General features: G+C 41.1%; 2 protein-coding genes, 2 long non-coding RNA genes and 1 pseudogene across 6 annotated transcripts; 2 read left to right on the top strand and 3 right to left on the bottom strand.

Moving 5' to 3' along the window:
* Positions 1 to 7,880: 7,880 nt before the first annotated feature.
* Positions 7,881 to 33,974, top strand: LOC148219785 (uncharacterized). 2 transcript variants are annotated; one of them, XR_015799462.1, is made up of 5 exons: positions 7,881 to 7,964; positions 20,887 to 21,130; positions 25,228 to 25,267; positions 26,596 to 26,781; positions 32,914 to 33,974. It is a non-coding gene; the product is annotated as an uncharacterized LOC148219785 (long non-coding RNA). The 2 variants fall into 2 exon arrangements; XR_015799464.1 differs by lacking the exons at positions 7,881 to 7,964; positions 32,914 to 33,974 and adding an exon at positions 14,719 to 14,889 and having other exon boundaries at positions 25,164 to 25,267; positions 26,596 to 27,026.
* Positions 33,975 to 50,153: 16,179 nt separating this feature from the next.
* On the top strand, positions 50,154 to 83,142 carry MTAP (methylthioadenosine phosphorylase). Its single transcript, XM_088156462.1, has 8 exons — positions 50,154 to 50,225; positions 55,533 to 55,619; positions 61,663 to 61,721; positions 64,027 to 64,194; positions 69,910 to 70,012; positions 73,788 to 74,027; positions 74,539 to 74,661; positions 82,202 to 83,142. Exons 1-8 carry the CDS (start codon positions 50,193 to 50,195, stop codon positions 82,238 to 82,240), a joined length of 852 nt encoding a protein of 283 aa, XP_088012588.1. The 5' UTR covers positions 50,154 to 50,192; the 3' UTR covers positions 82,241 to 83,142.
* A 7,534-nt stretch (positions 83,143 to 90,676) lies between these two features.
* Positions 90,677 to 94,486, bottom strand: LOC106860330 (cyclin-dependent kinase 4 inhibitor B-like). 2 transcript variants are annotated; one of them, XM_014888118.2, is made up of 2 exons: positions 94,251 to 94,486; positions 90,677 to 91,990 (listed from the first exon to the last, which is right to left on the bottom strand). In XM_014888118.2, exons 1-2 carry the CDS (start codon positions 94,386 to 94,388, stop codon positions 91,694 to 91,696), a joined length of 435 nt encoding a protein of 144 aa, XP_014743604.2. In that variant the 5' UTR covers positions 94,389 to 94,486; the 3' UTR covers positions 90,677 to 91,693. The 2 variants fall into 2 exon arrangements, with proteins under 2 accessions (XP_014743604.2, XP_088012589.1); XM_088156463.1 differs by having other exon boundaries at positions 94,320 to 94,486.
* Positions 94,487 to 102,251: 7,765 nt separating this feature from the next.
* On the bottom strand, positions 102,252 to 104,460 carry LOC106860332 (cyclin-dependent kinase 4 inhibitor B pseudogene; annotated as a pseudogene).
* A 5,715-nt stretch (positions 104,461 to 110,175) lies between these two features.
* On the bottom strand, positions 110,176 to 117,763 carry LOC148219784 (uncharacterized). The gene is made up of 2 exons (XR_015799288.1): positions 117,502 to 117,763; positions 110,176 to 112,539 (listed from the first exon to the last, which is right to left on the bottom strand). It is a non-coding gene; the product is annotated as an uncharacterized LOC148219784 (long non-coding RNA).
* Positions 117,764 to 144,179: the final 26,416 nt, after the last annotated feature.

Genomic DNA, 144,179 nt, shown 5'->3' with positions numbered 1-144,179 from the left:
TAGTGCAGATATCCAGGAAAAATCGAGCATTTGATAAAACACATTGTTTCAGAGTGATTGCTGATATATGTCAAATAGTTTATGTGGTTACTAATATTATAAAATTAGTAATTATTACTTAATGAGGATATCTGGTGAGAAATGGCCAGATTTGTCCAATATCCATCATGATTGTTAAGTTGAAGTCTCTTATGTGTTATATTACCAGAAAAAGCTGCAAATTGGAATACAGTTTTCATTACAGAAATTATTTTCTTTTGTGCTTCCCTCCAGATAAGCTTTCCCAGTTATTATTTGGGTAAAATTTTCAATACTAGAAGCAAGCTGTTTTGTTTCCTACTAAAAGGCAGAGTTTGGTGCTTGCTGACAGTGGATCATGGGACTTTGGGTATCTTTGCACTGTGGATAGGGTCAGGAAGGACAAAGTAACATCTTTATACAAAGTTTGGGCTTCAGTGAAATTTCTGGCTTACTAGGAATCTCTAGGATGTCCTATGGATTTATGGGTTTTTGTGGTACCTTGACAATACTGTATGCTATTGTACAGCTTCTGGTACATCACTCAAGGTTCTTGATAGGATACAAATTTGGGTTTACAGAAAGTCCTCAAGGTGGCAAGGCAAAACTGCCCTCCTTGTTTCCTTCCCTTTTATAACTCATTCATGCTACTGCAAAATTTTTACAGAAGCAAGGCCCTCTGCATAGCATCACTTACCTTCAAGAAAAGATTCTTTTTGTTTTCTATCTCCTCCTTTCACATTTCTTGCTCAAGTGTTGGCTTACTTAACTCAGCATGAGTTTAGTGGATTGAGCAGAAACTCAGGTCCTTTTGTATATCACCTTGCAATCTAAGGAAGAGGCTTGTTTTAAAAGAATCGGTCTATTAGTTTTGCATTCATGAACAGTCTTACCTGCAGGCACAAAATGAAGCTTGCTTTCTTCTTGTGGTTAGTCTCTGGTCCATAATGTTTATGTGCTATATTTTGATGCTATCTGATAGCAATTACCAGTGTAAATTAAAGTAGCCATGGGATAGTGAATTTAACATCCACTGCCTTTGTCCCCAGAGGACCACCCCAGAAGTGAGACTAGCTGGATGCTGTTTCTTAAAACATATTCACTTTCACTGGCCCTGCGGCTTACACAAAAGCTCGGGAGGGAGTGTTTAAAAATTTTTTTATGCCAAAGGCATCATTTGATGGGTAGCTGAGGTAGATTTTGAAATGTATTCTGCTGGGGCTGGTGCAAAGCATGTGGAACAGACCCAAAATTAGCCCACAGACTTTAATTGCATGATGATTCAGGTAAAACGCCTTGCAGATGAGGTTTTTCTCCTCCTCCTCACTCCATCTGCTTTAAAAAATATTGTACTCCATATTTTTATTAATTTACCAAGCCCCAATTGCTTGCATTGAGCCATTTCAGGCTCCACTTTATCTGATTTAGATTTTTATTTAATTTTTATTTCTGTTTTCCTAGGCAGGTGTCTAAACAGAATTTTGGTTCTAAATTAAGGTGGGCATGTAATAGTGAAATTAAAATACTTATGTCTGCCTTTTCTTTTAGACTCTAACCTTCACCTTGCAATGACACAGAAGTTGTATTTGTGTCTTTGCCCTTTAATAGATGAACTTACCTCACATCACAGTATTTTTTAATCAGAGGATGAGGAGTACACCTTTGAAATGAACTAAGTAGCACTTAATTTCTCCCAAAAAGAAAATATGGATTGTTTTTACCAATAAACATTGAAAAGCAACAATGATTTATATCATTAGAGATGTTTTCATAGCACTGGAATGCTCCATCTCTCAACATCTGGCAACTTGCACATAAAAGATTTTTTAAGTTTAAAGAAATTCAGTTTAGTTTTACTTACAATATAGACTTCTCTCCAAATCAAATATCATCATCTTAGTTTCAAACTTTTAAACTAAATGTTCTGGAAAGCTGAGTGAAAACGATGAGAATAGACATAATTTTCCTGGCAAATATTTGTTTTCAATGATTTGTCAGTTTCTGATGAAACAGAAGCATTTTGAAAAATTCCCAGCTTGATGCTTTCTTGATCAACCTACCTCGCGGTTACATGTAATGTGTGTGTTTTTGAAACCATCACTCAATAACCAGGAACTCCAAATTCTCCTTTGTGTAGTCAATAGGCATCAAGCTATTGTATCCATATTATGACACGTTTACCCTGGAGAGGGTATCTTATAAGTCTGACACTTATTATACTTGGTCCATTTCTATGGGCCTCCCCCTCTTTTTAAAGGATGCTAGTTTTTCTATCTGAACTCCAACAGATTTATGGTTTCCCACAAAGCTGTTTTTCTTCACACAGCAGGTCTATCTAACAAAATCAAGAAAAGTCCTAGATTTTCCAATATCCTGTGGAAGGATTTTAGTAAAATATAATGTATTTTTCCCATGTCCACATGCTGCAATGCATGTAAAATTCTTGTGTCTTAAACACCCTTCTGCAGGACTCTCAGCCTCCTTTGGTGCCATGACACAAAACTCATTTGAGGAATTACTTGTTAGATGTTACATGCCAGGGATTTTCATGGATATGAGTCACCAGGAAATCTTGCAGTTACTGGGTCTGTGATTTGTCAATAATGAATAAATGGCCTGGAACAAAAGAAGCCTTGAAGCTCATCCAGCTCTTTAGATTTAGATTTCAAACTGGTGTTCAAGGTCACTTTCCCATCTTGGACAAACTTATTAACCATTTCACATAATCACGGCTGAGAAGGTGTTGTTTCTGCTTTTTATGTAATTTCTGTCTTCGAAGAACACAGACAATTGCACTGGAGTTAATATGTGTTGACAGCCAATAATAGTCCTATCTGTTGGATGTCAGTGGTGGAAAGGGAATGAGTTTGTTAACTCTGCCATTGAAAAGCAAATCACATCAAGAACATTTGTGTCTCTTGAAAGTATTTAACTACCAAGATGTACTGGGATGCCATAAGAAGAGAACAGTCCCATTTTGTAATTGTTAACAGATGATAAATTGTCTACACCTGGTGAGCTAACACAATTCTTCTCCAAAACTACTGACCTATGAGCTGCACAATATCCATTGTGTAAGAAGGAGAACTGGATGTTTGCCAGCCCCAGTGCCCTGCCAACTCAGCCAGGTCAACTGGAGCACTGGGGTCTCCATCCACTAGAGACCACCAGATTGATGTCGAGGATGGAAGAATGCATGTGCAAAGGGGAGGGAAAATATGTTAATGATGTCAGGGAAATGATTATCATATGTATGTTTGGTCTGGGACAATCAATGAATATGTAGGTAGAATAAATATAAACAGAAACTTTCCTGTACTCAGCATGCATGGATTTGGGAGGAGCTATTCCCCCATGTATCTGGCCAAATAGAGAATACCTGCTTCTTAATGCTACATTGGAATTAAGGAGTTTTTTTTATTTCACCAATTTTTTTTGTAACACAATGAACAAGTTATGTGAGAGCCTAAAGTATAAAAGAAAATGCCTAGGACAACAGATGCAATATTATAGAAAACTCCACTATCTACTGAATGTTGTTTGCTAATGGATGTTGATAGACCATTTTAATGGACACCAGAGGCCCATTTCTAGCTTACTAGGCTTTTTACAAATAGAATTTTATGACTGTCATGTCTAAAAACAAGAAGTATCCAAAATATTTACTGCAAAAGACGTTCAGCTGCAAGTAAGAAAGATGATTTTTTGCTGTTATGGTAGTCTCAGGTATTTGAGAAATGCCTGGAAATCAGCAAGTTTTCAGATCTTCAACTCCACATAGTGATTTTGAAGTCAGCCTGTGGGCAGCATGTCTAAGTGCACCTAATGTCCTCCAGACAGAGTAAGTCCATCTGTCACATACCAGACAGACTCAAGGAAAGAAGTCCTTGCCTGGCTTTTGGACTGAATTGACAGGTTTGCTGCCTGTACACACAGCTGATCTGAGAATCAACCCTGACAATGGCCTTGCAGTATGCTGGAGGAGACAGCCCATAGGTATTCACCAAGTCCAAGTCAGGATTTGTGCTGCTCCTTCACATCTGGGGCACAACACAGGGCTGATTTTGGTTCTTACAACTCAGAAAGAATAGGTTACAGAAGAGAGAGAAAGAATCCCTGAGGCTGTCCTGCTATATAACATCTATGACCACCTTTGTGCAGTGGCTTGTCTCTTTACACAAGATGTGGCTTCAGGTATGTGGAAACATCTTCAGAGTGATGGATATGCGCCATGGTGCTCTTTGGGTTGAGCCATGCGCCTTTTGGAGTGGAATCTATCCCAACCATAGCTTTCTGTCCATATGTATCATTATATATCTCACATGTATTTCTTTTTAAACAACAGATTATCAGAGAGGCAATTTGCTCTTCAGCTAAGTAAGAAATCTCCAAAAGTCATTTCATACAATAAATACATTTCTGAAAATTCCAGCATGTGCAAAATGTCCTCCTTATCTTCTTCCTTGAATGGCTGCTAATCAGATGAGTGGAATAAAAAATAGCATAAAGCATATTTAGACTCACCTCCCTGTCAGCATTCATGGCTGGCCCTTAAGAAAAAAAGCAGAACCCAACTAACAAACAACAACAAAAGATGTGCACAGGTAACACAATTGCACAATTGGACAACTTTAAGGAAAATTAAAAGAAGAGGACAAATGGAACAAATGCTGGGTCTTCTCTGCCACTGGAACAACAGCATTTTTGTCATCTCATCAATAAAAACTTTTTAAGGGAGACAAGGAAGTCATCATGGTACTAAGGACTGAAGGCCATAAGAGTGAAAATTCACACATAGGTGAAACAATGATCTATGAGCAGACTTCCTGCCACCAATGATATTTTTCATCTATGTAAGCAAATATATATGATGATATGTAAATTAGGAGACAGTTAGTATGAGCTGATAAGTTAGCTATAAAAAAAGCAGTATGCAGTTTATTCTCTTCTGTAGAATCATATGGAAGGCCCTTTTGGTTCTCCCATGGAAACCTCAGTTGATTCTCACATTGCAAACATTGTAGAATGGAATCATAGCCCATGGAATGTACTAAAAAAGGAAGGGGGAGAAGATGTCCAAGGATTTATTGAGAAAGCATAAATAAAATCCAGCGCTCCTGCCAAAGGCATCTGTAAGGTGTCCCATCACTGTGCAGTGGCTTTGGCATCAGTTCCGGGAGCACCTCCGAGCAGTAGTGAAGTTTGTTCAAAACAGAGAGGAGCCCAGGGCCTTTCAAAATCCACCTACACATAAATATTTTGATGAAGAATAAAACCATGGTCTAGCTGTAATTGAAACTGGGTGTGGTTAGAGTAAACCTCATTACTGAAGAGGGACTGGCTATGGTTAGGAAAGCACCGTGTTGGAATGCCTGAGGAATGGATGGGCTACTCAGAGTAGGCAGTAGAGACCATGGGGGGCTCTTCTCAAGTTATGTGATGCTGTGAGACTGAAACTCAAAAAGATAGCTCTCAATAACCAGTACTGCTACTCTGTATGTTTGAATGGGAAAGGCTATGTTTGGGAGCCCTGCTCGGATGGATTGCCTTACTTTCAGTTATGGGGACCAGGGAATTTTTATTCTCCACTCACATCCCTTAGGGATCTCCTCCTCTGATTGATGGCTCTACCCAAGGCCTCTGTGTGTGAAGGTGAATGTATTATACAATAAACTACTTGATTTGCATGCAGCTGAGTCTGGGTCTCTGCATGTTCAGACTGAAGTCCTGCAGTTGGAGATGGTGAATGGAAGGTATCTTAACAGATGACTCAACTGGATCTGTAATGAAGCTAATAGGCTACTGATGAGACCTAAATTAGAACGGAAAGAAAATCACTTTGTCATGAATGAAAAGTGAACTGGACTATGCCTTAGGGTGGGATCATGTTCAGAAGGTGGTACTGTCCATAAGGAGGCCAGGAAAGGAGTCATGACTGTCCAATGTCCTCAGAAGCAAAAAGCCACAGTGGTCTTATCATCTTGCACTACTGCTTCTCAGATTCTCAGAATATCCTGAGTTGAGAGGCACCTACAACTATCACCAAGCCCAACTTTTAAGCAAAGGGCCTAACAGAGAATGAATCCACAACCTAGGTCTTTCTGACACCCTGTTCTAACCAACGGAGCCAGTCTCATCTGCTCTTCAACAAGGTCCAGCCTCCATCTATGCTAAACAAGGGAAAAATGCCCTCAAAACAGATTTTAGCTTGTTTCCATCAAGTATGATTTCTTGCATTAAATGTCCATGGGTTTTTTTAGCAATAAAGCATTTGCACTATCTTTTGGCCTGTCCTGTTAAAATTATTTTTCCCTCTACAAAGTTCTGTGGCATTCTCGTCTTCTTCCATGTTGTTGTGAAGAAGGTTCATGACCTCCTCTTGAAAGTCTCATTTTTCTTGTGTGTCATTTTGCTCTCTGCCAGTACTTTTTGTAATCTTCCTTCTTAGAGTCATCTATTGTAAGGTTTTTTGGAAACTGTGACAGTTTGTGCTGTGTTTCCCTGTGAGTGCTGTCTGTTTTAATAATGCATTTCTGTGATAAGGACACGTAGTTGCTCAGCATTTTTGCACTGACTTTCCCTAAAAATCTACTACCAGAAGAGCAAACCGCAGAATATATCATTCACATTCTCAGCAGGTAAGAATAGATTTAAATTAATTTTTGTACAATTGTTAAAGTATCGTTTACAATTCAGTACCCTGTAATATTTCTTTGTGGTTTTGTAATGCTTCTTAGAGGGATTTGCTGATTGAAAGTAAAATAATATGGTGATTGCAGCTATCAGGTGGTTTTGGTATCTTAAGACATTATTGGATGTTACAAAGTCACAGAATTTCCACTTCACATCTGGGAATCTGATATTTGTAAAGGACAGAAATATCCTCCCAATTTGAGAGCAACATTTGAACATACACAGGCTGAAGTGGGCCAATAATACAGCCCAGTTCTATGTGCTTTTGATTTTAGAGGAAAATACACCATTGGGATAGTGCAGGTCTGGTTCTTCTGTTTACTTTGAATGAATCAAATAACTTGCAAGAAAAGGACTATTTCCTTCTGTGATTATTTTTAACCTTTGCTGATATATGTATCGGAAAGATGTTAAAATAGCTAAAGATCTATAAGTAATTTTCATATTTTAAGTCAATTTTAGCATTTCAAGCAATTTAGAACACTATAGGAGATAAAGGTATAATAGATAAGTACTTATTGTATACAAAATAGGGAAAATACATATCTATTTCCTACTTCTTTTGCATAGAAGCGTCACAGTCATCATCAATCAGACTTTATTTACAGAGCCCTTGAAGAGCAACACAACTGGATTTGCCTGAACTTACCTTCTTTGTTGCATTTGTGAAAATCGGAAGTACCTCAGCTTTGATTTGTTGTATTACTTGTCAGTTTGTGAAGAAACATCTATGTTATCTGTGTATCGCAGAAAGCCTGCACTTCAGCTGCTCATCATGTCTATGGTAAAAAAGCACATAAACATTCTCAACTGGAGCACTTTTGTTTTAAAAAATATAATTCTACCATTTCAGTATTTCTGCATTTTCCCTTTACTTATGGAGATCAAAAAGTAGTGACTGCTGTTAAAATTTTAACTTTCTTCCCTTTGTGTTCCATAGCCTCTAATTTTTACCAAGGAATTATTAAATCATTTACAGAAGTTATCTACCAAAAGCTCCTGAGCTTTGTTATTTTATGTGGCTTCCATTTTATTCCTACCTCCTATTCCACAAAAAGATTCCAGATGAATTTATTTTCCAGCACTTAATTACGACCGGAGATCAGATGTTTGGCTGATTCATAGACAAACTTAGAGCCTTCCTCACAGCTGTGGTTTTTCAAGTAGGAACTAGCTTCCTGTTTTCACCTTCTTCCCTCTTGTGATCTCCAACTCTCTTCATTCTTATATGACTGCGAGATTTTTCACTGTAGGTAAGGCTGGAGTTTACTTTTTATATATATACATTTATGTATCTATGTGTGTGTATATATTTTATATACATATATTATTTATATATAGAGACAATTTTTATAAGAATATATTATTGAAATTAGTTCTCTATGGATTTTTTTTTAATTAGTTTGCTTTTCTCTAAAGGTGTTGTGGTAAAAAATCGTAACAATCCTTATAAGTAACTGTGGCAATATTTTTTCAGGGAATTCATTTTCACAAAGGGCACTGTTATCCTTTGCATAGTAACCCTTGAAAGAGCTGACAAGACAAAATTTTAAAACAAGCATGTAAAAACTGCAGTTTTTCCACTGTTTTCACTTTTTTCCAGTTTTTAATATTCTTTTAAAATATTGTTCAAAGCTGACATTACATTGTTGTTAGAAAAATAAGCACTGGGTTCTCTCCAAAGGAAATTGCAGGTAAAATGGCTTTTGAAAAGATCTTTGCCTGCATTGAAAGGTTGTATAATGTGTCCTGTGATCAGACAGCCTGATTGTTTATTTTTAAATAATGAGCTTTCAAAGAGATAATTTGCAAAGGGTAATTTGATCATTCGAAAAATATAGTGCATCTGCTAAACTTGTATACACAGTTATGCAGACAAGCAGCATATAAACCTGGAGAATACAGTGAAATTCATAGCAGCATATATTTATTCCCTCAGGACAAACAGGGATTGCATCTCTAAACCCCACAGGGTAATCGCTAAACCTTGTTGCTCTAATGGCTATATTTATACCTTACTCGTTTTTACCTTATTGCTGTCGCTCAGAGGTTTCTCTCCCACCTATGAGACATTCAAGATTATTCCTAACAAGCTTATACAGATTCCCGACAGTATTCTGCAGGTATCAATTTTTCTTTATTTCACTTTGTGGGAGGTTTGTTGGTTGAGTTTTGGATTTTTGGAGTTGGTTTGGTTTTTTTAAAACTGCAACAGACTTTTGAGACTTCAGCAGAACCATGAGTTAATTACAGTTATTATTGTTGATAAGTGAAATAGAGCATAGTTGGAATGTCTCAGTCTTCTGTAGGTGGCATAAATGGCTTTTAGTCTGGTGATTTTCATATCCAGAAACTCTCACTTTAAATAAGGGGTGGAGTGCTTTATGGCAGATATGCATTTGCTGAAACAAGAAAAAGGCACAAAGCTTTTTCTTCAACACACAGGATCAGCCATTTGAACACTAATGTGTTTCACTAATTTAAACACTAGCTTTTCTTCTTTCACTCAAAGCATTTTTCCTTGTATTTTTCAAATATGAAACAAAGTAAATGAAGAACAATCGTGTGTCCAGTTCCCAAGGAATCTCAGAGCTGCTTCCTAGAAGAGGTAGCTTAAACTAGACAAATCAAAAAATATTCACAGTCTTAATCTGAATATAAAAATGTCTGGTACTCTCAGAGGCTTATGTTTTTCACTTTGTTCAAACCAGCAACTGGCAAAACTCTGTGAATTTTCCATTGGCTGTAAAGTTTGGTCCTGCTCTGAGTTTGGTGACTGATTAGCTGACACATCTCCAAATTACATAGATGTCCCTGACTCCTGTAGTCTTCCTCTTGGGCTAAAGTCTTTCTCTGGAACAAACTCAGCATCTCTCCCCCTTTTCTGTCCTTTCACCACTGTTTCCTCCCACCCAACCCTTTGCAATCTTCTGTGTCACACTGTACCTTCCTGTAATCATCATCTCTTCACACTGTCATTAACCGACTTCCTTGCTCCTTTCAAAATTAAGGCCAGAATGTTCTTCCCTCTGCTATCCATGGAGATTTGCTTGGAGAATTCCAAAGTTTTAGCTACAAGAATTGTGAGAATGGTGCTTTTTATGGGCCTCATCAGAAAAAATATTTTTCAAGGGTTTCAGAATTTCAGCACAAATGTTCAGAAAGGAATCAAAAAATTGGATGTCAGGGACACATCTTATGGTAGCAGTAGTATTTTACCCTTCCTACTTTTTATATAAACAATTTTCCTCCAGTATGCTGTTTTTCATAACTAGATAAATTAAATCTTTATGACATAATGGGAGGTTTTATTTTATCTTTTTTGCTTACTGTGTAACTCAGACAAGCTTTCCTTGTCTTTCTGGTATTTCTGATACCTTTTCTCCTCTGTCACTGGCATCAGTTTAAAAAAATTGCTTTCTCCAACCTAAAATGGTAACAATTGGACATCTGTGGAATTGTACTCCTAGATGTGAAATCCAAATGTTAAATTAATGTATTAACAGTGTCTATGGTTTTATTACCCTGTAATTATATCATACCTCCTGATTGTTTTTCTTTTCATCCCTGTCTATGAAAGGTAGTTGCCTGAACCTGTTGTGAATGTCTGCACTTCTAGTGTTAGTCCTAGTGATGTTTTGCCAGGTTCCGTGGAAGAAAAAGGCAGTGGTAGGGATGGAATTGTTATACTGGAGGATCTATCAGATGGTGAATTAGAGACAGCTGGAGATGTGATTTGGCCCTGTAGCTATGTTTGGCATCCTTTCTGCCAAAATGCTGTGTGGAAGGGGTCATTAAATGCAGTCTTGAATTGTGGTGGCTGGGAAGTTACAGTAAAGCTAAGCTGTATAGTGTCAGGGGATTAACTGATTGCAGTAACATGGGGAGAAGTGAATTGTCAGGGTCTTTTCAAGTGCAGAGTCCTCTAAGCACACTGTTGATTGATTTAATGCTGTTGTTCTCTTTCTGTTAGATTCCAGGGGAAAAAATCTTTTGTGTATATTTATTTTTTTTCTTCTTCCTAATGGAAATAACTGCAGAAGTCAGCATATTGGCTAATCTAAAGCCTAAAATGAAACATTATCATTGTTTGATTATAGCAAGGGAGTCCTGATATCTTGGTGACAACTAAGACTGGGCTTGGCTTTGTTCACACCTGTGGTGCCATTGCTATTTCATTATAAAACTCTACTTTCATGCATGGAAGATATTCTGTATTAATTATTCCTTGTTTGTTAATTTAAAATGCCAACATGAATTTTACTTCTATTTTCTGACTGAAATTAAATATAAATAAATATTAAAATATAGGTTATTCACTAATTACATTGGATGAGAGTCTGAGCTCTTTCTGTTGATTTTGGACAGCAGTTCCTGAAATTAATGTCGCAGAGAGCTTCAAGGAAAAAAACCTCAATTTTCCGCATAATTTTACAGAGCCAAGGAAGCTTTTTGCCATGGCTACATCTATCTGCTTCAACAATCTGTGGGATGGAAAATGGAAGGGGTTTGGCACCCAAACAAATGCATGGTAATTTTTAGGAGTACAAAGCAGTGTATTCTGCTGAAAATAAATGCAGGATAGCTAGGCCAATGAAATAACAAAGATGTTCCAAGCTGCAAGACTTTTAATGGCTATTTGTAAGCTGCATATGGCTTTTTTCCCCACCTGATGATCTCTGAAATGTTTATGGGTAAGTTTTATAACTTGCGCTGTGTAGTTTATAGAAGATTTGCAAAGCATTGTCCCACCAGATATACTTGCCCTCAGTGAGGACAACTGCATCCAAGTGGGTCATCTAAAAGAGCTAGAAGGTAAAGCTCTGAGCTCTAGTTGGAGTAGTAGGACCATTCTGAACTTGGAGGATACTTGGCTTTCTATATTGAATATGATATTAGAAATTCAGTTGTGGGAACTACAGAAAAACATGTAAACAGATAAAATTACTCCTCTTCAGCATCAGTTCACTTAAGGGTGTTTTCAATACCTTAGTTATTGGTTAAGTTTTTCTACTAGTGCTCATGAAACTAACTTATCATCAGCTGATTTCCATTTCAAGGGTGCCTGTCGCTGAATTTAGTGAAAGATCCTGACTTACTGGAGAACTATTTGGCTAATAACTGGTCATCTGATTGTCATAAGCTAGAATTGGTGTTGCTTAACTGAAGGAGCTCCAGTTCAAGCTATGTGTCACATTTGGCTTATTGTAGATGAGAGAGGTCATCTGCATTCTGATGGTGACAGAATTGTCACCTCCAATTATTACAGTCAATCGGTGCTTTTTTCCTGATGTCTTTCAGGGATTACCCGCTTGAAATTGAGGAATGGCAGAAATCAGATGTTGAACATTGGCCAGAACTTCTATTGAGTAACTTGACCATGGGTGTAGAGGGGGAATTAGGAAGGATTGGTAAACTGGTGCATAAACTGTATCAGGGGAGGGAGGTCACGTTTTTTTCCTTTTCTTTTACTCTGTGTGCCCCAGACAGTCCATTAGAGTATCTCTAGCTGGGACAAAAGGCAGAGAAATATCAAAATGTGTGTAGCTATTTGTTGTCTACAGAAGACTCGGCTCTGGCCTTCAGACAAATGGCAGAGCTGCACAGATTTAAAGGTGGAACTTCCATTGCTACCTGTGGGAATTTTACCAGAGGAAAGAGAACAGGTCTGGGCCCAGCCTGTGAGATTGGTCCATGTTGGTTCTGTTGACACTAAGTTCCTAAAGAGAGATAACCATTATGATGGCCAACTGATACTTAACAGTGCCCTGTCTGGGCTTGCCTGGATGAATGATTCACTTGAAATGCTTTTTACTTTGAGTCAATTGTATGGCTTTTGGCACTGAAATTTTTAGCAGAGAGATAGATTTGCTGATTTTGATTTCTTTTGAACATGCAAATAATGCAACAGTTTTTGGGGTCACAAACATAACCTTGGCTTGCTGTGATGGGACAAATTTTGCACTGTCATCTTATAGGTGTTCTTCTTCATCCTTTGACCCTGTGTGCAATGAGCTTGAAACCAAACATGGAAACTTTAAATGGTGCAGCTCAGGGCTGACGTTCAGGAAGCTGCTGCTGCCTTGGAACTTCTACTCTTCCTCTGAGAGTGCTCCAGTCATTACTGTGGAATTGCTTCTCTTTCTTTTCTTATAGATGTAATTCTTGGCCTCAGATCCATCCACACATTTTACATGGGAGTTATTGTGTCTGTTTCCATTGGACTCATGTATACTTAGAGAAATGCATGTGGTAAGGGCTCTTAGTCCCTGAAATCCTCTAACAAGGATGGTTACATTACCTTATCAATCAGAACAACTTGAGAGCTGCCAAACAGTGTGGCTGATGTACCACTATTTAGATTTTCAAAGCACTGCATTTAGAGAGGTTTCTTCCTGGAAAATTAAACAGATAAAAGAGAATAAACAGATTAAAGAGAATAATGTGGGCAGACTTCACTACACAACTGTTTTGGTTGATTCTTTGATCCACCTTCCAATTGCCATGTTAAATACAATTTATGCTGAGCACTTATATGAGAGATCTCCTATTTATTTCTTTGTTATTTCAAAGTTTGGAATGATTATTCAATTAGTACCTTGGTTTGCAGGACTGTAGTCATAAAATAGCTATTGTCAGACTTAACATATTAAGGAGAAGAAATTGATGTGTTTATTAAACATGAAGTGTATATGTAAAAGGGGGTACAATTCTGGTCTTTTATTTTTTCCAAAACCCAACGCCCAAATTTCATACACATTTATGTATACAATGAAGGGATGAATTAACATGAAAGAAATGTATTTATAAGCTAATTTAATATGATTTTATTCCAATCCAATTTTTAAAAATTATCTCAGCTGCATCCCAGTTTCCCCATTTTAAAAATCTTATATAGTGTCTTGTAGTACAATCCCCTTTACGGTGCAGCAAGCAAGAAAGAATCTGCCTTCCTGCTCTTATATTCAGAATGTGATTTTAGGTCCTGAACTTCGAATTTATTTGCTCATGAGATTTTACTAATGCAAAAGTCTCACTTGAAACTACTAAATGTTTAGGTAAATAAGGATTGTCCATATGTGATCAGATTTTCAGGAATGAAATTTTACTATGCCCAGGTGAAAAACAAAACTGAAAAAATCCAAAAAAGCAATACAAAATAAAAAAACTTTTTGAGACCAATTTGCCCTATAGAGAAGGATGGAATAAAATCACTTCTCCATAAATGAAGAGGTGCCTCCACAGTCATTAACTAGTTTTTTAAAAAGTGCTTGGGGAGAGATTGAAGGCGAAAATAACCACTAAGCAAAACTCACTATTCATATTTGTTGGGAACTGGTTACATACATACATACAGCTTAATTTTTATTGTTTTAATCTTTAGACTGGACTACCCAGAACAGAAAAACTTTTGAAATATTTAATTTTAACTTTCTTTGAGTTGAATTTGTTTCACTGGCTTGATAAAACTGAGAGCATGAACAAGAAGCATTTCTCCCTGTTAGATGTTAAAATACACAAGCAGACTCTTTTCATGCATTCAGATCTTGAGCCAAAATTAACTGAAGCTGACATTAAGATTCACTTTTTCTTTAATGGATTTTTCTAAGATTTATCAGTGGAGAACATTTTTAGAAGTATAGCAAATTATGCAAATGGAGCCCCAGCTGTGCTGCTGTAACTGTAGTGGTCCTTACTGTGTGCCCAGAATCTCCCCCAAAAAAAGGTTTAAGACACAGTGACAGAAACATAAAGCTGAAAGTCTCTACAAGAGACTATGCTTCTGTAAATTTCTGTTAAAAGCCTTCATGGCAGCTGATCACACACTGCTTTGGAAAACTTATTTGACTGATTTCATGCAGATTTTTTGCTGCTAATGAAGCCAATCTCTTCTTTCCCAGCATGGAAGGCAATTGATCACTTCATTAAACACTCCTTTACATCATCTCCCATGTCTGTACTTTTATATCCAAATTAAACATATCCACTCATCTCACTTTTTGTTCTATAGGGCTTGTTTTCCCAGACTGTTACTATCCGAATTTTTGGAATGCAGTGCAATTAATCTTTCTTTCAAAGTCCGATTCAAGAAAGGATACAACACTAAATCTGTAATGAATATTAGGATAATTATCTTCCAAGTCTGCGATATACCATTCCTCTGAATAACATCCCAGGGTAGGTTCCTTTTTCTCATTCTTTCTAAGGATTCTGTGCTGTGCTCCATCTCATTTTATATCTGCATTTTTTCTCTGAGCAAATTCTTATCATATTAATTCATCAATTTTAAACAAATTTGACTAAAGAATGCATGAATTTTCTTATGAATTTTGTGAAAATCTGTGTCTGGACAGGTAACAGAAAGCTCAGCTACCCTCCTAGATACAGACACCCGAAAGGCTAGGTGGTTGGCATGTGTGCCCTGTCCACTCTGTCATTGCAATCCACATCTGACTTCCTCTTCCTGTGCCATGTGGGATAAAAAAGGGAGCAGAAAGAGAAGGATTAGACAAGCATGACAGTATAGCACAAATATTTTTGGGGGAAGCTGATGTTTAGGAAGAAATAGCTGCAGGTATTGATTTCAAAGAGGGCTAAATACAAGTTAATATTTCATTAGTTTCACCACTGACAGCAATTCAGAGAGGATTTTTTTTATTGTTTTATTTTACATTAGAATTTGGTCATCTGCTTGTTGTCCAAAGTTTTGACCTGCTGGCTTATTTTCAGATTACTGTACACTGTAATCCTTATATGATTTCCTTCAATTATGCTCCTGGATTCCTGGTATTTTATACTTTCTTCCCAGGTGCACTTTGAGCTTTGAAGTATATACTCTCAAAAAAACAAAAACAAAAGCAAAACAAAAACAAAAGCAAAACAAAAACATAAAAAAATTTGGGAGGAATACACAGGTGACTGAAATGTAGCATTTAGATGCACTTGATGGGAAGTTTCAATTGCTGTACATTATAGGACAGAAAAGAAAAATGTTGCAAAAAATCATCTGCCTATACCCTTGCCTCTTCCCAGAGAAAATCTGGTCATCTTTCAGCAGCCTGAGTTTACTTTGCCCATGCTTTTGTAAAGCTTGTACTGAAATACTTAACGCACAGCTTACCCCAGAAGTTATGCTTACTGCATGAAAACCCTTCTGCAATATGAACATGTTAGATCAGTCTGCTGAGACTTCTGTTGCCCAGAGGAGTGGAACCAACTGGGCAGAGAGAGAGAGAGACTGACAATATTCTCATTACTTTACAATGATCCTTTAACTACAAGGTAACCTATGCACTTGGTGCTGGTGAAGAGTTTCACTTTGTTGTCTGCAAAGGGCAGGTTGTTTGCATAGAGAATTCGAGCCTGCAAACCTCAGTATTTCCAAAAGGGATGGGATAATTCAAGTTAACAGCAAAATAGACTATAAAGTCAACAGCTGCAATAATATCACAGTTTAGTTGATTAGCCTTGACATAAATTAACTGCTGGTTCATGTTACTTATATACTTCTGCATTTTCCACTCGCACCAATCTGATGCTATATTCATAATTCAGACAAATTGGAATGCAAAAAATGACAAAAATGTACTAATTCCAACTGTAAATATTAACATGTGTGAATGCTGTTTACAGCTGCAGTATTTGCTTTTACACTGCTTATGCGATATGCCAGAGTACGCACAAGGCGCACAGGCCTTCCATTCATGCCTTAATTTTGGAATGATAACAGAACATTTATTTGAGTTTTGATGATTTTTATTATAGAAAATTAAAGCATTTCCCTCAATACTGGCAGGCAAGACATCAGCTGAAGGGCAAAATAATATTTTTTTACTTGTATAACTTGAAAGAGTCCACTTTATTGTGTTAGGTGCTCAGTGTGGTGCAAAAACAGCTGCACTTTTAAAGTTCTTTTTAATGTCGCATATAAATTCGAAGCAGGTTACATTGTTAAAGGTGAAGCTCCTGCTGTTTTTAAAAGTGCAAGCATTAGTCTGAAAAAATAACTTTGAAACTAGGCATCATTGCACGTCCTGTCTACCTTGAGAACAAAATTGGGAGGATTTGAATGGCCGAAGATATCCATTGCTGAAAACTAGGTCTTCTACATGTGCAGTGTAACAATAATTTATAGGATTTTCATTTTCATACTTATCAATTATAATGGATAGAAGAACAGCAAAAATATGTGATCATCTTAGACTTATATAAGTCATCAAAAATCAAAACAGATATTAATGTTTTGTACAAAGAGTAGGTATGCTGATCATTGCTCCCAGGTCCAATTTTCCTTTAAAGAGGGAGCTGCAAGGATGAGAATGTTACCTCTCCTTTATCTAAGCATATGCACACATGCATGCACGTGTATGGGTATTTCATTCTAGATACCAATTTAAATGAAAGCACTAAAACCAGATTTGTGGTAAGAGGCTTCTTTATAAGCTATTACATCAGCATTTTTGTGAATGAGAAAAGGAGAGGAAGCCAATATGTTTCTGTGCTTCTCTGTATGTACCAAACACAGAAATATGCACATGAAAGCACGTGTATTTATATATAAACATATATAAAACAGAAAAAAAGTAAAGGCTTGACTGTAAAGCTAAAAATCTGAAACCAGATTCTTTTCCTTGAAGTGAGACTTTGTGGGCTGCAGAACCATTTTTTGTCATTTTTGAGTCTTCCCATATTGTAACGTTGGAAAGATTAGATTTACTTGCTGTCTTTCCCTAGTTCTCGGGTCTTGAAAAGTGCTGAAAGGCACTCTGCGAAGAAGAAGGCAGCATATAAATCTTAAAAAAGGTGGATAGAATCTGGAGTGAACTGAAAGAGAAGGGGAAAGGGAGCTGTAGCTTGAATGGAGTGATCTTCAGGGGCAGACTGTGGCTGTGTGGGACCCTCCTCGCTGATGTCTGGTACAGCTGTTATTGTACAGCTCTTAGTGTAGTTACTGCTCTGCATGTCTCAGAGCCAACATAGCCTATTGGGTTTGGACAAGTAGTACCAAGATTAAGATGCTCTTGCAGGTCTTTGGAAGCCTAGTTCTGTTCCCAGACACTTTCCTGATTCTGGTCCACATTTTGTGTTCCAAAGAGCTGTAGGATGAAACCTGCGGTTTTTACCCATTAATAGATTGTGGTGTTTCCTCTGAAGTGTTACAGTTGTTCCTCTTCTGTTTCTTCCATTTATGCCAATGGTCTTACAAACTTAATGTATCTGAAACAGATTATTTTTCTTATCTGAAATGGGTTTTTGAAGCAGTTCATTTAGATAGTATTTTTGTTGCATTTCTGGTCAGTTAGTCATTGTTTGATTCCTTTTTCTGTATAGATCATTCAGAATCACACACAGCAATGCAGACCTGTGAATGCTCTTGAGGGGAAGGTCAAAGGCTTGGCAAAAAATAAATTCGTCTTCTTTCCAGACATACTTGGCATATTTTTCTATTTGTATTTTAGGTCTTCCTTATTTCTCTATTTTGCAATATTTATGATTCTATTTATTATTTTACATGCTCTGTTGTAGTGAAAGAGAGTGTTTTTGTGTAGGTCTGATGAAAAATCCCTGGCTGTTTTTCGGTTTGACAGATCTCCATAATCGTCTGTAAGGCTATGTAATACTGCAATTGAACTTCATATTCCTGCTTTAATTTACATCATTTTAGGACATATTCCTTCTTACCTAACAAGTAGGCACACGGTAAACAAGGTAGTAATTTAATAAAGAAAAAAATCAAAGGAGGTACAATTGAACTGTATCTGTCTACCATCCCTTTACACTAAAAAGAGGTTGCTTGGATGAGTAAGAATGACTCACAAGAGCATACTGATGCTTAAAAAACCTGACATTACATTTAACCTAATTTATAATAGACATTATTAACAGACATTTCAGAAATAATTCAAGTTGCTATGGGATCCTTTATAAAAGCAGTCATGGTATGTAATGTCTGGGACTATGTTAGACTGGGTTACATAACTTGCTTAAGCCTTTTTCTTCCCTCCTGCTTATAAATTATTGGCGGGGTGAGATACAAAAGTCTCCACAAAATCTCTGGCCTTTATTGGGGAGCTTGTTCATATTTTCTAGGTACCCTGTGTGTGTGAATACACTGTGACCTAACTTCATAACTGTGTTTACATTGTCCACTCTGGCATCACCAGCTGCTTTCATTATTTCAGTGAACTTCTGTGGAAGTTTGAAATAGGCTTTCCTTAATATATCATGTGTGGTTGTTATCTCATATGGCTTTTGACAATTCCTTTACAAATGGATAAATTTCTCTTTCCCAATTATTATATTTTTATTATACATTGAAATAATTTTTATGTAAGGAACGTGGGTATATTGACCGTATTGTTATCATGATCTATTTTGGGACAGAACAAAACCAACATGAAGCAAATTTCAATAAATGAGATGGAAAAATTGTGAACTACTTATTTGTATGTCTGCTTGGGGGGAAAAGAAAGTGCTTTTTTTTTAGTCATTCTTAAAACCATAAATCAGGAGGAACATTATGGAAAAGATGAGTTTTGACATGTGAAGTCTGAGCCCCAGATATCACACTTCTGTTTAAGGCAATATAAAGAAAATAACTCTTTTATTTCTGAAGAAAAACACTTAGAGGATTGTACTTTATCTCTGAGTTTCTAACTAACATCCTGCCAGCCAAATCAACTGAGAGATTTTGCAAAACAATCAATAATATGACATGAAAGCAGGTTATGTAAGTAGGAGTGCAAAAATTTTAAACAATGTTTATTAGTAAGCAGTAACAGAAGTATAGGCAAATATCAATTCTGTTTGAATTCAGAAGGGTTTGTTTCTGATGTTAGTCAATACATCATAAGCTCAGGCCCTTTGTAGCATGATGCTTTGATGCTGCACAGATCTGGTTTTGAGGCTGTTTCTACAAACTGTAATTAAAAATCAGAAAAGCAAACCTCCTTACAGATAGGCAAAATGTACTCGTTCTAAAACAGCAACAACTGCATTAGAAATCCATAACTACAATGCTATTATGAAAATAAATACATTTCTTATACTGTTTCAGGGTTTTGCACTGGTTTCTGGAAAGAGCAATTTATAGTATTCATTTGCCCAGACATGCAGCCAGAAAGGGGATTTTCAACAAGCCAAAGAATTCTGTCTTCTCCTTCAAGAGTGAATATGCTTTGCCCTCACTAGGAAAAGAAAAAAATTCATGTACTCTAAAATTTCATGCATAAGACTTTTTCAGGACTAAGACGACCATCTTTGCAGATTTTCTGCGTACCTCAAAACCTGAAGAAAACAAAATCTTTGCATTCAAACTTACAGAGTCATTAATGTTAAGCATGACTCATAAGAAAATAAAGATGAGGAAAACTGATTAAAAAAAAATCGGAATCAGCTTTTGGAGTTTATCAAGCATGGTTCTACCAAACTGTGCATTCTGAACAATTAAAAAATAGATAGCTCCACTGTATGGTGGTGGTGACTGAGAGGAAGGGTATTTTTGTTTGTATATTATTCATTTTATTAAATTGATTAAAGACATAAATATATTTATATTATCTATATTTTATACTTAATTTCTATACATTAATTTTAATGAATCACAGTAGCAGCTGGGTTAAGACAGCAAACATATGTGAGTTGATTTAGGAATCTTGATTTTGGTAGTAGGGAGATAATTTGCAATGTAATACCTCAGTCTAATAATACATTTAAGCACACCTTTGCTCTAAGCTAAGCTGCCTGCAGCACTTGCCCATTTATTTGGGTCTGTAGCTTTTACTGCTCTTTCCTTTAAATAATTTGCAGCTGCTCATCAAAGCATTGTGCTCTAATATGAGCAAGAGGCTCTTCTGGGCTTTCTTAACCTCTTCTTCGGTGCACGCTGATAACAAGAATAAAATTTTCACTGATTGAAAGGTGGTTGGAGAAAAACTTGATAATCACCGTAGGTTTTAAAATACTCAATAGGCACTAGGTTCTCATGCAACAACACACCTACTGGTAAAAATCTTATTAAAAACTATTCAATAGAAATCCAGAAAATTAAATCCAAAGACATCAATTTATTGTCTAGTTCCCAAGGCACTCACAAGAAGTTTTTTAAAACTGCCAGTTAAAACCATGAAATTATGATTTTTTGTCTTTTCTCTTTTTTTCTCTCCCTGGTCACAGGCAACTAATGGCTACATCATGGTGGCATCCTGTGAGCTTGTCCCTGACCATGTATCAGATGGCCTCAGCTGAAGGCCAGGTGAAGTGGTGGATATTCTCCAGCATGCTTGGCCGCCCAGCTTGGATATTGCTGTTCACAAGAGAAGGGAACGTGCCAGCTTTCACAGATCTGTACTTGCAGGAGGAGACCTAGACCTGTGAGGCATCACCCTGCCATCCAGTTCCTGGCTGGCACCCAGACACTGTGAGTAATCCTCCAGTGGGGGAGGCATTCCAGCTGAAGGGAGCCACCCCTTATTCCCCCAGAAAAAAACCCAAATGAGCAGCTGTTTCCATAGGAAGAATTAGAGGCTCACTAGGCAGATGGGGCTCCCAAGATCTGCTCTTTGGAGGATTTTGAGGAGCACTGGTATCACATACACTTAGGTAGAAAGGGAGAACTTCCTCTCATGTGAAGGAGCCAGGATTGCAGATCTACTGGCTACTCTCAGCTTTTTGGACCCTCAGCTGATTTCCAGCCCCAGATTGATGTAAAAGGCATGTACCCATTCCTCCTTGGCACCAGACTGACAGCACAGAAATGTAGACAGCTGTGCTAAGTCTAAGAAGCTGGGAAACCCAAGTTTCTGGTGCTCACCAGCAATGTCACCTTGGTGGTCCGTGGGCAAGAATAAGGGCAGGCTCAGCAGTCATCCTGGTGTCCCCACATCACACATAGCCAAACCCAACACCTGTAAGGCACATGGGGCAAACCTCAGGGCTCTGGGCTCCAAAGGTGAGCAAGCAGTTCAGCCGTGCCAGCACTTATCCTTACGCCTGCAAGCAAAACTCTTTTTCCATACACTCTTTATTCCACTGCCAGTCCTCTGAGTCACCATGTCCTTCCCTGCTTCCCCCTCACTTGTACACACATCTAACTTGCTTATGTTTTTTAAAAGATGAAAAAAGTGCAAAATTTTCTGCCTGCAGATGTTTTGGGACATTGCTGCCTTTGCCATCTTCATTGTGCAAGGCACGCATGCAGCACAAACAAAAATGTGTTTCTTTTCTTGATCTTTATGCTAATAATTTCATACTAAACAGAAGAAATAATTTCAAAATACCAGGAAAACAATTAAAAGAAAAAAACAAACTTGACATGTAATAAATAATTTAACACCTCACCCTAATGCAACCTGCAGTGTCTTTCAGTCACATTATAGATGTACACTCATCAGTTTTTGTGGTGCTTTGCATAAATTTCATTAGTATGAACAGAGTAATATTAAAACACACACATAGACACAATTTTTTGGCTTTTCAGTTCATTATGAAATACTTTACCTCTGGGCAGATGACTAATATGCTATTAAATTTCTCTATCCTTCAGTTGTGTCATAGCCAAAAAAAGGGTGCAGTCACTCATAATCTTTATTAAACAAGCTGAATACACCCACTCAGGGAAAATGCTGTTGTATGACTTTAATGTGTCCTGCAGCAGCATTAACATGCTTTTAGGTCATTGAGCTCCATGTTGTGGAGCTACAGTAATAAAACCATGGTGAAAACTGGGGGAAATTCCCTGCCTGTTCTGAGTAGTTTGGGAGACATTACCCAGAAGGTTTAAATTCCTGTTTAGCAAAAGGAAAGCTTTTCCTCATGCGGTACTGCAAACCCTACAGTCCAGCACAGATTTCACCGTCATAATGAGGCAGATACTTTTATTTAGGAATAAAAAAGAGATCAGCACAGTTGTACCCCAACACTAGCCAAAGTTCCACAATCCCAGTTCAGATCCCCTCTCTACCAAGGACCTCTCATCCAATTTTCCTTATTTTCCTGGATTGCTGGTTTCTTATAGGAAACCAGGATAATCAAATTGCTTCTTTTGCTGCTCCCACTTCCTGAGGATTAATGTGAGCCTGGTCTGCAAAGGCTGGCATGGCCCCTCTCCAGCTGTGCCCGGAAGTGGGGAGTTTGGTCGACACTGAGGTGTCGAGGTGCTGCAGGACTGCAGCTAATTCCCCTTAAGCTGATACATGAGGGACGGATAAAACTCATGATGAGTTTTTAGTGTAGCATGTCATTGCTGCAAACTATGGAGTTTATGTATCTGAGAATACAGCAAACCGTTTGTGTGGGGAAGTATAATTCTGAAGAAATTTTTAGTTTCACCAATTTTGTGAAACAGATTTCTTTAAAATTGTAATCTCCTGATGGATTAATCTTTAGGAGAATCGACATTAAACTTTAATTGTTTCTTATTGATTTTATTATTGATTCTGTCTAGAACTAGACATGAATTTCTGTGTTTTTTCTCTTAAACTGAGGAGGGAAAACATGCAACCACTATAAATCATAAATAGGAAATTGAAATGGCTTATATAACATAAAAATATGTCATGAAACCTTTTGTGAATATAATTTAGGCCAGAACCAGCCTATTTTCAAGGTGGAATAGAAAACACTCTACCAGCCATTAAAATGTCTCTATAAATATTAGTGGGATTAAGCTAGTAATTTCAACTGGAAAAGAATTTTCTCTGGTAACTTGCAATGAAGCAAATTTCCTTTTCACTGTAACATCTTTATTTTGTTACTCCTAGGAATTCTAGTAAATCCTAGTTATTTTAGTAATGCTAATAATATAATATGTAAATTGTAGTGATTCTAAGAAACATCTATTGCAGAAAAAGAACAATATGAAAGCCAAATTTAACTCTCTTCAAGAAACAAAAAGCAAAATTCTCTTAATAACTTCATCAGTAAGAACTCCTTCCTTTACCCCTACCTATTGGTACATTGGATTACAGTAGAAGTACTTGAATTGATGAAACAAAGGAAATTAAGAGCATCAACATTGAAACAACTATCAAGATGATAACGAATCAAGGGCTTTGTTAAACATTGTTCAAGATACACATATATTGTGAATGCCTTGGCTTTAAGATTTTTATCCTTAGCCTTACAGTGATAAAAATCATTAATTTTCTACGTAGCAACATTTTTCATCTAATTTCTTGGACATAAATTGCCGAAGGTTAAAGAACTTTTAAAATGTCTAAATACTTATTGGGAAGATAAAGAAATATGACTGTGGCTAGAATTCCAATGAGATAAAGATTAGATTGCCAGAACTACTCTACCAATGAAAGGCCAAACCACCATCTTTCTCTTACTATGACCATCACAATAATAAAAGTTCATACCATACTATTTTAATCTATTCTTCTGTTTTCCTATAACTTGCAACTTCATTCAAAATAGATGAAATCAAAAGCAAATCAAACCAAAACAAGCAACACCCCCCCCCCCAAAAAAAAGAAAAAAACCACCCTAAACACTATGTGAATCAAAACAAAGTAAATATTCCAAACCCTTCTTTGTGAAAATCACTTGGTCTTAAGGGTTGTTAGTAAACCTAAGTGATTAAAAATTAGGGTCCTATGAATAATTGTTTTTTCATAATTCCAGGCTAAAGTCAAAGACGAGAGCAGCCATACAATTGTACAGTTCTTATTCAAGTAGCAAACCAGCAACTCATAAGCACATTAGAAAAAATATTAATAATTTAGATGTCAAGCTGACACATACTGGACTAGCTTCCTTGCCTCTTAAAATTCATAAGTCTATACAGGTCTTATAGTATGATTCAGATCTCATAATTTAATGAAACAAACTTAATCAGAGACATTCATTAAATAACAATTCTGATAGAGAGATAATTAAGAATGACGAATTGAAGACCTACTTTCTTTTCCTCTATCATTCTGCGAAAAGTTCTACAAAGGTGTAATTTGCTAATTAAATCATGGTCCAAATCAATGCTTCAGACATGTAATTGCTTGGTGTTTTGCTCTTCTTGCAGAAATCATGGAAATTTCCATGAGAATTGAGGATGTATCTCCTTTTTATTACTTTCTTAAACTATCTTCTCATTTAAGTTATTGATAAAATCTTTTTCTGTACTTTTAAAAAAGCAATGGACTAAAAGTAGGTAAGATTTACAATTTGGAGTATATCGAGATTGGGTGTGCTTAAAGTTGGGAGAATCTTTCAGGAATAGGCTGGTCTTCAGTTTAAGTACTGCAAAGTACTTAACTGTACTCTCATTTCTGTCCCTGTTCATGGAAGGACAGAAATACATATTCTACATGAAGGGTGCATTTCTGCAATTTTGAACAACTACTTAAATGTTGTTTTCCTCCTCCTTTCTCTTTGTTTTTATGTGCAAAATAGTGTCTTAAAAATTAATGAATACTCAGTTTAAATGTTTTCATTCTTTCTTCCTGATGCAGATATTTTCTGCAATCATGCCAAGAATTAAATATTATTTTGCATTTCATGCTGCTGTGAATGGAGGTGGCTACAGTCTATCTTAGAGAAACTCCGTCATCAAAAGGTTAGATGATAACTTGATTTGTTAAAAAATACGGAATGTATTTAACATCTCTTTATAGATGGATAGAATTTATCCTTCAAAACTGCAGAAAGGCTGAGTGCAGTGTATAATTGTTAATGATAAGGAAAATTATAAACTAGAAATCATCCTTTCCAGAAAAAAATCACATAATCTTATTTTTTAAACAGATTTTAAGGGGTATACTTAAAATTTCTGGCTTATTAACGAAGGATTTCTAGTTTACTCAAGAACAGACTTAGATTTCTTGCTTAGAGTATAAGTTTCCTGTGGTCAATTCACTGCTTTTCTGTTTGCCTGTTTTGCTTTGTGTTTTTTTCATGTTTCTAGCATTATTGTCATTACAGAAATCTGACAAATCTAATGTGACTTATCTTTATGACACCACTGGGATATTAACAAGAAGAGGGGAAAAAAATCAGTTGGACTCACATTTAACTAAAGTTGAATCTTTATTACAGAAATATTTTGCAAAATGCCCAAATGCAATTTTCCTAGCTGCTTGTTCCTACCATCCTGTTTCCCAGTTGGCAAATGGAAAAGCTAAGAACAAGTGGCACAGAGACTGCAGTTTCTGTGCTTTCCCAGAGAGTTTTAGTACCTTGTGTTAACACTTACTTTTTCTGGTTTCTGACTGACTACTTGTACACTCTATTATTTTCAGAAATTGCTTAGGTAGCCACAGTTTGAGATTAGCATATCCTTAGAAATGTGACTAACATTTCAGCTGTAGTTATTTAGTTCCAGTTGGTAGCAGTGAGTTAACCATTTCCTAGCAGCGAGACTTCAATTTCACGTGAGGAGGGTACTGTGGATTTTCTAGTTTTCAGAAAGGTTTTCCAGCGACAATACTGCCATGGGCTGCAGATATTCAAGGTGGACAGATCTTCAACCTTGCAGCAGTTAGGAGGCAATGCTGAATTTCACATGCTGCCCTATAACTCAGAGACATTTAGCACCTACCCGTCACAACTTTGCTCGGCCAGTGTTATTAATCCTTGTCTGGAGAGTAGTTAAAATCACCATTTTTGTACCTGTGTTTTTGTATACTGTGGCTGCTCTTCTCTAACTGCTCTAATATGTCTTGGTGGCATCAGTGACTCCCTGAAAGTTGGGAGTAATCAGATAACAATGCCTGGATATGCTTCTCCTCCGTACCTGTTCTGGCAGTCTACACATGTGATTGTCAAACTGAATTAAACATATCCTGGGACAGTGTATTAGACTAGAAACCCATTAAACTGGAATATGTTCCAGCAGATATTCTGACTGCTTTACAGCTTTGCATTCTCTTTATGTTTCTCTGCTAGATGTACAGGACACAGACAAAAATGTGCTGACTTCGTATCTCAATGTCTCCATTACTTTTACAAGAGAAGCAACATGAAGACATAAAAACATACTACCATCATGGAAAATCCCAAGAACTTTGAGTCACGACAGAATGATAAGTATACATGGCCTCTGCATGGGATAAACCACTTAAGGATCCATTGGTAAAATTTTCTTATCTGAAAGTGCTTAAGTATGGTGCTACGCACTGAAAAAAATCTTTCCCAACTATCTCTGAAATTTCTGGGGTTAATATGAAGGTGGCAAGATTAATAATATCAAACCATCTCTTGTTTTGTATGAACAGTGATAAACTCCAAAGTACTATTGGAACACAACCTTTAATAGACGTGACCTGACCAGACTTGTTCTTCTATTGTAGCTCAAGATTAAAGCATTTGTTGCAACATTTTTTTAAGTAATCCTCTCTCTGGCTGACTCATAACAGCTGCTAAATAACTAGATATTTAGCTTAAGATGAACTGAACCTATAAATTTAAAAGTGATATAATAACCAACCTCTTCACACATAGCAAAATGGATCTCTCATGTTTTGAATGCTTTATGCTGACCTCACTGTCTGCATCTGACCGAACTGATCTAATACTATAGAGCAACATCAACAAAAATTGTAACAATGGTGATTATAAATTATGGATTATGAATTTCTGATGCATTATGGAGGAGGACAGACACCACTTAGGAGTAAGAGGCATCATGTGGTGGGAGACGGAAAAGCTGACATGATGTTTTTGGAATGTCCAAGAGATTGTTTGGAGTTTGCTGCCTAGTGTTTCAATGGCAGGACATGCAAAAAGTACACATGCTTTGTTTTTCCTTATTTTCTTTACTCTCTTTTCCAGTTATCTGGTAGTCTCTCTTTCCTCTCCCAGGGCTGTCCATGAAATCACAGCTTTGTCAGGAATATAATGGTGGTAGATGCATCATTTTTTTTCTCTTAGAGGTTCTGATCCATCAGAAACTTCCTAACAGTAATACTAGCTGGTGCTCCTGCAGCAGCTCGTTCTTTCTTGACCATAATGCCTCAGAAGTGTCAACTTTTTTCTGATGGGAGAGGCTAGAGAAGTAAAATGACTTCTGTAGGGCAGATTCAGTCTTTTTATTCATAACTCTCCCCACCCCCAGCTTACATCACGAGGAGTCCTCATGTCTTTTTTTCCCCAGTGAAGAGACAACATGCATATAAAGGCTTTTATTAAAACAAATCTATGTAAAAACTCAACCATATGAAAAAAAAGCCTTTCTTTCCTCTTGTTGACACTTGTAACTTGCTTTCTTTTCACATATTCTCTTCGTTCAGTTTGCACTGGTCCTAAGGGCTACTTTAACCTTTGCAATAATATTTGAAAAGAAATCGTCTACTGTTGGAATTAAATCAAAAATGTGAGAGGGGTTTTTTCTACGTGCACAGTTTCATGAAGACTGAAGTAAAACGACAATTTTACAGATCATAGGCACATTCCTGAAACCTTTTAAAAAGACACTCAGCTTTAAGCCTGTGTAAAGCACCTTAGGACTTGAAGGTTAATGATTTGAGTAATGTGCTGTGTCAATGCAGACCTGAATTCATGAGATAATAATTCATACCCAGAGGTGAAAATGCTCAGTTTTGTTCTTCCCACAGTAAACATGAGTCCACCAGTGTTTGTGAGCACCAGTGGTTTCAGGACACATAATTCCTTCTATTTTGAGCCACATTAGTATTGTTGGGAAGTCTAAGAGCTCTGTACAAACATGAAGTGAAATAACAGCCTTTTTGAGACCTGATAGAGCACAATAAGACAGTAACACAGATCCATCTGTCATGATCCTAATGTGAGCCAGCTGATAGCAAGCCTTACTAATGTGATCTGTTCTCCTCTGAGTGTAGGGAGCAACCAGAGAGAAAGTTCAAAGACGTTCACGTGAAAATGAGGTGGAGGAAATTCTGGTACTGTGAACTACTCTGCAGTATCAATCACCATCTCGATAAGAGAGAAGTAGAGACTGCTATGTGAAAAACCTTGATGGTGACAAGAAGTCACCTATATTTGGTAAGACAGGGAAAGAAAGAAGTGGTATGGCATTACCAAGCCTGAAATCATCTAAGATGAAATATGAGAAAGTCATATTTTGCAGCAGCAAAGCAGGAATGGAAAGGGCCGATGTAAACTCCTGCTTGCCAAAGTCACAGAAAATAATGTTGCGATGAATGTGTGGGATTTTAAGAGTTGAAAAATCAAATGTATTGTTGGGAATATCCCTGAGAAAGAGAAAACAGACAATGAGACAATCAATGCAATATTACAGACTAAGAGTGTGTGAGGCAGGTAAGCATAAAGAAAGGAAAGTAAGGAAAGTCTGCCAAAACGGAGGGATGACTCAAAACCTCCTGAAGAGATGTGAGAGAGACAGGACAAGACTTCATTTTTGAGAATAAAATTAGTCTAGAGTAGTCAGTGGTTGCCTTGCTTCTCTCATTTTTGTAACTGAGGATTAAATAGGAATATCTCATATAACATTAAAAAGATTACAGACCTCTGTCACGTCAAGTGAATTTATAGACCTCTATCAGCTAATCAGGCATAGCATTTTTTTTACTCATTTGAAGAGTGTGTGAAGTAACCCAATACAAGAATCCAATGATGACAAGTGTTAGGTGCTCATTGATATTTTAACCAGAGGAAAATTAACCTGAATGTTACTGGAAGCAAAACTACTTGACAAAAGACATGGTGAAAATGGTAGTGGAGATGAAGAATTACATTCTGTCATGATCACAGGAGGCCATGTCTGCACAGCAATGGAAAGCCTCACAGGGACACCGCAGCTCTCTGACCTCTCCTTCCACAGCCTCATTTTAGCTACGCAGGCACTGCTTCTGTATACACAGCCTAGTTTCCCTCACAAAACTGAACTGAAACCATACTGTTTCAACTGTAACGATGGTGTTAGTCTCTCTCTTTTCCCATTGCTTAATAATCTGTTATGAAATCTGAGTCAGTGCAGCAAAGTTCAGAGATGTGTTTCACACAGGCAGAGGAAGGAGGCTGACAGTGAGGCTGCAGAGAGGGGCCCCAGCCATCACTTGCAGTTGTGAATGTAATGCACTGACCTCTGCCCAAGATGAGAGCAGGCCTTCCATCAGAGCTAAGGGTTTCCCTTCCTGGAAGAGGATGTGATGTGATTGTGATGTGATGTGATGTGATGTGATGTGATGTGATGTGATGTGATGTGATGTGATGTGATGTGATGTGAAGGAGATGTAGCACATTGCACCATATAAAACTGGCTGTTATTAGCTGTGCTCCTCACAGGGCAACTGCTCCACAGCTGCAGTTTTACAGTTCAGGGTGAGGATCTCCAGAGGGCTTGGGCTCTGCTTCAGGGCTATGAACAGCTCAGCGTCCATCTGTGGGGTCTTCAGTTAGCTGAGAGAAAAAATAAACAGCCACAAATTATGGCATCCAAGGGCTTCTGGAAAAGGAGAAACAGTTTTCTTACAGCCTTAAGTCTTCTCGTCTTTCACCTTCTCCCTTTGTACACCTTTATGTTCTGCCAAGTGTTCTCTCTTAAATAAATACACATCTTTGTCCCACACTCAATTCCTGCCATCAACTTAGCTTTCTCTGCAATCATCATGCTGTTGAAATCACTAGTGAAATGTACAAAAAATTTTTGCAGTCAGACATGCATCAGGTTGGCTTACAAAAACATGCTTGGAAAGTGGAAATTTTCAGCCCATTAGTGCCTCCCATTTTTGCTCTATGTAGCAGCTGTGCCGGTGTCATGGCTGCTTGTGACTCTGGAAGATAGAATAATTTTAGATTATTGGTGCCAGAAACACAGGAGGAACTGGTTCAGAAGTCTGAGCCAAGCTCCATGCTGATCACTACTCCTTTGGTTCAGAAAGTGGAGTTTGCCTCTGGCTCCTGCTCTCCCCTCCACCCTCCAGTTGGGGAATTCAGCTTTTTTGCCTCAGACAAAAAGCCATGGGATACTGATACAATTTTTTTTAATGTAAACATAATTATTGACCAAATTCACACAGATTTTAAAGGTCAGCACTACGTCCAGTGTCCCTCCTCAAAGCCATGCCCCCTCCACACTCACTAAACTGCATTTTGTACCCGTTTTTCAGTAGGCACATACTGATATAGAGCTGGTGAAGAGAAAGGTTAACAAAGAAAGGTAGAAGCAATGTGAGACCATGCATGAGCTTGTGACAAAGGTCAAGTGTAGTAGTTGTACTTCAGAACAAAAAATCTAGCAATTCTCTTTCTTCTTCAGGAAGGACTTTCTCTCAAGACAGCCCGTAAACACTGGCAGGGAGAAAGGCAGGGGAAGGAGTCAGCCACAAGCTGGCAAAGCCAGATGATATGAATAGAGTTTTTAGTAGACAGTAAAACACAGCATAAGCTGCATGCCTGTAGAACATACAGCTTTTGAAAGGGCTTCTAGCCCTCTATCTCTGCTAAGATAATGTTAAGAAGGTCCAGTACTAGGGAACAAGAAAAGAAAAGCAATACACTTCAATGCCTGGCTCATGCCCTAGGCTATGCCATGGGTGAGACATAGGTTACTGGGGAACAGGTGGTTTAGAGGAAAAAATGCCTGTAGGTGTGTGTCACGGTTTGATATTGGCCAAATGCCAGGCACCCATGAAAGTTGTTCACTTACCCTCTTCTGCTATAGTTGTAGAGAGGAGAGGAAATAAACAAATTAACTAAGGGCTCATAAGTTAAGGACTGAGAGAAAAATGCTCTAAGGGCAAAACAGGTTCAAATTTTAAAGGTATAAGGTAAATGTATTATTAACATTGTCCTCCTCTGACATGAAAAGTAAAAGAGGCCTTTAAAACGCCTTTTTTCCCCTCCCAGTGCCTCCCTCGTTCCCACCAACAGCACATGGAGACAGGGCAATGGTGTTTTGGCTAGTTCATCACTCAAGATCTTCTTTTGTTCTCTCAAGGAAAGGAGTCTTTTCTCTGCTGTGCTGTCGGGTCCCTCCCATGGGCAAACAGTCATCCCAAAACTGTTGTGCCATGGGTCACTCATCCATGGGGCACAGTCTTTTAAGGATAGGCTCCTCTAGTTTGGAAGCAAGGACCCTCTCTCACTATCTATGGAAGCAGGGGCCCTTTCTATTCAGGTCTCCCGCTAGACCACAGCTTTCTTCTTTTCTTTTTCACCTGCTCCAGCGTAAGCACTTTTCCTATCCCTTGCACTGTTTTGATTTTCTTCTTGAATATGTCATCACAGAGGTGTTACCAAGGTCTCTAATTCGCTCAGTAGCGTGTCGATTTTCAGACCCATCAGAGATTGGCTTTGTCAGACACGGTGGAAGCTCATAGCAGCTTCTCACAGAAGGCACCTCTGTGGCCCTCCCTTGCTGCCAAAAACCAGGCTGTGTCTAGTCAAGACAATGTGACATGTATGATATTGCAAATCAACAGACCATGACATGATTTTTGGACCCATGTGTACAAAGATAATCCCCCAGTTACAGATGATTCTTTTGTTCTGTATGCATTGACACAAACATACACGCTGATGTGTGGTTACATGGGGCCATCAGGTACTCTTACGATGACCATGGGGCAAACTTCCCAAATTTTCCATGTTATTGCAAATTTTTATTCTCTTTGTGCATCAAGTATTTCTTTATAGACTACAGAAAATAACACATTAATCCAGAGAAGAAACATTTGAATATTATGTTCATGCGAGTATTTGCAATTCCTCCATCAAAACAGGTTTCTTTAGTTACTTATAAGTAGTTGCTAAATTTAACATGCCACGAAACAGAACAGTAGAACCAACCCTGGTAAACACAGCACATCTTCTATTAGCCTTTTTGCTTCATAATTTTTTTTAAATTCCATTTGTTTACCTCTCCCTTTTTAGACTATCTGGAGCGTTTTAGAAACGTGGACTTTGCTACAAACTCTTTGCCCATTCTAGCATGTTGAATGTCACTGTGTGTGCTAACACAGTATTAGAGGTATGTCTTGGGGTGACTGTATGAATCCTATATCCCCAAATCGTCTGCTCTGTTGGTGTTGAATATTAAATTCTGCAACTTTAAGACTGGCTCCAGGAGTGAAGGGCGGGGGAAGAAGAAGTGCAGAGTTTGTTATCAGAGACTGCACGGGCTCCCCCGCATTCCTGCTCACAGACTGTGTTGTCTGCGGTGGACAGCAGCAGAGAGCTCTCCTTTGCTCTTGGTTAGTTTTCTGGCTAGCTGAGACAGAGAAGCCCCCTGGATTGTCTTTTTTCCTTTTTCTGTTTTCCTAGAACTGTTTGAACCTGCTCTGGACTGAAAATCCAGAAGAGCACTGGGAGCTCACACCTGTGGCCCACCAGCACAGGAGGGACTGAGAACAGACTGAGTGAGCCGGGCAGCCCAAGGAAAGAACTCTTCTGAATCTGCCAGATTCAGATTTCGGAACGGCGAGAGCTTTTGCTGTTTGATATTGTTAATTTTGTGCTGAGAGGTGTGTTGCCTGTTGAATAAACAGTTTTCTTTTTTTTTTCACTTCTCTCCAATTTTTTTTTCTCTTTTTTTTTTTTCCCTGGAGAGACCTCATTCAGAGGTTTCCTCCCAAATTTGTCCTAAAGCAGGAAAAGGTATAATTCACACGTGCCTCTAGGGGTGGGTGGAGGGAGCACACGCATAAATTTTTACAGAATTCATCCAGGAAATTAACTATGTTGCAGAGGTAGCAAGATCAGCTTTGGTGGAGGGGAGGCACGACCATGCAGAGGAATTGCCCAGAAAAGGGAAAAAGAGTTACTAATATGCCAGGTCTATACTGATACGCGGAAAAGACTTTATGACTCTTAAGAAATAAGAGTTATAATGTATGTATGTATTTATTTAGCACTGAGATGCACGGGGATAATTTTTTTTAAAGCATGCACACTGAAACTTCAAACTACTGCTCTATTTATTCCCTAAAAGCCTAGGATTACACAATACCCCTAATACATATTCACGTCTTAGCCTCGCCTAGTTTTGCCCACTTTTGCTTTGTATTAAAATGAACTAAAAGTCTTTTTGCGCTTGCACGTTTTCAATTTAGGGGTCGTTGGGGGTTTTTGATGAAGCCTCCTAAACTTTTCATTGCACTTGAACTTTTTAACTTTGTTTTTAGAGTATGTGTCTTAGTCCTTTACGCACATTTTAAACTTTGAGATTAGTTCTTGCTGGTTTAGGGCTTTGGATTTATCACTTATTACTGGTAGCTTTGCACCCCTCACTCTGTTTGTACGTTTTGGCTCTATTTATCATAAACCAGTCTGGTTTTCCTCCTGATTTTTGCAAGTATAATAAAGGTCAGGCATTTTTCATTGTCTTAGTTTTTAATGAGCTATTTCTTACTTTTTAATTCTCTATCTCAATATAATGGTGTTTAATAGCATGTGCAGTGTGATAGTTTATGCAAGTGTAATACATTAATATAATGCAAGCATGACAACAGTGTTTATAGTTATGGTGAATCACTGTTCAACTCTAAGATAACTGAGAGTGATTTTGACGTGGCAGTGGATATCTACAACAGCCTTAGCAGCATGCAGTCATGGAAGAGTTTGCAGTACCGTACTATGGTTGTGATGCTGCACCCAAATCGCCAGATCTTTCTGGTGCTGAAAGGTCTGCAAGATCCAGCTTTTGTTCCTGGGCATCTGTTTTGATGGCTTTAGGCCTCAGATGTTGCATATTGCTGAGTAATCTGGTAAAGGGCACAGTCACCATAGCAGCTGATGCTCACAACCTGGTGGTAACAATGCTGGCCCCCTTCTGCTGACCGCAACCTTGTTGTCCTTGGGTTTTCCATTTAGCTGCTTAGACAATATGACTTATGGCTCTCTGGCCTTCATTCACTCCATTTTCTGGACAGATTCATTATTACTGAGTCACTTGCTGAGTTGATCCAAAAGTGACAAATCATAGTGTCTTCATCCTGCAGCTCTTCCCCAGGGGAGAATATTCCCTGAAATCACTCAGAGGTCAAAGGTGATCTCTGCTTTTCATTAGTCTACGCATCCTAACCATGCCATTTTTGCACTTTTTGCCCTAAGTTCTACAAATCATGCTAAATGAGCAAGAGAATAAATCTCTTAATGATAATACCAATAGTTTAACTGTTGTCTTACAAATACATTGCTAAGGACAGCAGAACAGAAATAATTTTACTCTGGTAGGGATAGAACAAAATAGCAGAGCTTTGGAGAAACAAAGGATGTAACTTAAGCAAACAGAAGTCATGCAAAACACAACAGGATGGCAGCTTAGCTTTGCAAGGCTGACAAAGCAGAAGTTATGCAAAGCAATTTAAAATGGAGGTTGAGGAACAGACACCTAAAAATGACATTGGACGTTGAAGACAAACCCCAAAGAACCACATAAGGACTTCCAGTAAGGGGTGCAACTATGTAAAATAAAGTAATACACATACATCAAGTATCAGGGATAGCCAATGAGTATGTCGTCAGTGTGTATGATAAAATCTCACGGTTTTGAGCATTTACCCAATGTTCAGGGCACTCTGTTAGCAGAAGGATTTTTGAGTGACCAGCATACTGCAATGAAGAATGCTGCTTTCTAATACTCAAAACTAAGTTAGAAAGTTTTTATCTGACCAATTTCTATATGAATGTAAGGCTTTATGGTTAGGCTAGGCAATGGTTGGTATATTATACATTAGTATATTAGTCTTTCACCACAGATAATTCTAGACATGTTTCTTATGGTAACATAAGGGAAGTTACATTAAGGTTTTATTGTGAGTCCATGGTACTCTCCCCTGCTGTGAACAGAGACCCCTACAGACATTGTATTTTCCCTTCAATATTTATATTAAGATTTTTTCTTTCTTTGATTCTTCCTGATATCATTCACAATTTATATAGTATGTGTACCCTTATGAGCTATGTGACATAGCATGGACCATTTAAAGTGGGACAAGTTTATTTTTTTTACTAAGTATTGATAGTAAATCTGATCCTACCTAGCTGGTTGTAGAGTTGGTGCTGAGCAGGACAAAGCACCTAAGACAATGTATAACTCATCAGATTGGTTTTGTTAGGACAGCAGGTGGTTATTATTGAAGGTTCTGAGATGGAAGACTCAGAATGCAGGAACTCCACCCTGACACTCCCTTAGGACACAGCTGATTGAGTTCACTGGTGCTTTTCCTCTCATCCAACCAGAACTCAGTGAGGCCAAGAGTACTTCAAGCCTGATTTTAGCTACTTTTAGGTCGTGTTTTGTATGCACTTATTGATATTTTCTAACAAAAAGACCCCCACCCTTATTTGAATTGAAAATATCTTCCAGATGATCTTACTAGGAGACAATACTTGAGCAACGGTTTCCCTGTATATAACCTTTCAGCATTCACATACTCATTTTCTTGTTCTTCCAAGGCTCTGAAAAAGAGTATCATTCCAAGCTGTATTTAGCAATGATCCCTCTGTGAAGCTAAATACAATTTCTAGAAGAGCAGTTGCGTATGTACTGCCTAGTAAAATATATGCCATATATTATACCTACTACACTACATTATATCATACAATGTGTTATATTGTATCATACAATATATTGTACCATATATTTTATCTTTCTCTGCGTGTGTGTGTGTGTGTGTGTGTGTGTGCGCATGTGTGTGCGCGTACAAAGACATTTGGAGTTTTTCTTGCTAGAAGTTCTAACTAAATTGTAAAATAAAGAACAGTAAATTTTCCTAAACGTTCTTTTCCATCCCATTTCTGCAGAAATTGAGTGTTTGGTCCAGGTAGAACCTGCAATTTAGCTGTTCCATGGCTCCCATCACCTCTGAGTTACATTCCCAGAGGGCACTACAGTTTGCACGATTGACTGCCTCTATTGACCAGCTGTCTTTTGAGTAATCTTATGTCTCCTATCATTCATCACAAAAACTCTTTTTTCCCTGGGAAGCTGACTCTAAAAAAATTTGGTCCAGAAAATCATCAAATTAAACATAAAATTGGGGGAAAAGGTTAGGTATCTTAACATACAGCAGAGTGGAAAGTCAGGCCTATCCCAAAATATATTCCTGATTAGATTTTAAACTGCACATATGCTTCAAACACTTGTTAGCTTAAAAAGGTACATTTGATGGAAGTAGCCATTTTTTCAGCATGAGGAATTTGAGGGTTTTTTTTCACTTTTCAGTTACAGAATATTGTAGCCTATGTTTTATTCACACTTGTGTAGAAATACGTCCCTATAATAATAATTTCTTCTTGGGAGCACTGGCATTTGCATATTGTTAAGTACATTCATTAATGTATGTATGTGCCAAATTTTCAGAGAAGACGTTAGCAGATCATTAATCATTTGTGTACATTTATTTCTAATCTGGTGATTGAATTTATGTCAGCCTTACCAGAATGAGCTGCCACACAGCATTAGTCACTTTTTTTTTGTATTACATTGGTGACAGAGGAAGTAGAACTTCTGGGAACTATCCAAATCTCTATTAGTGGTGGTGGCAGGTCTACACGTCTTTTAAATACCTCCAGGGATGGTGACTCAACCACTTCCCCTGTTTTAGCCTGTTCAAGTGTCTGACCACCCTTAAGTGGAGAGATTTTTCCTAATATCCAATCTAAATATCCCCAGGTAAAACTTGAGGCCATTTCCTCTCATCCTGTCACTAGTTACTTGGGCGAAGAGACTGACTGCCAACCTCCTACAATCTCCTTTCATGTAGTTGTAGAGACATCAGCTGTCCCCTGAGCCTCTTTTTCTCCAGGCTAAGTAACTTTAGCTCCCTCAGCTGCCCCTCATTAACCCTTGTGCTCTAGACCCTTTAATTCACTGGCTCTTAAATCTGAATTTATTGGGTTTAAAAAAAAAATTCTATCCAGTACTTTATAATTTACAGGGCTCAATAACCTCAATAAGTAAGCTGTCAATAAACTGGGTAAAATCAGCATTATACCACTACTGATCTTCTTTTACCAGTTCATAAATAAGTCTCCACCAAGAATTTCAACCCTTACTCATTGAAGTCTTGCTAACAAATCTTGGTAGTAACAACATATATCTACAGGAAGGCTCCCAGATCCTCCACATTTTCTTGAGCTTTATGAATTAATATGGAGGTAGCTTATATTAATTGCACATTTTGCTTGCAATAGTTTTACCATTCAATTATGATGATATTCTTCCTTCTCAGATCTCAAGCTCCATCAATGCAATGAAATATTTTCTGCCTGGAGAAGTAATTTCAGATTGATATATAAAAGTAATCAGAGTATCAACTCGTAATTATGAAGTGACTATTTTAAGTAAATTTATTTGGTTTGCATGGCCTGGTTTTGGTAGCAGGGGGACTACAGAGGTGCCTTCTAAGAGAAGCTGCTGGAAGCTTGTGCCAGTCCCTGATGGCTCCAAAGATGGATGTGCCACTGGCCAAGGTTGGCCAATTAAAAATGATGGTAACACTTCTGTGATAATAGATTTAAGAAGAATTCAAAACAAAAAGGGGTTGCAGAGTTGTAACTGCAACCAGAGAAGAGCGGAGGAAGAACACATGGGAAGTGCAACTCTGCAGACACCCAGGTCAGTGGGGCAGGGGCAGGAGGTGCCCCAGGCACTGAAGCCGAGATTCCCCTGCAGCCTGTGGTTCAGACAGACCATGGTGAAGCATCTGTGCCCCTGCAGCCCATGGGGATCAACGGGGGATGCAACCTCAAAATAAATGTGGAAGAATTCATGAGGCATATTGGAAAGACAGAACAAGATGAGCAAAACAGAAGCCTAAAATAAAACGAAAATGAGAAAGATGGTTAATGGTGACATTGTTTGATGGTCATCATAGTGGTGATGCTAGGTTAATGGTTGGACTTGATGATCTCAAAGGTCTTTTCCAATTTTAATGATAATATAATTCTATAAGATAGGAATATATTATCTGAGCTTTACAATGAAGGTGAAGGATAAAAGCACAAAAAGTCATAAAATGTGCTAATAGAAAATTAAAATGTAATTGAGTAAATCTGTACTCCTACTGCCCAAGGATACATTTTTGCTCCTCTTAGCTTGTGGGTCAAATTAATAAGGATTTTTTCCCCCAGACTTTCCATTTTATTTTATGTTGCCCAGTCAGTATGTCCTGCAGAAATGAAAATTATCACTGAAAATGAAATAATCACTGTTCAGAAAGGGTACCAGTTGCTCCTTTGTCCAAAATATAACTAAAAGAAACCTGACCACTGGTTTTCAGTACATTTTTTTTCTTTAACATTAAAATGACAGTATTCCTTTGGAAGATATTGGAAAGGATTGTTTATTAACTGTCTCTCCCTATTTTGTACAGCCACGTTTTCACAAAAAGTCTCAAAGGAGCTAGTATCTTTGAGACTTCTGTCCCTCTTGGATTGAAATGGCATTGGAAAAAGTCAATACGAGGAGGTGAGAAAGAAGGGTGCAGATAAACAGAGAGACATAGTGGTCAAATATGTCCAGTACTCTCCAGGAAAATCTCCTAAAATAACTATGTGGAGCAATACCTTAGTTTTTCAATCCCCATATGCATCCTTGCTCTACTTCGTAGAGAAATGTAGAGGCCAAAAATTATTGAATAGCTACATTTGTCTGTAAAGATCACAAGCTTCCTTCTTTTCTCTCTGTACAAAGTGCAACCGCACATGCTCTGTTTCCATAGATCTTGTCATCTTCCTTTATGGTCCAGGACATCAGAGCACATGCAATGCACAGCATGAACTCACAGCAAGAATATTTTGCTTCCTTTTCGATTTCTTACTGACTTAGAAAGATAACTCATTTTCCCTAACAAGAATATCAGCTGAAAAATATGTTAGATAATTAGGTCAAAGTAGCTCATCATATTTACTGTGTATTCTAGTTTGTTGCTTGTTTTTATTCCCTTTTGTAGCCAACAACTTTTGTTTATGTAACAAGTTATTATTATTAGGCTAACATCACTCAAAAGTCTGACTCAGCTATTAATAATACTAAAGATAAAGGAGCACTTACTGATGGTTTTCAGAGGGGTTTTAAATTATTCTTTTTCCACTGAGTCAGGATCTCTTTGCCAAGAGCTTTTAAAATCCTCCACTTCTGCCGTTTGAACTTGTGCCTTTTTCACAATAATAAGCAGCACATTCAGGCCCTCGGTATGTACAACCACACAAAATGTCCTGCCTGCTCACACATCAATTTACATTTACTTTGTTATTCTGCCAACCTTTCTTAATTCTATCAGTCATCCTTCGTTTCTGCAATTCAAATGAGTAATGGAATCCCGTGATTTGTTGTAGCATAAATGTTTTCCTACATTTTTTCTGAAAATAATTTCCTGAGAGCCTCACTACGGGCAGTGACTTTAAGTACTTTCTAATAAGGTCTTGAGAATCATTTCTGTAAATGTGTTTTCCTTTAGCAGCTAAAGTACCCTAGCTCCATTATGCATCCCCCAACAATATTTTTGTATTTTAGCTCCTACCTTAAGCCATAAAATGTGGCATATCCTATTTCAGGACATGGAGAAATGCTCTTTGGCCATGTAGTCCTTTGGACTGCAAAGCTCTGTATTTGGTCTGGCTGAGATGGAGTTAATTTTGCCACTGCAGTTCTCACAGTGCTTTGCATTAGTAGCTGGAAAAGTGTTGACAACACAGCTGAGCAGCGCTGGCACAGCACCAGCCTCTCTTTTCACCATTAGGCTCGGATGAGCAAGATTTTGGGAGGAAATAGAGCCAGGACAGCTGACCTAAATTGCCAAAAGAATATTTCATATCATATTATGTCTGGTCAGCAAAACAGCAATACAAACTAAGGGAAAGGAGGAGGAAATTGGAGGGGAGATGACATTTGTTGTTACAATGTTTGTCTTCCACAGCAATTACACATACAGAAGCTTTACTTCCCAAGAGGTGGCTGGACATTACGTGCTGATGGGAAATAGAGAATAAATCTATTGTTTTCCTCTTCTTCCATTGTTTTTACTTATGCTGCCCATATGTTTTTTCCATCTTACTTTCTCCCCTCCCCCAGTCCTCCTGAGGAAGGATGTGGCTTGGTAGGTACCAAGCACCCAGCCAGGGTCAATCTACCACAAACTCTCGATTTTGCAACAAATTCTAATCACAGGGCTTCTGTGAGCACGCCTAAAGGGGCCTGCAATATGTTTCTGTATTGTTTCCTTCTAGACCTCTGCTTTTTCCTCATGGCAGGACTATTAACACACAAATCTTCTTTGCAGCTGCAGGGTTGCACACAAGTAACAGCTTTTCATTTTGCTAAAGCTTGTTAAACTCAACTGGTCATTCATTACAGTAACAAGACACATCAATCACTACAGTATAACCCTGTCTCTTCCTTCACCTAAAGATTTCTATTAATTGCTTAGAAAAAGAAGTGGATCTTGTTAAATAAATCTACTCCTATTAAATCAGAAAATGGGAAAAAAAATGTTTTTAGAAGCACAGTGGTGATTCCACAGGGTTCAGAAATATGTTAAACTATTCATCCACATGGGAGGTTTTAGGTTTCTGTTTTATTCAGGCAGATCAGCTCTAGAGATAATCAGTCTTCTGCTGCTTCTCTTCTGCTTTCCAGGGTTTGAGAATTCTCTGAAGTATTTGAATTTAAATCTGTCTTATGCATTGTCCTGAGGAAAGCTGGGGAAGGTTTGGCAAAGCCCTTTTCTTAAGAAGGAAGGGGTGCAGATGGTTGACCTGCATAGGGGTGGGGGGGGGTTGGGAGGGCTTGAGTACACAGCAGCATCAGGATGAATCCTTAATTTAAAATTAGCTCAAAACTAGAATTTGAACAACTGCTATTTGTCATTCCTTAAGGAAGGTTGGAGTCTGTAACTTAGTCTGGCTTAGTGAAAGAAGTATGGGATTAGGAGAGATGAGGCATGGGATTCTGTTTCCATATTTTCATTGCTCAAGTATCTTCAGGTGCTTCTGTCTCTCCTCTCTGCCCCTTTGGATTACTATAAACAGTAAGCTCTTTGAAGCAGAGACCATCTCAACACATTCTGTGCAGTTACAAATCACTGTCCTAACACTTTTGCTCATCTACACTAAAGATTTTTCCTTTTGAAGATACACTGGTGGCTACAGCACAGCAAACTTTCAGAAGAGAAACAACCTGCACATCAATATTCTTGTTAACCATGTTCAACTTATTTTAGCAGTTAAAAAAACAACAGAAAAATATGCTGATCCCAAGAACTCAGATTTTTACCTTAAAGCTGTCTCTTAAATCTTGCTCAAAGAAAAATAGTAAAAATTAGATGGATTTCCTTCACAGACAAAATTTCAGCTGCTGAAAACTACTTCTGTCACATGAGCATCTGATAGATGTTAAACACACTCAGTGCAGGCAGCTTGGTGTGTAAGCTGCAGTGCCGGCTACAGACTGAGCTCTGTCGGGACAGGGGAAGCCCGAGCCTTAGCACAAGACCCTTTGCACATCAAAGGGCATCTGTGGCCCGGCCAGGTGATGGGACACTGAGGAACAGCAGGAACTGAGGACTCTGGTTGAAAAGGGAGACTTTGATGTGCTTAGACTGGGAAGGTATAAAAGTCCAGCGGGTCCTTCGTTCAGGGTCCCTTCTCGGAGGCACCAGTTCAAGCTGTTGTTATTTAGTTATCACACCGAGATTAAACAATTTTAAGGATCTGAACATGTGAGACTTTGTTATGGGAAACTTGGGGTTGAGCTGGTGAGGAATCCTGGTCTGACTGTGAGTGTGAGGGGTGTAGCTGTGAAGGGGCTTCAGTCCCAGCTCAGGTGGTGCAAATGTGACTACCAGAGTGGCTCCTGGGTGGTTGGACAGGGAAGCTTCCTCAGCCTGGAGATTACAATCAAAGAGTTTTTTCCTTGTGCCCTGAAACTGGATGACACTCAGATGCCTGAGCAGTGATGTCTCAGGATGTACCTTAGTGATGTATTGACAACCAGAGAATTCTCCTGAAAAATTATCTTGGGAAATTCTTTCCCTTCTCTTTGCAGATGTGCAGACCATGGCAGAACTACTTGGTGCAATACCACAGCTCTCCTGGTCAGGTTTGCCAAATGACTCACACTGTAACAGGGACAGCATGAAAGTTACTTTTGATGTCTCTCTTGACATTTGGGGTACTTTGACCTCACTAAAAAGTGATCAGCTCTCTCCATTAACTGATCACCTATTTAGAGATCCGAGCACCAACTGAGATCGTCAGTAGTTTGACACACTGACCTTTGTAGTTTTTAATCAACCCTGCAGTCTCTCATTCATAAGTAACTTTACCACCTCATTTGGACGTTGTTAGGAGATGCGTTTTAAAAATATTGTATATTTCTAAACTACAATGAGATGAAAGCCATAGACAATAGAAACCAGAAGACATCAACTCATTATTCAAAGCATTACCCCTTTCCTCAGCTAGAAAGGGAATCTGATCACTGATCAGGGGATTTATTTTACTCCTCATGACACTAGATCAACTTAGATCAACTAAAATATTACGCATAAAATTTTAAATACCTCTTTAGTTTCCCTCCAAATATTTTACAATAGTTAGTGAATTAAACTATATTTTAAGCTGTCACCTTGTCATCTCAAGCTTCCTTTATTATTTTGGAAGATGGCAACATGAAGAAGACCTTTTAAAAAGCCTATTTTTTCATTTAACATGCACAGAACTAATATTTAATTGCTATTTAAAGCTGAATGATGAGCCAGAAGATCGCATACACCACAGTTTAGCCAACATTGCCACACAGGCTACACTAGCAAAGAAGCCACCCACACAATAAAAAGGAGATATTCTGCTGCTAGACGTAAATCACGTCGTTGAATTACATAATCTGTATCTACAATGGACACACATATAAGAGTGTTACGGGTTTTATTTGGCACAGAACCACCACATGTTGGCTAGAAGCATTGGCAAACCTCATAACAAAGTGTTAAATGCTCAGAGCCTATTCACCTCCCCAAAGGACTGGCTGGACCAAGGATAGGGGAACCCTAGGGAAATGGTACTGCGAGCCCACTAAATGTGAGCAGGCAGAGGCATGAGAAAGGTGAAGATCTGGTCCCATCCAGAGTGCAGCTGTGTGGGATGGGCATGTAATAACTGAAGGATGCCTTAGGTCAGCAGTATCTGCATTCCCATGGCCAGGGGGAGGCAGGGAAGCAGCCTGCATCACATGCCTCTGAGTCACTGCACCTCCTGGGCCAGTCCCCGAGGAAGCAGCTTACAATTGCCAGGACCTAACTTTTACCAAGACCACACAGAAGGGATGCCTGAGCAGAGCCAAGGAAGGCACCTGAAGTCAAGATGCAGTCAAAGAGGGGTTATGGGAAAACAAAATCCAGATGGGGTTTGAATAATCATACCTCAGCATAAACTATTTAAATATTTAGGCCACTCTTTTTAATTCTTCTGCTTTTAATACCTGTGTGATGGGAGTTAAGATGATATGTATGCCAGAAAAAATGCTGGAAGTAGAAGCATGTGGTAGAGGAGTAAGTTCCAGCTGAGCCACATGGGAAGGTAGCTTTTACTCTAACCACCTACATTAGTTTTACAAGCATTTCTACGCAGAGGTGATATGTTTGCACTCGTATGCTTCATGAACAAGAACTATTTAACTGGTATGTGGACCAAATTAGAGAGAATCACTCACATCTTAACACTAGCAGACCAATGCAGCTATTAATAAATAATAATTAATAAATTAATGCTCATATTCTGTAACCATTTCTTGTATGATCTGAGGTCCTCTTTTCTCCATATCATCACTGAAGATAATGGAGACTTTGAGTTGGTACATTACAATCAAGAAGAAAAGTATGACCACATAATTGCAGTATGGATATTATTTTTTTGAACTAGCTTATGTCAGTAATGTACCTGTAATGAACCTGTAATGTACCAGTTCTGTATTAGCTTATGTCAAAAGTCAAGTTTCTGAACTCTACTATCTTATCTTGCAAATTTTACATACCTGAACTCACAGTGTGTGTTTCTATCCATGGACACTTTCAGAATTATTGTATCAATAGATTACCTGTAAGATGCAAAATTCTCTTTTGTAAATGCCAGAGTTTTCTGTCTGTGGTCTGTGCAATCTTCATTGAATTGAGGTTATTTAGTGCACAAGAAGCATATCACAGCTTTCAAGATGATGAGGACATCTTCATGATTCTTCTTTGAGAAAAAAATCATACTAGAAAAGGAATTTTCTGGTGTTTGTTTTGCTAAAATGGTCTCTTCAAGACACTTCCACTTGTTTCAGATTAGGGAAAACCCAACTGCTCATTTTACAAATGGATGGATCAATATAAAGTGTTACAGTCCCACAGCAGAGTCAGTGTAAAGACAGATGTCTTCAGCACCTTATAAAGGTCTTTTGAACTTCCTCAGTTAGCCTCTTGCTGGCATGCTTTTGAGGGTTCAGAGACCCCACTGCTCCACAGAGACACCTGTAGAAACAATAAACTAGTACAATGACTAGTCTAGTTAGCAGATCATAATAAAGAGTTGGAAACTTAGGTTTTCAAATATTCCCGAACCTGACTCAGATGCTTACATATGGTAGTCCTTAATCTTATTTATGCTGTAAAAGTTATTTGTCCTAACACCAAAGACAGGAATTAATTTTTCTTTGAAGTCAGTTGAAATGAAAAATCATTATTCTGGGGACAGGGACCAGAAAATTGTTTCCAGTATACAGGAGCAATTAACATGGAATGTGAAAGAGAAGGTTAGTTTCACAGTAAGAGCAAATGACAAATATGGACTTCCTTTTTGGATCAAATTTTGTCTGATACAGAAGGACACAGAACACTCTTCTTTTAATGTGCGGAATACTCCATCATTATTGAAAACATTCTGTGAACTTGCAAGGCAGAAACAACATCTACAAGTAGTACAACATAGCAGGAACTCTTGACAGTGAGATCGGCATGAATGAATGGAGAGGGTAAATTGGACTTGACCGAGGCTTTCTTTTCCCTTCTTCCATGCAAATACTGTTTCTTTGAAGTAACGTTTGCGAAAGCAATTCAAAGCTCAGCTATGTGTACACAGCACCGTTATTTATTTACAGCAACTTTTGTTGCAATAAAGAAGACCTTTTACCTTGATACAGAGCTTTTAATCTTCAAAGCATTCTCACAGATACATTCTAGCTAATCTGAACACCCCCTAACACAGTTAAGGTTGATTACCATCACGATTCTGACTTCAGGAGGGACAGGGTTTAAATTACTTATATGCATTAAAGTATTTGATGTCTGAAGAGGGATTAAAACTCAAGGGCCACTATGTCCTAATTGCCCACATCAGACCTTTTCTCAAGTTTGGTTTTCACTATTAAGAATTATCTTCTTATACACAGACTGTTTTCTATATTTACCTAAATTATATACTATTTTTGTAATTAAAGTGCTTCTTACACTAACAATAATGTGTTGGGGGTTGAATTGTTCCCTTTTCTTTCTGTGGGATTTCTCCCATTCTTATGCTAAGTATTTGTGGCTACACCTTAGTAGCAATAGTTTTCTCTCGCAGGGGGGTGGGTGGAGGGGGGGGGGGGACACCGGAAAAGGAAAGGTGGGACAGGGGGGTCTGGAGCGGGCTCTCGCTCTCGCTTCGCTCGTGGAGTGAAAGGAGGACGGCCAGTGCTCCGAGCTAGCATCCCCCCCTGTCATCCCAGCGCTGAGATCCACGCTCCCTGCCATTGGACATCGCTCTGCTGCTCTCCCACCTCATCCTACTACCTCTGGACACTCTGCCAAGCACCACGACCGACACCGTGAGGGGGGAATCGCTCCCCCATCCCTCTCACCCCTGGGCCGCTGCCGCCATCACCCAGCCCTCTTCAACTGCGCGGGACCTGCCCTGCCCCCACAGCACCGGGAACTGAGCGCAGGGAGAGAGGGCCTTGGCCAAAGGGACTGGAACTGAGCTATACTGTTCTGTTTTGTTGTCAATTTTTATAGCTGTTGTTGTTTTCTGCTGTTTTGTCTTGTTAAACATCAGTAAGGAACTGTTATTCCTATCCCCATATCTCCTGCCTGAAAGCCTGTGATTTGAAACTAAAATAACTAAAAGGGAGGGGGTTGCACTCTGCATCTCAGGAAAGGGGTTCTCACCTTTCCTTAGAAAATACCTGTCTTTCAAACCGAGACATAATAATAATAAATTTCTGTTTATTTGATCAATGTTTCCAAGCTCTATCAGCCCTATGACCAACTTTTATAATAGTTGTGAGGCACTTAAATTGTCAGGTCTTCCCAGACTTCTAAGGACTCACAGGGTTTTTAGGTATTGACTACACGTAGACTTCCCCAAAAATTCCCATGAGACAAAAAAAAAATTAAAAATTTAAGAAAAATTTAAAATTTTTTTAAAAATTTAAGTTTGAAAGGCATTTATCTGATATATAAATTACTTACTTTCATCTAAAGGTTCTTTTGTATTTTTTGAATGGTGTAAATCAAAGCAGAGAGATTCCAAGTAATTGTGCACTTATTTTATTATTGAAAAAATATTCCTGTTCCTGTTTATTCAGATAAATGGATTTACAGTTCATCATTTAGAATATGAAGTACAAAGTACAATCTCTGGGAAAATACAAAGCTATCACTTTATTTTAAGGTGTTCTTTTCTGTAATGTCATAAATGGAATTGTGAACTGAAATTGCAACCTCTCTAGTAATCCTGTAACAGGTATCTTTTTAATAGTTTATGTTCATTGTGTTTTCTGGAACATTTTGGTTTTGTTGAGATGGTGTTCAATTACCTGCTTCCAAATTCAAATGGCTGCTGTAGAAAGCTGACTACTCACAATGATAAGGGTAGTGTCAAAGATTTCTGGATTGAAGTTTCCTGATGAACAGTCACTAAACTGGATTCCAATCCTGTAACAGTATTTTAATTTTAAGCTATTCAAAACTGAGATATCAAAAGCATATTGTATACAGAAATGAAAGCATTTAAAATGTTCATTTCACAAAGTACTGCTTCTTATAGCAGTGCTGATTTAACTGATCAGTTAAATAAATTTGAAGGCTTAAATACATGTATGCCTTAATCTAGGTTCTAAGATAAGAAATTGGAACTCACTAATTTTTGATAAACACTTCACTTGAAGACATGCAAAATTCCACGTTGATATAGGTTTTCCTACTAGTAAACTGCTAAACTAAAATTCACATGGTATTAAATGTGAAAAAGTACTTCAAGAGTGCAGTTTTTTAGCTCTTTTTCTGATTCTGATTCTAAACTGTCCATCCATTGTCTGGACTGTGCCAAAAGAGTTGTTTGAACCAGCCATCTTCAGAAACTCCATCTAATGAAGCTTCTTTTGAGCTTCCAGCTCAACATTTCTCCAAGTATCTATGTCATTAACAATCCATTGGAGCAGTCTTTTTGGCCTGCTGCTCAATGTTCAGATTTAATGTAGATATATGGGAAGCATTATGCAGAGCAATACTCCTACAAAACACACAAACCATCAGGGAGTCCACAGGAAGTTGGGCGTTTTAAAGACGAGTAAGAACCAGTTTTTAACGTCTAGTCCCTGAGAGTGCAAACAGTGAACACTTTCATACTATTTAAACAATATGAACTCTGATATTCAAAAATCAAGTATATTGTATGTAATTGTGGTCAAAGATCAATACTTCACCACAACTGACACAGCTTTTTATAAGCAATTCAGCAGAGGAGAACTGTAGGATTAAACAGAAAGAATTGCCAAGAATTATTAAAAGATTCTGTACACTAACAGCAGAACATATGCCTTCAACAGAACAAGAAATACATGGTAAATTTTAGTCATATTGTGGAATAATGGCTACACACTGAAGCCATAAAAGAAGTTAGCTACAACTTTACCTGAAAAACCATAACTTCAACTAAAGAAGTTAACATGTAGCATCACTCATGTCCTTCTTTCTCTCTTTATATCACGATTTTTCAAAGTAAATTTCTTACCAGTATGCTCTACATTCTGACCTGCAGTAAGAAGGTTTCAGCCTTGGTGGCAAACATACCAGCAGTGCATGAAGATTGATAGCAGACACCGAAGAGAGTGCTTAAAAAAGAAAAAAATGTTTTAAAAGTGTTTAAAGCTGCTTAGAGAGCACATTCCAGCTGAAGCATGAGTTCAGCACTAGCTGCTACTGCCTTAAATTACTGGGAATATCGGTTTCTTTTGGTATACAAAGAACAGCCTCAAGTTCTCTGCAGTTAAAATATAGGACATTATGTCCAGTGGCAAATCTGAGCCTGCATTTACTAGCAGATGTGTGACAGTTTTTTAACAGGCAGGTAGCACTGAGTGGCATACGAGAATAGCAAGTCTGGGTGGCCAAGGTGTCTCGAGTAGATAAAGTTGCTTTAAAGAAAATAAGTCAAACACTTTCACAAGCAAGTACTTCCAACTAACAAGACAGTGGCTCTTTTTTAAAGCTATACATTTTATAAAATATATAAATATATCTAGATTTGTAAATACCTATAGAAACGAAATGTGTAAATTTATTAAAACTATTGATTCAAAACATACGATTATGGTATGGTGAAACAAATGTACCTAATGAATGGACTTGTAGTAACAAAAAAAAAACCAAAACAGGAAAATTTTAATATTAATATACAATAAAAGTGTTTATCTTTTTCTATCACTTGAAGCTCTATTTAGCAAGGAGAGCTGAACACCTGTAAACTTTCTATGTATGTGTACTTCAAAAATAACTATTTTTCTTTATTGCAAAGCATGCTCCAGTTTGTTTTCAGACATATTTTTGGATATTGAAAAGACAACCCTTAACTTGGAGCACATTAAAATTCTAAATTAATTGGATTTTTTTTTCTTTAAAACAAACCTCTTTTACTTAGCGAAAAATATTCTAAATTAGGAATTTTCATGCATAGTAGAGCTAGAATTTTGGTCTCATTTTGCCGTTTCTGGCACTCCAGGACTAGTTAGCACTTTGTCACTTCATGTCACTGTTTTATAGGATGCTTCTGGGATTTCTGTGGTGCAGTTTAACTCCACTTTCGTTGGCAAATTCAAAGATTTGAATGGGGAGGAAGTGAAATAAACCGCTGAGTTTCCAGGAATACGGAAAGGCGGTCTGACTGAAATACAGACCCTCTGAAAGTTAGGTTTTCAGAGAGACCGAGCTGGGGCTTGGCAATCTGAGCACACAGCTGCACCTTTAAGAAGTCCTATTTCAATCACCCCCACCGCAGCACCACTCCGGCTCCCCGCAGCGGCGGCTCCCAGAGTCGCAGGGCAGCGTGCAGGTCGGAAGGGTTAAGAAGCAAGCAAGACGGTCGCCCTGCTTGCGAGCCGAGCGGCATTAAGCACGGCCGGGCCGCCGTTCACCTCACGGTCCGGCAGGCCCGAGCCGGCCACGCTCCCCGGGCGCTCCCAGGCCCCGGCCCGCCGCTCTCCGGCCACAGCGCGGCCGGCTGCTGCCCCCTGGCGGCGGGGAGCGCCCTTGCCCGGCGGGCTGCGCGCGGCCCCCGCGGCGCCGCCCCGCCCTCTCGCCAGCATGGCCGCCGCCACCGCCTCCGTGCCCGTGAAGGTAAGCGCGCTTCCGCCCAGCCGCGCCTCAGGAGGGAGGAGGTGTCGTCCATCGCCGCTCGCAAACCCTCCCCGCCGCCGTCTCGCGGCGGCTGCGGGAGCGAGATGGCGCGGGCCGCGCCGCTGCCCTCCCGGCGCTGCCGAGCGCGTGCCGAGAGGCTCTGCCTTCCTTCCTTCCTTCCTCCTTCCCTCCCTCTCTCCTGCCCGCCGCGTCCTTCCCCGCTTCCTGCCGCCTTCCCACCCTGCTCCTGCGCCGCCTGTCGGGAGCGGGCCTGGGAGCGCGGCCGTGCCGCTGCGGTGGGCGGCGCCCGCCCGAGCGCTCCCCGGCCCCAGAGAGGCCCAGAGGCGCCCGCGGCCGTCCCGGAAGAGACGATATTCTTTTATTTTTAAATCCGGAGGAATCGGCTATTTCGGATGTCTGACCCGTGTGCGGTGTGTTGGGTTTGTCAGTGAGAGGGCTCTGTTTTTTAACGTGCACGGTACTCTAAGCTTTGGCAGAAGTGAAAAGTGAAAAACTTCCTCTCTTAAGGCTTGTCTTCTGTGTGAAGAGCTGCTCAGAGCAGTGATGGCACCAGGGATGAGCAGCCCAGTGCTCAGGCTGAAATTTTAGTTTTCACGAACTATGCATTATTTTTTTCTGTGGTGAAGTAGAAAAATCTCAATCGTTTTGGGTGTAGAAAACAGTTACAACCTGTCTTCAATGTTCAGATTTATTCTCTTAAGTGTAAATTATAGGCAGCTCGATGTTTATTTCCTTTTAAGCAAAATTATTTGTAATGCCATCCTTGCCCCTTTCTCAGTATCCCAAAACAGAAGAGAGGAACACAAAAGGGTTTGTTGGTGGTTAGTTGTCAAAAAGACCCATAGGTGATCGTAACATATATTAGTGTTTAAGACCCGCAGGTGAACAATTGTAGTCTGTTACTTCACTGATACCTCTATGCTTTCGGCTTAAACCTGCTTGGAGAAGTTCACCAAACACCAGGTGAAGAAAGGTATACACTTCAGTGTGATTGTTACTTGGACTTCCACAAAGAAATTGTAGAAATACAGCTGGAGAGCAGGGCTCAACTCGTGACTGGAGTGGATGTACTAGGTTTGGTAGGCCACAAGCCCTGGCAAGCTGAGGCAGAACCTTGAATGGAAAAACAAAAGGTGTGCTTTATTTAAGTTAAATCATGAAAGACCGTATCTGCCTGTGCTGGTCTGTACAGATCTGTGCAGAGCTCTGATTAAGTAATGTTATTTAGAAACACCAATTGTGTGGTTGTGCTATTTTTAGCTGTAGTTGAAAAGGTATATATTGATGTGTGAAATCAATAAATTGGCTTCATGCTTGCACCAAATGCGGGTTTTGTTTCTTCGTTATGCAAGTGGGGGTCCTGTCTCTTTTTTGGTCACCGTCAAATGGTGCCTTCGATGTGAGGAGGCAATCGCCAAGAAATGGGTTTGATTTTTGTAGTTACTGGTGTGATAACTTTTTGTTAGGTTTCACTTCTGTTGCTCTTCATCCCAGTGTTTGAGATTGTATCTACCATGCCATTTTACTTGAGATTTAATTCTAGATAACCTTCGGTACAGCCTCTGCTAACTTTTACAAGTTATATCCTTTGTGTCCCTTTGTAAGATACAAAGTCCTGACTGGAGAATACAGTCTTATATCTTTCCATTCTTGAGGTCATTCCTACATGTGAAGTCAGTCCTCTGGCTTTTGAGGAATCGTGGAGCCATTCTTCCTCTCTGTCACATCCTCTCTGTCTTCCCATGCATTCAGCACCTGAGCTGGTAGGTGGGAATAGAACTCAGCTCCCCTGACAGGGTGCTCTCCAGTTTAGTGTTCACACTGAAATCACTTCAAACCATTCATCTCCCCACCCCCTGCAGCAGAATGAGAGGAGAGTTGGAGGCATAAAAGGTGAAGATCATGGGTTGAAATAAGAACAATTTACTGAAAACAACAATGAGATAAGAAAACAAACAGTAACAGCAACTATATAATCAAGAGAGGTGAGCAGCTAATATGCAGCTTCTCACCACTATGCCGAGCCCAAAAATACCCAATTGTGATGCTGTCCTGACTCAGGCCCCCTTCCCCTGTTTCTGGAAAATGGTACAAAGTCACACAGAATAATCTCCAGGTCCAGATCTCCCAGGCTACTGCAAAAATTAATCCTGTCCAGAACCAGGACGTAGGGTGTCTCTCCCACTGAGACTAGAGCATCTGCGTTCATTTTGATAATTCACTAGAAGGTTTGGAAAGCAGAATTTAGTATAGGAGCAGATTTTTATGTCTAATTCCCAGATGCAGATAGTATTTCTGGAGATCATGTAAACTGGAGGGAAAATACTTGTCAGGTAAAATTAATTTTAGGGTCAGAGCTACCATCTCCAAGTTGTACATGACTGGAGAAGCAGCTACTTCAAAAATCTCTGCTGGCCTAACTTTCCTTCCACTGCAGTAGCTCTCCCGTGAACTGTAAGTGACCCCAACATTTCTCTAGCTAGTGTTGTCTCAAGTGGCCTGAGGGTTTTCCAGACTGCCACTTAGATAAGTTTGTAGTGGGTAAGAAGGCACTTATACATGCTTTGGGTTCTGCAACCTGGGAGCTGTGAATATTTTGCAAGCTCATTGCAGTCTTCCGTTTCTGACAGCGTGGTTATTGGTGTAAAAGCCTACACAGGAACTGAACAGTGCAGCCAAAGCACGTATCGATGCCGTTGCAGCAGCAGGGTTATGGAACCTGAGAACAAATTTGAGAGCAACTACATCAGGCCTATGCCGCCTCAGGCCAGGCGTGCTGCTTTCTATACAGGAACAGTCTGTTACTGTGATGGATCTGTGAGTTTATAATAACTTTAAATCATTGCCGTTATAAAATAACTTTCGTGTCCTGCCTCTGTAGCTGCTCTCTCCAGCATTGCACATTTTTCCTCAGTCCCAACAACGTTCACTTTGCTAGATGTAAAGGTTTAGTTACCTTTTGAATCATAAGTCACAGGGCGCTAGTAAAACAAGTGTTATATCCAGCTAAAACTAGTAAAGTTGCTGAAGGAACCTTTTTTCCCCCCCCGGATTGAAAATTTTAAAATGCACCATTTTGGTCCTGTCTTCTGTTAATGTAGCAATCATCACTGTTTACTGAGTGTATGCATGAACAGTGTTAAAGATAGTCTTTTGTTGATTTGGGGTTGTGTGATTGTTCCTGTTGCATGCCTTCCACGATTCTTGAGGCAATTTGTTATTCATCCTAAAGTACCTATAGTTTTCAAGATTTTTCAGGAGCAATCCAAGTCGGAACCTTTGTGATCACTATGCAACACGAATAATATGGGAACAGACCCATCAGTACTACTACAAACAATGATCTGGGTATTTCCTAAGGCTTGTGTGTGTATTCAGGGTCAGAGTATGTGAATTAGTACTGCTATTTTCCTGTGTACTTCTTCTCGTGCTCCACAGGAGGGTAGCAGAAGGAAGTAGGAGATGGGTTAAAACTATCTCATCTCTCAGCGTACAGCACTGGGTGTGGAGAGCTTTGTTAGAGAGGTGTTCATATGTAAAAAGACCACAGAGCCCCTGCTTGTTGAAAAGAAGTGCTTAATGACCTGCTAATAGAGTGATTGAACAGGTGGGGTCTCTACGAAAGTGAAAGTAAGAAAAAGCTAGAGTAAGAGGCAGTTCTTTGCGTGTTGTGGAAGGAGGGTGTTGTATGTTGAAGTCTGGAGGTTTTACTTGGGAAGTTTTCAGTCTTTGTGGTAATAAGTTACGTCAGAATGGTTCAGATTTTGTTCTTCCCTGGCAGGCAAATCAGTCATGATATATATTCAACTTGAAAGTGATACAAACTTTGCAACAATTGGTTACATGGAAGAAAAAAAAAAAAAGGAGGACTCGTTTTCCTCTGTGTATGATAAATGGTGACAGACATCACTTTTAAATACCATTACTAAGCTTTCAGTTGTGAAAAGCTTGACAGTAACAGTTCCGTCCAAAGAGTTACAAGTGTTCTGAACTCAAGAAAAAACTTGACTTAATTGAAAGCAAATTATCCCTAGAGAGAGAAAAGCCAAGTTACTTTTCGATTATGAACCAGAAACAAGACAAATCAGATGCATTTTTCTTATCTGGAATATGCAATCACAGGCAAATCAAAACACAACAGGGATCTCAATTGAGAAACCTCTTAGATTTTGTTGAGTCAACACAGAGGACTAATTTTTTTTCCAAAAAGTTATTTTGGAGGTATAATACCGTATAGAAATGCCTATGTCCTGGTTACAGCTATAGTAGAGTTAATTTTTCCTCAGGAGCTGTTCCACTACTGTGTTTTGGATTCAGAATGAGAATGGTGTTGATAACACACTGATGTTTTGAGTTTTGCTCAGTCATGTTAATCTTAAGTCAAGGAATTCTTTTTTCCCAGTCTCATGCTCTGCCAGAGAGGGGGTGGAGGAATATGCAAACAAAATCAGGGAGCATAGCTTGGACAGGTGACCTGAACTGATTGAAGGGCTATTCCACACCATGGGACATCATGCCCACTATATAAACTGAGGGAGTTACCCACAAGAGCAGCCAGTCTGGGTTTGAGAATGGGGGTCTGACATCAGTCCGAGCAGGGAGAGCAATTGTATTGTGCATCACTACTTATTCTCTTTTTTATCATCATTACTGTAATTTACCCTTATTACCATATTTTACTTTATTTTCAGTTATTAAACTTTGCTTATATCAACATACATGTTTTACTTCAATTCCACTCCCCATTCCACCAGAGTGCAGCCTGATATTCAGTATGGCGGTTATACATAAGACTTTTTGTCCAATTAACAAGAAGCCTTTTTAATGGGCTTTCTACGTGTATTTCTCACTCAATACAGGCATTTCCAAATAGCAGTCTTAATTTTTATATTGGAAATAAATGTTTAATGGCACATCTTTGTGGGGTTTTTTTTGTTTGGTTGGTTGGTTTGGTTTTGGGGTTTTTGGGGTTTTTTGGGGGGTTTTTTCGTTTGGTTTTTTTTTGGTTTTGTGGGGTTTTTTTGTTTTTTGTTTGTTTGTTTGTTTCTTGAAGAGGAGAATCATGGGATGAGAAATTGACAAGCTTAATACAGTTTAAAATCAGGTATTTGAAATTTGCATTCTGGAAAAGTGTGGTGGGCATATTATTGGGCATATTGTGCTTCGTTGATCTGTAGTCTAGTCTCATCTTGAGAAGAAGATAGATTTTGTTGCTGTCTGGTTAGTTTTTCATGCATGCTGTTGCATGTGAATTGCAAGAAGACTAATATGTACTTTCTGTGTAAGATCGGAATTATTGGTGGAACTGGCCTGGATGATCCGGATATCTTAGAAGGAAGGACAGAAAAATATGTTGACACTCCTTATGGCAAGGTCTGTATAACCTTTTTATTATTGCTGAAACTTTTTGCCAGTTTTCAAGATGTTTGCATGCTTTAAGAATTTTCAGACTGGTAAATGAATGTATAAAGGAGGTGCTGGCACAACTTTTTAGTTGCTATGTATTTGGTGAATCTTAGTTTGTAAAAACAAAGTATTATTGCAAAGATGATGTGCAAAGGAGACTATACCTCTTCTCATTTTTAGATTGAATGAATTCAGAAACTCACTGCTGAATTTACAGTCGAGGGACAAAGCCTCTCTTTCAAATTTTTTCTGGTGTGTGAGACCTGTATTATCTGTCAGATTGGTCCAGGAACCTTTCTGAATTGCAGAAATCTGTTCTTTGAGGTATATGAGACACTAATTTCCCTGTAACTAATGAATTGTGTTTTACATGCCAATGTCAGATTATGCTTATAGCCACACAATTTGAAAATTATTTGACAGTGAAGCTCTGAAACTGTTTTTGTGACGCTGGAACACCTGAACAATTCTCCTTTATGTTGCTTCTGTCCTTTTCCATAGCAGAGGAAAGGCTCCATACACAGCACTGGGTGTGTTTTGAAGGATAATTCCTGGCACAAAACATTTACAGTGCAAGCAGGCAAGACAAAGGATGAGGGAGTTTTATAGGCAGGAGAGCAAGGGGGAGAGATGTTCTAGTTGTCACATGAAGCTCATAGAAGAATTGGATCTTCGGTAATCATGTCGTAGGACGTGGGGAGTCTGGTGCTTTATAGTTGCCATTAGAATTATATCTTATACAGTCTACCACTGTATGCTGGTATACATACAAAAAAATCTTGTATCTGGTAACAAGTGCTGTTTTGTGACTGGAAGGTTGCCAGAAAACTCTGTGGTATGGTGTGTGATGCAACACTGAATTTATGCTTCCACTCCAAAGTGGTTTAAAATGGAGTGTAAAGAGCAAGAGTAGTTTGTATCCACACCATTCAGGAAGGAGAAGGAGGTAAATATTAAAGGAAGTGAAAACATAATTACTGAAGAATGCATTTGACTTTTCTATCATCTTTCAAAATTAGCAAATTGTAATAGACAGAAGGGAACCTCCTCTGTTTTCTGTACTCTGGTTTCCAAAAGTAACTAGCTTTGGTCTGAAGGCGAATTTACTGGCTAAACCAAACCAGTTGCCATTGCATTCGCAGTTTCAGGAGGGTTGTGGATGTTCATTACAGCATGGATGTGTTTGGAGACTGCTGACAAAGCAAAAGTAGTACCATGCTTGTAGCAGATATTAACTGAAGCTTTCCTGTCTAGGACAGATGGAACACTTCTCCCTCACAGAGTTCTGTTCAGATCAGTTAAGGGCACAGTGGCAGCACAGCATTTGAAGATCTGTTCTGTCACAGCACTAAGATGCCAGAGGATTTGGGGAATGCAAATTCTGCAGTGCAGTAAGTGGCCTACAGTAGGGTTCAGTATTCCTGAGAAGAGTAGGAGTATTTGCAGGATGGCTCCTGCACAACAGAGTGAAAAAATCTTCATCAGCCATGCACCTTTGGTCAGTATGGGAAGCTTTTTCACTTCGGTATTTGTTTAAACTAGTAAGTAGTTTATCTAGTGTATTTTTTTCTGTTTTCATCACAGAATGCAACACAAATAGCAGAAAATTAATGTTGGTGCCTGTTCTGGTTTATAAGAGACCTTGATCAATGGGCTATGTCTGAGCGTGTATATTACACATTTGGCATAGGGTGAACTTAAAAAAAAGAGCTCATGAATATTTTTTCTTGTGTGAGGGTGTCTCGGTTTGAAAGATAAATGTCTGCTAAGAAAGACAGGAGCCTCTCTTGAAATGGAAAATGTAAACGCCCTCCCTCCAAATTATAATTTTGAAATTAAGGGGCTCTCAGGCAAAGATATGGGAATAGGAATAACAGTTCTTTACTAGGAAAAATTAAAATAAAAATACAGTAATACAACAAAAAAAACAAAACAAAACAAAAAACAAAACAAAACAAAACAAAAAAAAAAACACAAAAAAAACCAAAAAAACCCAAAAAAAACCCAAAAAAAACCAAAAAAAAACAAACAAAAACAAAACAGTGACAGAGTCAGAATACAACCTGACACCCTGTCAGTCAGGGTGTTGGTAGCAGTCCCATTAAATGGTGGCTGCAGTCCTCCTGGATGACAGATGTGGTTCTATTGAAGCAGTGTTTCTGTAGAAGGGTGCAGTTTTCCTCCTGAAGGTCCAGTGATGATGTGGAAAGGTTTGGTTTCCCTCTGGAATCCAGTGGAAAAAGGCTGCCCTGATGTTCCAAATCTCAGTTTTTATCTAGGTAGGAAAGGCTTGGCTCCTCCCTCTTGCTGGAGCATCTCCCAGTGGAATGATGTAATTTTATCAGTCAGTGGGACCCAGTGGCCCATTAACAGAAGATATCTCCCTGGAGGTAGAATGGGTTGTGGAAGAGATAAAGAGCACTGCCCCACCTGGTTTTAAGAGACGGTGATAGAAGACATACTTGTGGTCACATTCTGCTTTGCAAGCCAAGACAGAGAGGGATGAGAACAGAACTGAGATACCATGGTATGAATCCAAGCATGAATTTGAGATAATGTCCTGAGTTGAGCTGGAACTGTTAAGCTGACCAGAATGGAGTCAGGTTACAAAGACAGAGAGCACAGCCGAACAGGAAGTTTTTATACTTTTAAGTGTAATGGTCTGTCTTCCTTCTCTCTCTCTGTAGATCTGAACTTCTGATAATCAGGCCATTAATGGTTGTTTCATGTAGATTTTCTCCTCACTGAATGCAGTTTCTAGTTCAGCAGCTGATGGATTAGCTTTAGTGTAAGATGTGCAGAGCTTAGTCCACAACCTACAGTTGCACAAAGTGCAATGGATTTCGATTGAAGCAGAAACAAATCTCAAATTCAATTGGTGTTATTAATTGGATCAATATTCGCTTACTTTGCTGATTAGACTATTTATATACGGGAAGGAGGTGTTACATAACCTACCTCTCATTTTAGAACTATATAACTGAGAGGAGCAGCTATTGCTGAATGCAAGAGGGCAATCTTATTTTTATTTAAATATGCCTGGAAAAGTTTAGAAGTTTATGGTTTGTTACTATTTTTTCCTAAAGATATGTTTTGTTCTTGATTGTTACTGAAATAAAACCAAATTGTGACTTTCCTGCCATAAAGATACTTTTTTATAGAGCTATGAACTCAGTGGAGAGATAATCAGCCTGAAATTTTAAGAAGTAAAGGGCTTAATTTAAATAAACTTCCGAACTTTGTGGTCTTTTACTTCCCGAGAGAAACTGAGATGAAACATCAACCTATTTAGTTCAGGCAAAACTAGGAAGAATAAAAATGGAGGACTGTCTAAAGGAAATTGCAAGGCATAGTTACTAGAATGTATGTCCATTTCGTTCTGTCATGTACAAATGCAAAGGGTACAATTTTGCTTCACTTAAATCTTGGGGTTTAATTCTTAAGTTTCTAGGCAAGGAAACTTGTATCAAGAGATTTTTGACTTAAAATCTACCTGAGGTAGATGTTCCTTGGCACCTTTGACATTTGACAGCAGCAAAATAGATATTTCTTTAATGAAAAATGCCATTTTCTTTTCTTTTAAAAGATTAATAAGTTCTTCATACAGAGTCCTTGAATTGTCTTCTCCTTTGGCCTTCTTGAAACCTAAGAATCATTTAACTACAAAATTTAACATTAGGGAATATGAGAAATATGGAAAAGTTTAAAGGAAACTATTATGATAATTTTTTTGCTGTTTTCTTTGTTGATATTGGTCCTCCTATGATCTATCAAGTAACATTAGTAATAGTTAAAATGCAGAACAATAGTTTTAAAAAAACTAAGTAGCCTTACAGCTCTTAATATTCCAGCTGTCTTTTCTCCTTTGTCTACTTCCACAATTTTCAGTACATTAAAAATTTGGTATTCTATGGAAAATATCCGAAAACCTTTTGAGATTCTATCTCCAGATATGGAAAATATGTTTCCTACAAGATAATAAATGCTGTTCCAAGCAATTTTGTCTTCATTATTGAATTTTGAAGCTCCTAAAAAGCTTTGTTCAGAATATATTTTCAGTTGGATTCTCTTCTCTTCCTTTCTGGATTATAGATCTTGGTTCTGAATCACCTTCCCTAGTGGGCAAGAGATCATCCCACTGTAGAAAAGCATTCTATGGCCTCCGTGTCTTTCTCTGGTCATAAATATATCTGGCAAACAAAGCAGAAGGTAGTTCCACCTTTCAACGGAGCTTTTTTTGCTTGTATCAGGAAAACCTGATGCATCAGGGAAACCTGACCATATAACATAATACTTAAGCTCCTCTTTTACCTCTCTGAAACAATGTACATCGTTTGGTACCTAAACTAGCTCACAGGTTGAATGGAGGCTTGCAGAACCTCTGAAATACCTTTGAAATAAGTGTTTATTACTTAACATAGTAAATATATGTAAACAAAACAAAATTTCTATGCTAATTTTTGTGAAAAAATTCACAAAAATGTTCTTCCTTGTTACAGAATGTTGTAATGGCAAGTTGCCTTGGCTACTGGACAGCAAGGCTTTAGCCCTGTGTGAAATTTCACTTAAAGCCATGCTTGTTTGAGAAGAGTATATGTAAGGTAAAGATGAAACACCTAAATATCAATAGTTTAATATTAAATGGAGACTTGGAAAAGTAATAACTGTCAGAATAACTACAGTTCTAAAAATAAATTTTCTGGAATGTTCCCTTTTTTAAAAAAGAAGTAGTAAGTGTCTGCCAGAATTTAAACATTGGTGTTTGAGTAAGTATGGTACTATGGAGAGCATTCACATGAATAATTACCAAAAAGAGCTGTGCAATAGGAAGTGGAAGGTGATGGTTTTATTAGAAATGGGTGTCTTTAACACGGGACTCCCATATCACCTCATTGTCAATCTCTGCAAATTTTCAAGTGTATAATAAAATCAAGAGATGTAAAACTAAACGCTAATTGAAATCTTGCATCTAACATTATAATTTTATTTGTTTTCTATCAAGTAGCTGGCAACAGAACATTTCTAAATGCAAATGTGTGAGTCAAATGTGTGCTTGCAAACTTGTGATTAGTAAATAAACCCTGATTTCGTTAGTAGCTATTTTAACAAAAACGAAAGCTACAACGTAGTATATTTCAGATTTTTGAAGGCCAGGAGCAGAACACAGAGCAGCTAATTTATTGTAATGGTGGTTGATGACTTGGAGGCTGCCTCTCATAGGCAGGATGACCCACCTCCATGGCAAGATACATGTTCCAGCTGGACAGCTAAAATCAAAATGTTCTGTTGTCCTGGCTGGTTGGTAATGAGGGAGATTGTATTTTCTAGTTGTGTAGCTCTAAGAGAAATCCCTGGGCTGAGCAAATACTACACTGCTTCTGCCACTTATGTACCACATCTCTGTTTTATCACATTTCATTTCCCAAAAGCAAGCCTTTCAGCAGCGGGAAGAGTGAGTTTTTCAGGAAGCTGGGGGTGAGTGAGGGGTGGGTTGGAGGAATCCAGAACACTTCACACCCTACAGAGAAGAGAAGAGAATGGTGAGTGTTATGGAAAACCACAGATTAAATGTTTTTTATGGTGGAAGGGGGCTTTAGTAGAGAATAACACCTGTTTAGCAGAAAGAAACTGAAGTTTACAGGAAGGAGTGAGTCATGCTAACCAGTTTGATGGTAACACATGCATGCTACTATTTCTATGTTTAAAATACACTTTTGATATATTAGAAATTATTACAGTTTCAAACCCCAAAGTAAAGAGTTGCAATGTTAAAATTAGTATAAACACAGAAAATTTGTGGTAATCCTTCCTGTCTCAGGTTTGATCTTCCTGTTCCAGGCTGTTTTAGTACTCTGCCGTATCAAGTTACAGGGCTGAGCTCAAGAAAACATGAGAGTACAATGGTAAACTAGTATTTTCTTCTGTAACTGTTGTGTTTCTTTTTAGGCAATAGTAAAGGTTTGTAATGTGATTGTCAGGCAGTAACTCATTCTTACTTGCTTTTTTTCAGCCATCGGACGCTTTGATATTGGGAAAGATCAAAAATGTGGACTGTGTGCTCTTAGCAAGGTAAATGAGCATTTTAAGGGGATTTGTATTATGCATCCTAAAGTTTTCTCCGAATTTTTTCTCTTTTTATTAAAATGGAATTTCTGCTCTGACAACATCTTACTCTGTGTGGTTGCTAGCAGAGTCCAGCACAAGTTTGAAGTTTCTTATAAGCAAATTTGATGCTGCAAGGACTGAGAGTATTAAGAATGCTGTCTAGGTTAGATAAAAAATCCAGTGGGAGGTACTACCCTCGTAAGAATGGCAGCCTTCAAGGCCACCTGCACTGGTTGTAGGCAGGTGATGCTGATAACCTTACTAATTAATTTATCTACTCACTATGTTTGCAGATTTCCTTTGTGAAATAGAGAAAATGTCTGCTTCCAGATGAACTGTGTCTCTGGTACCACTGTAAACTCCTCCAATTCATTCTCTTAGATTATTGAGTCCTATTGCTGTTACAGTTATTGCTTAGGGACTGCAGTTCTCCCTCCCTATGTCATTTTTATTCAGTCATCTTTTACTATACTTGAAGAGACTCTGGAAGTAGGATTTGCAGATGAATGTGTGGAAATTTCACACTGGTGTAACCATGGATGTCTAGGACCAACATGGTACTGGATTAAATGTAAGAATACTAACAGAGTTCTGGGCATCTGGGCAGAATGGACAGAGCAGGTGATAATGACAGGGTCTATCAGCAAGCCAAGTCAAGGTAATTAGTCAAGCACAGGATCCATCCAGGGAATCCAGGCAGGAGCCATAGGGGGTGAGAGACGAAGCTGTAGCATGTGTCTAAAGCTCGTCCAGTTCTGGAGACAAGCTACGGCATAGGTCTGAGGGCTGTGGGGGAGACCAGGTTGGGCACTGGCACACTAACATAGCTCAGGCCAGGAGTGAAGGCTGGGGCCTGAGCTTGGAGGCAGGAGCACCCAGGCTCACAGGCATCAGGAGTTTCTGTGGAAGCCCAGGGTCTGGCATTGAGTGGTGCACTCAGGGCCCTGATTCTTTTCATTCCAATGTTTTTCCATTAAAACTACAGACTGCTTAAACACCTGCAACTGCAGCTACAGTTCTGTCTGTGGTTTTACTTTTCTTATCTTTCATGGACTACGTCATGTACTTTATTACATCTCAACAACATTTTTCTCATTTTTTCAAAGGAAGTGCGAAGCCAAGTTCTCATAGCTGTACTATTTCAAACTAGACTTTGGACCACAGACGTCTGAACAACTTGGCTGTGGTTTACCTTCTCCTTGGGATTTTTGACCATTCATATAGGAAATCTTGCAAGTTTACTTTTAGGGCTAAGATACCTGCAAATTTATGTTTGTGTCTTGGCTTCTGAATCAGATTGGAAAAAAAAAAGGCATGTATAGTCTATAAGAAGATTATGACAGCAACTGCAATAAAGCAATAAATCTGTGTGCCTAATAGCTTATCAGAAATGCCAATGACAACATGTGAATCCTGACTGACAGTGCTTGATCATGTTGTGTGCAGTTCCTGAACGATCAAATACTCAGGACTTTTTGGCCTGTGAAAAAAATCAGTTGAGAAATTTAGTTCCATCTTTAATTCCTTCTTCTTTACTTCCTTCTTTCTTCTTTAGTTCCTTCTTTTACATGGTTGAATATAATTTTCTAATGTGTTTAATCATGTAAGTGATGTGCTTCTGTAGCAAAGACACAGATAGCACAAAAGGCCATGCTTATAAGACCAAGTATTTCCTGTGTTGGTGAAAAAGAATACTGCAGCAGGGTGAAGTCCTTCTTTTAATTATGAAAGCTGTCAGATCATTTAAAGATCAAAGTCAAAAATGTGATGATTCTACTATTTTATTTGGAAAGATGACAGATTAGAACACAGTAGTCTGTGATGTGCCACTCTGTGTGGGAGAAAAAAAGCAACACTTCTGGGCAGAAAATTCTGGAGATGTATATAAATCTTAAGAGCTCCCCTAAGTGTGTGGAAAAGAGGTATCAGAATCTATGGAACTGTCTTAGAAGATTCAGAGAAAAATGTTTATTTTAATCTTGAAGTTCTGAAGTATATTTGAATTGTGTTTTTAAGATTCTTTTCATTACAGTCTTGAGCTTAAAATTTTGCATTTAAAAAGAAAATTATACCACTGCTTCTTAAATTGAATTCCAAGAGAAGCTCAATACATTTAGGAAAACAAAATACAATGGAAGTGGCTGAAGTGGTCAGTTCCACTTCCAATATTGTTAGGGGAAATATGTTTCCTTTAATTCTCCTTATTTGGGAGAAGAAAGGCAATTTCAGTCTGATTTATTTTACTCTCTTGCTTCATATATCTTTGCAGACATGGAAGGCATCATACGATTATGCCATCAAACGTCAATTACCGTGCCAATATCTGGGCATTAAAAGAAGAAAATTGTTCCCATGTATTAGTGACTACTGCCTGTGGTTCATTAAGAGAGGAAATACAACCTGGTGATCTTGTCATAATTGACCAGTTCATTGACAGGTGAGTAAGAAGGAGGAAAAAGAAGACAAATGGAGTAAAACCATATAATAACATGTTCATGTTAAATTAAGTTTTTGTACAATAAGATTATAGCCTCAGTTCTTCAGTCAAAAAGTAGGATTCATACAAGAAAATATGATCGGAAATGGGAATTCAATTACAAGAAGTTCCTTTCTAACAGACACAGAAGTGCCAGGCTTTGAAAAATGACCATAAATGAACTAAAGTATAGCTCAGTGGGAAGACTGTTCAGAAGTAAAAGAAATCTTCTATTCTCAGATATGGGAGAGAAGCATGAATAAGAGCACAGGCCATTTCAATTTTTATGAAGAATCTGAAATGAGATGGAGAGGTACAAGAAAGCATAAGAAGGCGTCAGCTAGGAAAATACATGCCATAATAATGAGGTCCTGCACAAGGGAGATAAATGCAACACAGTAGAAAAAGAGAGGAGATTGTTTTAAAACAAGAATAGATGCTTGCATGTCTTATTTGTTAAGAATCATCAGCAAGTAAATTTGTTTCCAAAGTCTCTGTGTATCAGCCGATTCTATTCTCCTTGATCATCTCACTAGAAAAATTCAAGCAAAGCTGGAGGCAAAATACTGCTACATTTAAAGATCACCAGCAAAACCAATAATTCAAAGATCTGGTTGCACATTTTAAAGGTAAATTAAATATTTGGAGGTGTGTTATATCTTGAAGTCGTATTTGGGTATTCCACCTAATTTGAAGTATTTAAAATGGTGTATGCAGCTTCTTTGAGCATTTCTGGTGCTGCTGGTAATATTTCATTGCCAACTGAACGTGTAAACCTAGATTTGTTCCCAGCACTGCAGTGCTATTAAAATTTTTACTTAATTTTTTTTTCATGTGTAACTGAAATGCTTTTTTTCTTGTAAGAATAGGTATTAGATACAGTGTATTTAAATTACTAAGTACCCTGCAAGGGCAAGCCCCATATAAAATGATTCCTGTTATGCTAGAGTTGATGGGTGAATATCAGCTATATTGCTGACAAAGGTCTTTTTTTTTTTAGTATTGATACTGATTTATGTAGGAAAGATATTAAATAGACTTGGGGACATGGTTTGGATGAACGTGAGTCAAGCACCAGTTATTTTGACTGCATTATCACCTGGCAGACTCCTGGGTAAGTGATGGGAGCCTCTGTTTGCCATTGGTGAACCACACCTGGAGTACTTTATCTAGTTCTGGGTTCCACAGTGCAGTTTTGACATGGACATACTAGAGAGAGCCCAACAGCAGACTATGAAAATGCTAAAGGACTGTAGCATCTCTCCTAAGAGGAGAGGTTGAGACAGTGAGACTGTTTAGCCTAGAGAAGACTAGACTCAAGGGGAATATGATTGATCTGTAGAAATACCTGAAGGGAGGGTGCACAGAAGAAGCCAGGATTTGTCCAGCAGTGCCTAGGATCAGAGGCAGGAACAGACTGAAACACAAGAGGTTCCCTCTGAGCACCAGTGAACATTTTTTACTGAAGGTGACTGATTACTGGCACAGGTTGCCCAGAGAGCTGGCAGAGTCTCTGTCCTTGGGGATATTCAAAGCCATCTGGATATGGACCTGGACAGCCCATTCTAGGTGGACCTCCAGGTGACCTCCAGAGGCCACTTCTGCCCTCAGCTGTTCTGTGATTTGTGTTTTCGTTTAGAGTTTATTCAGATGGTCACCAGTAGTAATGGTATAGCCTATTTACAAGCAATGTTTTGTTTGGGCAAGTAAGTTTTCGTTTTGACATAGGGAAGTGGAAACTTGGCTGTGACTGGTTTAATGGCATCAGGAAACCAAAATGCTGCTCAGAAAAGCATGTGAAAATGTTCCAATGTGGAAAATTGTATGTAATGTGAATTTAAAAGTCTTCCCCAACTTGCAGTTTTATTCAGAAAACTAATATATTGTAATAGTCCGTCTTTTTTGACAGCTGAATTTTTGTGTCAAGTCTTTTTCTCATAATGTTCTGTGCCAGGGAGTGTTAGACTGCTAGGTCTTTGGAGATAGGGTCTACATTTAACTCTTCACAGCAGTCTAAGATTGCATTATATTAGTCATTATGCCAACAGTGCTACTGATGGGAAGATATTTTCATGAGACAGAATATTTTAGTTGTCCACCAACATCCAAAAAGATGGAATTTTCATTAAATACCTTCTAACCCTAATGAAAGATCAGTGTCATATAAACAGTGTAAAATTAGTCAGTTATTTCCTTGAAAGGTATTCTGGCTTTGATATAGTGGTTAACCCATGCCAGGCAGCACATAGAAAATAAGTTGTGGTCTAGGTGGCAAGGATTTACTCAGGCCACCATTAAAATCAGTGCCTTCTGGTGTCTAGGTACCTTTTAGTATCTGGGCTCTCTCTATATTTGTTGTTAATAGGGAGAATTCCTATTCTCAATTCTCCTTACATGTCTGAAGCAAAAAGAAGGAATAATGAATAGGAATGGGTGAAGAGCTAGAAGTAAGCAGAAAACTGGAGGCAGCAGTTGTCCTTGGGCATGCACAACGTGAAATTGATGACAGAATTGCAATACAAGGAGTAGTGTAGGACTTCTGCCTACAATGGATTTGACTTACCATGTGAAACACTGAGTAGGTGTAATTAGAATTATATAAGATTTCCAAAATTGATTCCATATATAGTCTCTGCTTTCTTTATGCTTATTATTTTGTGTATTTAAACAATAAAAGACACATTTTAGTAAATAAATACAAAAATACATACAGTGCATTCTCCTTACTTCCAGATCCAAAAATAGCCACTTGCACAGGCTGCAAAACTTGTTCTCTTCTTTAAACAGGTACCTCAAAAATCTAGGATAATTTTTTCTGCCTTTAACTCTTGTTAGTCAGTTGCAGTACTGTTAGTCAGTTGACTACATCAGACTATTTGGGGGCTTTTGAATACTTTCTGTTTGGTTTGCTGCTGAAGTTTGCTAGGAAAAGGAGAACAAAACAGTTAACTTTCTTGAATGACTGTTAGGGGTTGGTTTTTCCTTTCCTCTTTGTCTGTGGAATTTTTTCCTGTTGACATGCTAAGAAGCACTGATAGCTAGGTCCTAGAGATAGTGAGAGGGAAAACCTCCCTGTTTTTCTGGGAATTTCTCTCAATGTGGGGAGGACACCACGAGATTAGAAGCAGGTAAAAGGAGAGTGGGACAGTTGCTCTTTCTTGCTTGCTCTTGACTTCGGAGGAGGAAGGTCACTGCTACCACCACCATCCCAATGCCAGGAGCTGCCTCTTCTTCTGCTGCTGGACCCTGCACCCCCTGCCCTGCCAGGGTGCCCTCCTGCTTCAGCTTGTTGTTTCCAAGCATCTTACTGGAGCACTGTGACCAACACTGTCCCCAGTGCTGGTGAGCAAAGCTTCTCTTTTCCATCCCTTCCCATCTGGGACACAGCCGCCATCACCCCAGCGCCCCCTGCAGCCACGGGGGGATCATCGCACCTGCCCTGCCCGCCGGGAGCCGCCAGCGCCCCTGCTGGCCGTGACGGGAACTGCACCGAGGGGAAAGCACCCGCGGCCGAGAGGATCGGAGCTGGGTTCCTGTTCTGGCTGGGGTTAATGCTGCAGTTGTTGTTTTGTTTGCCTTGTTACACATACTAGTAAAGAACTGTTATTCCTATCCCCATATCTTTGCCTGAGAACCACTTAATTTCAAACTTAGACTAATTCAGGGGGAGAAGGTTTACTTCCTCCATTCTGCTTTTCCCTAGCAGACACCTGTCTTTCAAACCAGGACAATGACTGAACTCAGCTGGGGAGATGCAGAAAATAGCTTCCTGTAACAACTGCCAGTTTTATTGTTTCTGTTCTCTGTGTCACAAACACAACTACAATTCCTGCAGTATTGTTACACCCTGTAAATTTTTTTGTAGAATTTTCTTTCTGTATCCCTGAAGATGCAGAGTATACTGAGACTGATTTTTATATACTTATGCCAGTCTGAATTTACATTTTGTTCTTTCATTGCCAGTAGTTTGATAATTCAGTGCTACTGAAAGAAGGAGGAAGGTGATGATGGAGGTGGTAGAGGGCTATTTGTCACAGATGGAAATTACTTGTTTGTTCATTTATTTGAGTTGCATTTTGCTTCCTAGAATCAGTCATAGTCAGAATTGCCAGAAAATCGTGCGTTACTGTGATAAAACCAAAATGAAGGAGCAAAAACCGCCTTATTGTCAGATTAAAAGTGTGACTGTTGCTGCAGGTACAAGGGTTTAGTGCGATTTAATTTCCAGGTAGGTTTAAACTACAACAGATGCAGAAGAGAAATTGTATGAGTGTGAACATGTGCATTGCTCAAGGCAGTTATGGGTCTTACTGGTGTTACTTAGTCCCATGTGGTTTGTATGAATGCTGCTAAATGTCATAGGATTTCTTTATGAGGCCACGTAGTGATGTGGTCGTTCTCTTCGAAGTACACAGGGAATCTGAAAGTCAGATACTAATATTTATGCATATAAGATCTTTCCTTGGGCTTTTCTAATTGACAGTGCCTGACTAACAACATCTGAATACTATAATGCAGGAAATGGATTGTGGCTTTTACCATTTCTTCCAACTCTAAATAATTTATAAGCAGACAAAATAGAAAAGTGTGAAAAATTATATATATTCTATTTGCAGCTTTTCAGTATCCCATAAAGGAAAAATTAATTTTAGTGCTTCAACTGATTTTAACATCTGTATCCCATTTTCCAGATGTTTTTAATTTTACCCTCTCTTTCCTATTTTACAATCTCTTTCTTAAGACTACCCTATTGATGCATTTTTTTTGTCCAAACCTACTGTAACATATAACTTGTATTTAAAACCTTCTTCTAAATATTTCCTAGAGACTTTACTGGGGAGCTGTTATAAAAAGTATTACCAGCAGATACTTTGTATTTCAGTTGTGGATTGAATTTGGCTATTGTCTTTATTTTCTCCTGTAAAACACTGTATGTGACACTGCAGGGAAGACGGGAGTGTCTGAGAACATTGTTGTAGACAATTTGCACTATCCAATTGTGTGGATTAGCTTGAGGAAGTGCATTTGAGAGTAAAGTGTTAGTGGATAGCAGTTCCATGTGTTCCGAAATTGCATGCTGGATGGTAGTTTCAACGTGTTTGACCATTTCCATCCATTGAAAGAAGAGAGAAAAAGGATTTTTCTAGCATGTGTGTGTGATCTTTCTGAGAACATGAAGACATCCTGGTCCAAGGTTTTTCTAGTTAAATTCCCACTTCATGCTGTAAGCTGTTCCTGTAAATTCCCATCCTTTCAATGTAGGAATGCAGTGTTATGAACAAGTTGTATTTCAACTAGCCATGTGGTAATCGAGATTTTACTCCTTCTCTTTCTTAAAGCTTACTTATACTGTTTTTCCAGAGGTTACATGCCTGACTATTAAATTAGCTAATTGTTTTGCAGTGAAATCACATCACAATAGGGCTGTTTGTTAACAGTTAACGGTTAACAAAAGATTTTTCATAATGAATTGACAATGCACTAGTGGAATAACAGTTTTATACTCTTCAGCTCAATTCTCAATGATTTGTACAGAGGCAGGACAGAATTACAGGTGGTCACTAATTCATACTGATTTTTTCTTTTGCTCCCAGGGATGCTGTGTTTTTTGGTTTGTATCAATTTGTTGCTTTCTCTTTCTGTTGCTCTTTCTAAGGAAGTTTTCTGCTTTTCTAGGACAACTAAAAGACATTGTACTTTATATGATGGACAACATTCCACTCTCTCAGGAGTATGTCATATTCCAATGGCTGAGCCATTCTGCACCAAAACCAGAGAGGTTAGTGAATTCTGTAATAGTATTAAGAAATGTTGTTTTTATGGCACTTTTTGTGATATATTAGTGTAATTATGCATTCTTAGAATACAGAGGCAATATGCATCTCTTTATCCTGTTTCTCAGATTCCTCCTAAGGAATGTATGCAGAAGCAGTCAATTGGCAACAGATTTTCCCAGTCTTAATAACAGGAGAAAAATCTTTATTTATCAATTAACCAGCCAAGAAAGAAACAAAGTGAACAAAGTAGTTAGAATTAGAAATCAGTTCCCTTTTTTTTTCCTCAATAAAGCTGCACCTATGGTAGAGGCACTCTACATACTTAAATATTTAAATTAGTAGTACTTTAACATTCACAAAAATTGCAGTATTGCGTTTGTGCTGTTGTGCATTGTAGAGGTAAGTGGTGGTGTAGAGTCGAGGTTTAGGATGTTAAGTGTTGAAACAAGCCAAGTGATATTTGCCTTTTATTCTTAGCTGTTGCTCTCAGTTGTGTCACTTCAAGATTTTCAGGCTTAGACTAGAGAGTCTGAAACACTTCTCTATTTTTGAGCACCTTTATAAACTTCTGGGAGGAGTGTATCTGATTAAATATGTCACTTTAGTGTATTCCTAGAGTTGAGGAAAAAGGAAGGTTGAAGATTGAACTGCATATTTTGTGGAATGCTCTGGTCAGTGGCTGCAAGGAGGTACATTCTTCAGAGAAACAAGAGTACTTACAGAATGAGTCATATTCATTTGAGAGGTGTATTCTTGCAATCAAGACAAAGCTGAATTGTGAAGCAGGTGGCACAATCTATACCCAGAGCACATTCAAACATTTGGACTTCTGGGCTATTCTGCTTTTGTCACCAATTTGGTTCAGTGTCATTGTGTGCTATTTTTGCTAATTGGTCACACTGTGGTTTAGAGATAGTCACACTGGGAATCAAGGTGTTCTACAATAAGCTAAAGATATTTTAAGTCTCATGAAGAAACAAGCTACTGCATATTAAATATGTGCATGCTTTTGCCTGTCTTTCACTGAGCAGTAATTTATGCAGAATACTTCGCATTTTTCTTGCAAACAGCCTAGCCACGTGCTCCTACCAAAGATTAGTTGGCATTTAGTCAGTTTCTTCTGTGAGCATGATGTCATGTCCCAGCAGATCCAAGGAGTTTATTAAGAAATGGATTAAAAAGTGTTACCATTTTGGTGATTGGCAGTACTTAATTTTTTAAAAAAACTAAGTACTCATACATAAGACATTTCCTGAGACTGCAGGAAACATATGCCAAGACTAGTTTTCTTTCAGTTGTTAGCTAGATAGAGATGTTATTAGGGTTTTACATTTTTTGAAAAGCCAGCAGAGAAATGTGCCTTTTCAAACAGAGAAAAAACATTTAGGTATTTTCCAGTCACAGACATGTGATCATTATCTCATTAGCCTGTGCATTCTAATCCACCTAAGAGATGTTTTATAGAACATTTGGGTTTTGAGCTCTGTGTGAGACTAAGGAGGAGTCTCTATCCCAATTGAGAGGAATTTCATAGATAAATGCAATAATTATGAAAAAGCCAAAATTATGAATGTAACATATTTAAGGAATTTTGCATCTAAACAGCTGAAACCTTGATATTATATTGCATTTGTACAAATACATTTAAATGATCTGGTTTAGTTCGTTTATGCACTGTAAATTAAATTAGAATCTAAATGGAGTTTATTTTTTTCTCTCAGAAGTTTTGAATAATACAGGGTATCTTGGGTATTGATGCTTTTGGAAACTGAGCTCAACACAACATCTTACAGGTAGTAAAGTTGGAACTTCGTAAAGAGTTTCAGAAAAGTGCTGCTCACATATGGCTTTCTCATGTCAGTTGGCTGTTGATATATTAACAATGTAATTAACTGGCATTCAGCTAAACATATATTCAGAATTAATGCATCAATAAACCAAAATAATCGGTGTGATTAATATTAGATCAACTGACAACACAGAATGAATCACAGAATATTAAGGGGTTATTAAGGACCTTAAAGATTATCTAGTCCCAACTGCCACTGCTATGTGCAGGGACACTTCCCAATAGAGCAAGTTGCTCAAGGCCTTATCCAACCATGCTTTAAACACTCCCAGGGTTGGGGCATCCACAGCCTCCTTGGGCAGCCTTGTCCCACTGTCTTACCACCCTCACGTTAAAAAATTCCTTCCTAATATCTAACCTAAATTTCCCTTCTTTCAATTTGCTCCTGGTATTCCTTGTTTTATCACTACAGTTCCTGAGAAGGAGTCCTTCTCCACCTTCCCTTGTAGAACCCTTCAGATATTGGAAGATTGCTATGAGGTTTCTCGGCAGCCTTCTCTTCTCCAGGCTGAACAGGCTCAACTTTCTTAACCTGTTTCATAGGGGAGGTGCTCCAGTCTTCTTATCAACTTCGCGGCCCTCCTCTGGACTTGTTCCAACAGTTCCATGTCATTCTTACAAGTAAGGACCACGGAACTGGATGCAGGGTTCCAGGTGGGGTCTCAGCAGAGCAGAGGGGCAGCAGCCCCTCCCTTCCCCTCCCTCACTGCGTTGGATCCCATTGGCTTTCTGAGCTGTGAGTGCACATGGCCAGGTCATGTTGAGTTTTTCATCATTCATCACCCCCGTCCTTCTTGGCAGGGCTGCTCTCAATCTCTTCCTCACACCTGTAGGTGTGTCAGGTGTTGCCACAACCCAGATACAGTGCAGACCTGTCTACATGTGTCTGCAGTGGCAGATGTGGGTACTCCAGCTTTATGTTGTTGTGCTGCTACACAAGATCTACTGCTCCGCACAATCCACTGCTCCACGTGCCAGGAAGAAGGCACCCCACAAGGTCACGTAGCACACTTGAGCTTTTGCTGCTTGTTGCATCTGTTTGTGTTGAGTGTAGGCTTCTCATAGTGTTTTGCAGGGAAGCTGCTCCACATGATGTAAGCCACAATGCTAAGAAGTTGCTTCTAGTGATGTCAGACTAGGTTTTTCACTGCTTCTGTGTTATGAAGGTCCCTCCTGGCTAACAACTTTTTTTTTCCTTTTTTGTTTTTTTAATGGCCATTTTAAATAGATGTCATCATAGTTCCTTCACTTTCCTACTCAGGACAGTGATGGGTATCCTAGTCCCATTTACCTAGACTGGCATGCTCTTATTCCTGCTGTATTAACTGGCATTATTCAGGCCAATTACCAAGAGATAAAAGTCAGGATTATTCTGCTGTATATGAGGTTCTTGTAACTAAAAAAACTGATGTATGTCCAGTGTACAGCTCAGCCACTGGCATGGGAAGATGTGGTAATAATTTCTGCACAGATGACCAGAGTGCTCTTTGAAGTATGTGCTTGTAGAGTTTTACTTTCAAAATGTAAATTTCTTACTACTGTTCTCACTGGCTCAGCTCCACCATGTGATATTGTAGCCCACATGTAGTGGAATGCTTTTACCTGCAGCTCTCCCTGCAGTGCAGGCACAGTCTAAATGTGCAAAAATACTCTGTTTCCCAGTCTTCTTGGTCTGCGTTGAAAGCAGTAATCCAACTGATACTAACAAAATCAGATGAGTTCAGGTTCATCCCTCTTGGTAGAAGCATTAATTTCTCTTGTGGAGTGAGGAAGACAAAACTCATCTTTGGTTTTGGACAGCTGTAGTCATATGAAATATGACTACTTTGTATAAATCTAACTTATTTTATGTGCAAGTTTTTGATGGGATGCCAGAGCAGTGCATGAGGGGAATTACTGTCTTTCCTCGACATCGGCGTGTTTTGCAGGTTCTTATTGACACTGCCAAGAAGCTGGGGCTCCAGTGTCATTCCAAGGGGACAATGATCACAATTGAAGGCCCGCGTTTCAGCACTCGAGCAGAAAGCTGTGTGTTTCGCAGCTGGGGAGCTGATGTTATCAACATGACTACGGTGCCTGAAGTGATCCTTGCGAAGGAAGCTGGAATGAGTTATGCTAGTATTGCCATGGCAACAGATTATGACTGCTGGAAGGAACATGAAGAAGCAGTGAGTGAAACCTTTTTCCTCTGGTGTTGTCCTGAGGGATTTGGATAAGAATATATAGGTTTTGATAAGAGATTACATGCTGTACTGTTCTTAATTACAGTACTATCCCCAAGTTTTCTTGATGAATGATTGTGAAAGTTAAAAATAGTCAGTTGTTGTTATCTCATTCATTTTCATAAACCTGCCTAACTACTAGCAAACCTTTTGTTTCTTGTTGTCTGAATCAGGGGGTCTTTGAGTATGAAGCTCATGTGATTTGTCTTCCTGTAATTGGTCTGTGTTTTTTTCTTTTGCAGCTCTGTGCAAAACAGTATATATGCTTTAGTTCTCCTATTTGTTTGCAATACACGAGTATAAACCATACACATAGAGAGGAAAAAACATTTGTGCCATCTAAAAAGACTGATATTCTAAGGGTTCACTTTTACACTTCTGAGATAAATTTATTTGGGTGTTTAAAATGTGTGCCATCAAAATTGGGAGACAGCACTCAGTCGTATTGTATTTCCAGGTTTCAGTGGATAAAGTTTTAAAGACGCTGAAAGGGAATGCAAATAAGGCTACAAGCATACTCCTTACTGCTATACCTCAGATAGGCTCCATGGAATGGACCGACACCCTGCACACTCTGAAAGTAAGTACACAAATGAGGCTGATGAGTACAAGGGACAGTGTATGTGTGTGCACACATAACACAGGTGTATGTTACAGGATGTTTTTGCTTAAATCAAAATGTTTCAGAGTAAATGCTTCAAGAAACCAAATTCATTGAAGAAGGGCGGACAGATTCTACACGATTCTTGCACGGTTTGTTGCCAAGATCTAGCTTCAGTTTTGCAAGAAGTTTTGGAAAAGGTTAAAAAATACAGATAGCTATGTATGGTTGATGAAGTGAGACGTCAACCATAAGATGTTCATAAGATACAAATATATGTTGAGTATCCAAATGAAACCCTGATCTTGCATCTTAGCACAAAGGAGAGTCAAGTGGAAGACTGAACCAAACCAAAAACATTATGCTCACTTTAATATATAGAAGAGGAAAAGTCTTAAAAGATATGGGTTTGAAATTATTAGAATTGTGTTTTCCATAGGTTTTAAGTCCAAAATGCATGAAAAAATATGGACAAGAAAAACATTTCAAAATATATTAGTGAGGGAGTTCTTAAGCAGAATTTTTCTTAGACAAGGCTTACTTGTGTTTTTATCACCTGTATTTCACAGGCATACTCGAGATTCATTTGTGGTTATAACAAAGATGAGGAAGCCAATGTTTAAACTGTTTGGATGTCTATCCAGCTTCTCAACAAGTTTTATTTTACTGGGTTGAGATATAGACCAGGAGAGATCATTCATCAAATACTGTCACAAGCAAAACAGGCTCAGCTTCGAGATATTAATTTAATTTATTACTAACAAAATCAGAGGATAATTCCACCCTGGCCCCTATGACTCACATATTTAAGAATTGCTATCCAAATTGCACTCAGCATATAATCCTTAGTTAGAACAACAAAAAACTACTAAACAAAACAGAAGAAAAAGTTCTCTACAGTAAATCTAAGGCATAATCACTACACAGAACCAAAAAGACAAATTACACAAAAAATCCACCCCTATATTTTTCTCTAAAATTACAATACAAATTTCCCATTGTCATTCTACTTAATTTTGTGATTTAATACTTGTTTTGCCCATTATTTCTTCCAATTAATATCCTTATTTCAAAGTGATCATGCTTGCCCACATTCTCCACCAAAAATGTCATGATTTTGACACTGGCCAAACACCAGTGCACCCATGAAAAGTCATTCACTCATTCTCTGCTATAGTCGAGCAGAGGAGAGGGAAAGAGAAAGAAATTTAAAAGCTCATGGGGTGAGATAAAGATTAGGAGAAAACACTCTTAAGGGCAAAACAGACTCAAAACTTTAAAAGGTATAAAGAAAAATTTATTAACAGAATTCAAAAAGGATAATGGGAACTACCTTTAGAACACCTTCCCCCCTCCCCCAGCCACTCTTTCCTTCCCACTGACAGCTCAGGGAGACAAAACATTGGGTTTTTGTCAGTTTGTCACCTCTAAAAATCTTACTTCAGTTCACTTAAGGAGAGGAGTCTCTTGCTATACCATGGGTCCTTCCCATGGGAGACAGTTCTCTGTGAACTCCTCCAACATGGTTCTAATTTTCATGAGTAGCAGTCCCGCCCAACCCACTGCAACGTGAGTCTCTCCCACGGGCAAACAATTTTACCACAACTGTTAATTCATGGGCCATTTCAGTTCATGGGGTATAGTCTTTTAAGGATGAGCTGTTCTAGTTTGGAAGCAGGGGTCGTCTTCCTCTGTCTCTGGAAGCAAGAGTTCTTTCTCTCTGTGTTCAGGCCTGGCATGAGATCACAGCTTTTCAGCATCCACACACTTGAGCCACGAGCACCTTTTTCTCACAGGCTGCAGGTGAATTCTGCCTCCCCTCATGCACTTCATGGGAAACAGTTTGTTATATTATAGTCCTCAGCATGGCTTGCAGAACAATCTCAGCTCCAGCATTTGGAGCACCTCCTCCTCCACCCCCTCCTTTTCACTGACCTTGGTGTTGCCATGCTGTTCTCCTCATGTGCCTTCATTTTTTCCCTTTTCTCTGACTCGGGAGAGAATTGGTATTCATAGGTTTGTTTGTTCTCGAGTTCTATCAATTGAAAAAATTTTATGGGTTTCCGCAGTGCTGAGAGATTGATCTTGTCCAGGCTCTACATCAAGGAATTGCTTACCATGCCTGTCACTGCTGGTCTCATGGTCCCCACCCACTGGCTCCACGTGGGCCGCGCCAGCCAGCACAGCACCGGCTCCGTTCAGTGCCTCTCTTTGTGCGGGACACAGAAAAGGAGAAGCTGCTGCCGCTGCTTCTGCCCTTCTGTTTGCAGTGCAGCAGACTAGAAGTGGCCAGGCAGGCAAAGTCCATGGCTGGCCATGCCAAGATGGTGGTGGCCACTCGGCCACTCCTGGCCCCAGCCGCCCCCAGTCTCGTCTGTGGGGCCACTCCCAGTGCCGGCTGCAGTGCGGGGATGGCCCCTTACAGCATGCTCCAGCAGCCCCTGCCACCACCCCTCCAAGGAGAGGAAGAAAAGAGAGTTCCCATGGTTTGTCTTTCTTAAATATGTTATCAGAGAGTCGTTACCAGCTTTTCCAATTGACTTAGCAGTGTGCTTGTTCTCAGAGCCAGCCAGCGATTGGTTTTGCCAGGCACAGAAGGAGCTTTTAGCAACTCCTCACCGAAAATCACTTCCATGGCTGACTTCTTCCCTCCTCACCAAAAATCAAGCCATGCAAAACCACCATAATCACTAATCAAATACTGTCATGAGCAAAACAGGCTCAGATTAGAGATTTTAATTTAGTTTATTACTAACAAAATCAGAGCAGGGTAATGAGAAGTAAAATAAACCCTTAAAAACACCCTCCCTCCACCTTCTTCCAGCTCTACCTTCTACCCCAGAAGTGCAAGGAGACAGGGAAGGGGATTATGGTCAGTTCATCACCCGAGGCTGCTCCCAGTGCTCAGGGAGAGGAGTTGTTCTCCTGCTGCACCCTGGGGTCCCTCCCGTGGGAGACAGTTCTCCATGAGCTTCTCTAATGTGGCTCCATCTCATGGGCACCAGGTCCCCTCAAACTGCTGTGGTGTGGGTCATTCTTCCATCGAGTGCAGTCCTCCAAGGACAGGCTGCTCCAGCCTAGGAGCAGGGCACCTCTCTCCATGGGTCTCCCACAGTGTCACAGCCTCCTCCAAGCATCCAGCATGGGACTCCTCCATGGGATGCAAGTGAATCTCTGCATCCCCATGGATCCCCATGGGCTGCAGGGGCACAGCTGTTGTACCAGGGGCTGCAGTGCCTGGAGCACCTCCTGCCCCTCCTTCTCCACTGACCTTGGTGTCTGCAGAGTTGTTGTTCTCTCATGTTCTCACTCCGCTCTTCTCTGATGCATTTACAACTGCACAAGCCCTTTTAGTTTTGAGTTCTTAAATCTCTTATCACGGAGGTTTTACCATCACTTCTGATTGGCCCAGCCTTTGCCAGTGGCATGTCCATCCTTGGAGCCACCAGGGATTGGCTCTGCTGGACATGGAAGAAGCTTCCAGCACCTTCTCACAGAGGCCCATCTCTAGCCCCTTGTTACCAAAAGCACGCCATGTAAAACCAATACATCATACCAGTGATTCTCATCTCTGCTTTAGTCATGGAGGGAACATATTTAGTAAAATTCACCTTGGACACTTTTAAAGCACAAATGACCAGGTCAGGTTTGTAGAATTCTAACCCAAATTCTTGAAATTAATCTTTTGCCAATTCTGTACTGAAAAATCTACTTTTCATTAGGAGTTACTGAATTATGAATTATGTTTATGAATCTTCCTCACCTGGTTATCTGAAACAGTTATTTTAATATTCCCTCTATACATATGAGAGAGGCAACTGACTTTTTCCTTTCCCTTTTACATTTGTTAGGAAGTTGTATCATGGATGGATAAGTGAGGCAACAACATCACTATTGCTTCTTCCCTCTAATCCACAGAAAACATTTTCAGAGGACAGGACTGCACTTTTTAATACAGATGCCTAGCTATATAGCAAACTCAGAGTTTGAACAAATAATGTAAAATGTGCTAGATATTCCTCAGGCACTTTTTTCATACTGGCACGAGAGGAAATGGTTCCCAAGTCTATTATGCTGCTTAAGTACTGATGAATCCGCCTTGGTTTCTGGCAGGCAGTGAGCAGTGTCCTCTCGTGTTTCTTTGTGGGATTATCTTGAATCTTCATTGGGAGTGAAAGAGAGCTGGCAAACTGGAGAACTACATTTGTGATGTTCCCCTTTAATGAACACCAGCTCTTCTTTCAGTTCATTGACAAGTGCTTCTTCCAGTTCAGTCCCCTAAGTGCTGTTTGCTGAAAGAAGAAAATGTAATGCACCAGAGGAAGAGTCACTCTGTCCTAATGTTGCTTCTTAACGCTTTTTCTCTTAAATATCTACTGCCTCCTATCAATTATGAATATTGAGATAGTTTCACTTGCAATTAGGTGTTTATGTTCTTTGCAGATAGGTTTGAGTGATAGTGTACTGAGAAGGGGAATTGATCTGAAGGCACTGGAAGAGCTGGAAACAGGCAGTAGGGATTGAAATTTTATATCAAGAAAGTAGGAGCCACAAGTGTTAATGACTTGAAAGAACAAGAACTCTGGAATAGTGAGAAATTCTGAAGCTCCAGAAGCTTTGGCAGCTTCCTTTAATTTTACTTAGGAACATCAGGAAAGGCTAAAAATGTTCCTTTTTGGGGGATTCAGTGGTGATAAAGCAGAGGAAGGATTGGCGTTAATGAATGAGAGAGGCAATTTTGCATGGAAGCAAAGAGAAAGGTACATGTATGTGCCTCTGTACAAGTGTGTAATTGAACCATAAGGAGTTTTTTAAACCACTGTCTTGTAGTGTACTTCAGCATATTTTGTGGTGGGAGTTTGGAAGGCCAGATGATGGAGTTTTTTTGAACTGATCCGTTTTGGAAGCACCTTTTCCTAGAGTTGGAGGCAGCACACCCCTTTTATGCCCTGTGGAAATGTTTTAAGGAATACAGAGAAGGAGCAAACTGCATAAGACTGCAGCTGGTGCACTGCTGTCAGTGGCAGCATATATCCAAGCCACAGCTGTGGATCTCAAGTGGGCATTTGCAGATGTCTGTTCTAGTGTTGGGGAAGCATGTGAAACAGTAAAGCTCTACATAGATACAGCTTTTCTTTTCCAATATCTGTAATCTGGCTGCTATGACAGGAGGAGCTTCACCTGGCAGAAGAAAATGTGCTGTCAGTCTCTGCCCACTGTATTTCTCTGTCTCCTCCTGTGGAGATATTCATCCCAGATCAATACACATGCCTGTAATGTCACCTCTAAATCTCACTGAAGTCTTTAGGGAAGACTACAGTGTTGAAACAAGATGTCCAAGGGCTGTTTTTTGGATAAAGAATAGACTGCTTGCCATTTGTTCTCTTTCATGTATCATTTATTCTGTGATGTGTGGGTGAGTGTAAGTGTACTTTGCAAGTTACTATTTTTTAACTATCTATGAAGTCTTTAGGCCAGTATTTCATGGCTTTCTGGCTGTAAAGAGATCATTTTCCAGTGTCAGGCTAAAGCCTTCACTCTTTCAGAACTGGCTATAACCACTTGGTATTTATGTCATGTGTCTGGAAATGCAGATGGTGCTGTTGATCACAGTGGTGCAAGTGATTTCTGGTTGGCGTCAAGGAAATTTCTGCATGGGCTGGCTGGTCAGTCATGGGTGATATACAGCTGTTCACTAAGAAGAGTTGTTTAGTGAGGTGATAATTACTGGTAGTTGTTGCTGTAATTATCATGCAATTGTGGCATTCAACATCCTATGAGGAGCAAGTAAGGCCATTAACAGTACAGTTCCTGGAGTTCAGGTGAGCATACTTGTTTTTAATAAACGAATGTATAATCTCATAGCAGACAGCTCTTAAGAGTCAAGGAGCTCCAGAAAGTTGGCAGGTCTTTAAAGGCAGTATTCTCCAAGCTCAGTACCAATACTTGACAGAACAGGAAACAGCTCTAGTGTAAAAATGCAGCATTCAAGGGCTGGAAGCAGAAGCAAGCTATAAAGAGAGAACCCATATGGAAGTGCAGGTATATTAGGGATGCTTTCAGGACAATGAGAGCTTGTCTATAGTTGACAGCTGGGAGAGAGGCAACAAGAACTACATCCAATGCATTGATAACAAAAACTTATCATGTAAAACATGGGCTCATTGCCCATGAAGTAAAAGATTTGGTAAGATCAGACGATTTCATACAGGGGCCAATAAAGTAGACTTTTTTTTAATCTTTGCTAGGAGAAGTATTAGTTAGAAAACACCCGTCCTGTTGAAAAGAATTTTAGCTCATCGTAACTGGGAATTGAGCTCTGTACCTTTATTACAATAAGGTTTAACCCCATGACTATCAGAAGAGAATTGCTCCTATACTATCTATAATCTCTCCTGTACTATAATGGTAAAAGCAATGTCCTGTTAGAACTGATTTTTTTTACAGTGTGGCTGTAAAAAGATCAGCTTGTGGTAAAGTGTCAGCTCTTGTGAGTGCTCCTCAGGTTAATTTCTTGGCTCTGTGGGGAAACCTGCTGGTACTATCTGCCTTTTTCTTGAACTTCTGTACTAGCTGGTGAGAAATAGTATTTGTCTGATCTCTGATACAAGGAATAATGCTGTATTTTGAGAGTTGTGGTAAGTCAATACTCTACAGTAGTGTAGACTGGGTAAGGTAATTGTAGATGTGTTTCAATACACTTCATCAGGAAGTCACTTGGACATTTATGTGATTTGACAGATAGCAAGTTGAAGGTCGTAAAACTTAGTGGTTTTTATAGCCTATCTCAAAATGAAAATTACATTCCTAAGTTCTGTATGTAGAACTCTAATCTTATAAATATTTTGGAGTAATTTTCTTCCTCAAAAAGTATCTCAGTGAAATCAGTGAATTACATATATGATCAGAGTACTCAGGTGAGTAAAGTGGAGGAGGAAAATTCATCAAGGCTTCACTTCAACTGTAGTTGCATTGATCTACATGCAGAGGTACTTGCAGGCCAAGGACTTCTCACAAAAGCTGAAATTCAAATGTTTCTGAGACCCTGCCCTTGAATGTGGCTAGTGTCAAATTTGCCTGTCCCGTCATAACTTGAGTATTTCATTCACTCACAGTCAGTGCTATCTGACTGGTTTCTGTTCTTGATAGCTGTACTTCAGAATTTATAGAAAATCATGTAGAAGTCACAGAAAGCATGCTGCAGAATTTTTCATTTGTAGTCTGTGAGCCCAAAGTCCATAATTCAGTATTTTTGCAATATGGTTGTTTTTCTCCATACCAATAAGCCGATAACATAGCTTTGCAAAAGTTGTAGTGAAAACTCCTTGTGTGTGTATGCCCTCCTTGTAATTATATTGATTTCTGTGGTGTTGGAAAAAGTTGGAAATACTATGCACATGAAATGAGTTACACGTGTTTGTAACCAAAATGGAAGCTACATAGTCTACCTTTACAATGACAAGTAATTCTCTCTGCATTGGCAAAAGAAGCATTTATCTCCTGTGACTTTGTATTTCAGACAATGGTGCAGTGTTCAGTCATCCTGCCAAAGCAGTAACAACCTGGATGGACCTTGAAGTTTCAGGGCTTTCAAGGAAGAGTGAATCACTTTCGAACTTTCAGAGGTTACAATATCTTCAAAAAATGTTACAAGCTTAAAAGAATGGACTAAACATTGACCGATGACCATGTGTAAGGCTGCTGTTAAAATCTTTGTCAGTTTGATCACATACAAGATGGTTAAAATTAAATTTTGAGTATGTTTTCAACTATAAATAACCCTACTGACAAACTGTATCCAACAGTGGTCAGAGAAAAAAAGTCAGTATCCTCTAATCAGTGGTACCTTTTAACTGATGGTAAAAAGGAAAGTCTAAGTGATATTTTTGTTGCAGTTTCATAAAATAAGATCTAAGAAAGCAGATTCATGGGCTATTTGTATTGCTGTTTCTACCTCCCATATTTTCCTTCAAAAAGGCACATGGTTACAATCAACTTTGGAAAGTTAACAGAAACATAACAGAAAAGCTGAACAAACAATTTCAAATCAAAATGATACTATTTTTATACATTATCCATATTTTTATTCCAGTGATTTTTTTTTTGAATCAGTGTATTTGTTTTGTGTGCTAGAAGACATGATTTGATAATTGTGGTGGTTCTGTCACAGCAGCAGTTGTGTCAGTGTTGGAGACTGAAGTAATGCCTAAACTAAATTTGTGCCTGAAGATGTACTTATGTGATTACAGAACTGTACAGAAAAAGTACTTTGCTGACAGTGTCTCAAACACTCTGCTGGCCATTTCTGCTTCATCGAACAGCTCTAATTTTAGTTCCTGTATTAAGTGATGAATGTGCTCGAGTGGATTGAATGTATGCATTTCAATTTTTTCAATACAGTTTTATTTTAATAAAATAATCTGCTACTTCTTGTCTAGTAAATAAAATGAATGAAACGTATGGTTCTCCAAGATGTGTGGAAATTGGGGGGTTTATATTTACTTCTAGTCATTATGTCTCACAATGTTTTTTGCCATTCATGGAACAGGTTGGTGATACCTTGTAAACAACAGAGAAAGACACTTTTTAGAAAATACTGTGCTGCTCAGAACTTTAGGTGCTAAGTCCCTGAATAGCAGGGATTGCTGTGGCAGAAGTGGATCAGAATGCAAGGAAAAGATCAGGAACATGAACGGTAAGGAGCCTCGTAGTACTGTAAAAAAAATACTAATCAAAAGGAAAATAGGAGAAAGCAAGTACACAAACATTTTAGCTTCCTAGTATTTTTCTGTAAGACTCACAGTCTCCTACTGTGAAAGCCTTTAGATCTGCATGTATTCTTCCTAGCAAAACCAGTAGACGTGCTTTTCAGATACTGGGGAAAACAGCTTAACCAATTTTCTATATTTCCTGGTGATTTTTTTGAGAATTTGGATTGCAGGAGTCGGAGCTCAAACATAGCTTTCATTACCTTCCACTAACCCAAATCATATATCTGGCCTTAAGGATGGTTTCCTTTTTTATCTTTTTTCCTTGGGCACTTTTGGTGAAATGGATCAGAGCCAGGATCATATCTGAGTGTTCTAAGAGAAAGTTCTTTCTGGGTGTCGATTTTCAATCCCCTTGGGCTTCACTTTTTATAGTGACATATAATGGTAACTGTTATGCTAATTTTTTGTTTATATACTGGGTTCTTAGTGTCACAGGAGAGTGGCACAGAGCAGGTCCATAGGTAGTGGGTTCTGTTAGACATTTCTGTTACAAATTCTTCATATGCAAGGCTAGGTGAGAACACTAGGTAAGGATGGCTGCATCCAAAGAGTTAGAGTCAATAGTTCAGTGTCCAAGTGGAAACCAGGAACAGGTGGTTTTCCTCAGAGGTACTGTATTATTTTAATCAATTTAAGTAAGATAGTGAGATTGAGTTTGTGGAAGGCAAAAGCACCTAGCTGAGTGGTGATTGAGGGAAGGAATGCCATCCAGAAGGACCTTGACAGGCTCAAAGAATGGGGCCCAAGTTCAGCAAGGCCAAGCAGAGGGTGCTGCATTTGAGTTGAGGTGAAGGTAGTTGAGATCAGCCTTTTGGAGGTGGACTTTGGGGTGCTAGTGGATGAAAGTAGAACAAGGGCCAGCAATGTGCTCTCACAGCCCAAAAGGCCAACTGCATCCTGGGCTGCATCAAAAGCCGATTAAGGCAGATGATTTTGTCCCTTTGCTCAGACCCCACCTGGAGTATTGCATCCAGCTTTGGGATCCTCTGTAAGAAAGATGTGTTGGAGCAAGTCCAGCAGAGGCCACAAAGGTGATCAGAGGGATGAAGCACCTTTCCAAAGGGGACAGGCTGAGAGAGTTGGGATTGTTCAGACTGGAGAGGAAAAGGCTCTAGGGAGACCATGCAGTGGCCTTTCAGAACATAGAGGCAGCTTATGAGGAAGATGGAGAGAGACATTTCACCACAGACTGTAGTGACAGGCCAAAGGGCAACAGTTTTAAACTCAGAGTGGGTATATTTAGATTGGATATAAAAATGGCTTTCATGATGGGACTGCTGAGACAGTGAAACAAGTTGTTCAGAAAAGTTGTGGATATCTTTGGAAGTATTCAGAGTAAGGTAGACAGAGTTCTGATCAGCCAAGCCTGGGGGAAGGTGTCCCTGCCCGTGGTGGGAGGATTGGACTATCTGTCATTGATGGTGTGGGCTGGAAGAGACCTTTTTGTGTTATTTACTTGCTCTGTCAACACAGGCTTGGTACCTAACGGTATCTCATGCAGAATTTGTATATAGTTTGTAAAACTCTGGTAGCGTGTAGTGTGTTTTATGCAAAGTTCAGTGTACATTTTATATTCTGAAATGTGTTGTAAGTAATTATCCATAGGATTACAGACAGATATGGTAATTGGCAAGAAAAGCATAGAATAATGTTTAATTCTGTAAAGATAGGACCAAATATAAGTGATTTTAATTGTCTTGCTAAACATTGAAGGCAGGATTGCCGGTGATAGGAAGATGATACAAATTGTATGTATCACATAACTAAAATGAAGTAAACATTGTAACAAAGAACCGTGGCCCCTTCTTGGACTCAGAATGTGTCCGGTTTCACAAGAATGAGAAGTGATGGGCAGAGGGCTTCACTGATAAAAGTCACCACACTTCAGTTTGAGTGTATCTCCATGACTTTTTTTTTTTTTTCAACTGTTATCGAGTCCATTTGCTGTGAAAGATTTGGAGTACTGCCTTCTGGTGCTCCTATATCATAACATCAGAATCAGTGTTAGCAAGTACTAGTTTGAGGCTCTTAGAAAATTACATCTTGGTCTGGTAAATGGCTTATCAGGATATAGGGTGGTAAATTGTGGCTTTGCCTAGCTTTCAAACATCCCAGGTTCCAAAGTGTACCCTCCAAGTTTGATATCACTGCTCATCGTATAGAGACTTTGTGGTTTTGGGTTGTTGTGTATGACATGTTACACACTTTTGGTTTTACACTAACATCTCTTACACCAAATGCTGTCTCCTAGAAAAATTAACAAAGCTTTCTGCAAGAAACCTATCTGCTTTCTATGTGTATGTTTCACAAACCACTTTAAAGCCTCTTCTAAACACCAGTTATTTCAAGACAGGTACCTAAATAGGAAGCAGTGAAGCAAATGAAATAGCTTCTCTGTGGGTAAATTACATGTCATACAAAATGGATTAGAACCATGGAAAGCTTAATAAAGTGGAATTTTACCTCAAGTTTTCCAGGCCTGCTTCTCTGTCTCTAGCAAAATTGTCGTAGACTTTGTATGGCCTGAATGCCGTCTCAACTTTGGGTTGAAGAGAACACCCCTAGAGCTAGTAGGAACTGCTGAAGAACAGATCAGTCTTGCATGCTTCTCTACAGGATATGCCTTGGGGGAATAGAGAAATGCAGATGGGAAACAGTGGGTATGTTAGAAATAAATGTTCAAAGCCTAATTTTCTTTCCCACATACACAGAGGAGAGACTGAGTGGAACCGAGTGCTTGCAAATAGCACAGATGCATAAAGCAAGAGGCTTGCCAATATTAGGCAAGGACCAGGAAAGACAATAAATAGCCAACTGATTTCTCTACTCAGTTTTCAGTTGGTGTCCAAAGTCAGAGGTTGGAACTTTATTAAACACCCAAATTTACACAGACCACAGGCAAAAATGTCACAGCAGGGTAAGGTCAACATGCAAATGACATGCTAGAGAAGATATACACCCACTCAGAGGAGCTTTTTTCCAACTGTCTTTTCAATGATGTTCATTAGGAGTTCTGCTTCATCTTGGCACAGGTGTTCCAGGCAGCAGAACTCCTTCTGCTTTGAGTGAAGAGACTTCTCTATTTGGACTCAGTAGCATTCCACTCCCATGCTATATTCCAAGCCCACACTTACTTGTATCATGAGCACTTGCTCTCTGTGGACTTGCTATTATCTCCTACCCCAGTCTTCACTGATTGTTTGGATGGTGTATTTTGCTTACCCCAGCTATTCATGGCTTTTGAAGTCCTTTTATCTTGGATAAGAGCTCCCTTTATTTTGCTCAGAGCACCTCCAGTGTGCATATTACCAGTATAATGTACTGATGGCAATGCAATAGTGTGGGTTCAAATATAGCACAGACTAGACCAGGAGGCAGGCCATTAGATTCACTCATTTGCTCCTTTTTCTGTTTTCTCTAAAGCATTCTTTGTGGCCTAAGATTGATCTATCTTGCTAACATGAAATTGCCCACTCATATCTCATTTTCACTTATCTAACACATCTAACACTTCACACTCTTTCATGCTAATATCCAAAGCATCTCTCAGAATTTGCACAGGTGGCAAATGACATCAGAATTGAGTTTTTGTATTAGTATTCAAAACAGATCTGAGATCAGTTGGTGTTCTCAGAACGAACCACCAAGAGAGTATTCTGTCTATTGTAGCCAGCTGAGTATCAGTAAGTGAAGAAATTAATTCAGGAGGTGCTCAGCACTGGGCAGGATCAGCGTTCTAAGATGGAAATTTTGGCTTAACTGTTTTAACAACTGCTTCCTCTCCCCACTGTCATTGTAGTGTTGGCTGAAGCAGGACAATGCAAAAGAATTGAAATTAAGATTTGATCACACTTTTGCAAAAGTTTGCCATTGTTTACTTAGATTATTGTCAGTTTCTCCACCACCTTTGCTATGAGTTGACTCAGGCAATTTGTGGTGCAAAGACCTGTGTGATTAGGCATACTTGAAAGTATGTTTTCAATCTGAACATTGGGATATCGTAAATGAGACTCAACTGGAACAGAGAATAGTGCCTGTTGTAAGCGAAATGTATTCTCGAGGACACATGAAGTCTGTCCAGTTGTTTGGTTTCCTACAGTGAGGTTCCTCTAGTACAAGAAGGAAGACATTTAATCTGAAATCTTTTTATTTGACCTTAGAATCTTAATAGTTTGTGCTTTATAGGAGGCAACTTTTCTATGGGCTTTTATCAACTGTACAAGAAGATTCTGAAATCCTGAAGGTAAACCAGCAAGATAAACTAATAGGAGGATGGTGGTGGTAGGAGTTTCTTTCCTCTTAATTGCATGTGAGAACAGTGGAATAATCTCTGTCCTTGGATCAGTTTAGTACAAATTCTCCACTCCATGGTGTTACTGGCAACTTGGGTTTACTCCCATTTTTTCCTCTGGCTCTTAGGCTGCTCACCATCTAAAGAGAAAACAGATGTAAAAAAAAAAAAAAAGAAAAAAGAATAACACACCCACAAAAAAAAATCAAAATAAACTAAATCAAACAACAACTAAAAAAAGAAATAAAACCAAGCAAACAAAAAGACCTCACACACCAAAACAATAAAGCCAGCAGTGTTCAAGTGCTTATTCTGTATAGGCAAGGAATGCTTTTAAGTGCTGCTTTTCATCAGCCAGTGCATTGGATTTCTGCAAGGATGAGTGCTAAGAAGCCAAACAAAACCAGGCAGACATGGAGCGGGATAGGGTGGAGTGTTCAGGCACAGGAAACCATGTTTGGCTCTGCTTTCTCCAGGGCACGTCTTTCTTGAGCTGGACCTGTGTCTTTTCTGTCTTTTCTCCCCTGTTCTGGATACCTTTCTCCCAGCTATCAGCATGCCTGATTTCTTACCTGTCAACAACCAGCCCCATGGAGAGAAAAAGGTGCTGATGCTGGCGCTTTTCCCACCTGGGAGGTCAAAGTCTCATGTTCTAGATTGCCACTCAGCTCCTCAAGTAAGAATGTTTCTGTTTAGAAATCATGCTGAGGGCTGCTTCCTTAAAGGAGTGACTATGCCAATGGCCACAAAAGCTACCTAATTCGGTGGTAGGAAGTAGGGTATTTCTGAAACCATGACATCAGCTGATGTTGTCAGCTACACCTTAGATGTTTTGTGTCCTTGGTCCTGTAGGTGTAAACAGGCCTTCTCACAGCCCTCTCTCAATCCTGAACTAACACTTGATAACAAGAGCAGTGCCAATCCAGTGGCAGTCATCTGTGTACCTTTCTAGGAGACAGCCTGACACCTTTAGTTGCAAGATTCTTGGTTTTCAACTCCTGAAGACCACCTCTCCTTTCATTATACCTTCTTGGACTTTCTCCAGCACAGAAACACTTTCTTTGCAAGTGTTTCTACCACAAGCATAGAGATGCTTAGAAATACGTAGTAAGAGACAGGAATGTGGAGACATTGGTCCTCTGGGGACATTTCCACAAAGAAAAAGAGTGTTCTGTCTTCTGTTCATACAGTATTTTGAAGTACTTCTGCCTCTTTTTCCTGCGAGTTTGAGGGAAAAATAAAAATTAAAAAAAAAAGTTTAATTACTTCAGTGTTGGTTTAGGATTGGTTGAAATCAGATTTAAAAATAATAAAGCTACTAGATATATCATCCCTTCCCTGGGAGTGATTGCCCCACCAGGGATCTTAGAAGACACAAATGTCTTCAGAGGTTCCCTCTCCGGCACTTGCTACTTTGCTTGCCTTTTCCATCTTCAAATCCCCACTTTCTTCTGTAAGGTCTCTGAGCATTTTCATTTTCTTCCTGAGATTTACAGTACATGAGGCTCATTTTCTCTGTAAGTAGGCAATAATGTCATTTCCCCACCTTTGTTCCAGGCAAGGTGGGGGAATGACTTCATTTTTTGAAACACTTCTTGTTTTTCCTATTTTCCCTGAAGCTTTCAGAGACTTTGAACACAAGATTTAAAGCCTGTCAACTCTTAGACACAATAAACCTGAGTGAATTTACAGGGGATGTTGCCTGTTGTAAAGTTTGGGAGCCATGTTCTAGAAGAATCATTTTTCGTAGTGTGTAATAGCAAACTGTTTTTCTAAGTGCTATTACACCTGAAGGTATTTTATTAAAGTTTGGCAGAGAATTGAAGCTTGTCAAATTATTCAGGTGCTGGCCTTCGCAGCAATTTAGGTGTGCTTTTTTTGTATCACAGAGCACTGCTGATTCCTTGTCCAAGGAATGAACCACGCTTACACCACCTCTGAAATCATGCCTAGAATTCTCCATCCTCTTCAGGCAACTTCCCAAGGAAATTTTGACAGCTCTGAGGCCAAAGCCTCTGGAAAGGTTACACTCTTTTGTCACAGCTTTCCCGAGTGGGGAGAGGCTGGTGAAAACCCCATGGGCATCCCGGTGTGAATGCCACTGCCATGCTTCGGAGGGGAATTCCCGGAACTCTGCCCCTCCCTCCCACGGGGTGGGCATCCTGCGGGCAAGAGGGCCGGCGGCAGGGACGGGACAGCGAGCCCAGAGGCTGGGTTGGATGATATGTGAACGGATGCTCCGCACCCCGCCACGCCAGCCGAGCTCTACTAAACACCTGTCCTCAGGTCGCAGCTCGAGAGGCTGAACAGGGCTCCCGCTCGCCTGGAGGGGCGGGAGAGAAAACGAAAATTTAGTTCACAGAATTACACACAGTTCTGAGTCGGAAAGGGAGCCACAAGCATCAATGAGTCCGACTTGTCCCACACGCCCAGCCCCCTATGGATTTGCTCACAGATATTCTCTGTGATGGGGCTCGCTCTCCAATTGTCCTCCAAAGAAATTTTTTTTTCTTTTTTTTTTCCTCTTGAGAATAGAGTGATTCCCTATCCCTGTTTATATTTTAGAGAAATGAGTCTGGCTCTGCTTCGGGACCTGTGCTCTAACCAAAGGAAAAGAAAACCCTCCCACTTTTAAAAATAGATCATAAAGTTACGCAAAGGTATAAAGTGCAAGTCAGCTTTCCTTTTGACCTTTAAGTGTTGTTTTCAATAAGGAAATAAACGATTTGCATATTTTTAACTTGCGTGTAAAGCTGCTTAAATAATGCATATCTACAAAAAGTCCTGTTATCCGACCTGCATGATTGTGCGGTGTGTATCCGTATTTATTTATGCAGACACACACACAAAAATTGAAAGCAACGAACGTTGAAATAAATAACGCCACCCAGCTAAGTACTGCTGCATCCAGAACCATTAAAGAGTGAATTATTTTTAAGCCAATGTTTTTCATGCTTTATTACTGAATAATAGCAGACATTTCATCAGACATAAGTGATAAGAACATCGGGTAGATGATAGAAATTACATAGAAAACAGAAAACAAAAAACAAAAACTGTGTAAAGATCCAGATTTATAACCAAACTTGGTCATTTGCTGTTGTTTCCAAATATCTGGTTTAGAGATCCGGAAAGCTGCCTTAAAAGTAAGAAGCTCGTTGTACATATCATCTGAGCAAATGGGGTCTCCAAATGCAAAAACCGATGTAGTAAGTAATTGATTGCCAATTGATTTCTGACACGAATTTCCGTGAATACAGCTACACAAAATGTGGTTCCCAAACTGTAACGCTGATCAGCGCAAAAATTTTTACCATTCAGTCACTATTATATCTCGGTGTTAAAACTGTATGTTGAGTGGGCTGGTGAGGGGAGAAGATTTGGGGATTAATTAAATTTTTGAATGATATGGCTAAAGTGTTCTCTATTTTCTAGTGTGAGAACATAGAAGTATCTCAAGGAATAACTAAAATACAAAGCCTGGCAGGGCAGTGAGCAAGCCAGTGAGGGAAATAGCGTTCTCACTTCTCTTAAGAAGCTTTACTGTATAAAAAAAAGGGGAGGAAAGACGAACATTTAATTTTTTTTCCCCCTAGAGCACGAAAGAACTGTCTGCTGTTTGTGCTCTGTCCGCCGAAGAGCATGAGAGGGAGAAGCAGGAGGGCTAGTCTTGATTGTGTTTTGGAATTTTTTTCATCTTTTTCTCAGGAAATTCACAAAATCTCAGCACACGTCTTTTCGCAGAAGCGGGAGCCGGGGTGCCCGGAACGCGCGAGAGGAGCCCTGGAGATAATGGGACAAAGGAAGACTTTTTCCAGCAGTCCGACACCGGGAGCGCAGCCAGCCGCGATGGCTCGCTGGTGATTCGGCGGCGGGGATGCTCGCGGGTAGGGAGGTGGGCTGCAGGGGGCGAGGGCACACGGACTCGGCGGGACGGCGGGGTTAGGGGTCAGCGCACAGCCTTCTCGGAGGCCCCGCCGGCTCCCTGCAGGGGCGGCGGGTCGCGCAGGTACCGCCCCACCAGTCCGTGAGGGCCCCCCGCCGCCACATCAAGGGGCAGGCGGCCGCGGCCGTCGGGGAGGTCGAGGCGTGCCCCGGCCCGGTGCAGCGCCGCCAGCGTCTCCAGGAAGCCGGCTCGGGCCGCGTCGTGCGCCGGGAGGCAGCCGGTGCGCGGGTCCGGGCGGTTGGGGTCGGCTCCGCGCCGCAGCAGCAGCTCGGCCACCCGCGGGCTGCCCAGCATCATCACCTGCGGGGAGAGACAGCGTCAGCGCCCGCCCGCCCCGAGCACCCCCGAGAGTCCGGGGGGCAGCCGGGCTGGCGGTGGCAGGACCGGTGTCTCTTTTGGAGCGTCGTTCTGCTGTGTCGGCTACTTGTAGTCGTGACCTGCATATATTGTGACAGCCGTTTGCTGTCATCCGTGCGGGTGCCTTCCAACTCGAGATGGTCTATGGTTAGATGATGAATATAAAATATTAGCTAGTGGTTTCCAGACTAGGTACAACACGTGTTTGTTCTGCTTCACATTTATACCATTTATATACACCGTGGTATAAATGGTACTTGTGGTGTGTTTATAAGCATATATATGTACACACACACGTTTATACACAGATACGGAGGCAGCTACGTGTGTGTAGAGATATATACACACAATATAGATACCGTTTATGTAATGTACCTTTTATTACATAATAAATAGTGCATGTATATATATTATAAATGTATTTGGACATACACACATATTAGAATACATTAAATATATTTATACACATAAAGAGTTTGTAAATATTTGTATACTATATATACACACCATATATCTTGTCACAGCCCTGAGTGACCTTCCATTCAGGTTGCTGTCACTTAGAATGCATTATCGATTTATCAACGATCAGCACAGTAATGGGGCAATGTAGCTGGGTGTGGATATTTTCGATTTTTCCATTCCTGAGTTTTGGACCAAGATGATTTTCTCTCTCTCTTTTTTTTTTTTTTTTTTTTTTTTTTTTTTTTTTTTCTCCTCTTCCAGCTCTGTCTTTTTCTCAGAGGTTTGGGAGCAGCTGCTGAATGCTCACAAGTAATACACAAAACTTAATTGATGGAAAATTTCGAATGATATTTTGTGCCTAAATGACAAATTCCTAATGACATTCTGCTTTTCTGCCAGTAGCAGAAATTTTCGGCAATGTTTAATCATATACGATTGAGCAAAACCCAGGGAAAAAACCCAAATCAACCAAAAACCAAAATAAATTCGCACATGAGGTTTTACTTCCCTTACTGCCTGGTCATTTTCAATGGAATTTGAACCGCCATAAATTGCGACTTAACGCTTTGAAAAAGATCTTAAGACAATAGGTTTTTCTATCAATTTCTTTCTTGGGCCTTTTGTTTGTGCACTTCAAGTAATTTGGTTTATTTAGACTGAAAGTGTGAAAATATTTATAAATGTCGTAATACATAAATTCCCGATATTAATCCTTTCCAGAAAGAAAAAAAGGGTCCACATATTCGAGTATCAGCCATTTTGCAAGTTGCTGACCAGAGAAAGAGAACTTCGTCTGAAATGAGGAAAGGAAAGAGTTTATAAGAATTTAGAGATTAATTTCATCTGTAATTTGAACATAAAACAGAAATAAAACTGATAACTTTCTGAGAGCTTTTCTCGGTAATCTACTTCAGAAAAATATTTAATTTTTTATGTAAAGTGCAAGGACCAAAATGGCTGCTTAGCTAAGCTGATGAATCATTAAATACATCTCTTAAAGTGACATGTCGAGGAATCTTCTTTGTGAGATACACAACTCCAGTTTAAACCACAGTATATTAATAATTCAGCGAACATTTTAAAAGTGTCTACTTAAGTATGTCGATTAATATAACACACTGAAACTGTCTAGAAAACAACTCTACATACTGGTATCTGGTACTTTTAACATCTCTCAATAAATAATCCCACTCTTGATGGATAGAGAATATTAAAATTACTACAACTAAAAGAAAAGAAAGAAAAGAGGTGGCTACTAATATATATCTAGTTTCAAGTTACAATTTGTACCAGCACAGTTCCTAGGTTCTTTGTTCTTGAATATACTAGAAAGAGACACCACTTCGATTTCCTTGGGGAAAAAAAGACCTATTCGGGCTATATTTAAAAAACCGAGACTAGTGCTCTAAGTGCAGATCATTCCCCAAACCTATCTGGATAGGTTATCTGGAAGCGGATTTTGCAGTCCTACTTCTCCTTTTGAGTATCCCCTAGAAAAATTCGTTTGCTGCCAGCGGTTCCCCACTTAACTCCATTTTGTATTTTCAGGACGGCAGGGCTTATTAAAAAGTAGAGGGGCCATTAGAATTCAGACAGCTGCGGCTGGAGTACGGTTCCCATCATAACAATAAAAATTAATTCTAAACACGAAAAACCCACTCTTCCCCGCCCGCCGACGTGGCAGAGCACAGCTTTCCCCCTGTCCCCCATCCAGCTACCCCCGCTCCGCGGGGCTCCGTACCTGGAGCGGGGTTCTTCCGAAGGCGTTGGTCCCGTTGGGATCCACGCCTGCGTCCAGCAGCCTCCTCACCTCTTCGTGGTCCCCGCGGGCAGCGGCGCTGCACAGGCGGTCCCCGTCGCTCCGCGGAGACCCCTCCATCGCCCCTCGTCGACCTGAGCCGCACTGCCGCCGCTTGCCTTCCCTCTCCACTGGCTGCGATCTCGCCCGTCGCTGCTACCCAGCTCCTCCTTTCCCGAGGGCAGCGGCCTCCCCCTTGCACTCCCTCCCCCTCCTGCCCGCCCCGACCGCCGGGCCCCGCTCTCCTCCGGGGGGGCGGGCGCTGTGGCATCCTCTCTTCCGCGGCTCCCAGCGGCCGAGGTAAATCGGCGCACACACCCGGGGCGAGGGGCGCCGGCAGGGCGGCTAAGGACCGCGGGATGCTGGCAGCCTGGTCCTCAAGCACGGCGCCTCAGAGGGCAGCCGGTTTCATCAACGCCTCAGGAGCGGGCTGCTCTCGCGTTTTCCTCTCACCGGGGAGAGGGGATGGAGGCGGCGGCCTTGCACCCTCAGCCTCTCCCCGTATCGGGGAGGGTTTCGAAGGCAGGGGAGCGGGCGCAGACCCATGGGAAAACAGCTTCCACGGCACTGGCTCGGCCGGGGCAGGTGGGAGCATCTAATGAGGGGGGTCGACGGCCTGACGAAGGTACGACGGCTCTGAACTTTCCTGGGATAGAGAGGAACTTTTTGTGCCAGTGATGGCTCTAGTTTCTGTCTCCGAAAGGGGTCCTGCCCTGCCCGAGCCTCTCCGAGCGGTGGGTCAGGGATCCATCCCTCAGCTCTGCGCCTGCCGAGAGCTGGCGGTCTGGATGAGGAAGGGAGCCGTGCCCGCAGCAAGTCTGCGACCAACCTCAGGGCACCGGATAGAAGAGGATCGCTTCAGCCTGGCCCTTCCAGAGCCTCCCGGGAGCAGAGAAACCGCGGTGAAAGCCCTCCAAGGGTAAAGCGCAGCTCCAGCCGCGCAGCCAGAGGCTAGGCAGAGCAATGCCGCTTTGCCTGGCAGCTGTACAGATCCTCAAAATCCAAGCATCTGGCCCCTCCCCTTGGCTTTCCGCCAAGCGTCTCCCCATTGCATGCCCCGAGCACGCTTGTGGCACATACTCCCGCCCCTAGCGACCCCCCCGCGGCCGTCGAGGGGGAGTGGGCGGTCGGTACCCACGACCCGCACCGTGAAGTTTTTATTCTGCCACCTCGAAGCTTCAGGCAGACCTTTGTAAGAGGCAAGGAAAATAGGAGTGTTTTTCAAGGTTTTGTTTTCCTTTTTTCTTTGGTTTGTTTTTTTTCCCCTCCCCCTCACCCCTTACAATGTCAGTTCCCTAATCTCCTTTTTTTTTCCTAATTTGCAGAAGACCAGTGCGAGGCCGCAGAAGTATCCGCTGTGCAGATAAAACCCCCGAAGAGCTCTGCATAGCTAGAAGAGAAACATGGTGATTTTATATCTACATTTACTATTAGCCGAAAGCAGAGTTATCCTCGGATGAGGACAAATAAACACATATTTATCCCTGCATAGACAAGTCAGAAATTCATTAAAATACCTGCATTTACTGGCTTTCTGGGCCTCTCTTGAGAAGTTTCTGGGGCAAGTGGCATTGCAAGATGAGGGTCCAATATTTGAGGTGAGACCCTCGCTTGTGGTGGACTCCCACCACATCGCGGTTTTTCTACAATGCATGGTGCAAAGCGGCCCTCGGGACAGACAGACAATTTAAAACAAACAAATAGATACAATTTTTAAATAAATAAATTACGCTTAAAAGAGTGAATTTTTTAAAGTCTGAGAAGTCTAAAAAATTAAGATGATCCCCCACCCAAAAGGCAAAGTATATGCCAATTCTTCTTATGCTCTCTGGCATTAATGACCTCGTTGTTTTTGTCTCTTAAGTGTCTTAAAATTTCAAATCAATAGTGATGCGTGGCAGGGTTGCAGGTTATCGCTGTCTAGCCTTGCTTTCTGCGAAATAGTATTGATCGTGGATTTTATGCATCTGTATGTATAAGTATAGGACCTATTCCTATACTTACAGTGAGCATAAGGATAGAAATAGGTTGGAACCAATGTCCTTAAAGTCTTTTCCAAACTAGTTAATTCTGTAAAGAAAAAAAATGCACACTCACAAGTCAATATCCTTGCAAGTGAAGATGTTACTTCGTATCAGAGGGCCCGTCTATATCTCCATCTCCATCTCCACTAAATTATGTTAAAAGCTAATAGTGTAAGACAACAAATACTGTCCCATTATTATGTCCCAACATTACTGACCTTCTAAATCACTTATCAAACTACCAGAACATTTTTAAGGCACAGCATTTTAAGTTACATGATTGAAACATTGTGATTTCTTTCCTCTCTAAAATCAAATCTTATATTATATAATTCTAGTACCAACAAAGGACCTAAAATTAATCAAAATACAACAACACAGAGTCATATCTGAAGTTAGGATAATAATAACGCAGCCTAGATGGTGTGTTTTGAAAAAGAACCTTGTATCGCGCTTTTTTCTCGGAGGGGAGGAAAGTGAATTCACCTTTTCCTCTCAGCAAAACTTACTGCGAAGATATCCTCATAGAAGTTAAAAACAAAACCAAAAACGAATCATGCTAAACAGTGTCTCTATCCTATATTTCTGCTCTTATTTAATTTTAGAATCATTATTCAACCACACAGATCTTTGACACTGAAAACAGATCCATTTTAATATTACAGTACAGTAATGCTGCAAATTGTTCTGAGATGTTTTGATAAGAGCATAAAGGACGGAAGAGGTAACTTTCAGTTAACAAACGCAGCCGTCTTATGCTCTATTTAAGGCTTAGCAAGTATTTCAACAACAATAACAAAAAGACAACAATAATGAAATTCGAAACACATTTTATCTAACAATTATTTGAATAATTGTTTCAGGGGTTAATTAAATACAATAAAGAGATAAAATATAAAGAACATAATATTGAGATTTTCTAGCTTGCAAATAGACAAAAAGGGAACAAGAGAAACAGGGATAGGAGGTGCAGTAGAGAGTTGCATGGAACTAACCTGTTTTATATCAAAAGGGGGTGGGAGAAACTCTTGTTCCAAGTTACACGAAAAATTAAGCAATATCCAATACAGAAATCATTTAACATTATCGTTCTTGTCTTCAGCTTAAAGTATCAGAATATTTGCAAATGTATTTATCTTGATTACACATATTGGCTAAAACCAGGAAGATCTATTGCCTTAATTTTAGTCGTTCAAAAGTTGTGCCATGAGGGTTTCTATTGAACTTTAAAATGATTGAAAAATTCTCCAGAACAAACAAAGCAAAAACCAAACCACACACAAAAGCTCGAACATAGCTCAAAGAAACTGCAATAATAATGAATAAATGACTCACAGAGTATATCTTACAATCAGAGATTGGTTGGGGTTGGAAAAGTCTTTGGAGATATTATTTCCAATCCCACCTCTCTACCTTGCCTCATCCAGCCTGCTTTCGGATGCTTCAAGACATGAGGAAGCCACAACTCCGTTATATGCTATCCTAGACAGTTACAAAATTATCCCTAGGTATTGTATTATTCATAGGATTTTTTGGTTTTGTTTTCTGGTTTTATTTTTTTAAATTTAAACTTAACATGCGTGCCTTACTCTATCCCAGGTCCTTCAAAATGAGGTTTGTAGTCTAGAGCTAGGAAGTTTTAGAAAAACTCATTCTCCTAGATTAAAATCGCAGGGGAAGGGGATAAGAAAATAGCAGTGTTTATGGCAAAAGTGGAAATACAGTGAGAAAATAATAGCCACACTTTCGGATCTTTGAGGGGGTTTTGCCCTTGCAATAGAGGTGATTAGCACCCTCATACTTATATTTGTATTTGAGATTCATGCTTTTCAGGTCAGACAGAGTTTATAGTTTCTTTTTCTCCCTTTTAGTGCAGAATGAAGAAACGAGGCCTACTACAAAAACAAGAAAGAAAGAAAGAAAGAAAGAAAGAAAGAAAGAAAGAAAGAAAGAAAGAAAGAAAGAAAGAAAGAAAGAAAGAAAGAAAGAAAGAAAGAAAGAAAGAAAGAAAGAAAGAAAGAAAGAAAGAAAGAAAGAAAGAAAGAAAGAAAGAAAGAAAGAAAGAAAGAAAGAAAGAAAGAAAGAAAGAAAGAAAGAAAGAAAGAAAGAAAGAAAGAAAGAAAGAAAGAAAGAAAGAAAGAAAGAAAGAAAGAAAGAAAGAAAGACACATTTGAAGGCAACAACGAAAACTGTAGTTTCTGATCTATATGTGTGTGTGTCTGTGTGTATGGCCCCATACTTTTTATTCAAGTAGCACTGGAAGCAATCTAAACAGAAAGTGGAGCAGGGAAACTCTGAATTACTTTATCTCCACACCTTGAGTCCTACAGCTTGAAAAGTTAAAAATTTTGTACATCTATTTATACAAATATAAAATGAATTTTCTCTATTTTTAAAGTCATTTTGAGGCAAATATTTCTACTTCGCTTCCACTTGTGTTCTTTTCCAGTCTGTGTTCTGTATTAAGAGGAGGTTGTGGAATGCTCTAATAATCCTCTATGAGGATTGTGCAGAGCAATCCTCAAATTTTCATAAAAATTAATATTCGCTTTAGCTTCACTATATATCTAATTATTATTATTTTTGTGCGTGTGATAATCAATACCTAGGTCCACAACAATCAGATTTTGTACTCCGTAATAAGGAAAAAGTCTCTATAACTGCCCCAGCCTCGGATATCTCTCATGGTCCTTCATACGAATCTATTTTGATTACTCTTTCTGACGCTGCTCGGCCGCTCTGACCCTTATTTCCCACATTTTCGTAATGGCAAGGGAAGGAAAAGTAGGCCACTGCATTTCACTGTCGTTTACAAGAGTAGAAAGTAATACACGGTCGGAAAACAGTGGCCATTTTCTCTCTTCAGAGCAATAGCTATGCTCCTTGTTTCCTTGTCTGAAAAGGATGGTAAGGGGTGCTGGGTTTATATTTTCTGAGAAGAAAACTTCTCAGAAAGTGGGAGGCAAGGCAGAAGTAAGTTACAATAATTTTTCAAGAACCAGACATTTTCTACTGCGTTCAAGCAAACAAACAAATAAATAAATAAAATACCCACACAGAAACACCCCGCCTGTAGAAATCTAACGCGTTTCCCGCTGCCATCTGAGCATGCGGCGCGGAGGGGTCCCCGCGGCTCTGCCACCGCCGCCTCCCGCTCCCGCCGCCCGCGCCGCCCCGAGCAACCCCGCTCCCGGCGTCCTACCTGGGCCGGGGGCTCCCGCCGCGCCTCCGCCGCAGGACCAGCTGCAGGGCGAGGCGCCGCGGCCAGCGCCGTCCCAGCGCCCCGAAAACGCGGCGGAGGATGCGCCAGCCCAGCGCCCAGGCCCGGGGCAGGCTGCGGGCGCGCCGAAAGTGGATGGTGCACCTTATCCGGGGGGTCATGGGTGCGGGGAAGCCGCGGGCGCGTCACGCTACAAATACCTCCCCAGCGGGGCCCCACCGGTGAATCGGCCCTCTCACCCTCCATTCATTGGAGAGTATTTCTTTCTTTCTTTTTTTTTTTTTTTTTTCATTTTTTTTCTTTTCCGTTTAACTAATTTCGACTCCCCATTTCACTTCACCTCCCTCCGCCTCACACTCCTCCCCTACACTCCGCTGTAAACTCCTCCCATGATGATGGCTCCCGCCTCGAAAGCGGGCGAAGGAAGACTGTCAGCGGGGGATGGGTTCGGGGGAGATCGCCGGCTCCTCTGCCCTCCCATCGCCTGGTCCCGGGGAGCACTGCCGCTAGGCGGGCGTGGAGACCGGCCAATCGCAGGGCTCTCCCCTGCTTATTTCAAATAAAGCCTTGACGACATCTCCTTGCCCTCCCCCCCACTCTGCCCCTCCAAACACGCCGCCTCCCGCTCCGTTTGGGGACGGGTGTTACTCGGGTTTTTTTTCTTGCTGTCCAGTTGCTCTCGGACCCCACTCCCCCAGGGGAAGCTCTGACAGAAAGAGGGCCTGCGGCGTGCCGGAGCTCCGCGTTGGCACTCTGACAGCCGGCTAGCGGATCGCTGCCTGTTTAAAAGCGCGGGCCAGTCTTGGCCCGGGCGAGGAGCTATTTCCTTGTCACATGGCCATTGAACGCGAGGCGGGAGCGTTGCGTAGCGAAGCCGAGGTGGGGGGGATGGGGGGGGAGAAAGAGGATCTCACTTTCCCCGCGCCGGCCATCGAAACGGGTAATGAAGGGTTCCCCGCCCAGCCCCCGGGCCTTCTTTCCGGCCGTGCTCCTCGGTGTCGGACCTCTTTGCTTTCCTTTTGAAGGGCGAGGGTTTGGAGTGGGGCGAGAGAGCAGCAGAGGGTTGCTCAGAAGCCCCAGTCAACCTGCTGGCGCTTCCCTGCCTGCCTGGCTCCCAGAAAGCACCGGAGAGCTGCAGAGACCAGCGACAGCCGGTGCTGAGCCAGCTCTGCCCCCGGGCAGAGCATCCCTGGGAGGTGGAGGGGGTTTCTGCTGCCTCCCTGTCCCGCCCCCCACCCCAAGAACCCTTCTGCCCTTCTGCTCCCGGGTGCGGGGTACCTCCGTGAGAAGAGCGATGGGCAGGGAGAGCGTCGTTTCTGCTGGCGCATCTTCTCCCTCTCCCGGCGCGGTGGGGTCCAGCTCGGATGGTCACGGCTAGAGGCGGCTGGGAGAGAGATCTGGGGAGCTCGGGGACTGAGGGGAGCTGCGGGAAAAGCGCCGGGAGGGGACGCAGAATGACGGTCCCTGGGAGGGATGGTGAACGTAAGCGTGTGCTATAGCCTCCCCACAACAAACACCTCCTTCTCTCGGATGGACAAAAAGTTATAACTCGGATGTCAACAGAAGATTTCTTCTGCCTCGGCACGGAGCAACCCTAACAATGTTGATAAGGAAAAGCCTGTAATTCTTTCTTTTCAAGTCCGATTTCAAGCCTGGGAAACTGGGTGAGTAAAATCGGCTATTTCGAAATTAAAGCACCTTTCGATAGAAGCTTTTTCGTCTTTTTTTACCCTCCCCCTCAAATTATTTTTCCCCCTCTTCTCCCTTGCCGTGACTACTGCTTCCCGACTGGCAAAGCAAAATTCAGAGAAATGAATGCCTACCTGGCTGTGTGATGCAAGTGCCAGAGCAGCGGTGGGAGGATGGATCGACAACTTTGGCAATAGAAACCCACCAACACTGAATGCATGGCCAATCCAGGGCTCGTCGTGCACAGGGAGCAAACCCTGGTGCAGAAGGGTGTATGTGTGGTAGCGCATGTACTCAGTTATAGCGGCAATATTAAAAATAGAAATAGCGAGTAATCTGCCACCTCAAACATAATACTTTTAGGGCTTTCTTGATAAAGTGTACTGCTGCTGCTGTTTATTGTTAGCTGTTACTATTCTTCTTTTCAAGGAGGACTCCAAGCCCTGGAGCCGCTGCTGCCGCCAGAAGAAAAAGTGCCTGTGGAAGCTCCTGCAGCCAAGTGGGATCTCGCCAGTGACCCTCATCCTTCCATGGAGTGAGTAGTCCCCACCATGGGCCTGTCCTGGGAAGAGGCTATGGACCTACTCTGTGAGGCAGATTTATAACGATTAGGTATTTAGCCTTGCTGGGTTTTGAGGGCATGCTCTTCTTATTTGGTGCAGTCAGCCCAGCAAATTGTGTTTTTTCCTTGCTAACTTTATAAACAATAATAGTAGTAATATATTATTACTATTTTTTTTCTGTAGTTTCATAAGCCTTAATGGAAATGCTAAAAAAACGGAAATCGAATCTAGTTCTGGGAGAAAATGATGATTTAAAATAAGAACAGGTCCAACTGATGATGAAAGTGCAGTTTAATAGAACCTTACTGTTCTGCAAGGAGTGTGGTCAGGCTCTTGCTTTACCCCATCTCCACATCTGGTAGCAGCTCCATTCTGGTTCCCACAGGCATGGGATTCAGGCACTTAATTGCTGCATCCCCAGTGTCGTCCTTGGTTCAGCTATGCCATGTTCTAGGGCAGAGTGCAGCACAAATTAATAAGGTGTTATAATCGCATATTATGATGTTACATGTTTTCTATTTAAAGATATGTATAAAATATATGTTCTAGATATTCGTACAATGAAGAAGAATGAATATAGACTAAAGATAACATAAATGTTTGGTACATGTTTATATACATACAATTTCGTTTTAATTAAACCAAGAAGCGTAATTAAACAACGAAGTATATTACATATAAAAATAATTGATAAGCAAATATATCACGTTGATGCATAATCATAACGTTTTATATATGTGTGTTCTATATGCATATCATGCATATTTTATATAGGTATTACATAGATACATTCTGTACATTAATGACATAACTAAATATTTCATCGCGTGACAAGAGATACAAACTAATTATAAAGCATACATTTTATGAAATTACATTATAATAAATAACATATTCCAATACGTTACAAAAAAGGTATATACATTATTTTTCATGTTTATATATGAGATATATAGGGTTGGATACTCAGTAGGAATGCAAAACCAAAATAAATCTTTTTCACCTTTTCTACAGGTAGCTCTTAGAAGTGCCTAGGATTAGCGCTGGGGTGTGAGACCTGAGCTCTGTCACTGCCTCGCCTGGCTTCCCGTTCTCAGCCCCTAAGGTGCAGGACGTGTGAGCACAACTCCACTGGGGATCCAGGGAGGGAGGTAGGGTCTACTACTTGTCCCGCACGGTCTGGGAGCACCGTCCCCGCCGCCTGCCTCACCGCCCGCCCTGCTGCTGTCCGTGCGCTCCCTCACCACACCTCACCGGGGGTTTGGGGACTCGCTGCGGTGACGGCGTGTCTCCCGCCTCCCCTTTTCTACTCGGCAGAGGCTGGGCTGCTGCTGTATCTTTTTCCTGGGGTGCCCACACCCAACGCCCCCTCGCCAAAGCAGCCTGTAAAACATGTATTGGCTGTCACGTAATTAATATATAGCCCTCCTCGTCGTTCTCCCACCAGCAGCAGAGCTATTTCAAAGGTTTGCTTTGCGTCACCTCCGAGCATCTTGGGAAGCACATACATCAGATGTATGATTTTTAATTTTTCGTTTATGGCTGCCTTGATTTTAAATCACCTGAATTTTTAGTAGTACTATAACTCAGGGGAGGTCGCTTGCAAATTGTTAAAACGAGTATTTCAACTGGCGACCATATCAGGCGTGCAGAGACACAAATGTCTCTTTATTTCCTCTTTCCAGATCCTATGGTTGCAGCCGACACAAGGAGAGCCACGAATGCGCTGTGGATACATGTGCAGACATGCAGAGCATCCTACGTGTTTTTAAGAAGGCATTTACCAAAGCTGCAATCACACCAGGAAGCACTGATGCTGCTGTCCAGCCGGTTTTGCCAGAGAAAGGCAGATTGGCTTCAGCACCCCTTCAGTTCGGTTTAACCAAAATCAAACAGGGAGCTGTGGGGACACGGAGACTCTGAAGCCTCTCCCATCTTCTTCAGACGGAGGGCTAGCAAGCGTGAGTGGGAAGCCCTCGCGGAGCAAGAAGTCCAGACGTGGCCCCATTAAACAAGGAAGGGTTTATACTACCATATCCCTGTGCAGGGATTTTCCTTCATATTTAATACTCAATATTTGCTATTTAATATTTTCACATTTAGTATTTTCTTCATATTTCGTACATAATATTTCATATTTAATATTTCTCTTTAGTGTCTAGACTCTAGTGTGAAAAAAGGGACCTGAGGAGGGCCATAGCATTTTCAGTGCAGGATAATATACGGGCATGAGCAAAGAATACTGTCCTTCGTGCATCCCAGCAGGGAAACGCGATCCGGGGTTATTCCCAGCATCACATGAGTACTGTTCGACTTGGTGTCTCCCAGGTCGGAAGCGGGCAGTTAAGTCTGAAGAGGGGCTGGCACGGGAAGAGTTTAGGCACGGGAAGAGTTTAGGCACGGGGCGGCGGGTCGCGCAGGTACCGCCCCACCACTCCGTGCGGGCCCCCCGCCGCCACATCAAGGGGCAGGCGGCCGCGGCCGTCGGGGAGGTCGAGGCGTGCCCCGGCCCGGTGCAGCGCCGCCAGCGTCTCCAGGAAGCCGGCTCGGGCCGCGTCGTGCGCCGGGAGGCAGCCGGTGCGCGGGTCCGGGCGGTTGGGGTCGGCTCCGCGCCGCAGCAGCAGCTCGGCCACCCGCGGGCTGCCCAGCATCATCACCTGCGGGGAGAGACAGCGTCAGCGCCCGCACAGCTCGGAAGGAATGGACATCCGCAGTGGAAAGGAGAAGAAAATCCGCGGATGAGGCATAGAGATCGGCTTCGGACGCATCACGAACGGTGCAGAGCATGTACCTGTCGGTGGAGTTGTGCCGCATTGGAAAACTCTCCTTTATTCACGCCAGGGGACAGGAAGGAACAGGAGGGGCAGAGAGGTGCGAGAAACCTGTCGGGGTCGGAGTGTGTGGATGCACACTGGGGCTGCTCCCCGACAGGAGCCGGCGGGATCGGTAGGCTCGGAGCAGACGAGCCGAGGAAAGGGGCTCGCCCTCCTCCCGACGCACTCCCACAGAAACACATGTCCAGCCCCAAGTCGCTCTGCACCGGTCCCCGCGGAACCGCGCCGGTGCAGCGGCTCGCGGGGACCGCCGTCACTCCGCTCGCATCCGTGACACTTCTCCAGAGGGTCCCTGGCAAGGGGAGACGCGTAATGCAGGGAACCCACTGAATTAACCTTTTGCCTGACGCGCGTGTCCAGGGCAGTACCAACGTGCCTGTTTCGAGTGGAATGCTCCACCGACATTTTGTAGAAGAGCGTTTAGCAAGCACTGGCAGTAAAACTTAAATATAGCTTCTCAGATTATTCCCGTTTCGTTTTATTTTAAAATTTTAAGAAAAACCTGGCCAGAACTACCTCGAAAATTAACTCAGCCTTTATAAATTTAATCTCTACTACACCTCCGGGAGGTAAGTCTACCTACACGTTCTCGCGAGTGTAAAATGTGGGCAGACGTGCCCCACAGGGATTGCTCGTTGTCTACCTGCAGCGTCAGCTGGGCAAGGTTATCGCGACCGGGTGTTCCCACTCGTGAAAGTCACCGAATACTCTTTTGTTTCCACGAGAGAGGAGACAAAACATACTAACAGTCATATAAAGCTGAAGACGAGGTATAACGAAAGGGAGATTATTTCTGCAAACGTGAGTTGTTGCATTTTATTCCACGTTTATTGCGAGATGAGCATTAAAGTTCTCGGATTTGAGTCATCCTATCTCAGTTGGTTCAAATAAAGCAAAGGGTTGCTAAGACTAAAACTTCTCTGTTGCGGCCGTCACCGGAGAAGACTTTCTCCTTCCCAGAGGGGCGAGAAGAACCACTGTGCCACGCCGCCTCGACAGCAGCCGAGCACAGTGACGGGGGCGGCCGCCTCCGGGGCACCGGCGGGCCCGTTGCTGCCCCGAGGCTGCCGCCGCCCCTCTCTCGGGCAGGGCACGGAGGGCCGCTGCCCTCGCCCAGCTGTCAACAGTCCGCCTCCCTACCTGGATGGGGGTCCTGCCGTAGGAGTTGACGGCGTTGGGGTCCGCCGCTCCGTCCAGCAGCTCCCTGAGGCGCTGCAGGTCCCCGCGGGCGGCGGCGTTGGCCAGCTCATCCGCCACCGCGCCTCCCGCCCGCAGCGCCATGTCCCGGCCCGCGGCGCCCCGCACAGCTCCGCAGCCGCCGCTCGGCCGCCCCGCGCTGCCCGAGCCTGGCGGCGATCCCGGCCCTCGGGGAGCGCCTTGCCCATGGGAACGCCCGGCCCGCGGCCCCGGGCCCAGAGGCTCCCGCAAGGTACTGTCGCCGAGGCCGCTTCCACCTGCGCGGATAAGGCGGAGGCTCCCAGCTCTCGGTTTCTCCTCCCCGCTGGTGCCGCCTGTCGTATTCCCGGTGTCACCGCCGGCCTCGCTCTGACGGGGCGGAGCGACCTGCGTAGCTCTCCGACGGCAAGGAGGGCCTGGTTCCCGGGAGGGTGGCCAGCGGCGGGGCGGGCTCTCCATCTTTTATATTCGTCTATTACTTTATTCTCCGAGGCTCTCTCTTGAGAGCAGCAGCGTCTTAACCAGTGCCTGACCGCCACGAGGGGAGCAGGGGCAGGGGAGGAGCAAAGGTAGCAAAAGACTTTAACGAGAGCGGGGCATGAGAAGGAGAATGGTCCCGGCACTGCCGGGCTAGTGTCAGCAGAGCCCCCCTCTCCCCCCGGCGCTGTGTCCTCGCCCTCTCGGGACACCCATCGGCACTCGAGGAGCAGGAGGCGGAGGTGGCCGCCCCTCCTTCCCTTCCCCTGGATGAGCTGCGAGCTCCTGCCTCTGCTTTTTCAGTTGGCAGGGACACTTAATAAGAGACAGCGGGCGCAGCGGCGCCGACAACCTCACTGAGCCACGAATCGCAGCTCTGATGTTTCCATCCCACCGCCTAAATTGCCTTTCTCTTCTTTTTTTTTTCCTTTCTTTTTTCCCCCCACCTTAAAAACAGTTGGAAAGGCCTCGGCGAACAAACAAGTTCTGCATCGCCACGTCAGGCTTCCAGCGCCTGCCTCCCGGCGGGGCAGGCCGAGGCGGGCCGGGGCGGGTTCGGGGCGGGTTCGGGGCGGGCCGGGCCTGGGTGGGCCCGGTCTGGGCGGGCCTGGGCGGGGCGGGCCGGGGCGGGCCTGGGCGGGGCGGCCTGGGCGGGGCGGGGCGGGGCGCTCCGGGGGGGTGGTGTCGGCAGCACCACGGACAGCTCCCCTCGCCGCCGGCCTGCTGCCCACCGCTTCTGGCCTTCCTCCGCTACGGGGGATCTCCGCGCCTCCCTAAAAGATGTACCTTTTCTAAAAGCCCCGCATGTGCACGAGTGAAGTGCCATGTCGGGCACATTCAGAGATACAGCTGGCTGCAGAGAAAGACATGCATGCAGAATCTAGGACACATCATTCAGTTCGCAAAGTCTAGCACAGCCCCAGCTTCACATCTATGGCATATGTGACAATTGCAGCAAAAATTCTTAGAATCTAAGTAATAATTCTCATGTCTCCATCATTTAACTCTACAGTGCTGAGCAAACCCCCTCTACGCTTTGACTCACATATATGTGTAAGGATTGTGGTCATAGACCTGAAGGACAGCGGAAGAAAAATTACTGAATTTGATATGCTTTCAATCTAAATAGTCAAACTGCAAAATCTTCCATTACACACTGTCCATGGGCTTTGTGATTCTGCAATTCCTGGTAACAGTTGTCCACTGTCTGAAGAAGTGTGTGAGTCAGGCAGTATGCTGAGGGCTATGCCATGCTTAACATGGCAGGCAGGTATCAGGCATCTTCCATAATCAACAGCTATGTTGCAAAGTTACATAAAATTCACAATTAGCATGGATTAAACATTTAATCAATTCCCCAAGTGTATGTACTTGTATAAACATTGTTAATGACAAGACTTCTGCCAAAGCTGCAACACACGAATCAACTTGCATTGGAGAATCAGTCCCATTGCAAGAGATTTTTCGATTTTGATCAAGTATGGCAGCCAAAATCAGCAAAAAGCTATTAATTTCTCACTACAGCTGGACTGCATAAAAGCACACTGAGAGTCTGTAAGTTCAATTTAACCTGCTGGTAAACTATACTTATTGATTGATGAATCTTTATTGCTATTTATATCCCTATGGGGAACAAAAGAGAAAGATCTCTCAGTTAGAGTCAACTCATATTCAGAACATGTTGAATTATTCCACATAGGGCTGGGGGGTCAGAAGCAGAGCAATTTAGTGCAATATTGCAACATACAGAAATTTGGTTTACCTCAGCCCATGGATATCATGGATTATTTACCTTTTTGATTTTTATTCAGACCACATGTCAGCTCTTTGCAAAGTGAGCTTTGCTAGCTGAGTGTTTAGGGAATGTTTCTGAACTTTTTGGCAGTGTCTTGGTTTGAAAGACAGGTGTTAAGAAAGGCAGGAGCCTTTCTTGAAATGGACAATGTAAACTCCCTCCCTCCAAATTATTATAATTTTAAAATTAAGGAACTCTCAGGCAAAGATACAGGAATAGGAATAACAGTTTTTTACTAGGAAAAATTAAAATAGAAATATAGTATTAAAAAAGAAACCAAACAAACCCAAACCACTGACAGAGTCAGAATACAACCTGACAAACCTCAAACACCATGCTATCATCAATCTTACTAAATACTCAATGTCCTCAATCAGATCTACTCCATTCCCCAGGTTTGGCCGTGGTCCAGGTTCAGATTCTGCAGTTTTTATGTACAGCATTACTCAGTAGGACTCATTATCCAGTTAACTTGTTTGCGAAGTGTTTACACATGTAAAATAATCTTCAGTAAAATAATGAGTGCATACTGTGTATGCAGTATCGGCCCATTTAACATGTGCTTTTTAGAGTGGATATTTACTGCAGAAATGCTGATGATGGATGAATTGGGTAGTGGAAAAATATCTACATTCTAAAATATGATTTAATCTTTGTAATCCACTTTGGGTTCACTAGTGTTTCTGTTTCATGCTTTGTGACCTGCTGTGTTTCCTTTCGTGTTTCCTTTCTAGAACCTTTCTATAGTCCGATGGTTCTACAGTTTCTACAGGTAAACACTCTGTTTTATCGGTAAGGTTCTCTTCTGTTTAAACAATTTCAGGGGATGCTTGTGTTATGTTTGTGCCTGTAGGCACAGCTGATGGTGAGAGTTAATATCTCCCATGGAAAAGCAGAACTAATCAGGCAATCAAATCTGGTGTTACACCTGTACAGTTATTTTAGTATTTACTGACAGTGTTTTCTATACAAGAATCTCTAAACACAAAATTTGGCTTTAAAACATTTTCATTATTCGTAGCTGTCATAATTATGGATAAACAAGGAGATACCATGTGGTCAGGAAGGGCCTGCTTTGATACTCTGTTGGTTTCTAAAAGGCCATGACCTTGGACTGAAGATACAGTGGGTTTATTTTTAACATGAGAACACAGATGCTTTCTGTAAATAGAAAAATGAAAGAGAATTGCCTTGTAATTTATCAAAGGGCCAGTGAGATGGAACAGTAAGTGTCTCTAAAGTATCAAGTATTTTAAGTCAAGCTCAGTAAAATCAAAGTATTTTGACACAAATGTTTTCAGTAGCTTCAAATTTATAATTTGGTAATGCTGGAATTTTTGTGCATATATGATCTCATCAAAAAGAATGGCATATTTTATAGTACATGCATAGATTATGTGAAGTTAAACCAAAAAAGAGAGCATGGTATGGTTTCATACTAAACTGTTTCTACCTGAGAAGATCTCTATTGTCTGTGTTTTATCTTTTTTTCTTATTAGACTGGTGAAACCGTAAAATTTTATCCTTAAAACTCCTTTTTGGCTATTTTAATTTTTTTTTTGTAGTGGTAAAGCCAGTGAAAGCTGTGAAATTTCTTATGCAAGCAGCGTTTTCTAGAAAAACTTTGATAAGACTACTGTAAAAGAGCAATCCTGTTTAGAAATGTAGGTTGAGACAATTTTGTTTATGAACATGTATAGTTTTCTCATGGTCAAGGAGGCACTGTAATTCTGGAGATTGTATCTGCAGAGTGATAGCAGAGACTCCTCTGGCTTGCAATCTTAAGGTGATCTCTTAAAAGAGAGGTCGCCTGACAAGCTTTGTTTCTCATTATGCTATATTTCGTTATTTCTCTTCATATTTCTATTTAAGTTGGTTAGATACAGTCACTGTAGCACCACAGCCTTTGGTGAAATTAATCCAGCGAAAGCATAACCATCTGTCTCTAAGCCACAGAGGGTGGCTCAAAGTGAGGAAAAGACAATAGGCTTACCACTCTCTGTGGGTGTGCCTGTTGGTTTTTGTGGAAAAAAAATAAAAGAAAAGCAACTCAGGATTGTCGGAGAAGGGAGACACGGACACCAATTCGGTCATCTGCGAAGTCTCGTTTATTGATAATTAGAGTGGCAATTAAATACAGTGCTTAATTAACTCATGCATATTGCAAAAGCTAAGCTCATCATTGGTTGCCTTGCCATATGCGTCACTATGCTGATCGGCTAAGTTTATAGCTACACTTTTGCAATTTCATGGCTAACAGAGTCCTTCTAGTTCTTCTTTTACAGTCTGTCTTTGTTCATCTTATCACAAGTCTACGTGCTTTCCCTCTTGCTATGCCCTTGAGGCTGAGGCCTGCTTTGTCAGCCTGACTAAATTGATTTGACTATGGCCTCTCTCTTCTAGCCATTCCTGCACCAGGCTCTCTACACTTCCCCCGTTTTCTTTTTGAGCGAGAAGATTAGTGTGCCAAGCCTTGCTAACAGTTTTTTGAATGAAATTCTGCAGGCAAGTTATCAAGTAAGGAAGCAACAAAGCTAAGCATAAGAATACGCCTAAGATCATGATAGCATACTTGATGATGGTCCGAATCCATCCTCCAAGGCCCAGGCTTTTTAGCCATTCATCAATGTCCCAACCATTTTGCTCCTTTAGGTCATGTAGTCTGTTTTGTATGTCTCGTATTTTTTTGTGAATGGATACAGAGTGGTCAGACAAATTCATGCAGCACATTCCCTCAAATTCCTCACAACCGTGTCCCTGCGCTAGTAGTAGAAAATCAATGGCTGCTCTGTTTTGCAGTACTGCATGGTTAACACTTGAGACATCCCTGGCCATCATGTCTAACACCTGAGAGGTGGTGTTAAATTCATCTTTTGCCCAGCACCCTAACTGTTCAGCTAGGGCCATAGCTTTCCTGGCTGCTGCGTGAGGGAGGAGTACAGCAGTTGCTACCTGTCTAAAGTCACTCCAAAAGTGTGGTTGCCCTATGCCGGTACAGTCAAGATCGTGTAAACTGCGTTTTGTTCTATTTGCATTGCTTGCAAGTTGCATGAGAGTAGTTACATTGGGGTGAAACATGGCTAGTTTCCCTAGATAGCAGGGTCCCCCTTGTGGCCTCACTGGAATACCATTCCAGGCACGATCCCCACAAATTAAAAATATTCCTGGGGGTAGTGCTCTTGCCTTTGTGATGTACCTACCGTTACATTTGGGGTAGAGTTGAGTATGTATTGTTGGTAGATTACTAAGAGCCGAATTAAGGGTGGCAAAGTTTTTGTCTTCTAGGGGCATAAAACTAAACCATCCTCCTGCATTTCTTCCCATTGATGCGTTAGTGCTTCCGAAGAGGTCAATCTCTTCTGGAGGGGAAGCTAAGGTTTTGCCTAAAGCTAGGACAAATTCACATTGCCAGCATCCATCGTGTTGTGAGGGATTACTACTAGGGAAAGTACAACCCTGCAACAAATCATTATCCCTTTTTGTAGGTAGGTTGCTATTATTAAGATACCCTGCAAACTCTTTTGGTTTCCAAACTGGCAATCCTACAAGACAAGTTTTGAAAGGATTTTGCGCTCCCCCCAAGCTCAAGCAGATTGATTCTTGCTTTGTTATGTTAGCAAATGTTACCCATACATTTTCTCTAGGTGTGTACTCCATTGGAAAAGCATTTGTGTAAGCAAAGTTAGTAAGCGTAAGCAGTGTGATGAGTATCATTTTCGTTGCTTACGTGGCTTCTCCCTCCTGTATTTTGGATTGTCTGCTGCTATGTGCCACTGCTTTACCTTTTCTATGCACTGGTCTAATACTTCTTCAGGGTCGGTACCTGGCTTAACTGGTCCTACCCGAGGGAAAGGTAGATATGGCACTTTAGTCATGCACCTGGCAGCAACAATGCAAGATTTTGCAGTGATTTTCTGCCTCCAGAGCCAATTAGTTACTTCCCACCGGGCCCAAGCTAACATAAGCTGTTCTGGTGCTTCATATACACTCCGGACTTGTACAAATGGTACTCCTGCTTCCCCCTCTAATGCTGCATCCCAGCTTGAGCGTCTTTGGTCTTCCCTTTGACACTCTTGGCACCACAATTTATATACTGCTCTTTGTCTTACCCATGAGCAGTCCCCACAGCCCCCACACTTTAAAGCCACCCAAGCTTCACACCACGCTTTCCCACACGCGCAACAAGGGCGACCGTTAAGGCGTTGTTCCTCCAGGTAGGCGTGGTAGGCGTGATACTCGATCCACTCCACCCAGTTCGGTGGCGGCCGTTGTAGTGCCTTGCGGACAGCGCGTTTATATGGTGCTAGTTTTTGTAAATAGGGCCGTAAGGTCACCGTTAACTTCTGTTGTATCCGCTCTCGGTCGTCTGGAGCTAATGGTGTCCTCAGGAATCTTTCCACCAACTCGCTCATTTAGGATGGGTTTCACCCACCTAGCAGGGACCCAAACTGTTCCTGTGGGAGTAGAAACACAAACATAACCTCTGCCCCAGTATATTACCTCAGCAGGGCCATTCCATATCCCTGTCTTTGGATCCCGATATTTTACCCATGCTTTTGTGCTTTCTTTCTTGTTACTTTCCCTTTTCCTTCTATGCCTAATTGCAGGCGGTTCCGACTCTTCCCCAAACACACACAAAAAATTCATAACATAAAGAACCTTAGCTAACCTTTCTTGTGGATCATCTATGGATTTGTGCTTGAGTAGGTACTGTTTAAGTGTCCCATTGGCTCTTTCTACTATGGCTTGTCCTGTGGGTGAGTGTGGTACTCCTGTGATGTGTTTAATTCCCCAGAGTCTCATGAACTGGCTTACTCTTTTGCCGACATAGGCTGGTCCATTGTCGGTCTTTATTTCTCTAGGCATTCCCATGACTGCAAAGCAACTTGTTAGGTGCCTTATTACATGGATTGCCTTTTCTCCTGTTTGTGCGGTAGCCCAAATGTACTTGCTGTAGGTGTCTATTGTGACGTGTACGTATTTGAGCCTACCAAATTCTGCTACGTGTGTAACGTCCATTTGCCAAATTTCATTACTTTCTAGACCCCGAGGATTTACCCCACACCCAAGACCCACCCCACTGTTGTGATGACTGCAGGTGGGACAAGCTCTCACTATTGCTTTAGCTTCTTGTATGCCTATTTTGAACTCACGCACCAATCCCTTATCATTCTGGTGAAATCGTGTGTGTGACTCTCTCGCCTCAATCCCCCTATCATCTGCTACATTCATAACCAATCTATCTGCCCTGGCATTGCCTTCACCCAAGCCTACATCCCACTTGTGGCTTCTGATGTGTATGATACAATAAGGCTTAAACCTTGCTCCTACTGCTCGCTTTAGCTGCAGTAAGAGTTCATAGAGTCTTTTGTTTTGCACCTCTTTCACAGAGGCGTCCTCAATTCTCTGTGCTACTCCTGCAACATAAAATGAATCAGTGACTACATTCAAAGGCCCTTGCAGTTCACTGAGTGCCCACACAACAGCAAGCAATTCCAATGTTTGTAAACTGTCCTCTGGAGCAGCGTCTATTATCTGCTTTTTCCATCGAGGGCCTTCTTTCCAGGTGATGGCTGCCCTCCTCGATTTCTTTCCGGCATCCGTGAATGCTGTGATAGCACCTGCTATCGGCTGTTCCGATCGTGTTGGCTTTGATACCCAGTCCCAATTTCCTAACCACTGAAGATGACGTGGTGTCAGCGGTCCTGTGTTGACTGCTGCTCCAGCTTCCAGCAAAGCCGTTTGTAAGTCCTCAGAGTTGAGGAGGTACCAATCTAAGTCCTCCTTTTTCATGGGTAGATGGATTGCAGTCGGGCCTGTTCCGGTGATTTCCAGAATCCTTACTCGACCCTTACGAATCAAGGTAGCTACTTGTTCGATTTTTGTACTGATTGTCCTTTTTGCTTGTAAAGGTGGAGTTATCCACTCTAATACCTGTATCTCCCCCGTTTTCTTTTGTGTCTGTGTAAGTGCTCCAAGTAAATGATCAGGAGTATTCCAAATAGTGAGGTTTATAGGTAATGATACATCCCGGCGGGAAACAAATCCTTCATTGACGCAGCGAATAATGCTATTGAGAGCATCTTTTTGTTGTGGTGTCATAGTTACAGGTGTGGTTGGATCAGTCCCTTTGAGCAGTGGCCTGAGGGATTCCAGCAGAGAGTTGGGTATTCCAACAATTGGTTTGAGCCACTGTAGATCTCCTAGTAAGCGTTGTGCTTCATTTAGATTGGTGATTTTTGTTGCAATTTGAAGTTTTTGTGGCCGTACGATTTGATTTGTAATAGTCCATCCTAGGTACTTCCATGGTGTAGATTGCTGTATCTTTTCTGGAGCTATTATGAGAGATGCTTTTGCTAAGGTGTTCTGAATTTCCTGCATTTGAATATCTGTAAATGCTATTTTCTGGGCGAATAGGATGTCATCCATGTAGTGGTAAATAATTGTGTCGGGCCATTTTAGTCTTAGGGGTTGCAAAGCCGCATCAACATATAATTGGCACAAAGTAGGCGAGTTTTTCATACCTTGTGGGAGAACAGTCCATTCATATTTTTTGTCAGGTTCCCCCCTGTTAATTGCCGGTAGGGTAAATGCAAATCTTTTTGTATCCTGGGGGTGTAAGGCTATAGTAAAAAAGCAGTCTTTTAAATCAATAATTAAAAGAGGCCAATGTTGTGGGAGCATGGCTGGATTGGGAAGTCCTGGTTGTAATGCTCCCATTGCTTCCATTTGATCATTTACTGCTCTTAAATCATGTAGAAGGCGATATTTCCCTGATTTCTTTTTAATCACAAAAATTGGCGTGTTCCATGGGCTTGTGGAAAGTTTTAAATGTCCTTGTTGAAATTGTTCTTTCACGAGTTGATGTGCTTGTATTAGACTTTCCCTTTTTAGAGGCCATTGCTTAACCATTACCGGTTCATTGGTAGTCCAGGTGATTGGGATTGGGAAAGTCCAAGCAATGGCAATTACCCCAAAGGGTGCTCGTTGGATAGAACAACCCCAAGCTGAGCTAGAATGTCCCTTCCAATTAGACAATGTACCATGGGCGGTAATGCAACTATTGATAACACAGTTACTAAGTCCTGCCCATCTATAGTAACTCTTATTGGGGGCGTTTTCTTTGCGAGGGTGAACCCTCCGACGCCCGTTACGGTATCCGTGGTTTGTAATGATGGCCAATCACAGGGCCACTTTTCTGGAGAAACAATGCTAGTATCTGCTCCAGTGTCTAAAAGTCCCATCATTTTTATTGTACATCCTGCATAGGTGAACCTCACTTCCTTTTTGGGTCTAGTATTGAGATCCATTGTGAGCAGAGCAACACCAGAGGACCCAAAACCTTGGTCTTTGCGCGGAATTTGTGTTTGTGGTTGAATACCTTGGCTCAACTGTGGAAGTGGAATAAATTGAGCAATACGTTGATTTGCCTCAATCGTTAGAGGAGGAAAAGGAGTATAAACTATTATTTGTATTTCCCCAGTGTAGTCTGCATCAATGACACCTGGTAGTACAAACAATCCTAAAATGGAGCTTGATGAGCGTCCCACTATTAGTCCTCCAAAAGCTTGTCCTTTAATAGTTACCGGGCTTTGTACTCCAGTTGGGACTTTAGCGGGGCGTGTTGTTAATAATGATGTTTTTATTGCGGCTGCCAAGTCGAGTCCCAGGCTCCCTGTTGTGGCTGGTTGCAGACAGGAGATGGCGCTGATGCTACGGCGGCTACTTGTGTCTGGGCGCGGCTGCCGGGCGCGCTCCGCCTGGAGTTTCCCGATTGGCGGCGACAAGCTGACGTGTTGTGGGTGTTGTTTTGGCAGTTTTGGCACCACACTCCTGAGGCTCGGCAGTCTCGTCGAAAATGGCCTCCGTTTCCGCATCTAAAGCATCGCGTTGAAGGAGGTCGGCGGTTGTTCGCTGCGGCCGGTGCTGCTGTGGAAGCACGGAGCGGGGCAAGAGCAGCTAGCACCTGTGACTGTGTGGATTCAGCTTGTTTCTGCAGCCCTAAGCCTATTTCTTTTAGTGCATTAATTAAGAAAACCTGCGACCCTGATGGCTGTAGTGCCATTCTTTCTAATGCTTCTTCTATTGTCCAATTAGCTCCTAGAGTTGACAATACCCTCTTTGTTGCCTCATTGCTATTTTGTAACGCACATTGCTTTAACATCGCCCCTCTCATATACTCAGGAACTCCTGCTCTGTCGATAGCAGCGGTAGCCTTATCTACAAAGTCCCCAAAGGATTCCTCCCTTCCTTGTTTTATTCCCATATACATGGGTATACCTGAGCTATCTTTCACCTGATCAATAGCAGTTCTTACGATACGCATGGCTTCTCTAACCCTGTCAGCCCCCGGGAGTAACTGAGTTTCTGACCTGCGGAATGCACCTACTCCCATTAATTCGTCTGCTGTGATTCCGGCTAAGGGATCACCTTGACCCCTCTGTACTGCAACTGCCTCGGCAACAAGAGCTTGCCAGTGAGCATTAAATAGCATTTGCTGATGTGGTGTGAAAATTAATTTTGCTATGCTTTTTAGATCATTTGGCAGTAATAAATATGTGTCGAATAGATAGTCTAGCATTTGCTTAGCTGGCTCACTGCGAAACCCGAACTGACTCACTGTCTGTCGTAACTGTGCTAGCAACTTCCAATCAAGTGGTTCATACTCTCCTACTTGTACAGCTTGTCCTTGTTGGTTTACTCCCTGTGTGTACGTGACAGGAAAGGTCCAGACTTTGACTGCACTTACAGCGGCATCATCCCCAGTCTCCAGGCCGTGTCTAGCTAGCATATTCCATGCCTCCCTCCTCTGCCTTGCCACTTCCCCCCGCAGGTCGCTTTCCGCCCTAGGGACAGGATTTGGCTCACTGGCAGGTTTAGGGGTGCTAGATTCAGGCCGACAAGGGGATTCTACGCCGCAAGGTTGGGATATTTCGCTCTCTGCAATTACCTCCTCTGCTTTAGCAGCATTATTCCCCAGTTCTTCTGAGGGGGGTGCAGAGGGCCAAGTGCAACTAGCCCCATCGGCCATTCCTGCCGTGTCTCTAAGAATAGGTATTTCAACCCTTCTTGTGCTTGGTGCAAGGGGCTCATTATCACCATACTGAGCATTTCTTTTATATGCCTCTACTGCCTGCTGTGCCGCTCTTTTTTCTGCCTGTTGCTTTAAGAGTGCGTTATGAACTACTTGCCAAATTTTTCCTAACTTTTTTGCCGTTTTATCATCTGCTAACACTGCCTCCCACAGTACATCCCCTAACTTACGCCACTCATTTAACTCATGTACACTATGAGGGTTAGTGAATAAGCCTTTAGCAGAACCCCAGGCTAACAACCCCGGTATGTCCTTCCTGGGATTAAGCTCTTTTAGCCCTAACTTATCTATATGTGCTATAAATAAATCATATGCTGCTTGCCTGTCCATTTTTTACCGTCGGCGCCGTTGCAACTCTCCGGCTTCGGCAGCACGTATGGCCCAGGACCACCTCTGTAGCTCCTGAGGGTGTCTTTCCTACGTCGTTTGACACCGACCCGGTTGCAGCAGGCCCCAAACTCAACTTCACCGACCGTGGCGCGTTCTCCCCCGTTTTCTTTTTTAGCGACGGAGGGACAGCGTCGGGGTCACCATTTGTCGGAGAAGGGAGACACGGACACCAATTCGGTCATCTGCGAAGTCTCGTTTATTGATAATTAGAGTGGCAATTAAATACAGTGCTTAATTAACTCATGCATATTGCAAAAGCTAAGCTCATCATTGGTTGCCTTGCCATATGCGTCACTATGCTGATCGGCTAAGTTTATAGCTACACTTTTGCAATTTCATGGCTAACAGAGTCCTTCTAGTTCTTCTTTTACAGTCTGTCTTTGTTCATCTTATCACAAGTCTACGTGCTTTCCCTCTTGCTATGCCCTTGAGGCTGAGGCCTGCTTTGTCAGCCTGACTAAATTGATTTGACTATGGCCTCTCTCTTCTAGCCATTCCTGCACCAGGCTCTCTACACAGGATGATTTTGGTGCCAAACAACCATTGGCATCCCATTTCAGGGGCAGGAATCGCTTCTGATTCCTTCATTGCTTTCCTGCAGAGGCTGAGTAGTTAGCTATGCAGCAGCTGCTGAGCATAGCAGGGGTATGTACCTAATCTGCTGCTTTTGCTGCTCTGTAAATGCTGCAGTGCAGGTTGCTGTGTGTGCTATGATGAATTACCACATGCCATATTGTTGGAGATTTTGGGACTACTTATGATGGCTGCTATCAAGCATATTTGGACATGTGTTTGTTTTCAAGTTACATATTCACAAAAGGCCACTGCCTAGGAAACTCAGGTGTTTTGCTTTCTCTTGCCTCTGGAATGACACTGTGCCCACCTGTCATAGGATACTTGAATATAAGTTACCATTCCTATAGTGTCAGGTGCCCTTAGACTGTGCAGTCCGATATGGAGCTATATTTATCAACTCCCAGTTTTATTTAAGTATGAAATGTAATTGAAATTTTCTACTGAAAAGGAAAGATGGTTCTATTTACAATAAGAGAAAGCTGAGGATTTGTTTTTCTTTTTCTTCCCTTTCAGTTACTGATTTCTGTTGTGTTTAATGCATCTTCCACACGCTGTGTGATCTTGCAGTGACCCTTAATGTACTCATACAGTACATTTGCTTGATTGTGCTAGCTGCTCCCTTTGAAGTCTAACATTTTACAGCTCAGGATCACTTCTTCTGTTATCCCCATAGCAAAACTTCATTATGTGAAGTGCAGCTTCCTGTCTGATTCTTCAGAGTAATGACAGGGTTTCTGCAGCTGGGTTTCTGCAGCTGGCAGAACAGCCTCCTTTGCAGAGGAAGGCCATTAACATTCCAGCCTAGGACCTGCTTTCCTTGTCTTCATTCATCGGGCTTGCATCAGCCCTTCTGGTTGGGCTCCAAAGCAGTGACTGTACCAAGATGAGAGGCAGAAACCTTGGGTGCAGAAGCGTACCACCTGCTATAGCTGATGCAGTGCTGGCCTCCCAAGAGTAGTTTTGGTTGATGTAATTTTCAGGTCTCTACAGTGTGTATCAAGCATGTGGTTTCCTCCAAGTGTGCTGAATGTAGATCTTCCGTCCATTCAGTTGAATGTGAGGGCTTCTGACTAGCAAAGTTTTATGTGGATTTTGAAAAAACAAATTTTAAAAGATGAAAGAGTGGTTGCTTAAAAATCAGCACTTAGAAGCAGGAGAATCTTGGAAGGCTTTGAGAATGGTTCCTTATAATTTTAAGTTTGTCGTTTTGCATTTTCTGATTGCATGCATACCTATATCACACATTATGGTGATGACCTGTGGCCATCCTATATCTTTGGTGTTGCTTCGAGGTGACAGCAAAGCAGAGCACCACTGCTGTGAGTATTTTATAATAAGGTCTCTAAAATAAATATAATATCTCTGCTTGCTTGTTTGTTTGTCTCTTCTCCCCCCAAAACACCCACATTTTTAACAGCTTATATTCATTCATCAGGAGTAGGCACCAGGACTTTCAAACACGGAGGAAAGAGTACAGTGAGAAAGTGATGAACAAGGCTACTGCAAGAGAGGAACTCACAGTAGTGGAGAAACAGGATGTGTGGTCAATGTGACATTCATCTGGGGGTAATGCCTGCAAGCAATGGGATAGTGTTTTTACTGGATGTATGGTTATACCTGTGACAGATGCAAACACTGGCCATGTGGGCTGCAAAAATAGACCAGGCAGGGGTAGCACCTGTAAAGGGGCTTTGCACACTCCAGCTCCAGCAGACATGGCTTCTGCTTTTGGGGCTGCTGATAAGCAGACCTCTCCATGCCTGTGGGAGATGGAAGGCTGCTCTGAGGTAGCTCTGGGGCAGAATTAGGCTTTTCTATACTCTTCACTGTTATATTTGAATATCCATGTTTTGTAAGACTGGCTTTACTTAAAGAGCCCCATAGTTTTCATGCCCTACCCCCAGATTTCAAAGCCAACGGAAATGTTTCAAACATATGCTTCTTGAGGAAGACCTTTACTCTTTGCAGTCATTGCTTTTATCGGGGGATGACAAACACGATGCCTCATACCACACCTGCTGCCATGCCTTGCCCTGAGGGGTCTGCAGCCTCACTCCCTGCCAGGGCAGCGGAACTGCCTTTTGTGCTGCTGGTTTTTTATTAGTTTTAAAATTTGCAACAGCAGCTAGAAAAGCTGTCAAATGCCATGTCGAAGGCGGGTGTGAGTTTTAGGAGAGGTACGTGTGCCATCTAGAGGAAGCGCGGCCGCCTGAGGGGAGAAGGAGGGGACGGGACACGCTGCGCTGCGGTTTTGGAGCAACCAGAAACGAGCATCGGGGACCCGAAAAAAACCCCCCAGCATCCAGCAGCGATTGAGTCCCTTTGGGAAACCTCAGCAAATGGCGTGGTGTGCCTCTGAATCAGCTTACATCACTAGACAGAAAGTTCAGCGGTGGTTGGTGGTGAGGGTGTTAGCGTCCTGAGAGCAAGAGACAGAATCTCATAACCTCAATTCCATGTACCCCGGATCTTGTATGGTGGCAAAAAAGAAAAAATTTTCAACTAGGATCTATGCCAGCAAGATGAATCTGTGTGAAGTTATGTGCACAACGTTTCTTGCGGGTGAGAAACCCTCAAACACTGAAGGCATGAACTTCAGGTACGGCTGGATCTGCAGAGCAGGGTTTAAGTGAGGCAGTCATTGCTTGATAAGGTCAGCTCTCTCTTTTCAAATCATGTGTTTTAATGAATTGACCTTGTTAAAGAAAACTGTCCCATCCCTGTGGCCTTAGATTAAAATTGAACGAGCAGAGAGGAAGTTAGGTCTTGTTAATTCAAAGTCTACAAAGCACTGGCTCCCTGGAGACGTGTACAAGCAGAGGCACAGTGAAATACCTGGTGGCTGCTGCTGCGAAATGTACAGACAGCCAACCTGTTGTAGTCAATAACTTTCTCTTGAATTTGTTGTCACATATAGAAGATTTCTAAATTGAAACTGTCTTGACTCAATGTCTTTAAAGAACTGAAAAATTTCCTCAAAGCTCATTGTCATATTGTTTGCAAACCCCCCCCCAGAATAATAGTTAATATGCAGTAGTCTATTCACATTTTGAAACCGATCATGACTTCTCAGATAAGTAACTAATATTAGGGGATGACTAACAAGGGTCAGTGTATACTTGACTTGTTTTTTCAGTGATGTCATTTGAATGATATCAGCCTCATGACAAGGGTTCCACTTGAAAGGACACTTTATAACATCTCGTGGCTGTTTGACACCATGAGGTTTCTAAGTGTTTACTGCAAATCGCAAACCAATTAACAACAAGGAATGTGAAGTACTTTGTCCTGTGGGTACTTCCCTTGCTCACTGTAGGAAGCTGAGGAAGGCACAAAAACAGAAGGGAGAGTTCAGGTGACAACTCGTGACTTGTCTTCTAGTGCAGGATACTTTCAAACTGGTGCAAATGTGATGAAGGTTCTCCATCTACACAAGAGGAACAAACAGCCTACCCCTGCACCCACCTACTTACTCTGCACTATGTAGTGAGGTCACTGTCCACTGGGGTAGGCCAAATCTGCGACTGCTCAGCCTGTGCAGTAGCAAAAGTACCTGTGTCTGGGACATTGCACAGCTGCAAGAAGCAATATTGGGCATTTCTTCTTGCAAAAGCAGATACCTTGTGACAGCATCCTGGCATTCTAGAACATCTCTGCACAACATCAAGTGGCACACACAGACCACAGACATACTTGCACTATCTTGGCTTGCTCATTGAAGTCAGTATGAAAGTGCTTTTCATTGCTACGTGTTGCGTTATGCTGCTGCTGCATTCATTGCTTCTCATGTTCAAGTCAGAACATGTACACACACAAGTGCTGCTTCCCTGTATGCAGAATAGAGTCTGTTTCAATTGTGTGTAGAGGAGAGGTAAAGTTGAGCTTCCCATTGCAGAAAAAAAAAATACAGCCTCCCCAACATGACAAGGTGACAGATTCACTTCTTAGAAGAGAATGTAGGATACATGAACTTCTTAGAAGATGAGTGGTCTAGTCACGAGTAAAGGAGTCATCAGAAGATGAGGAGGTGGCTACAACTCTGCACTTCTTCCCAGAACCTTTTTGTCAGAAGGTATCGTAGATGGAGCCATTTCTGGGTCAGGTTTAATATTAAAAATTTAGGTGGGGAGGTGGGGTGGGGAGGGTAAGGAGGAGGGGAAATTCTCTTTCTCTTTTTAACACACAGAAGGCTTTCCACACAGGGATATGTGGGTTCTGCATCAGCAGGCAGAGTTTTCAACTGAATCACTTTGATTCTATATCTTCCTGGAGAGAAGATGGTTTTGACACTGTTCAGTTCATTATTTCCAAGCACATTCCTGGGCCATTATGGAATTTTGCAGCCTAGAGGAAGTGCCCACTAGGAACACAGATTGGAGTTTGGTTTTATTTTGATTTGCAGTAACAAGAAAGACAAAACTCAGCAGAGAAGTAAATTAAAATTGCATTCATTTTGAAGTCTAAGTAATGCTTTCTATTTGTACCATGCTTGTTTCAGCAAGCCAAACTTGCTTCTGCAAGCAAGATATGTGGACCTCTGAAGAACTGTAAAAAAATAAAAAATTGTGCAGGAAATGTTTTTTGCAAGATCAATGGTATAATTACCTATAGGTCTGCATGCATCTCAAAGTAGATTCTTAGTTGAATCTTTATTAAATAAAAATGTTTTCAAGGGCATACCACAGCTCTCCTTTAGAATACACAAATGGTTGATCTTAAAAAAAAAACAAAATTCACAGGGAAACACCATAAAGAAACCAATGCTATAAAGCAGTCTTATCCATACAGACATAGTTACTTTATTTTCTATTCTGAAAAAGAACCTATTTACTATAATAAATAGGATTAAATATGAAAATCTACTATGGACAAAAATATTTACTTATCCCTGACTGGTTATGTTTAACAACATGGGGTGTTTAAAAATGATTAAGCATTTAAGAAAAGAAAAAAAAACATGGTGCTGCATCAAATACCAATCTTAATATTAGACAGTGTATCTGCAAACTGTGACTAAAGGTGAAACATTTTTAAAATACCTCAGATAATGAAAAGATTTGTTGTAAAATATGTCTTAAATGACTTGAACAAAATACTCATTGTGTGTGCACAAAAACGGCTTTATTCAGCAGTAATTCTTGGATTTAGCCCTTGATGGAGTTGAGATGAAGGAAGAGCGAAGGATTTGACAGCAGGGGGACTGGAATCCATAGCAAACACCTTTTTAATATAGGGCCATAACCACGATGTGATTTGGAATGGGAGAGCTGAATTTGATTATTTTTTTCTGAGTGCCTGGAGTTACCGCCACATGTGCTAATATTCTCATAAAAATGTCTTTAGTGTGCAAGATGTTGAGGACAGATACTGCACCACAAAGCTGCATGGCAGGTTCCACCTCTAGATTTGAGAGTTCCCTTTTGTTAAGTGATCACACAGCACAGGGTGTTGTCTTCTCTCTTTCTGTCAGCAATTATATCCCACTGTGTTTCCTCATTCTTTGCTGATTTGTACATGCTCAGGGCTCCTGCAAAGTCAGCCTTGCAAGCACTCAGAAGAATGACCAAGTACCCCTACCAGATGCTTTTGGAAAGCTACACATACCAATTTTGCTACTGATTCCCCAGTGTGAGAGTCTGTCTCACTTTTGCTCATTTATACTCTGCAAAACATCTGAAAACAAAGAACTTAAAATTTGTCACAATGAGCAGCAAACGAGAAAGTTGCTTTTTACATGCTTGCTTTGGAAGTCATCAGTTCATTAAAAGAAAACCAAAGCATGTTTCTGAGCCATGTATTAAAGCCGTTTACTTTTCAAAAACTTTCTTCTCATACAATCTTATTCTGAAACTGTGTGTGCTTTTATCTCTCTGATGATTTCTTATCTTTCTTTTTTTTTTTTTTTCTGTTTTCTTTTTGTGGGACACATGGTGGCTCAGCTGGAAGGAAACTTCAAAAACTAGAAACTAGATTATAGATCAAAATAGCCCTACATATGATTTTGAATAGCAAGTTTTGTATCTTCTTTCCAGAGAAACAACCTTACCAGTTACTTAAAAAAATCACCCAGTCCAACTTAAACTCCATTTTTTCACCCATTTTAGATACACCAGTAGTCCAGCCACGATTGTTAAAAGCTGCACCACTCAGTGGGCAGATTACAATATGACTTACACCAAGCCCACCTTCTTTTTCGTTTGGGTGGCTTCGGTGGACATGAGAAGTACTTTTTGTGCACCTTTGTGTTGCTTACTGGCTGATGTACCCCAGTCAGAGAGATGGCAACTTGTACATTTCCTTATTTCTGTTGACACCTAGGATTGCAATCACAGCTGAGTAAATACTGACAATCTTGTCGTGGACCATTAGTTGTGATGTATGTATATGCCAAGAAAAACTGCTTACTGTGGTAAGATGTGTCAAGGCTGTGCTTGTGGGTAAAGTGGAAGTGGCAGTATCACCACTGAATGCCATACAGACTGCCAGTTGGTGTAAATTGTGGTGGCCTAGCTAATGGGTCCTAGCTAGGGACCCAGCCCAATGTTGTCCACTCACAGATTTTATCAATCACCTCTAAAGCATAAAGTTTGGGAAGATAGAGACTACAATTCAATTTCTCTGCTTTTTCTGTTTTTAAACTGTCGTAAACATATTTCTATGTGAGAGAAAGGGCAGCTTAAGTAGAAAAAAAGAAACCATCAAAACCAACAGATACTGTAGCAGCTTAGATCATCATAACTTGTGAGTCATCCTTCTTGATTTTGGAATGAAAAGAGATAGCAGTTACATAATAATGATACAAAGTCCACCAATTGGTGGATGAAATTCAGGTCTTGCAGACACTCTTTAGCTTTCTGCAGCCTGGTGAAAACTGTGATCCTGTGAATTTGGAAATGATGTCAGACTTCCTTAAGCAATAACACACATGCTGGAGGGAGATGCACGTCATCTTGACACAGCCCACTGTGTTCCTATTTCCCACCAGGTGCCTGTCATTTGAAAATTAACACAGTGAGGTGTCATGGTTACTTCAGTGCCAAATGTTCTTGTGATGCTTGCTTACTCGTTTTTTAGACTTAGGGGTTAAGATTAAAGACCTTAGAGGTTCCTTAACTGTTCCTATCTCCCAGCTCTTAGGTTCAATGACTGCCTCTGGTACTGGAAGGAAAGGCTCCATCAGGAAAGGAGACAAGTCTTAGGTTCCTATTTTCACAAAGCGGGGCAGTGTCAGTGAGAGAGATTGAAATGTCTCAGGCTCATTCACTTCTGTCTCTGATTTGTGGGGGAACAAAAGGAATTTTTTTACATGTCTAAGGATCTTTATGTGGCTATGATTTGTAAGCTGAAACAATGAAGTGTTCCACACTAAGAAGACACTAATGCCCTATAGGAGGGGTGTGAACAACATGAGGATCAGCAGGGGCCAGCTTCAGTTGAATTATCTTCTCAGATATCCCTATAAACTAAAGACTTCTCTTCCAGAAAAGAGAATTTCATGCAAGTTAGGACAATAGAAAGGAACATAAAATCAACAAAGGTTACTGAAATTTGGATTAGTAGTAATTCTGAAGTATAAATGCTTAAAATGACAAGAATTGATAATAAGGTTTTCTAGTACAGCAGAAGCAGAGAGACTGAAAGCCAGTTAGACTTTTTTTAGTGTGTTAAAAGATAGAGAAACCCGGATACTGCACATTCATCCTTTCGTTTTGCAATGTTCTTTTCCTGAGTAAGATTGTAGACATGCTTACTATCTTCATGCAATAGAGATATTGTGAAAGATAATTCCCATGAAATAAATAAACAAACACTCTGTTTAACTGTATGTGTCAAGTAAGAAGAAAAGAAAACTAGACAGAGGTTGAGATTGAGTTACAACTTGAGTCTATTCTTTGTTCTATAGCATTAAACCAACTTCTGAATTTGAGTTTATTTTGTTAGTTGCATAAGCTTGTTCTCATTTCAAAGGAGTTGTTGGAAGGATTAGCAAGGAATTAAGTATCTTCACTTTCTCTGTGTTGAAAGACATGATTCTGGGAAGAGATGGAGTCTTATCTCAATAATTTTTTTTCCATAATTCTCCATGAGGAAATCACAACCTTCCCTAATGTTCAGGTCTATCAGGAAGTCTCCAAACATCATTGGAGAAGTAACCAACACTTCAGCAGTTTCTGACCAGATTTATTCTTGAACTTCATTGATTTATTTGTACTCTGGCTTGTTTCACACCAGAACTGGGTCATCATTCTTCCTTATGAAAGAATTACAAAGTTCTTCCTATAAAATAGGAAATAGTCTGTTTGGTTACAGAACTCCGAAAGTTTCTCTCAGAATTTTTACTCATGAGATCAGATGTTCATACACCAGCTCTCAGCCATCAATCACCACATTTCCTGTAACCTGCAGCACCTGGGCAATTTTACTGCAGTGCTCATAGGTGCACTGGTTTGCCTTGGCATTGATGGCATGCTAAATGGAATTCAAAGGGACTGACTTCATTGTTACAGGCACAGCAAACACAGGATTAAGGGTATGTGTTCTCAATCCTTTCCCCTGAACTTTTTGAAAAAAAAAGTAGTCATAAAAGGACTTGAAAGTTTGGGTATTGCAAGCTCTTGCTCCCCATGGGTTCAGCATAGGGAGAGTTTTATTCTGCTCTTTTGTCAAAGAAGAGGTTGTGCAGATGAGCCAGGCTGCTGTGTTGATTAACTTGTAAATCTGGAAATAATGTGTTGCCAGTACTTCACATATGTCATGCAGTAAACATGAAAGAAAGGGAGGGAGGTACCTGTCAGGTGATGCTACTGGAGAGGTTCAGCAAGCAAATATATCTCAGCAGAAGTTACCATGGATTAGTATGCGCCAGTGTGAAGAGCAAATCTTGCTTTTCCTCTTCAGCTGCCTTATAGGTGTACCTGTCACCCTTTTCCATCTCCACAGAAGTTTACAGCACCATGAATTCCTCCTCCTTCTTACCTGGTATCCCAGTTTCATTGCCATCTGTCATCATACCTAAAACAATTAGCATGCTACTTGCTGAGCTTCTCCCACTGATACTGCCTCAGCAGACAGGACAAATTAGAGTTTCATGAAATCACAGAACCATAGAATGGTTTAAGTTGGAAGAGACTTTTAAGACTGCAGTTTCTTCTCCAGTCAGAGGAAGGGACACTTTCTACCAGACCAGGTTGCTCAAAACCACATCCAAACTGGCCTTGAACACTATCAGAGAGGAGGGATCAACAATTTCTCTGGGAAGCCTGTGCCAGTGTCTCACCACTCTCACAGTGAATAATTTCCCCCCAATAGCTAATCTAAACCAACACTCTTTCAGTTTAAAGTCATTCCCCCTTGTCCTGTCATCACATGCCCTTGTAAAATAGTCTCTCTTCAGTTTTCCTGTAGCTCCCTTTAGTTACTGGAAGTTGTTATAAGGTCTCCCTGGAACCTTCTCCTCTCCAGGCTGAACAATCCCAATTTTTTCAGCCTTTCCTTGTAGGAAAGGTGCTCCATCCCTCTGATCAACTTGGTGGCATCCTCTAGACTCGCTCCATTAAGTCAATGACATTCTTACTTTGGGGGTCCTAGACCTGGAAGCTCTGTCTGGTTCTCATGTCTGGTCTCATGTCTGATTCCCTTACTTATACTAATTTAAAAATTTGTTGAAGTCTTGAGTTGGAGTAACAGAACGTGAAACAGTGCTACAAATTACCAGGTAATAGACCCAAGTACAAAAACTTTTCTTTTACATTTTAGGAGCAAAATGGTGACAATTGCATTTTATGTGTAATCAGTATAGGACGTCTTTCCTCTATCAGGATTTTATTTGCAATGTTATCTAACTTGAGTTAGTTGCTAATGCACAGATAATTTGCCTCAGGGGCAAAATGATAAGATGTAAAAAATACATCTGAATTGCCAAACTCAGCACTACTGCTTTTAGAACTGTGTAGGGGAAATTTCTTTAAATTGTTTCCTGTTGTGAATCTGACAGGCTGTTAAATAGTGTCAATTTATTCCTTTTCACTTTCACCTGGTATGCTAACCTCATTTATATGAACCATGTTGGGTGAACACCTCAGAGGGAAGGGAAGAGAAGAGGAAGAGAAGAGGAAGAGAAGAGAAGAGGAGAGGAGAGGAGAGGAGAGGAGAGGAGAGGAGAGGAGAGGAGAGGAGAGGAGAGGAGAGGAGAGGAGAGGAGAGGAGAGGAGAGGAGAGGAGAGGAGAGGAGAGGAGAGGAGAGGAGAGGAGAGGAGAGGAGAGGAGAGGAGAGGAGAGGAGAGGAGAGGAGAGGAGAGGAGAGGAGAGGAGAGGAGAGGAGAGGAGAGGAGAGGAGAGGAGAGGAGAGGAGAGGAGAGGAGAGGAGAGGAGAGGAGAGGAGAGGAGAGGAGAGGAGAGAGAGAAAGAAGAAGAGAAGAGAAGAGAAGAGAAGAGAAGAGAAGAGAAGAGAAGAGAAGAGAAGAGAAGAGAAGAGAAGAGAAGAGAAGAGAAGAGAAGAGAAGAGAAGAGAGAAGAGAAAAGAATTATTTGCTTCAAAAGCAACTGAATGTGCTCAAGGAAATATGGTCCCAGACACTGAGGGATGCCCTGATACCTGTCTAGACTCAGAGGAATGAGCAGGGAACCTTGCAGCAGAGGTGCTGAAGGGAGCAGGATACATCCAAGAAGTTCTAAAGGGAGTCTAATGGTGAGCTAATTAGAAGAAAACGTCTCAGCAAGTTCAACTCAAAGTTTCAAATACTATCAGAGAAAGGGCAGCTAAGACTGGTAAGACTACATCATTTCAGATCTTCTTCCTATGTTTTCGAAAGAAAAATCAATTGTTTCACAGAAGGGAGCCTAGTCATCACCAGTCGTTGCTGGGCCAGTGATGATAGAGTAGTGCTCAGTCATTACTGGATCTCAGAGCCACTTAAACCACCGATGAAAGCGTCACATGGTCAGGTGCCAGATAAGCAATTCACTAAAGCCAGTGAGTGACCTGTTATGGTATCTCTGGGAAATACCTGCAGAGGAGGAAGTTTCAGGAGGTAGAAGACTCTAAAAACTACCAAACAGCTGGAAAAATGCATGAATTTTCACAGTTCACAGCCACAGATTTCTCCTGGAATTAGACAAGGAAGCAGGGTTATGTGATACCTTTTAGGGTCTGTTCCTCTTCCTTCTCAGTCCAAATTCTGACCAGAAGCTTGAAAAACCACAGTTCAACTCTTTTCTTCCTTCACCTAATTTTAACTGAATCTTGAAATAGGTGTTTGTAATCCTTAAATATATCCTTTTGAATGTTCTCTGCTTTGTCCAAGATATGGAGAATCTTGATGCTGTCCCAACTTGTGTTCTTATTTCTGCTTCTGACACTGTGCCATATTTTGCTTCTCCAGGAAAAGGGTGAAAAACTGGAAAACGTTGGTGGGCATCTGTTGGGGGTTGAATTTTCCCCTTTTCTTTCTGTGGATGTTCCCCCATTGTTATGCTAAGTATTTGGGGCTACAGCCAGGAGCTCCGATAGCTAAGGTAACAGTTCCTCTCGAAAGGGGTAGGAGAAGGGCAATACCAGAAAAGGAGGGGTGGCGTAGGGGCTGCTCTCTGGTTCTCTCGCTCGTCTGGCTCGGACAAGGACGGCCGCTAGAAGCTCGGCTCTGCCACGCTGACCCAGGAGCTGCCTTCCTCGGCTGTGGGATCCCGCAGCCTTCCTGCTCAAACGCTCTCCCGCATCTCCTTACTGACTCCAGCACATCCTTTTGGAGCATCAGAACTGACACTGCCCTGGGATCCGTGAGCAGCGTCTCCCCTCAGCCCTTCCCATGTGGGACACAGGCGCCATTCACCGCAGCGTCCCTCCAGCCCCGTGGGATCACCGCATCTCCTCCCTGCTCACCGGGGGCTGGCAGGCAGCGCCAGAGCGGAGACTGCACCGCAGGGGAAAGGTGTCCACAGCCGGAGAACTGCTCACTGCTCTTGATCTCGCAGTTATTGTTTTATTGTTGTTATGTTTTGTTTCCCTTGTTACATATATATATATATATACATATATAAGTAAAGAACTGTTATTCTTACCCCCATATTTTTGTCTGAGAGCCCTTTCATTTCAAAATCATAGTAGAATAAAACGGGGGGGGGGGGTGGGTTATACTCACCTTTTCAAAAAAAGAGGCCCGGTCTCTTTTGGCAGATACCTGTCTTTCAAACTAAGACAGCATCTCTATTTTTCTGCTCTCCTTGCTCCTGTGAAATCAGCATTTCAGTATTAAATACTGACATTTTTATTTAAACTGTGGATTTTTTTCTGATGCAAACACCCACAGTTTGCATGCATCCTGTAAAGGTACATGTTTCATCCCTTGTCCAGCACCACAGCAAATGTGCTGTAAAACTGTGTAAGGGAATTCTTATAATGTTCCTGAATATGTGTGATTAAATATTCTACCACGAAAGAGTTAACTTCCTCCTTCTCTATGCATATGCTACTTCTGAGCCTTCTGGGGACTTCCTGAAGTCTGGGTTCATTTTAACTAAACTAATTTTTGTTTGTCCTGTTTCAGAAAAACTGAGTCCAAAAGCTTTGCTGACTGTAGAGTGTCAGAAAGGAGGAAATGCACCTGTTCATGTTTTCCCTAAAATATTCTTCCCTAAATGACTCTGAATACAGCTGCAGAGTTTTAACAGCAACAGAAGCAAGGACTCATGGATACTGTAAACATTCAGTGTTGGCTTGTGTTACCTGATGAGAAGACTCTTCTGAGACTAAATCTTGAGGCAGTCTTTTCATTTGTCTCTGCTCTGGGAGAAAACCAGATGAAACATTCCTCGCTTGTTTGCTTTCTAGGTATGTCTGCCAGTGAATCAGTTTAGTATTTTTTTTCAGTTTTAAGAGTTAAGAAGCTTCTAGTAATCTTTGCAAAATTAAAACTTTTACCTGATAAAAGGTACTGTAAAAACATATAAAAGAGGTATGTTTATTTTATAGATATCTTGTTGTGTATATTTGCACAGCAAAATATGAAACAAGAAGTTGCAGAGGTGCATAGATTTAAAAGGATTTGCTCATTAAAACATTGAATGGGAGAACTCATGGCCTGTTTTAGTCATCTGTGTTTCAGTGTAGCTGTACTCACTGACTGCAAAGATGGCAACCAGATGACCAGATATTCTCTTTTACAATGCAGTTATTCCCCTCTATTTCTGATTCGTGCCCCACACACAGCATTATCAATGTGGGCAACCTGCAGTGCCATTACCTCTTCCTCATAAAGTTGTTTATGTAGATGCTTCTTCTAAGCACAGAACAGTACAATGTCCACATTGCTCTTGATAGGCGGCTCTAAAAAATAATCATTGCTTCTCAGACGAAGCACTATACCATCCATCAGGCTTTTATTCCTGATGACGTGTTTTTCATACCAGGGTTGGTGTGCCCAGCTTCCCTGGCAGGAGGTCAGTCCTGGGAGAAATTGTGGGTTTGCACCACCTTATTTGAGGAGCTATGCAAACAGACATTGTTTTGAGTAACTAGGCAGAAGACAAGTTATGGGTGGGAAGAGGACATGAGAAGGTAGGGACTGGAATGTGTGGTGAGAGCATACACAATGAGGGTAGGAAGGCTATTCTTTCTGTTTTACACAATCTCCATTTGTACAAGCATGCCACTCACACCCACATCTCTGCCAGTTTCAAAAAACTCTCAAAATTCGCACCTGCTGCCTGTTCCTGTAAAATAAAAAACTGTCCCAACCTCCTGTCTCCAGAAGCCATATTGTCTGAGCTATGGGCTGCTATCTGTGTTTTTGGAATTCCCCAGTACATGCAATTTTACTGCAGAGTAGTAAAATTGGAGCATTTCTGGTTCTGGTCCCTCCTTTGCACTACTTCTCTCTATTTTATCTTGTTTCTTCTGCCTTTGTTGAAAGGTTACTAGTGTGCTTGCATTCTTCCCAGCAGACCTGAGCTGTAAAATGTCCTTAAAAGGCTGTAGGGCGCTGACTCAGGGCTAGTGGCCACACCACTTTGTGTTAATGTTGAAATTACCCATGTAGATGGGTGGAAAATCACATCAGAGTGCTGGGCTGGTACAAAGACAAGAGTTTTAACAGCATAAAAAACATTAGTCCTTTAAAATAGAGGTTTTCAAGGAAGAGCACATGACCTAACGTCTCCATCAGGAAGGAGACATGCAAAGACTAAAGCATGTAATTTCCCAGAAGTACCAGATCTGTCTGGGTTGGAGACATTGGACAATTTCTGTAACCACACAATCCTGAGAGTGGCAGCATATGAAACAGGGACTTGTATTGGTATAAGGTGTGCCCCCTGGGACAGAAAAAAGTGATATAGAGCAATATATTTTCTGCCCACTCTTTTGTTATAAATGTGTAAAGCCCGCTGTCTTGTTTTCTCCTTTTGGTCAGTGCACCTGACTTTTTTTCTCAAACAAAGCTTTTGATCTGGGACTTCACAAACTCTCACTTTGGACTAAACTGAGGACTTGCGGATAATTCCCTGGATAAGAATACCAATGGCATTTGCTTCCTTGACAAGATTGCCTTCCTTTGGCAAATATTACTATTTCTCCCAGGCTTGGAAAAGTCATGAAAGTTAGGCTTGTTGGAGGAGACAGAAGCAGAGATGGACACTGTGCATAACAGTAACAGTGATTTTCCTGTTACACTGAACATACTAAAAGCTGTTTCTGAAAAAGTCTGAGGAACCTACTAAGAGATCCTGTGTCACAGAATTTGGGTCTAATAGACTAATAGACTGCATTAGAAACTTCACAAGGGAGCTAATCACACATAGGCTGTTCTTTTGATTCTCTTCACTGTGCATCTTCTCTTATAAAAAAGGGTTCAGAGTTCATTCTCCTCCCACTGGGCTGCAATCATCCAGTGTATGGGTGACTTACTCTTTGGTACTTCTCTACCATGAGGTCTGAAATGATCTGTCATAAATTGTGGAAGTTGGAAGGAACCTTGGAGGTCTCTGGTCCAACCAAAAAGTCCAAGGTGCCGTTCTGGCTTGAGCTACACCATATGCAGTCAGCTCCATCTCCTGTGATTCACAAGCAGACTGCCTTCATGGCTGCAAAACTGACTTGTTACCTCATCTTGTCAGCAGCAGCTGTTACTGGTCACTGTCAGCAGCCTGACACCACTATGGGCATTGCCTGTACTGGGGCACACTGTTTGTGTCCACCATGGAGCAGCCCTGCTCTCACTGTGCCTTTCTGACAATATCAGTGAGGAAGTTACTGAGAAGTTGCTGCTCAGAGCAGCAAAGAACAGGAGTGTGAAAGGCAATAGCCATAGACTAAAAGGAGATGATCAGCCTGATGAGAAGGAAGAGGTTTTTTCCCATGAAGACAGCCCAACAATGCAGGAGGGGCCAAAAGAGGTTGTGCCATCTCCATCCCTGGGGTATTGTCAGCTCAAATAGGATAAAAAGCCTTGAGATACCCGGTCTGACCCCATGGCTGAGTCTGCTCAGGGCAGGGTTAGGGTGGAGTTCTTCCCAAATCCCTGATGGACTGTATGAGTCTGTGGTCCTCAGCCATGTAGGTAAGGTGTCTTCAGACACTCTGCTGTGCTTCCATCAGGAATGAGAGTGTTTGTGTGCTCCTGCTGAGGAAGCCAGTTCCTTCTTCTCCCGAAAGCCATACTGTGGTTTCAGCAGAAGGCCACAGAGCTAGAGAGGGATGTGGAGAAACATACCTTGTGGGATTGAGGAGCCATCTATCCAACATGAACTAGCAGCTGCAAATTGAAATTAACATGAAATGCTATGCTTGAGTTGTTTGGCACCAGCAATAGAATTATTTGTCTGCTATCATGGGAGAATGATGCCTATTGCATTTTAACTCTGTGTTATCCTTGTTGTTCTTGCTCTCATGGTTGGTTTCTTCAAGAAGTTTGGTCACAAAGTGTATTAAGGAGAGCCCTCCTATCTTCTTGAATACTAGGTCAGTTCTTTCTTGCAAAATGATCAGGTAGAAACAGGCTTTTGCAAAGCATGTGAAACTGAAAATAAGTTTTTTAAGATTCGGCAAACTGCACCAGTGACAGGAAACCTCAAGCACTGTATTACTAAGCAATTAATACCAAGTGACTTTCAGTAATTCCTGGAACTCATTCACAGTATTACTACATTTCTTGGTAATTTTGTGAAGGTATTTCCATCTGCCTGTCTTAAATTCTTCGTACTGAATCCATTTGAAAAACAAAGTATTTACTAGAAGAATATTTGAACACAAAAAAAAGGAAATAGAATAGAAGGAGCCTGAACATTAAAAAGTAGATAATTTAAATGCAAAAGCTGTGAGGTTTTCTCAGAAAGCCCTTGGTATGATCCAACCCAAACAAAACAGTTTTCAACATAATGACAGAATGGGATACTGACAGACTAATAATGCTCTTTCAGAGCAGGAATATAGATGTCTGAAATGGAAAGATGACCTGCAAGACTGCCCTGTGAGGAGCACCATGTGAAGTGCATGCAATCTTCAACACGAGATGTGTACCTCAGTGGATGAGATGAGCCTTGGATCACTTACAGTTTACAGATATTCTAGTTGGCAGCAGGAAAACTGGAAGATATTTGCCTGCCTGTTGCCACAGCTAGATGCATGGTCATATCCAGGATTGTGAGAACTCCTGGCTCTTTCCCAGTTGGTGACTAGGGACAGCATCTCTTGAAGCCTGCTGCGAGATGAAACATCAAGGAATGGGAAGGATAATAGTGTGTTAATCTAAGAGACTAAAACATCAACTGTGTAAAACTGATTCTTGGAGAGATTTCTATGAGTCAGTAAGGGTATGGCTTAAAGGCAGAGTCTCCTCTTCTGTTAGAAGGACTGCAGTGGTGTTGCATTTGTTGGACAAACTTCTCCTCCTTTTGAAGTGGATTTCTCTGGAACCTGTCTCGTCTTGGTGTGAGGCACTGGCCTTTTTTCTTATATATGGTGGCTGGAAATGCAAACCACCAGAAGTTTCTATTCTAACTCCAAAGACTTTGTAGATGAATTATTTAGCTCCTGTAGTTCATTTACCCATTCATAAATTGGACATTGTGAAAAAATAAACACACAAGCACACACACACACACGTTAGTCTCATCTGTCACACCAGGCAAAAAGCAGTTTCAGGCTTTGGGGAAGTCTGGATTTTTATGAGTAAAACATAGATTTTCTGAACGAAAATTCGTGGGAGAGCACAGTGGCAGTCTAGGGGAATCCTATCACTCCTGGTAAGGCAAGAGATCTAACTTAGAGTATGCTAAATTAATTGCCTCAAGCTTCAAGGAATTGCCCTTTAATGATGGAGAGGTGCTTTCTTATTATTATTATTATTTGCACTGAGCTGGTGATTCTCAAGATGTACTGCGTTGTAAATTTCTTTATTTAAAATTTAGTACTGAAGGATACTAAAGCCAGTACAGTCGATTTCAGTGAATTTCTACAGTTTTTGCAAGTGAATATGGGAAAAATGCTTCCATCTGGAGCAAAAAGGGACACACATACATGTATGACTAATATGAGGAATAGCACAAAGCTATTTTATACATTTTGCATTTGCAATATTGAAGCGTACAGAAGTAAATACATCTCCAGTAGCATGAAGAAGTACTGGCACACTGCTGGGAATTTACTTAGATGCCAAGTGTCACAGTGGTACAGCCTTGCCAGTTTCTGTGGAGAGGGCTTATGAAACTGTCTGTTTATTTTTATATTGGTTTCTTGGTTTAAGCTGGTCTTCCTGTGAAAAAGCTAATGTTCAGTGTTGGGAAGGTTTTGGATTTGAATTTTTAAAAAGTCTTCAGCTTTTTTTATAATGTCATGCCATTGAAACTGGATGTGTTTAGCTCTGGAGGACTAAACACAAGTTTAGTGCAGGGAACCATGAAAACAAGACTTGCAAAAGAATAATGGAATTTTAAGTTTTTTCTCATTTTCTTTTCCAGACAAAAAAAATTATTGCTTTGAGATGATCTTATAAGCAATAATAAAAATATATTTCCAAGGGGAAAACAAGTCATTTTCTCCCTCTCTCATATTTAAGTTTCAAGTACTTCTTTCATTTAAAATGCTTTGATTTTTTTATATTCTAGTAGTTCTTCCCCGTGATTGGGAATTTTTTCTTTTTTTCTCCACGCAAAAATTCTCTCTCCTCTTCAACATAGACTCTGCACTTGGCTTCAGGTGTTAATCTTGGCAAGGAAACTCCCAATTATTTGACATTTTTAAAAGCAAATGCAGGCTTTGCATTTCTCAGATGAGGATGCAAAATGCTTGGTGCATTCCAAGAAAACTTGTAGGGCCTTTAACTGTAAAAGTTGAGAGCAAGGTGCTAAAATACAAAAGTATTCCAAACCTGGCAGTATTGATAAAATAATTTTTATTGTGATGTGCTCCAAGTTGGCTTTGGAGAAATATATACCAGTATGACATATAATCTGTGTGTCATTTGCATGTGGCCTCTAACATAATATATTCTGTCAAGCAGCCAAGAGCGTACTTGCCCAATATTATACTTGTCACTGATAATCTGGGGATGTGTATGTTGCAAGACTTCAAATCTTACTTGCTGCAACAAAAGCAGAAACAAAATAGGAGCATTACTGCACCCAGGAACCATGAATTTCCATTTCATTTTGATAGCAAGTGAGCATTTAAAAGACTTCTGATGAAGGAAAATCCCCAAGGAACCTCTCTTTTGGCTTTGTTGCTTCTGGGCAGAGGAACAAAGTGAAGTGTAATCAGAAATGGAAAGCAGTTGAAAAAATACACCTGGGAGGAAGGAGGGGAAGAGGATGAGGAGTGAATGATGTAAGCTGCTACTGGAACATTCTGGGATGAAGAGTATGAAGGTGGGAAAAACAGACTTGAGAGGAAGGTGGTAGTGGATCACCTGAAAGAAATCTAGGGCTGTTATTGCATGGAGCTGACAAGTGTTGATGAGGTTGATCACCTGAGTGTTGACCCACAGCCACCCTTCTGTAGAGAAAGCAGCTTCCACCCTTCTGTACTTCAGCTCTCAGGCTCTGTTAAAGAATCACAGAATCACTAGGTTGGAAGAGACCTTCAAGATCATGGAGTCCAACCCATGCCCTAACACCTCAACTAAACCATAGCACCAAGTGCCACAGCCAATTTTGTTTTTCAAACACATCCAGGGATGGTGACTCCATCACTTCCCTGGGCAGACAATTCCAGTACTTAATCACTCTTTCTGTGAAAAACTTTTTCTTAATATCCAACCTATGTTTCCTTTGGTGCAGCTTGAAACTGTGTCTTCTGGTTCTGTCAGTTGCTGCCTGGAGAAAGAGACCAACCCCCACCTGACTACAACCACCTTTCAGGGAGTTTTAGAGAGTGATAAGGTCATCCCTGAGCCTCCTTTTCTGCAGGCTAAATAACCCTAACTCCCTCAGCTGTTCCTCACAGGGCTTGTGTTCCAAGCCCCTCACCAGCCTCGTTGCCTCCTTTGGACACACTCTCAACATCCTAAACTGAGGGGTCCAGAACTGGTGCAGCCCCACCAGTGGGAGTACAGAGGGAGAATGACCTCCCTGCTCCTGCTGGCCACACTGTTCCTGACACAGGCCAGGTGCCATTGGCCTTCTGGGCCACCTGGGCACACTGCTGGCTCGTGTTCAGTCAGCTGTTGACCAGAACCCCAGGTCCCTTTCTGCCTGGGCACTGTCCAGCCACACCATCCCCAGCTTATAGCATTGCAGAGGGTTATTGTGGCCATAATGTAGGATTTGGCACTTGGACTTATTAAACTTCATCCCACTGGACTCTGTCCATCTATCCAACTGTTCCTTGTCTCTCTGCAGAGCCCTCCTACCTTCCAACACATCGTCACACACTCCCAGCTTCGTGTCATCCTCAAATTTACTGATGAAAGACTCAATACCCTTATCCATGTCATCAATGAAAATATTGAACAGTACTGGCCCCAGTACAGACCCCTGAGGGACACCTCTGGTGACTGATGCCCAGCTGGATGCAGCACCGTTCACCAGCACTCTCTGGACCCGGCCATCCAGCCAGTTCCTAACCCAGCACAGAGTGCTCCTGTCCAAGCCATGGGCTGCAGCTTTTCCAGGAGTGTGCTGTGGGAGACAGTGCCAAAGGCCTTGCTGAAGTCCAGGTACACAACATCCACAGCCCTTCCCGCATCCACCAGGTGGGTCACCTGGTGATAAAAGGAGATCAGGTAGGTCAAACATGACCTACTGCTCCTAAACCCACACTGGCTGGGTCTGACACCCTGGCCATCCTTTGAGTGCTGTGTGATGGCATCAGCATAAACTGTTCCATTACCTTACAGGGTACTGAGGTCAAGCTAACTGGCCTACAATTACCAGAATCGTCTTCCCACCCTTTTTGTGAATGGGTGTCACATTGGCCAGCTTCCAGTCACCTGGAACCTCCCCAGTGATCCAGGATTGTTGGTAAATGATGGAGACGCTTTACAAGCTCATCTGCCAGCTCCCTCATCACCCCGGGGTGGATCCCATCTGGTCCCATAGATTTATGAACATCCAAGCAGCTCAGGAGTTCTCTGACTGCCTCCTTCTGGATAACAGAGGGACCATTCTGCTCCATGACACCATCCACCAATCCGGGAGGACAGTTGTCCTGAGGACAAGCCATCTTTCCACTAAAAACTGAGGTAAAGAAGGCTCTAAGAACTTGCACCTTCTCCTCCTCTGCAGTTATGAAGTTCCCTCCCTCATTCAAGAGAACCTTACCCTTCTATTTGCCATTAATATACCCGTAAAAACATTTTTTATTGTATTTACAAAAGTTGCCAAATTAAGTTCGAACTGGGCTTTGGCCTAATTTTTTTCCTACATGCCTAGAAACCCCCTTAAATACTTCCTGAGAGACCTGGCCCTCCTTCCAAAGATGATATAACCTCTTTTAATTCCTAAATTCCTTCAAAACCTCGTTGTCCATCCAGGCTGGACCTTTGCCCCGTTGACTCATCTTTTGGCACACAGGGACAGTCTGTTCCTGTGCCCTCAAGATGTGTTTTGAAGCACACCCACCTTTCCTGAACTCCTTTGTTTTTAAGGGTTGCTTCCCAAGGAACTCTGAATAAGTCTCCTAAATAGGCCAAAGTATGCCCTCCAAAAGTCTAATGCAAAAGCTTTATTGATGTTCCTCTTCATTTCACCAAGAAACAAGATAGAAAATCAAACAGCAATCTTGATTTATCCTTTCAGGGACAAAGAAATCATAAGGCTTTTCTTTCAAAGTTCTGTAACAGAAACAGAAGTTTTTAATTTTAGTTTTAAAAAATTCCACTTTTAAATGGTGATTGAACATCAAAGATTTTTAAGAATAAATTTCCCATGAAAATACCACCACCTTTTATTTTTTGACAAAGCACATTAGTCTCATGGAGCTCTGTATTTCAGGAGGAAATCTTTTGATCTACAGTTTGTGTCTGACTCCTGAGACCAGGGCTGCTACATCAGATCCTGTGTTGGCATTCTACTTGTGCCTAGGGTTGTAACCACAGAGTGATGCTGTGGTAAAAGTAGGTCTGTTTTGGCTTAGTTTTGTCAGTGCAGTATCTTGAGAGAGGGGGATGAAAATCTATAAATAAATATAAATAATAATATAAATAATAATAATATATAATATTATTAATAATATATATAATAATATAAATAAAAGCTGAGGAGCTGCCATGCTCTTTTGAGAATGTGTCAGGGGTTGATGCTGGCCAAATGCCAGTGCATTCCTGAAAAATCATTCACTCATTCTCCTTTGTTATAGTTGAGCAGAGGAGGGGGAAAAGAACAATTAAAAAGGGGTTTATGAGTTGAAGTAAGGACTGGGGAAAAACATTTTAAGGGCAAAACAGGCTTAAAGCTTTGAATGTATAAACAAAAAATTTATTAACAGAATTAAAAAAGGATAATGAGAATTAAAATAAAACCTTAGAGCACCTTTCCTCCCCTCCCCCAGATTTTCTTTCTTTCTCACCAATAGCTCAGGGAGACAAAATATGGGGGTTTTGTCTTTTTGTCACCTCTAAATGTCTTACTTCAGTTTGCTTAGGGAGAGGAGTCTCTTGCTATACCATGGGTCCTTCCCATGGGAGACAGTTCTCTGTGAACTCCTCCAACATGGTTCTAATTTTCATGAGTAGCAGTCCCGCCCAACCTACTGCAACGTGAGTCTCTCCCACGGGCAAACAATTTTACCACAACTGTTAATTCATGGGCCATTTCAGTTCGTGGGGTATAGTCTTTTAAGGATGAGCTGTTCTAGTTTGGAAGCAGGGGTCGTCTTCCTCTGTCTCTGGAAGCAAGAGTTCTTTCTCTCTGTGTTCAGGCCTGGCATGAGATCACAGCTTTTCAGCATCCACACACTTGAGCCACGAGCACCTTTTTCTCACAGGCTGCAGGTGAATTCTGCCTCCCCTCATGCACTTCATGGGAAACAGTTTGTTATATTATAGTCCTCAGCATGGCTTGCAGAACAATCTCAGCTCCAGCATTTGGAGCACCTCCTCCTCCTCCTCCACCCCCTCCTTTTCACTGACCTTGGTGTTGCCATGCTGTTCTCCTCATGTGCCTTCATTTTTTCCCTTTTCTCTGACTCGGGAGAGAATTGGTATTCATAGGTTTGTTTGTTCTCGAGTTCTATCAATTGAAAAATTTTTATGGGTTTCCGCAGTGCTGAGAGATTGATCTTGTCCAGGCTCTACATCAAGGAATTGCTTACCATGCCTGTCACTGCTGGTCTCATGGTCCCCACCCACTGGCTCCACGTGGGCCGCGCCAGCCAGCACAGCACCGGCTCCGTTCAGTGCCTCTCTTTGTGCGGGACACAGAAAAGGAGAAGCTGCTGCCGCTGCTTCTGCCCTTCTGTTTGCAGTGCAGCAGACTAGAAGTGGCCAGGCAGGCAAAGTCCATGGCTGGCCATGCCAAGATGGTGGTGGCCACTCGGCCACTCCTGGCCCCAGCCACACTGCAAACAGAATGGCAGAAATGGTGGCAACAACTCTTCCTTTTTGGTGCCTGTCTTGAAGAGAGTCACTAAATGGAGCCAGCGCCGAGGTGGCTGTCATGGCCCACGTGGCTGCTTGCACTGTCAGGATGGTCTCTGCCAGCATGATCTTGGTGGCTGTGCCAAAAAGGGCCCTTGCCCTGCCTGGAAGAGGCCCAGCTATGCTGCTGGAAAGGGCCCTGGCCCCACCAAGAAAGGAGAGCTTTCCAGAAGTTTTCCCTTTCCTAAATATGTTATCATAGAGGTGTTACCAGCTTTTTTAATTGTGATAGCAGTGTGCCTGTTCTCAGAGCCAGCCAGCGACTGGTTTTGCCAGGCACAGAGGAAGCATTTAGCAGCTCCTCACAGAAGATCACTTCCATGGCTGACTTCTTCCCTCCTCACCAAAAATTAAGTCTTAACAAAACCAACAAAGAAAGAAATAAACCAAAACGTGCTGTGATTGAAGTGCATGCTCCCCAAAACATGATCTTCACATGTAGGGACAAAAGAGCTTGTCTTGGCAGTCCTTGGCATACCACCTTCTTTCAGTTGCCCCAGTCCCACCTACCTCTGATTTTGGGAAAGAGAGGCCAATCACACCATGTACCAACAGCATAATATGCCATGCAAATTTTGATGGCCATGGAGACCTCTGTGTAGCCAAGGAAGAATCCAGACAGAAGTGCACAATGAAGTAAAAGAGTTTAAGCTGAAGGCTTTTGGGGCCAAAGTTTGCTCTTGAGCATTCAGGCTCTTCTATCATTCTTGCCACATCTGGTTCCATTAGAGTGCAAACATTACCAATTTAATGATTTTAATGATTTTAGGAGTTTTAATGATTTAATTTAAAGTTAAAAAGTCTTTAGGAAGAATAGTTCCATAGCAACCGAGTCTCCCAAAGAAGAGGTCTATAAAACCCAGAGGAGATGTAGAGTCTAGGTTCTTCTAATCCCAGGAAAGAAATTTTTCTTACACTTACTGCAGCCCTTAATTTTAAAAAAAGAAATAGCTATTCTACTATAGATTTCTAAAAGGTTAGTGCTATTTTGTTGTAGTATTGGTTTAGGTGGCTGAGTTAAAGCCAGTAAAATTCCCTCTACCCATGCATATTTGAGACAAACCTCCCCAGGAAAGCATTTGCAGAAGTGACAGCCTCTGTTCTCTCATCAGCCACAGAACCTGCCTGTATTGGGGGCCCAAACTTTTTATTATAAAAGATTTAGCTTTCTAATGGTCTTCTCCATACAGTTTTAAGTGAAGGGGAGGAAAACAAAACATGAGGTAGCTCTACAGTCTTACATATTGCACGATTTATGTCTCACTGTAGCAGAAGTGGTATGAGTATTCTGAGATAAATGTGAAGCCTAAACTACTCAGAAAACTCTTTTCCAGAAGGAATGCAAATGAACTGACTTACACCCACTCTCAGCTGGCTCCATGACCAGGGTGGAGCTTGCATTTGTTTATCTGTTAAAATAAACAAAGGATATATTAATGGACCACAGAGTCTCAAAGCTTGTGGGGTCTGAAACAATGCAATTGAAAATACTTGTTTGCTCAAGAAAAAAGGCAAATAAACCTCAGAATTTCTGGAGTAAGCCATACTACAGAACATTACTTTATCTTTTCACTGCTTTCACAGGTACACAGTTCTCTTAACACATTAGTTTTCATAGAACTACATCAGTTCTTATTAGAACTGATTCAGAGCTCTGTAACTAAAAAATAAAATCCTGCAAACTACTATTTGTCACATCCTTTTAATTTTGGCACTTACACACCCCAATTATGAACACTTTAAATAAATGAAGTTACTTTGCTTTGCTACAGCTTTGAGTAAATTACTTAAGTAAAGATAATTGCACTAGATTTAATATGGAAACGGAAACAAAGTTTTGGTTAAGGAAAACAATGTGTCATTGTGGAATTAATGTCATACTATCTTGAAATACAGTTCTGAGGACAGAGGGGGAAGAATAATGTTGAAAATGGAAAAATGCACTCCCAAACATAGAAGAGAATATATGGTAACATCAATCTGTGTGAAATAAAATAACCGAAGATTCTTTTTGATAAAGAGTACAGGTATTCTTTCAGGCTATTTGTGTCATCAGTATTGTTGTTTCTAAAGGCAGGCTTAGACCAAATAAGAATATACGCAGGACATCTTTTTTTAACAAGGACATTTGTTGGACTGTCTTAGTGTGACACTGAGAAAACTATAAAGATCAAAAATAGCTTGTTGTAGGATACGTTCATCTTAAGAAAAAGGTAGCTGCTTCTCATCCACAAGTTTAAAAAGCAGAAGAAAGTACATTTGCAGGATGCTTGTCTTCAGCTGTTACTTGCAGGGATTCTCAAATTATTTGGGTGAACTGCTTACTCCAATGAGGTAACTGATAATTTTGACATTTTTTAAATGAGGTCTGCAGTCATCTACATTTAGGTACTAAAAATTTTGGAAGTTGAAATCCTTGAACTCAAGTGTCATTGTTTCTTGGTTGCTCACAGAAAACTGAATTTAGAGGTTATGAGTGATTATAATTTTGAGAGTAAATATTGCATTTTTGTACTTGATTTTTTAATATATTTTAATGAAATATGTCTCAAATGCATGCATTTATGTGGACCAGTGGGTTATTTTTCTACATTTTCACATAAGAAAAGACCTGACAATGAACTCCTGACAATGAACTCCCTACATAGTTTTTTTCCAGGACTGGTCCGTGGTCCAATCTGCAGGTGCCGTGCTGTCAGCAGAGGCAACCAGAGCTCCAATGTCTCCCTGTGCTATTGACTTTGCCCAGGCTTATTTCATAGCCTTGGCAACCAGTCTAACACCCCTGGATATGTCATTACCTGGAGTAAATTGTCATGGTGCCATGTAAGCCATTAGCACTGGCAGGGAGGCTCTGGCTCAATGTGCCCTGGTTTACTCTCGTGATTAAATGAGCAGTACTGGCTGTGCTTGCCAAGTGCATTGCACTGGGTAAATAATGAACAGCTGTCAAATGCTCTGGACTTCTCCA

Source organism: Sturnus vulgaris, chromosome Z, assembly GCF_052056855.1.
Source record: "Sturnus vulgaris isolate bStuVul1 chromosome Z, bStuVul1.hap1, whole genome shotgun sequence".
In the NCBI taxonomy this organism is placed as follows: domain Eukaryota; kingdom Metazoa; phylum Chordata; class Aves; order Passeriformes; family Sturnidae; genus Sturnus; species Sturnus vulgaris.
Note: the sequence above shows the minus strand (reverse complement) of the source record. Positions and strands in the feature narration are given on the sequence as shown.

Excerpts from the sequence above, each read along its gene's own strand:
- MTAP (XM_088156462.1), top strand. The coding sequence starts at position 50,193 with ATGGCCGCCGCCACCGCCTCCGTGCCCGTGAAG. Across the intron at positions 70,013-73,787 it reads TCTGCACCAAAACCAGAGAG|GTTCTTATTGACACTGCCAA; the intron begins GTTAGTGAATTC and ends CGTGTTTTGCAG. Across the intron at positions 74,662-82,201 it reads ACACCCTGCACACTCTGAAA|ACAATGGTGCAGTGTTCAGT; the intron begins GTAAGTACACAA and ends TTTGTATTTCAG.
- LOC106860330 (XM_014888118.2), bottom strand. The coding sequence starts at position 94,388 with ATGGAGGGGTCTCCGCGGAGCGACGGGGACCGCCTGTGCAGCGCCGCT. Across the intron at positions 91,991-94,250 it reads TCGGAAGAACCCCGCTCCAG|GTGATGATGCTGGGCAGCCC; the intron begins GTACGGAGCCCC and ends CTCTCCCCGCAG.